Here is a 144,179-nt window from a genome sequence, read left to right as displayed (position 1 = left end):
AATGAAATGAGAGAGATAGATTTTCAAAGCCTCACCTGCTCACTCTTGGAAGGGTAACTTAAATACCCAATTTGAACGAATGAAACACTGCACGAATAGATAGATTAAAAGCCTCACGTGCTCGCTGTTGGTGGAAGGGTTACTTTTCGCCCCACCAATAGAAGAACGCATGAAACAATGAACGAATAGATTGAAAAGCTAAAAAGCAATAAATACATTATAATACGATTTGTGTTTTGAAATAAAGCCTTTAGTCGAGAGTTCGGCAAGCTCACCCTAGAACACTTGAGAAATGAATAGCCGCGGAGGGCTACTTTCCCTTTCAGAACCAGATCACCTTCGATGGCGACCTTTTGGTCGAGCGTGCTTACCTATATTACTTATTTGATTGGTGTGGGATGCGGACAAGCTACTTCGTTCCTTGCCCGATGCGGACAAGCGGGTAAACCCCTTACTCTTTCATTTATTACTGCCTACCGACGATAGGATAGAGTGATGCCTTTCCCATTCTTTATATCAGGAAGACCAGGAAGATCAATAGAGTACGGCATATATATATAATCCCTTTACTTACCGAGCATGCTATCCACCTATTTATAGACTTTGATAGACTTTCCTTTTAGCCTTCACCCAACCTCATATTAGGGATGAAGTCCTTAGCCCTAGACCATGAATGCACTTAGTGAGTCGGGCTATTAACCCCTTCCCTTATAAGCACCAGATTGGATGGGACGGATGACACCCTTACCTTATGCCTAGACCCAACACTTTCATGAAGCCCATATTCCTTCAATGCTTGGGCCTTTTCCCTTACCCTCAGAAGCGCAAGCCCTCCGGACCTTACCCTTTTCTTTTGGGACGGAGTCACTCACTATTCATATGGTGAGGGTGCGTTAGCACACTCGACTGCCTTTAGTTACTTATTTGAGAGGGGGGCCGCCATCGCCCTTACTTCTTCATAGGGGTCACTCACTATTCATATGGTGAGGGTCTTTAGACACTCTTTATTATATCTCTAGTTACCACCGATCTATCTATTTTCCTTGCCCCCCGGAGGGACAAGCGGCTTCGTACCTTGAATGAATTACCAGCTGGGACGGAGTCACTCACTATTCATATGGTGAGGAATTGTCATTCTCATTCTTGATTCTATCTATCTCTAGTTACCGAAAAGAAAGAAATAGAGATTACTTCATAAGGTAAGGCCGGCGAAAGGCGAGACCACCTTGGTAAAATGGGTCACCTGGCTTTTTCAGGACTTTCCTGGCTGGATCTATCCACCTGTCCAAGTTAGTGCCGTAACAAGCTAACTCACCCACCCATTGTAGAATAAAGACTACCGGCATTAGTTCGCGCAAGCAAGCCATAAGGCAGGCCGGATGGTAGGGCGTACCACTTCATCCACCAGCATGACTCCGCAGGCCACAGAGATATCCACCTTCGTAATACCCTATGAACCGTAATGGATGGGAAGGTTTTGAAATGGGAGGGGAAAGGCTTGAAGTGACTTATCAGGAGGGGGTGCTGGGTTGACCCCAAAAGACTTTCCAGTTGAACACTCCGTAATAGGGAGGGTTGGTTATCCCTCTCCCCCTGGTCGAGAGTTCGCTTACTCACCCTCATATTTCTTCCCCTCAAAGAGAATAGCAGAGCGTAAGTTTCTATTTCTTCCCCTCAAATTCATTTATTCCAGTCATGAATGAGATATATTATATATGCCATTATGCTTTTCTTTCTTTTTGGGGGTTTATATATTGCTCAAGGCTGCCTCTAGTTACCGAAATCAAGATCATTATATATGTCATTACGTTATCGGTTTCTGAATGAGGGATATTCCGAGCATATATTATATATGTCATTATGCACAAAGAAATTGGGAATATTCGATCACTGAGCATATATGGGCATATGTCATTTTGGTTTCTCATTTCTTTCTTCCAGTCATGAATATCTCTCCTTATCTCAGGAGCATCTCTCTGGTTCAGAAATGACATATATAATATCTGGAATTATGACATAACTCAATACCACCCAAAAACCTACTATATAGGTCGTTATGCATGAAGAACTTTCTCACATTCCAGTAGCGATATGCTTTCATATTATATATGATTCAGTAGTTTTCCAGATGCATGAATCAATTGATCATATTCGATCACTGATTCTTCGAGTTGCAACAGCGGAATTCCTCTCCTTATCAGTTGAGCCGATGGCGGCCAATCGAGCATGCTTACGCATCCTACCGGTCCTTGCTTTCCTAATGTCAAGCAAGCAAGAAATTCATTTGACTTATTGGGTGGCCTCTCTCAAATAAGTAACTAAAAAAGCGATGGCGGCCTTAACAGTCGAGCGTTCGTACCTCACCCTGCGGGGGGCATCCTCTATTTATTTCCCTCAAATAGCTAGAAGGTAAGGTCCTTCACCTTGGTGGGGATAACCTAACTAAGGGATAACCTTACTAACAGAATGGATTACTGGGACAACAGAATGGCAATTCATAAGGCAAGCAAGCCACGGAAGCAAGGCAGTGATAGAATGAAAGCAAGCGGGTTAGCGAGAAGGGAACAGGACAGGGCTAAAAAGAGAAGGCACCACCCACCTTTATTCTGCCTTCCTAAGTCCTTTAAGTGGGGGGCCGTTGTCAAGTGAGCCATTCTTCCTCACCCTTCCCTTTCTAAGAAACTGTAACTTTGATAAGGTTTCCATTTCACACTTCGACCAATCTGCCAAACTGTTTTCTTTTCTATGACGTGGGTGACGCGAAAGAATAAAGATTCTTCACATTCGAACTTAAGCCAAAAGTGTCGCAGGAACCCTCTCATCCCAATCATCCCGATTGGCAGAACAAACTTGAGTAAGGTGTGAAGCCGCTTGTCCCACCGGGGGGCAAGGTCTCTCTCCAAAATATTGTTGAAGGCTTCTACAGTACCATTGGCCTGCGGATGATAAGGACTGCTCTTATGATGCTGGATCAAAAATGATCGGGTCAGTGTAGCAATAGTTTGATTGATGAAGTGAGTTCCCTGATCACTGGTTCAACTTCTAGGACAACCAAACCGGGTGATAATATTTAAAAAAATGAACCGTACTGCAGTATCTGTAGAGCAATCCTTAACAGGAGCAGCTTCTGCCCACCTAGTGAGATAATCAGTTGCGGTAATGATGTATCTAGCCTGAGAATGTCGAGCAGGAGGACTGAATGGAAGAAACTCAAACTCATGAAACAAGAAGCAATAAAATCAAACTCAAAGTCAGGCTGAGGAGTCGGTAAACTCAGGGCGAACACTAACACTCACACTCAGATATATTCTTTTCTTATGAGACCAAGAAGATCAACTCAAGTAACTAAAGTCAGGGCTCAAGTAACTCAGGGCAGAGCTCACATTGGGCTCATAATCACCAAACTCAGGTTAGAGCTCAGAACAAAAAACACAAAGAGATATTCTTCTTATTCACCACGAGGCATGGGGTCCCCCGACCCCCATCGTAGCGTAGGTTCTATTTTTTAGGTGATACTCCAGCATTAGTAGCTTATACTCCAGCATTAGTAGGTTATACTCCAGCATTAAGGGAAAGCTTTGATAAACTCATAGTAAGAGAGGTAGTAAGAGAGGTAGTAAGAGAGGCTCATAGTTCAGACAACTTCTATATTAAGGAATTTAGACTTCTGTGATCCATAACATTGTCTAGATAATCTTCGGCAAAATCACATAATCAATCTTTTGTCGACGCGTTTCGAACCAACCAGTGTGGTTCATCGTCAGGACAAGTTGAAGAACTGATCTGGCTAAGCTTGATTAAATAGAGTGTGCAGAGACTCCAACGGCTATATTGCAACGGCTAATTTTGACCTGAGGATCAAAGTCAAACCCTTGATTTTTATTAATAGAAGCATATAATTAATTATTATTAGTTAATTGAGTAATAAATTTATTATTTAAATATAATGGTCATTATATCATCATATTTATTAAATAACCTATATTTAATATTATCCCCAAATTATTTAAATATAATTAAATAGTATTAAATTACTATTATTCCTAGAATTTAGTTACAATAGAAGCATATAATTAATTATATGCTTCTATTAATAAAAATCAAGGGTTTGACTTTGATCCTCAGGTCAAAATTAGCCGTTGCAATATAGCCATTGGAGTCTCTGCACACTCTATTTAATCAAGCTTAGCCAGATCAGTTCTTCAACTTGTCCTGACGATGAACCACACTGGTTGGTTCGAAACGCGTCGACAAAAGATTGATTATGTGATTTTGCCAAAGATTATCCAGACAACTTCTATATTCTTTTGAGAACCAAGAGACATATGGCTTTGAGAATTCTTAGGCTCAGAGTCAGGTCAGTTTACTTAGGACTCAGAGCAGAGAAAGAGATATTGGACTCAGAGCAAAGAAAGAGATATGATTTGTGAAACCAAGTCAGGGCTAAGACTCAGAGAGGGCTGGCTAAGAGGAATCCGAGCAGCTATCCGAGCAGCTAAGAGCAATCCAACCTCAGCAAAGAGGGCAAGCCCATCACTCTCTAACAAAACAGCTCAGCGAAGAGGCAGCCCAGAAGATATATTCTTTCTTATTGCAGGGGAGCTCTGAGGATGCGAAAGCATGCTTGAATGATAAGGAAAGGACTACTGCTAAGAGCAAAGCAACAGACAGAGAGGAGTTAGCTCAATAGGAAGACAAAATCATCGATAAACTACCCAAATAGGCGTATCGTGAGGAGGGATGACGTTACCTTAGAACGAACCGAAATGTTCAATTTACTTATTGGGTGGAGGGGCTTTTGGTCGAGCCTTCTGTCGCATCCTTGAAACACGTTCGGAGCATGAGCTATGAATCACCAAATCCAAAGGAATCAAGGATCCATATAGATAGGCATTGGATACACAGACCTACTTAGCCTACTACGCCTACTAGACCTGCCTTATTTCACTCAACCTAACCTTGATAAAGACATCATCTCCGAGCTATGCTATGGTCCCTCTATCAAATGGACTTATCGCCGAGGAATTCAACTCAATCTGATACCATGGAACTTCCTTCCTACCCATGCTTACTACCTTGGATACCCAGACCAACCTCACCTAGCTTACTCACCAAGCTCATGGTCAGTCAAGGCAAGCAAAGGAAAGAGGATCTCAAGGCCTTAACCAGAGGGATTCACGGAGGAAGATAGAGCCATATAGCAGTTCCTCTCATAGAAGACCCCAGTCCATAGTAATACAAAACATCGATAAACACCCAACATAAGGACCTCTATCATGAAGGCGGACAAAGGAACCTTAAAACCAACGCAAATACCCACCCTTCCCAGCATGAGCAATGAGTTATGAATCACAAGGGGTGAGTCTTATTAGTCCCTTATCTAATCCTACTGTCTAGGTCAAAGAGTATTAAGAGTCTGGTTTTGGGGTGTTAGTGTGATTTATTGGTTCCTAGGTGAAAGAGTATTTATAGGTGTCACTTACTAAATAGGGTTATCATCCTTGCTGCCGTTATAGGGTTATCATCCTTGCTGTTGAGTTCTACTAGATTCCTAGACTCCTAATGATGACTTTCAACAACCAACTATTCTTATTTTTACCACTGTTAATACAAACATCATATCTATTTCTTTCTCTCTTCAACTTATCATACTTAAAGAAGACAGCTTCTTCATCTCTTGAACCTAAAGAAGAAATCCCAATATGAAGATAAAGATGAGTTGTAATCCTCTCCCGGTGGTCGAGCCCTTGCCGGTCCTCTACTTATCTTCTGAAAGATAAGACCATCTTAAAGTCTTCATCTATTTTCTTGTTAGTTCAACTCTATAAATAGATTCATGTTCAATCCTATACAAATAGAAAGACCTTCTTAATAGCTTTACATAATAATATATATTATAATCCTCTCCCGGTGGTCGAGCCCCTCTCCTTAACAGTCGAGCGTGCTTACGCACCCTGCCGGTCCTCTCTTTCTACTTCCTGTTCTTATTAGTATAACTTCAACAAATATCATAATCCTAATCTTAATACCTGCTCTACATAGAAAGAAATCCCAACTCTGAAATCTTCAAGGTGCGAAGCCGCCAGAGAAGAAATAGGAGGGGCAAGGACTATACATACTAATAAATCCTGTTATGAAACCTCAAAATATCCTATCTATTCCGCGGTATAGAGTCATTATTCCCTTCCTAAAGAGTCTAAGGCTCCTAAAGAGTCTAAGGAGTTAGATTTCTTTTTTTTTCTCCGTTCATTTGACTTATTGGGTGGCCCCTCTCAAATAAGTAACTAAAAGGCAATGGTCTCGCTCGTTCCTTCCCCTCGGAGGGAAAGTAACTAAAGTTCCTCTCCTTATCAGTCGAGCCCCCTGTCGGGTCCTTGCACTAGGAAGCACAAGCCCCTCCGGGTCCTTGCCCCTCCTATTTCTTCTCTGGCGGCTTCGCACCTTGCCCCCGGAGGGACAAGCGGCTTCGCACCTTCAAATGCCACATAACGAAGTTTAGGATTACGAGCGCGACCCATGAACTATTGCAGGATCCCATTCGAATATAGTCCTGACCACCCATTATCAATTGCTTTATGGCATGGCTGGCTGGTCGTCTTACTTCTTGCAGGATTGGACGAGAGTCGTCAATGGCTTCGGTGGAACCGGTCGTGGGGTACCTTATCCTATGGATGTGCGTGGGTGCATGGAAAGAAAGGCAGCATTGAATCTTTACCCTATTATTCTAGGTACCACGTAAGATATTATTGGTACCACATATTACACCTTCTGGTTCGGTCGAGCCTTGATGATACAATTCATCCATTTGAATCCACTGGCTAGCTAGGAAGAGCCCTACTTATCACTTTTAGTATCTGCTATCAACACACCTGACCCACCTATAGACCCTTTACCCCCTACTTACTTAGAACCTATTGCTTAAGCCATAAATGCGGGGGCACTGCGATATTGAATCTTTACCCCTACTTATTATTCTAGGTACCACATATTACACCTTCTGGTTCGGTCGAGCCTTGATGATAGATTCATCCATTTGGAACCCACTGGCTAGGAATGAATAGACCTCTACCTGTATTTCAGTTCATCCCTGAACCTTCTAGTTACCCAGCTTAAGACCTAGACCTATTGCTTCATTCATCTTTGTTGCTACTGCACTATACTTCTTCGGGTCGGGACGACATGAATGAAACAACCTTACTCTTACCTCCAGTGTTGACAAACAACCTACCCTCCAGAATACCTATACCTGCACCACTTGCTTCATTAATCGCTTAGTTGGATGGAACTGCTATTTTGACCTCTTATCAAGACGGCAGGCATTACACAATCTTACTTAGAACCTATTGCTTTAGCCAGCCAAGAATCGAGGGTACATCACTTACTCTTCTATTCACCCTTTACCCTACAACCCCTTATTAAGTATTCTTGGTACCACATATTATCTTCTAGGTACCACAGATTTTCTTCTGGTCCGGCCGAGCCTTGCCCAGGATACACTTTAGGAATTATTCTGCTGGGTACCACTATTGAGCTTTTTGGGACGGGCAGACGGATACTTACTTGTTTGGAAAGGAATTCTGACTACATTGCTAGCAGGAACTTGAGATGCTTACTTGCTGCGCACCTTGAGAGTTTACGGGCTTGCTTGGGCTGGCACGACCACACGACCATTCGTCCTTGTATATGCCTACTTACTTTACTCATGTGTTACTTACCAACCTTTTCGTACCTCACCAAACTTAGTGATTGGACTTAGGTACACACTTTTTCCTGTTGTATTGACTTGATCAGCCAATCAATCCCTCACCATATGAATAGTGAGTGACCCCTAAGAAGTAAGGGCCCTTTATCTCAGTTTTTCCACACACCCTACCCACCTGAAGACCTAGAACTGCCCCTATACCACTTGCTTAATTAATCGCTGCTTAGTGCGTGGGGAATAGACACTTCTCTTTACAGACAGGATCAACCCACCTTACCCAGACTTTACACTTACTGCCTTCATCCTAGGACGATGGAGTGCTGCCTCCCCTTACCAATTGATGAAGCCAGGAATCGTCAAATCGTGGGTAGACACGAGAGGGAGCTAGTCACCTTTACTCTACCCTTGCCTTATGAATTCTTATGGGTAACACTATGAAATATCCCGCTGAGGAGCCAATCAGCCCTCAGCTGAGCAGACTGTACAATGTATGACCATCCTTCACAGTATATGTTTTCAGTTTCTTTATGATCGTCTGCCTCATTTGGTCCTGTGGCTTTCCGGGGCTCGTACTTCAATGAAGGCTTATCCCCAGGCCTATTTTCTCTCTTGCAACTAGAATAGATTGAGGCATGCTACTGGAATCATGTTTTCCAACAGCATCACTTTTGGCATCTTTCACCGAAGTGACTTCCTTCGTTGTAGATAGCATCCTTGAAGCACGCAGTGCAATCCATCGTTTTACACTGCCAACTCACATTCTACGCTTCGCCCGCCCTTATCGATCGAACAAATAAAGACAGAAATGGTTTGGCTCTTCCAAACTTAACGACTTAACAAACGATGTTCACTTGGCCGTGTAAAACCTGGATTAGCATTCTGCTACTCCTACGAGTCATCCTCCATCCAGATATAGAATTGGGACAAGTGCTATATGAATACTTCGAAATAAGATATGGAATGTTTCTTTCCATTATTCGTGAGCCACTGATTTCTCCGAAACAGGATACAGAAGTGAATTTCTTCTTTTTCCCCAATAAGTCGACGGCGTTACACCATTGGGATACTTTGAATAAACTGGAGTACAGATAGGATACACCGGTGCTTCAACTTCTTCTCGAAATCTCTTCCAACGGGTCGTTGCTCCGGATGTTTTTCCCCCTCCTTTGTCGGTGTGAAACCAGTTGGTTCCGTAGTTTGATAATTCTGTTGATCTTAAGTACTCCATCATGGCATGGGGAAATATGAAAAGTGAGGAAGATCAGGCATAAGCGGAAGAATTCTGTGGAATAAGTGGATTTATCCGGTTGGGGCATCATTTCTCTGGTTCTATTTATTCCCTTTCCTATATTATATCTATCCAAAAATAGACTCTCGTACGAGTAGTCAAGGTATAGGGATAAATAAGATATAGGGCTTCGGGTGGTCGGTTATTCGTTTACCAACGAAAAGCATGGGAGATTGTATCGAGATATGATGTATACGATATTATGCTTGCTGCCAGGGCCAGGGATTTTCACGTTATGAAAAGATCCTCTCCCTTACGGTCGAGCCCTGCCTTCCTCTCCTGGGGGTCAAGCAACTAAAGTTCCTCTCCTTATCAGTCGAGCCCCGTTGTCGGTCCTCTCCCGGGGGTCGAGCAACTAAAGTTCCTCTCCTTATCAGTCGAGCCCCGTTGCCGGTTCAATTTAATTATTTGGTGGCTCCTCTCAAATAAGTAACTAAAGAGCAACTAAAGTTCCTCTCCTTATCAGTCGAGCCCCGTTGCCGGTCCTCTCCCGGGGGTCGAGCAACTAAAGTTCCTCTCCTCTCCCTCTCCTTAATAGTCGAGTACCTAAAGGTCCTATGGTCGAGCCCCCTAAAGGGACGGAGTCACTCACTATTCATATGGTGAGGGTCCTCTCCTCTCCCTTATGGTCGAGTACCTAAAGGTCCTTAACAGTCGAGCCTGCTTACGCATCCTTATCAGTCGAGCCCCTTGTCGGGTCCTTGGTTCATTTCGACCAGTGATTCCAGTCATTCATTATATACGTAATTACGTCATTCGAGATATGTCATTATGGATTCATTCATTATATATGTCATTACGCTTCAAAACCTCCGCCTCCTCTCCTCTCCTCTCCCTAATGGTCGAGCCCCCTAAAGGGTCTTTATCATTCGAGCCCCCTAAAGGGTCCTAACGGGTCCTACCGGGCCTCGGGGATTGGGGTGGGTGGGTAAATAGTGTTCGAGTCCCTACCGGGCCTAACCATATGAATGGTTAGCGTTAACACTCCTCTCCTTTTGGTCGAGCCCCCTACCGGGTCCTATCCTCGCACATTGCTTCACCCTGGAACTATCTATGAACCTTACTTAGCAGAAACATTACTTACGAGATTAGAACACAGAGAACGAAGACTTTACTGCCCAACCCTACTTACACTTCTTACCGCATATTAGACCGGAATATAGTTATGAACACCCCAACCAGACAGAGACACAGATTGATTTCACAACTGGCTTTATACCCAACTTATTACCCGCCTGAACCTTAACACTTACTGAATGGAAAACACCTAGCTTATTGATTGAATTCACTTAGCTTTTGACTTACCACCCTACCTGGAGAATACGGAGATGGATATTTTGAGGTCCACATTGAAGATTGGGGAATTACTTTACCGTACCGGGTGGGTGCATGTTTGACAAGTTAGCTATGGAAACACATAATGGCACCCTATATTACCTCCTGATATCTGATCTCTACCTACTTGACCTTGCCACCTTCGACCTGATTGAGACCTTGCTGCCTTCATCGAACTTTTGAACTGACCAAAGACCTCGCTGCCTGACCGAAGACCTTATATTGACCTGATTGAGACCTCGATTGATGCCGCCCGCTGATCTCTACATCCAACGTAGAAATAGGAAAGGCCTAGCTCGCATGTACTTGAGGAAAGAGGATAGTGTGTAGGAAAGAGTTCATCAGTGCGGCTTACACTCTGTTTACTTATATTAGAGCGGGGGCCACTCCCTACGCTCAACAGAGTCCGGCCCTCAGCTTCTTGGATTTGCATGTATCCATCCGTGTTAAGAAAGACCTTCATGCCATAAACAGGGAATGTATCCGGGACCTTCACACTAAGCCTTTCTCATTAGCTTACTGTGGGTGGCATGGGGGATATAGATAGGCTACGGCTGGTTGTAGGGTAGCGCAGGGAACCTGGGGCAGAGATATAGGCAGCTACGGCAAGAAAGGAAGGAAGGCCTGTTAGGGACGGCAACAACAGGCCACAAGTTCACGCTTGGAACCTGGGTGGGGGAGGGAGCTTCAGTTAGTGCCCTTGTTTATGATAGCTAACCTTATTAAGACATTGGAATGCCGCCAATGAAAGCTAGCCTATCATATCTTCTGAAAGGCCTATCATAAGACTTATACTGCCTAGAGAGAGAGTCTTGAAAGGCCTTTCCTTCAATGCCTATCAAAGCAAAGCACTGCCCAGAGATGTATTGACACGCCTATCCGTGTATGAAAAGCTCTTTTGAAAAGCCTATCCGTTCAAAGCCCGGTATTGTTATAGACATTTTTGTGCCTAACAGCATGGAGCATGAAATGTCAATAATATGAGGGATCCAAAGTCCCTAAACATGTTGTTCTTACCCTTAGAGGAACAAGGTCTGCAAACCACAGCACTGAAAATCAGTTCTCCACCTGAAAACACTCAAAAACAGGCTATTTCTGGATCATGTCAGCTGCTCCACTGAGCATCTGCGCTGAATTTCAACTGCTCCTCCTTGTACCTGCACTGAAGGTCAAAACTAATGAAGGCTACCTGCGCTGGGCGAGATTGGCCAAGTGGCACAGTCATTCTGCAAGGTGTCAACTGCCCAGGAAGCTTCCAAACTGACACTTGGGTCAAGGAATTCGCCTAGTGATGAGTAAGAGGGTCTTGATCTCCAAGTGGAAGCAAGATTCTCCAAGTGGACTCAAGAACTGAAGATTAACTAAAGTGGGAGAGGACACAAGTCAGCTTCATGCTAGTCTCAAGATGACTCATCCTTTCTCCAAAAACCTATATATAGATCTCTCTCATGAGGTCTAGGGAGGCTGGAATTTTGTGCAAGTAAGGAAGTGCTGTTGGTTTGTGTATAGAGCTATTGGGTGTTTTTCTTGAAGGAGGTGAAGAGGAGATTTCTTTCAGCTGGGAGGTGTTGCTGGATTGGGCCCATTGTGGTTGTAACTCTCTCAGAACTTTACTTCTATTATCAATAAAGTATTTGAGGTTCTTCTATATGCATGTGTCTTTATGATGAATAGATGCTTGTATATTTGATTTATGCTAATCCTATAATCGATTATGGATGTATGCTTCTTGTAGTTTCCTTTTCATGTGCTTTTACAGGATCTGTGTGTAGCTGGGCCGGTGAAAGGACAAGGAGCTAGCAGCAAGCGGCAAGGAGCGAAGACTGGATCAACTATTAGCGCAAGATAACGGTTAGTAGATCATCCTTTTCTTCCCTCTCTCATCTCATAAAGAAGAAACTTTGAATAGCTTTGCATTCAGTTGTTGCTGGAGTACTATCACCTTCAGAGTGGGATAGAGGCATTCTGCATTAGATACTTTTCCCTCCAACAAATTGGCGACTCCGCTGGGGATCGTATCTTGTTGGTTTGTTGTGTTTCTTGCTATTCATTTCATAAACAAGGAGAGTACCGAATCAAACTGTATTTGGATCCATCAAATACAAAGTAGAGGGCAGCTACTCTAGCTCAGTTTCTAAGCAAGTTTATGATTTGAAGAGCTGATCCACAAGGACTCTAATAAGCTCTTAGTGATAGCTTTTCATCCTCCTTTACATCCCTTAGTGTGTCCTTGACTGATAGCTTCTGATTTGAGCAAAAAATGTGAATTTTTGAGCAATCTGTGACCCGGAAACCAAGACGGACGAAAGTCTCGTTCTTCATTGTAGGTTGTACAAAGGCAGTCTGCATTTCAGCGCAGTTCCCAAAGGGGCTACCTGCGCTGAAGGTCAAACAGGCAGTGTTACACCTGCGCTGGACCAGTCTTGGCTTGAGCTACTGGGGTTTCCTGCTGTGTCTTGATTTGTTTTCACTCTTGTTTTTGCTGTTTGTTGCCAGTCAGTGGGCCTATCTGAAACCATCTTCCTTTGTCATTATTCTGCCTCAGTTGTATAAAGAAATTGTATTTGTTCTTTTGTATTTCTTGTGTCATTTACAGTTTCCCATAACGAAAGTGAACCAGTCTTGCATTGGCCTCTTAGATCTAGACCTGTGATTAAGTGTCGTTTTGATCTTAAGAGTTAGTTTATTTGTTGTTCATAGCTGATTGTGTTTGTCGCTTTTGTTATACGGTTTGAATTTATATATTTCTAAGTGTCGAAACAAGTAAATCGTAAGGTGTCTTTTGATTTTGGACGAACTTGTTTGCTTTCGCTTGAAATTGAATTCAAAGTTATACAACATCTTTCTTTTTGCATTTCATCAACATTAAGAAAGAGAAAAGAAATACTTGCATTGTGCATGTACATTATGACAGTTTGCATGTTGATTTAGGAAAGCGCATTAGTGTGTGCTCTATGATCTGTGTGAAAAGGTGTTATCTTCCTTCTCCCTCAGTAGTTAAGGTTTTCAAAGTTGAAAGATTGAAAAGCTTGCTTATCATCTTAGATTGCATTCAGGAGTGTTTTTATACATCTCGTGGTGATCCATAAAGGCAAACTGCTAAACAAGATCAACCTTAAAATAAATTGAATTTACATAACAACGCATTGAAACATAACGCAAACATCTAGAGGTCTAAGCTAGAGACATGTTCCGGCGTCGTTAAACGTGATATCTTAGCGTTGAGTGGTTGGGTGATTCCTCCACGGTGAAGTGATAAGTATCAATATGGACTTGTGCTCCCACGTACCGTCGCGTATATATTGGGAGACCCCTATAGGATCAAAGCCTTTATCCGTAGGAAACCGTGTCGGCCGCCCTACTGATCGCAATGCAGTGAACACAGCATTCACGAAGATCGACCACTCGTACCGTAAAACATATTCTGTGGTTTTGCGAAAGGTTTGGCACACCCTCTGCCTAGAACTCCAGAGCAGTTTCTTTTGGCCTTTTTCAAACTCTATAACTGAAAAAGTCCATCCAAGCATTTGTCACTTCGGGCTCGTTAAAACATCGAAGGAGACTAGAGTCATCTTTAGCTTTTTCTCGACTCTTAAAAAGTGAAAAAGCAAGTTGTGTCTAAGCGTCGTTATAAAATTTATTTTAAACGGAACATAATCACCTCCTATTCCCACGTTGATCTTTAAGTTGAGAACATGGAACGCCCCAACCAAGGAACTCCACATGATGGAAGTCCTAGTCCATTCTCCTCTTGGGGAGAAGTTGGTGCGCCCCACATGGCCACACTATCGCTTCCAGGACTGACAATTGGCCTGCCTGTTTGGCTATTCTCAACTAGTGTAGTTCAGAACACCATGGTTGCTGAGCAGTCAAGTCAACAGTTAGATGAGTCTAGAGCATCCCACCAGCCTTCTACTTCCTCTAACCCTTCCTCCGATCCTTCATCTTCAAAAGGTAAAGCTGGCAAAAGCCAAGCTCCCACGGAGAAGAAGGAAAAGAAGAAGAAAGAAAAGAAGAAGAAGGAGCCTAAGGTGACTGGGGGCAAGCAAAAGACATCTAACAAAAACCCACACACAGCACAGACCGGGCCTAAATCGCCATGTGTCATATGTAGAGGAGACCACTTCCATAGAGATTGTCCCTGTATTCCCCGGATACTAAGGGACTGGTCCCCTCGATTGCACAATTCGGGAGCTTCAACCTCTGATAACCATGTTGATTGCTTACCGTCAACCAGCGAAAGTGAAGGTTCAAGACAAAGAGGGGGAGCAAGATCCCCCTGCAAACTGTGTGAAGGCGGTCACGCCATCCACCGTTGTCCCTTCTTAGACGAAGCGAAGAGAGTTTTGGAAGATCGTCCGGTTTCTCCGGTAATACTTCCTCCTGGATACAAAAAACTCGTGCCAAGTCCTTCGTTGGTTGAAAATACAGCTGGCCCGCTCAAGTGGTCAGCTGAAGCGTCAGTCATTGAAAATGAACCTACTGAATCCGGACCAGACGAAAGTCTAAAGGTCGATACAGCGGCTGACCCGGTTCTTCCTTCAGAGGTTTCATCCTCAAATGACACCGTCACTGAAGATTCATCTTCAAATGACACCCTCACGGAAGAGAATAAGGATGACACCATCCAGATTCTTTTCATCAACACAGATTCTGATGAGCATCAGGGCAATGCGCCCATTCCTTTATCGCAGGAAGGAACATCGTCAGGATCGTATCCGGCCGTGTATTCGGTCCCACCACCAAGCAACCTGGTTGTGTCCTTTGATTGGAACCAACTGGGCAGACCCCGGTTACCAGCCAGTATACCATTCAGAATCATAGTCCAAATTTATAGAATGGTGATGGCTGGAACTATCATTGATGAAGGGGCATCTGTGAGTATCCTTTCCTCTGTTGCTTGGAAAGCACTGGGTTCCCCGGCGCTTTTGCCTGAGATAAGAAATCTCTCGGGCTTTGATAAAGGAACCAGTCGACCATTAGGGATCCTCCCCAATGTGCCTGTTACATTGAAAGGGAAGACCGTTCAAATGAACATGATGGTCGTTCAAGGACCCTTGGATTATAACCTACTCCTTGGACGTGACTATATATATTGCATGGGAGCTATAGTCTCCTCACTCTTTAGAGTAATGTGTTTTCCACACGAAGGAAGGGTGGTCAAGCTCGTAGACCAACTTTCATTTCCGGGATCACGCATCGCAAATAGTCAAATACCAATCCTCAATGGTCTATTCACCCAAGAAATGTCTCCACCTCTAGTCCTCCTTCCCGATGAATGCGAGTGATTCAGAAAGATAGAACTAGAACCCAGGGGGCATGCATCCTGGTCTGCTTCGGGCAGAGGAAACCTTGGGTATAAAGTAGAATTTCCGCGAAAGAATATGACTAGTCCGTACCCCGTCCGTGGATGGAAGAGGGGTTGTTCTAGAATAGGATTCTTTTGATAAGGTTACTTGTCTGACAAAGGTCATTCAACTTTGTCCAAACAGGTAGGCTACCAAGGAAAGAGATTCTTTTGCGGCAGCAAATAGTAACCATCTTTGGGTAAAAGGCAAGCCTCACCCATTAAAACTAATGTTTTAAAGGATAAGTAGGGGCAGCCTCCAAAGAAAGAGATTCTTTTGTTGCAACAAATAGTAACCATCTTTGAGTAACCTAATGATAGACATCGCCGAAGAAAGAGTTTCATTTGCGGCAGCAAACAAAACCATTCTTTGGGTAACCAGAAAGAGGCAAGCCTCCCCCAACAACATTAATGTTTTGTCTTTGAGTAGTGCTCTTCTCTTGTCGCAAGTAGCTGTTCTCTTGCGATCTTGCAAAAGATCTGTTAAAAGTTGGGCCGACGGGAAGACAAGTACCGCGTAAGACCCGTTTAAAATAACGAGAAGACAAGTATTGTTAACCTTAGACTAGCAAGACGACAAGTAGCTGTGAACACCCAAAGAAAAACAAAGGTGGAGGAGAGGAGGGGCAGCCTTGAAATTGTATTTTATACCTGGGGGCATGCAAACCTTTTGGAGTGTAAGCTAAGAACGGTCATTGATCGTTTCCTAACTTACATAAAGAAAGGATGAGAGGGAGCATAGCTTTGGTAAGGCGCAAGCTCTATAAAAAATGGGATCTTTCAGGAAACATTCTTATCTTATGACTGGTATATCGAGCAGTTTTAGCATAAAGTTCATGCTTGTTAAAAAATAAATGCAAGATTCGAGCAGTTTTAGCATGAAGTTTATGCTCGTTAAAAAAATAAACGCAAGTTCGAGCAGTTTTACCGCGGAATTTATGCTCGTTAAAAAATAGAAAAGCGTGAGCAAAGGTTCCGCCAGAGTTCAAGCTAATTAAAAAATGAACCTATTCCGGTAAATAACCATTGTGATCGTAAATTTATTAGCCATAAAAGCCTTGGTCGTGTTTGCACCCGCCACCTCCATTCCATTTGGCTGATCATTCACCCCCATATGATTGTTTACCCATTTTTGAGGAACAGCTGCGAAGAGTGATTTCACTTAGCCATCCTTGTGACACTGCCGTGATTGGAAAATTCCAACCTGTACCTGGAATCTGCTGATATCCCTGTTTATCACTCGTTCCTCAAAAGATGAGTCTTCTTTGAGCTCTTTTCATCTGACTCGTAAAATATGAAAAGTTTGCCGAGTTTTGGCCTTCCAGCTCGTTAAAAGGACCAGAAGAGCTATCCCTCCTCTAGATTTTAATCTTTTTGGACCTGAGGGATTATTGCATAAAAAGGTTGAGCGCTTGTTTTATTCGGCTCGTTAAAGTTATCAAAAATTCATCCCTTTTGTATTGTTTTATACTTTTTCGGGCTTAAGGGATTAGACGACGAAAAAGGAATTTTGGAGTTAACTTTTTGTACCTTTTCAGACTCTCTAGAAATGAAAAGGACCGAGTTGTCTTTGTCGCTAGACTCGTTAAAATGATTAAACAGTGACAAACTTGTCTTTAGACGAGAACGAGTTTCCCTATCACTAGGCTCGTTAAAACATAGCGATGGGCTTGCCTGAAGGGCAGGTTATAGAAAAAGCATATGTTATCCTCCTCAAGCTTGACAAAAATAAAGAGGTACTGGTCAGAAATGACTGGGGAAAAATTGGGAGAACCTCAAAGCTTTGATGGTAGCAAGTCGCTCTTGAACATGACACTTTGTCCTCCATACCACATCGGGTTGGGTTGTTTCATTCACCGGTCTCATCACCATGGTCCTCGCCAAACCATCCGTATTTGGGGTAATGCTACCGATCCATCACATTATTGTCGTTATATGTTCAAGAGATGTGTTCAGAAAGAGTCAACCGTGTCCCATCCACTGCCATACATTATCCTTCATCCACCCATGATCGCCACCCTGAATCATATCTCACAGATTGTTTTCACCTCCACTAAAGTCATTAGCTCCATTCCATGTCACTGATGTGGGATTCATTAAGGCCCTCCTTTGACGGATCGCTTCTTGTCGACTTCAGCTCATTATCCAAGAAGTTGATCTAGGAACACCCTCCCAGTACTTTGAAGCTTGCATGCCTCAATGGCAAGTTTCTCACTTCCGGCGACAGGTATACATCAATGACCTTTGACCAGAAGATTTTGCGTGGTGTTCGACGCCAAGTCCTTTATTCACACCACGTGAATTGTACTGAAGTACCTTGAGGGTCATTGTCATTATTGGTGACTCCTCTCGCGCTTGTTAACGGTTTACATTATTGACCGGTAATCAAGCGATGTCTTTCCATGTTCGACTTCAACGCAATTCTCACATGGATCGACTTGTACTTAGAGTGAAGATCGAACGAGATTGAAGACCCCGGATCTAGTTTCATCCATATGGGCTGCGATATATATTCAGGAAATATAAAGACATTTGATATGTACATTATTGCAGCAGATGATCATCCTACTCAAAGGATGATAATTTCAGCAGAGAATTATCAGTCTATCATCAGAGGGTCGTCTGTCATATGTACCAAAATGAATTTATAAAGCTGAGCATGGGAATGCTCGCCTCAGCTAGATCATGAAAGCAGAATGAAAAATAATGTATTGTATTGTATTTTATTGCAGGGCACCTCTCAGCGATTGAATGAACTTCGGATCCTCCTAATAAAGCATTTCACCCGATAAACGACCTCATACTTTAGGGGGCAACTGTTATAGACATTTTTGTGCCTAACAGCATGGAGCATGAAATGTCAATAATCTGAGGGATCCAAAGTCCCTAAACATGTTGTTCTTACCCTTAGAGGAACAAGGTCTGCAAACCACATCACTGAAAATCAGTTCTCCACCTGAAAACACTAAAAAACAGGCTATTTCTGGATCATGTCAGCTGCTCCACTGAGCATCTACGCTGAATGTCAACTGCTCCTCCTTGTACCTGCGCTGAAGGTCAAAACTAATGAAGGCTACCTGCGCTGGGAAAGATTGGCCAAGTGGCACAGTCATTCTGCAAGGTGTCAACTACCCAGGAAGCTTCCAAACTGACACTTGGGTCAAGGAATTCGCCTAGTGATGAGTAAGAGGGTCTTGATCTCTAAGTGGAAGCAAGATTCTCCAAGTGGACTCAAGAACTGAAGATTAACTAAAGTGGGAGAGGACACAAGTCAGCTTCAGGCCAGTCTCAAGATGACTCATCCTTTCTCCAAAAACCTATATATAGCTCTCTCTCATGAGGTCTAGGGAGGCTGGAATTTTGTGCAAGTAAGGAAGTGCTGTTGGTTTGTGTATAGAGCTATTGGGTGTTTTTCTTGAAGGAGGTGAAGAGGAGATTTCTTTCAGCTGGGAGGTGTTGCTGGATTGGGCCCATTGTGGTTGTAACTCTCTCAGAACTTTACTTCTATTATCAATAAAGTATTTGAGGTTCTTCTATATGCATGTGTCTTTATGATGAATAGATGCTTGTATATTTGATTTATGCTAATCCTATAATCGATTATGGATGTATGCTTCTTGTAGTTTCCTTTTCTTGTGCTTTTATAGGATCTGTGTGTAGCTGGGCTGGTGAAAGGACAAGGAGCTAGGAGCAAGCGGCAAGGAGCGAAGACTGGATCAACTATTAGCGCAAGATAACGGTTAGTAGATCATCCTTTTCTTCCCTCTCTCATCTCATAAAGAAGAAACTTTGAATAGCTTTGCATTCAGTTGTTGCTGGAGTACTATCACCTTCAGAGTGGGATAGAGGCATTCTGCATTAGATACTTTTCCCTCCAACGGGTATCCAAGCCTAGTATCAAAGCGTAGTATCCCAGTTGAGTATCCCGGTAACCAAGAGCCAAGTCGAGTAGCACAGTCCGAGTAACCAAGCCAAGTTGAGTCACTCCTGTTCTGTAGCGGGTAAGGGTCAAGGTGGGGAGGGTCGAATTTTTCATAGTCGTTGGAGTAATCGTTGGAGTAGGAGGTCAAGCGTCGAGTAGTCGTTGAAGTTTCAAGGGTGCGGTCTAGGGTCTAGGTCGAGGGGTGTATCTAGGGCTGTGGTTCCGTCGAGGGTGGAGGTATTCTCTTTCTTTTTAAGTGGAATGATCCGTTTCAACGCTATATAATAGTGCCGGGTCGATAGCCAGCATAGCGGTGGTTGGGACGGAGATCACCGCCCGCATAAACAAAGAATACTACTTAGGCCCAACGAACACTTCGTTTCCATCTATCACACCCAAAGCCGATTCATGTCATAATCCGAATGAACCAACTCGATTCAGATACAGAATTTGAGTTAGGACCAGTCTATGTTGCGGTAGTTTTCTAGATGCATGAATCAGACGTGGAATCCAGTCTGAAAGGCCATTTGCGTGCGTTTTAAGGCTACTTGAAACGCCCAAGCCTTGTCCCCTGAATATAATCCTAAGAATTTCTTGAATTTACTTATTGGGTGGGGGGGTGGCGGAGGTTTGAACAGATTTCGATGGCGGCCCGGTGGTCGAGCGTTCATTGCCTCTCCCAGAGGTCGAGAGTTCGACAGGCTCACCCTCATCCTCCTATTATAGCATTTTCAGGACCCTTTATGGGGCTCGACTGATAAGGAGAGGAGGCGGAGGTTTGAACAGATTTCGATGGCGGCCTTAAAAGCTAGAAGTTTATTATGCACGGCCAACCGGATAATTACGTTTATAATAATAAATAACAGAATTAGTACTGCTTAAGTTACTTTCTTCGGTACTTTATGATTAGATTACTGGCTGGGACAAGAAACGTGATGGGAGAATAAACCTCGGCTTGCTAGAAGATTGATCATGGATTGTTTCAACTTCAATATATCTGCCTGCCCCAACCCATTGATTCAGCCAGGAATACTTAGTGGGTGGGTTGGTACTTAAGAACATTTGTATTCACTTTTGATCCCTATTTTATGACTTGAAATGCTACAGAAAGGAACCACCAGTCGTGTTCACAGCTAGCCCTTCAATACTGCCAGACGAGATTTCTTGGAATGGGGGATATGATCAGAGAGGCCAGTCGTCAGGCTATAGGAGCTGGGTTCTACAGGAATAGGTATCATGCAGCAGTTCCACTGGACCAGTAGGAGTCCCGCGGAGAGACAGGTTCTATCTACAAGTGGGTCCTGAACATTAATATAACATCATCTAGGGGAGTTACTCAGAGCCGGGGAGACATGCCACCACCAGCGGTGCCTCGGGATTCAGGCTCGGAGACCTGACTCTCTAGGTACCTGGTTCATTTCTGTACCCGCCCCCTGGGCATATCTATGATATACCACAACTATTACATGTATACGATTCTTTTTCCTCCAAAACTTGTCTCATTGTCCCTGTCTATTATGGATGTAATAACGTTCAATTTCTGACGTTCATGATGGTGTAATGACCAACTTACTCACTTCGACCTATTGATCTGACTGATCCGACTGACATAACTGACTAACATAGATTTTTGAAGAGAGACAAGAATCACTTGCTCTAAGTTACTTTTCTAACTGTGGGTGGAGATTTGATCGCTTCGGGCCCACGGAAAAAAATATGGATAAAAACAAACTATCCATCCCGAAATGTTGCGCGTTGGGATAATCGTCGAGGCAAAATTAGGCCTGGGCTGTGCTCCTGGGGCACGTGACGAGCGGCACACACAGAGATGGAATGAAAATAAATCTTATTCAATGGATCGATGGAGGCCTAATCCTTTATTGGATATGGTGACTCAATAGGGGACCTATCTCTTCTCTCTTGGGTATCCAGTGATGGGGGCCATCTCCTATTGGCTAGTGATTTGGTCCTTTTTTCTTGTCTGTTTTCAACCAAAGAATTCGTTAACAAACAGAAGCCATTCATTCGCGCCATTCATTGAAGCCGTTCACTCCCACTGCACTTTGCCATGATTGCGTTATATACGTGAATATCCCACCATGCATAATCACAACCTCTTCTAGTCTCTCACTCCTCATCGGTGCACCTACCTACCTCACTCACTCTGTCGAGATGCGGTAATGATTGAACGTATATAATAGATTTTCACGTATATGAACTGAACATCTGTATATATCGTCTAATACTCCTGGATCGACACCTGGATCGCACCTACCAGCCACTTGGATCGACACCTGGCATTGAAACCTGGCAAAGACTCCTGGTATCGACCGACAGCGGCTATCGAGATTGAGAACAGGCTATGAGCGGCAATGAGATTCTAGCAATGAGCTTCTAGCGATGACTCCCGGCTTTGTCCGTCCGTTGGACCACTTTTCCACCCCTCTATGTAGATGTGGGTAATAAATATATATTTGGCATCACCTACCTCCCTGACTGGCATTCCCTGACTAGCGTGAATGAACCTACCTGACCATATCTATCTTAATGTGTCTATTCTATGTGTATGGCGTATGAACTGAAATGGGTGAACTGTATATAATGCGCAGTAATAACTCGCTTTTGGTGTGGCGGTATCACAGCAGTCCACCCACGAGCTAAACAACTCCCTCTAGCAACACATTTAGCCATTCTCTCCTCTCGTATGGCACATGGGGAACATATCCTCTCTTTCTCGGCATGTGGTGAAGGGGACTTTCTCTTCTCATCATCCGTGGTAAGGCCTTCTCTTCTGTCATTTGGTGAGAACTTGGCGGACTGCGCGGGTAGGACCGTGTGTTTCATATATGGGGGTGACAAATGATATTGAGTTCCACGAATACGAAGGAGGGAAATATGCCATTTGCTACTATTCCATTCATTCGTGTCTTAAGTTCGAAGGGGATCTCAATATGTAATGAAGAAACGATAGTAGCTCGTCGTTCCATAGGCTTTCTCATATTTCTTCAGAGGAGTTTTGGTAATACTTCCAAAGCGATTTTTGATGGGAGAATCGGAGCTATTCAGAGGGAATTGCAGCAATTCCCCAATCCTAACGAAGTGGTTTCTATGGAATCCAATGAACAACAGCAATTACTTAGGATCAGCTTGCGTTCAATTACGCCGGAAATTGTCGAATCATTACCGAATGGGACGGCACGCTGTGCGCCTAAGTGCAAAAGGACAGTGCAAGTTGTGTCATGCCGAAACCTAAATGTGGAGTCAGCAACACCTCCAAATGCCATTTCTTCCCATCACATCCGTCTTCGGGACGATATAGTCACAGGGTTTCACTTCTCAGTGAGTGATCAATTTGTCCCCTGCACCACCGATACGAAAAAAGCTTTTCTCGTAGAACCGATCCGAGAAGGCTTGGTGGTATCAAGATGGTATCAAGAATGGTTTATCGAAATGGAGGGCGACCCGACCTAAGAACAAACGGAAAGGTTCAATTTACTTATTGGGTGGGGGGGCTTTTGGTCGAGCCTGCTGTCGCATCCTCTCCTTAACAGTCGAGCACCTAAAGGTCCTTAGGCGGCCCTCACCCATATTATGGGTGAGCGAGAAATCGATGGCGGCGATGGCGATGGTCGAGCTTCCAAATCGATGGCGGCCTTGACAGTCGAGTGTACTAACGCACCCTCACCATATGAATAGTGAGTGACCCCTATGAAGGAGTAGGGGCGATGGCGGCCTTGACACTCGAGTGTACTATCCTTGATGCTTATTGGGGGCATCGGAATGGATGAGTGACTTCGTCGATGGCAGCCTTGACAGTCGAGTGTACTAATGCACCCTCACCCATTGGAATGAGTGAGTGACTTCATCGATGGCGGCCTTGACAGTCGAGTGTACTAACGCACCCTCACCCATATGAATGAGTGAGTGACCCCTAAGTAATATGGGGCCCTCACCCTTTTCTTTGGTCGAGCAAGCAAGAAATTGATTTGACTTATTGGGTGGCCCCTCTCAAATAAGTAACTAAAAGCCTGCTTACGCATCCTTTCATTTTGATCCAATCAATCAATTAGGTAGGGAATTCGGGAGAGATCTCAATTCGGGATCTTGCGAAGAAAATGACTCTTAAAATGAAAGCCCCTTCCTGGGCCTATTGCCCCCCAGGTTTGATCTCTTCTTCATTTAGGTAGGGCTGGCACCCCTTACGCTTTGCTCAGGTAAGGGAGAACACTTCCTAATCATTGCCTCCCTGCGCCTATATGCATGCGAGTCTTACTGGCACTATACTCCTTATTCACCCAGCCACCTCTATACAGAACTGGCCCTGGCTTGCTTTATTCAAGCGAACTGCCCCGAAACCTTACCTGAGCATAGCGAAGGAAGGAAAGAAGGTAAGGGCAAGTTCCGGACCAAACAAATGAGAAGCGAGGGGTTGGTTTTGGTGTTCATCGACACAAATCCCATTCATAGCATAGTGAGAAGGAGTCTTCATTAGGATGAACTGGGGTGAGACAAAGTGTAGCGCAGTCTGGTTAGCGCGGCTGTTTTGGGTACAGAGGGCCATAGGTTCAAATCCTGTCACCTTGATGCGAAACTTAGTCAACCCCAACCATGCGAAACTTAGTCAACCCAAATACGAACATCACTCGGTCGTTATCACCTCATCTTACTATTCACAAGCCGCAGTTTACTCCGACGTTTCCAATTTACCATAGAATCCCCGGGGCTTTCCTAGCCACTATGGTTTCGTTCAGTCCCCCTTTTTGCCTGGAAATAGGTTTTTTCAGCCTCACTTATGAGAATTTCTACCAACTTGCCTCAGGTTTCTCCGTCAATTTCCCGAAGTTAACTCTAAGCTTAGTCAATCTCACTTCATTAGCGTCGCGCTATCATATGGGTAACGGAGTTCGTCATTCATGGTGGGATTTGGGGTTTCCCCAATCCTCTCCAATAATCCGGATTTCTGAATTTCCTACGTTATGTGTCGCTTTCTCAGCTTTCAGAAGGATTCTCCAAAGAATCTATTGCTGATCTAGCGGTCTCGCCCAACATTGATTTCTCTATCATTGGAGGGTGAGAGAGAGAAGGGAGGTTATACCTTCCCCCCTCGCCAGTAGAACCTTGCGGAATTCACCTTACTTCATCTTATCTTACTCCGTTCCTCCTTTCCGCATCGGACAAGGAAGATGCGGCAACTCTCAAACTTGAAATTGTCGTCGATGGAATAGCTAGATCCTCAAGAACCACATGCATATATGGGACTGGGGGCAGTGATAGGGACTCCACGAGTTCACCTTCTGTGACAACCTCACCTTTCGTTGTTCCAAGAACCAAAGATGGGGCACAACCTTCCATCCTGTCAATGGTGAAAAGAAAGGAGAAGCAAGAAGAAAATAGGGTTGTGGGGAGGTGTCTTTTCTGGAGAAACATACCTTTGAGCATTGCAAAGACCAATACATTCTTCCAATCAATATTTGATGTTATCATTGTTGTTGGCCCAAGGTATAAAGCCCCTACCTTCGAGGAGTTGCGAGGGCTAATCTTCAATCTAGTATTGATATCATAGTAAGAAATGTGTAATTCTTTTGACATTTTACGTATATAATAATCCCCCCTATCTCTTTTGACTTGGACTAACACCTCTTAGCTTCGATAACGCTTCGCTAACGCTCCTCGCTCCGTGAAACTCGCTACTACTCGCTTAGCTCACTCGCTGCGCTCGCTTTCCTTCCAACCAAAAAGTATCATTAGCCACTTCCTGCCTTTAGGACTGGGGTGCTTCCTCGGGTAACCCAGTCCATAGGGCCACACTGGACATCAAGGCACCTAGGACGAGGGAGCATAAGGGACAGACCACCCTCACCTCTTTGGGTCAATTGGTGGGTTGTAGGGAGAGCTAAACGAGGACTACGAGGTAAATAAAGGAGCGTCGCGGGATTTATGCGTTCATTCGAAGAAACAACTAAATGAATCATGAACTTGAACTAAGAGACATTCATTCTTCTTTCTTCTTGTGCCGGGCCTAAACCCATCCATTCATAGTGATTTACAAACTGATCCGGCCCCTTATTGGAATGGAGAATAGAATTAGGCAAGCACTTCTTAAGAAAGCAAATAGAAATGTTTAAGTAAGTAATAGCTCCTGGCACTGCCTGGCCCACCTAACTTACTTTTGCTTCCATTCGGTCCTCCCACGCAGCAGGTCTACGGCTGATGCTCATAGGTATAGCAAAATAGATGTTTTCTATCAAAAGACAATTCTTACCTATATCATGACTACCAACCCGAGCATGCCTATCCGTTCGTTGTTACTATCCAGATTAGGATTTCTACTCACCCTCACCACTCTGTGCCTTGCTTTTACTTAACTATTCCTACCCTATTCTCTTTTTCCAGAACACTAACTTCATTCTTCTCCTGGGTACCACGTATCACCTATTGGTCTGGCCAAGCCTTGCCGAAAGAAGAGATACTATTCCTGCTCCAGCTGCTAGTACCGAAAATATACCAGTTCCTATTCCAACAGCTGCCTACTCTTCTTCCTAAACGAGTACTACATATGATTATGATATGCGAGGTTATGAAATTCCGCTTGTAGCGGTTGCAGTGCCGGAAGAGTCCGGTTGCTGGTCCCGCTGACTTTCTTGCTTGCTTTTCTTGTGTACCGGTTGTTGACGAAAGGAAAGGCGAGCACTATGTTCACGCGGTGATATTCTCTCTTTCCAAGAGTACTACTGAAGAAAGCAAGCGAGCAGGAAGTGGGGTAGTTCATACCACAGCTAATAGTCCGTGACCATTTCACCGCACTCGGATGTGGCCACGCATTCCATCTAAGCCGGTCAATCGTTCCTCAAACCCAGTCAGCTCGATCGACCGAATCAAAAAAGGCTACTGCTTTGCACAGGTAGTCCGGATGCTGCCTTGATAAGAAAAACTCGAATAAAGAGAGCTCTCAGTGCTTATTGCTTGTCTGCTTCTTATAAGATCAGGTGATACTTATTGATTGAATTCATGATATTCCTGTATTATTGATTGAATGAGCTTACTACTCTCCCTACCCTTCCACTCGGATTCTCTATCTTATACGAGATATAAGGTTCTACATATCCGGTTCTACTTCTTTCTTTAAGACTCTAATTAAGGTTCTCTTTCTAGCTTGCTTTAAGACTCTAATGAAGGAGCTCGCTTTCGGCTATTAAGAATACCAAGCACCATAAGCAGGTGAGCCAGCCTAACTCTATTCTGACGCTTCCTCTTCCGAGCTTGCATAGGGCCCATCGGATAAGACCAGGAGTGACCATTGACTTTCTGTTACCCAGTCTAAGCTCGCTTGCCTACCAGACTGGAGAAGCACCACTCGCGTTCTTTGAAGTGATAGCTGAGTAAAGGGTAACTTGTTGCAGAGCTCATTAGGCGGATTAATAAGAGAGTTACGGAACGAGCGGATAAGACTTCTGGCTCCGGAACCTCGTACACGAAAGCAAGCTTCCCTTTCTTTGGTAAATCGTTCTGTTCTAGTTCTCAGGTGGCTTTCTGACTCTAGACTCTAATTCAGGTGATGGGAACTTGTTTGTTGTAATTAAGACTGTCAGTCAGGTGTTACTTCTTTCTTGCTCTTCTTCTGGTCTCCGATCATCCTCGCTTCCAGTAGTCTTGATCCCTTTCTGATGGATGGAATGAATGAGCTATCAGATCAGTCTGATCTTCTTTCTGGAATACAGGATCTGAACTACTCTCATTCTGAACTCCCATTTATTGATGGAATCCCGGAATAGAAATCTCAATCTTTCTTTCCTGTCGTATTCTATGGCTTGGGTTCTTCTCCCTTTGATCGAGCTAGCCTTACGTAACACTCTCTTTCTGGCTTGCCTACTACCCTGACTACTATCAACTAGCCTTCTTGCTTGAATAAAGGAATCACACTCCTGTGCTTCATTGCCTCTCTATTCTCCCTTTCTGTTCAATGCTAGTGAATTCCAGAGCTTACTGTCTTCTAGTTGCTTCTCCCTTTCATAAAGTAGTCTTCCTGGCTTTAATGAGCTGGAAGTGCGTGCATGAGCTGCTTCCCGGAGAACATAACTCGAATTATGAACAAGTCGTTTTTGGTCGATGAGGACCCTTTAGGGGGCTCGACTGATAAGGAGAGGAAGGGTAGGTTTTCTTTTCTCGTGATCTCAGGGTGATTATATTATATACGATGCTTAGTATTCGTTCCCCATCTCAGAGTGAGATGGATAGAGAGGTTGAGAATGATTCCTAATGAGAGAGATAGCTGGCTGGGGGAGAGGTTGAGAATGAGCCGGGTAGGTCCGAAAGTAAGTAGTGGTTGATAAGACTTGTCATCTCTGTAGAAAGTGGGCTCTGATGCGTGAAAGGTCTCGTACCTGCCCTCTCTTTTGTTGCGGTCAAGCCCCACCTATATAATGCTTTGGGGGTGAGTGATCAGGTTCTTTCCCTCTCAATATCTTGGGGTAACTCGTGACTTCTGACTGGAAGACAGACCTTCTGGCTGACCGACTTCCTGAGAAAGAAGACCTTCAGGGAGACAAAAATCTATAGCTGACCGAATATCCTTCCGTACCGTACCGTGATACTGGGTGAATGGGAGACAGGGAGACAGAACCAAGGAAAGGTATTTATCCATCCTATGCTTCTTTCAATAATCAATATCCTTCCTGCTAGTCATAAACGTACGTACCACTGTACATTTTCTTTTTGGTGGGATGATTGGCTATCGGCTATGCGTAATTACATATATAAAGAATAGCACTACTTCAGTAATAAATCAATCTATTTACTGCTAGTCATAAGGAAGGCAACTCCACACTTCCACGCTTCTATGCTTCCTTATCTTCTGCCCAATGAGAATCAATCTATAGGTGCCGTAAGGCCGCTCTCAATTATGGGGAGAGGAAGGCAGGAGCTCAGGTAATGTAGGAAGGCAACTCCTGAATTCCACTTTCTCGCCAACAGATAAGATAGTCAGGCAGGCAGGCCCACGAACCCCTGCCCACTTCTGCTTGACCCGCCCAAAGAGAAGAAATCTATGTCCTATTTGCTAGTCATAACGAAGGCAACCCTCGCCCTATAGATGCTCTTGGCTGGCCTCTTAGAATATAGGCGAGATAGATGCTCTAAATAGGCGAGATAGAGAATGAATCTACCCTGGTACCACTTAAGAAAAGATGGATTAAGAGGCGATACAGATTGGAGAAAGAGGTGATTAAGGCACCTTTCATGCACCAACCCGCGCCGCTTCAATCTTGGTTGGCGAGAATAAATCTGCCCTTAAAGAGATAAGAAGGAGATAAGAATATAGGAAGATAAGAAGAAGATAAGAATATGGGAGATAAGAAGATAAGAAGATGGGAAGATAAGAATATGGGTCTATAAGAAGGTTATGGGTTGGGAGTTAAGAAGGATGACTGACTCACTCGTTCACTTCTTTCCTGCTCGATTGACCTAGGGAGATCGAGGAGCGAGAAATCCCCTGCTTGGCCTTATTTATCGAACTAAGGTAGGTGGGTGAGTTAGCGCGGCGACAGACAGATCCTTCCTTGATGCTTATTGGGTGGTGGGCTTATGGTCGAGCCTGCTTGCACATCCTGACAAAGAAATATCACTCGCATGCAATATGAATGCCAAATTGGCGATAGAGGCTAGCTGTAGTGTGTTTCCTAATGAATCGTTATTACATACATAATATGACTGCCCATTGGTGTTTCCCATTGCTTCGCACCCATCAATGAATCATATTGCTCCTCTTGGTTCACGGACGTAGGGGAGATTCCGTCAAGTGGACCGAACCCACATTGGATAGAGGAGTAGGCCCCTTATCAATAGCAGCTGATCGATAAGCAAGCGCCGGGTGGGAAGACGCCGATCGGGCTTTGCTTTATAGGCTGATCACGTACGACCGACATTCATTTCCTCATGGCCTTTCGTTGAAGCATACATTCCGATATGCATGCACCACAGTAGGCATTGAAGTGGCATCAATGCTATCTATCTCTATCTCCCAATCAATAGGTCGAGGACGTCGAGGAATACGAGAGTGGAGGGACTCGGTTCTGCAACTGTCGACAGGTGAAATGTTGTGTATGTATCGTGCCTACTGTCTCGATCGGTGAATGAATGAAGGAAGCCAGCTTTGGTGGGCTTTCCCCAAGGCGACACCGAAGGCCTACCTCCTTTAGTGCGTCCCTCACCATATGAATAGTGAGTGACTCCGTCCCTCACCATATGAATAGTGAGTGACTCCGTCCCTCACCTCCTCCATGAGGATGATCCACTGGATTCATCGCAACACCTCTCACTATGGGGCGTCTACCTAACCACTGGCTTTGTCCCGCTTTCCTAAGCTTACGTGCACCATGTAACAGATTGGAAACTTGTCTTTCTTTCTTGAGGTCTTGTCGAATATGTCATTATGGTCGATCAATCTTTCGACTACGTTCCCTACGAGATTTGTCATTTTCACCCAATTAGGAGGGGGCAGAGGTTTTCACATATTTCCCTACTATTCTTGCCCCACGAGGAGATTGTTTTCGGGCTTGCGTTAGGCACTACATAGAATAGTGTTTTTATTTACTTTTTTAAGCAGGAAGACAGAAAGTGGGTGGCATGACACAGGAACCGCCTTTCGTAGGATCATCATGCGTGGGAACTACCCTTTGGATTACTCCCTTACTTATAATATCTTACGCCCTTTGGTCGGTGGGCACTTTGAACATGTTGGCACTTTGAACATCACCATTTACCTGCCGGCCTACAGAATGAATTTCGGTTGGACCTACAGCAAGTCTTGGTTGGATCATTTTCACTGCTTGGATTTAGTCAATACAGCTAGCCAGACCCCGGATATTGGATGGAAGAAGGAATCACCTTACATGCATTAAATCATCGATTTGGATAAAGAAAACAAAGAGTTCGATAACCCGGTGGATGAAATGACTCCGAACCCAGATCAACGAGGTCCTATATATCTCAAATTGCATCTCAGAAGGTTTTTAGGATCCACCGGAACAACCTTACTGGGGTGCCTGTGCCCCCAACCGGGTGGGTGCCTTAATATGGAGCCCGAAATCCGCAAATTAGTCCACAGGCCGGCCGATCAGGCGAGCTTTAGAGAATAGACCTTGTTGATCTAGGAATAACCTTATTATTACGTATATAATTTATGACACTTCTTATTTGCTTTCGTTTTCACCACCCTTCCTCTTCTATACTGACATGATTTTACGTTGGGTACGCGCGCTTTGAACAATGGAGGGAATAGTCCTATCTGCCCTTAATAACCCATTCATTCAGCCAGCAAATAATCGAAGTAGGGGAGGCATGCTATGAACCCCTTTACTTACTTATTGGAAGGAATAACCTTAATGAAATGCGGGTACGCAGTCGAGTTACCTACTGAAAAAGAAAAGTGATTTACCCTATATGGACCATACCTGACCTGTTGGAACCCTCAATAACCAATCTTTTCTTTATTCAATGCGCGTTTCTCGGGATCCACCGGAACAACCTCAAAATACCAAGCTTGTTCTGAGGGTACCTGCCCGATAGCCTTATAATCGCACAAGGTGGAACAATATATACCCATACCCAATTACTTATGAGATATCTTATGCGCTTGCTGGGGTCGGAGGCACTTTGAACATTTATTTGTCTCAACTTTTGAAGCCTACACGATGAATTCATGGTAGTTTACCTATACTCAGAACCTTTAGTATTAACCTTACCTTTACGCGTACTCCTGGATCAATTACTTGAACTTAGAGAGCACCATTCACATAGAGCATTGCTTCATACAGCATTCACCAGCGTTTGAAAACACTTGCTTAATTCATCACTTAGGAAGGAGGGACTGCTATTTACCTTTCCGGACGGGATCAACCAAGCAAGCTGACCCTTACCCTTTCTTATTGCCTTCACCCTAGGACATGGAGAGCTGCCCAACCTAGTAGTGCTGAAGCCAGGAACACCTTATACGGGAGGCATAACCAACCCCCTACCTTTGTTCCACACAAACTCTTTACCCACCTGAATCACTAGACCTCTGTTCGGAACTATACCTTTTTTCCCTAGACCACCTGAGTCATTTATTGCCTTAGTGCGGAGGCCCACTTTCCCTTTCAGAACCGGATCCCCTTACCCTTACCTTTAGTACTCCCTTCACCTTAGTTGATGGAGTGCTGCCCTTACTAATCAACTTACTGAATGAATGAATGCTTCTTAGTTAGGGAGTACCACTATGACCTATCCCGCTTAGGAGCCAATACGATTCCGAATCCAATGCCTTCTAGTAAGGAATACTTAGTTGATACGGACGGCAGGCACTTCTTTTACTGGTTGTATTCACTTTTGAAGCCGGAATCATTTATGGAAGGAAAGAAGGGTAAAGTTCGACCTATTTGTTTTGAGAAAAGAAACCACGGTTGTGGCATCGTTTTCACAGCCCTCTTGCATTCAATACTGCCAGAAGATAGACTACTCAGATATATTGTATCGGCTTGCTTCAGCACTTAGACCCTTTACTATTTACTTTTTGTTATGCCCCCAACTTATAGCGCGTTGAACTTACAGACGGACGGGGGCCTCCAAGGAGCTGTTGGATGGATGGACGGGCTTCCAGATAGCATTCACAGGCCTGGAATCACCACTTGTTGACAGATGCTTGGTACCAACTAGGATCTTCTGGGTATCACTATTACCTCCTGGGGGTACCGCTATGATTTCTTCTTCCGGCCGAGACAACAATACGTTGAGAATACGTTAAAGAATACGTTTATGATACAACGATAAGAAGTGAAGTTACAACAACCCCTTTACTTGAGGATTCAGACGCCCACAGGCCAAAGGTGCTGGGAATTAGGAAATGAATAGAGTTACTTGCCTATAGAAAACAGAGAGTTTGATACCCCGGATGGACAATATGCCTCCGACCCTATATAAACAAGGGGCGAGGTACGAGCCGCTCGACCATCGGGAGAGGGGTTGCTTCATTAAAACATGCATTTGAGACGGTCCAACTCCAGGGCATGCCTTTTCTATCGTGCTTCAGGGCATGCACGGCTCGTCGTCTATTACTTTATCGCACTAGGGCATCGATCGGGGGACCAGTTTATGAAAGCCCATGGAATTCAGGCACGGAGTGAGCGAGTTCCCTAACAAAAAAACAGAGTTCGAGACCGGGTTGGATGAATCAAAAAGTGTGTCCTTCGGCTTGACGACCAGGTCCTTCTCTGTCGACTGGTCATAATTCTTATCGGACGTTACCTCCTGATGCACTGTCTCTGATCCGTATGTCTGAACACGTTTGCCTGCTGACCTCACCCCTTCAGTCGGCTCCTCTGCTCTCCGGCTTACCTACCTGCTCTACTGGGAACCTGCTCAACTGCTTGGGAACCTGCTTGGGAAAGTACCACTATCACTAATGATATTTTCTTTCTGGGGCTTTTTCCGGGCTATTCCTTCAGGCTCAGGCTCAGGCCCAGGCTTCGGGCTTCGGGCTCTGGTTCAGGCTTAAGTCAAGGTTGGCTTATCTCTGATCTGCCCTACACCAAGGAACAGGTCGGCTCAGGCTTATCATCTCGGGGGGCGCTAAACACTCGTGCCCCCCTCCACCACCGTATGGATTTGATTTCCGGGGCTGGGGAGGGGCGGGATTGGATGGATATTGAGATTTCTATTAGAGGCGGGAGCAAAGACTCCAACCAAATTGACCTTGCCCCTCCTATTTCTTCTCTGGCGGCTTCGCACCTTATTGATTGTCTTTTTCCTTATATATCTGAAGACACGAAGACCAATCAGTCAGGGATCGGAGCGTCCAAGGGATAAGAGCAGAGTCGTGAAACCAAAGGGTGAGCCTGCTGAACTCTCGACTATAAGGCCGCCATCGATTAGGGCGTCAATTTGATCAAAGAAATAGGAGCTTACATTAGACACTCGACCAATAAGTCAGGGATCGGAGCATCCAAGGGATCAGAGCGGAGTCGTTCAAACAAAGGGATTGGGGCAGTTCTTTTCCGTAAACCCTAGGGTGAGCCTGCCGAACTCTCGACTATAAAGAGAGGGTCTTTGAGGCGTTTTCTACTATGGTATGGCGGGTTCAAATTAGAAGGGGCCTTAGCCTGACTAGGGTAGGCATCATAAGTAATATACTAAGGTAGGCGTGGTATGTGTAATATGCTGGGTAGGTGGTATGCCTAAGCAATGGCCAGGTGGTATGCCTAGCCTGTAGCATGGGTGGTAGGTGTGGGGTGCCTATGCCAGAGGGAAGGAAGGCATGTTATGAGTGCCTCCAGAGGGAGCGAGCATATATAGGGCCTATGGGTGGGTAAGCATGTAAGTCTCAGAGGGTAGGCATGGCAGCACGTGCGCCTGTAGGTAGCTAGGTAGGTGGCCAATTTATGAATGCCATTTAAGGTGCGAAGCCGCCAGAGAAGAAATAGGAGGGGCAAGGAAGTTTTCCTGGTGGAAGTGGTTTACAAGGAACCAACTTAAGTGAGTTTCAGTTCATGGCTGCTTCTGCTTAGACTCGCTTGCATCTCTACGTGTTGCATATATACGTTTTCACATACATGCGCATCTCTACGTCCTTGCCATGAATGAATGTGTCTCCAAAGGTTGTGTACACAATTCCCATTATAAATAAGACTGGCCAGCGATAGTTGGGGAAGCTTACATACACCATATAAACGCGGCATTATACTAAACTTTACTTTTTCCCCTCGAAGTAAGTTCTAAGGTTAAGGGCAGTTCGTCCCACTTCGTTTAAGCATCGAGGTAGTACGCAATAATGGGAGTGGCATATAGAGGTAACCAATTGAATTCACTTGACTCGTCCAGGCTATTTATCATTAAGTGGGTAGTGCAGATCGAGAATGCTTCTCCTTTGATCCAGCCGGGACCCTTCTAGGACTTATATATACGCGCATGTTTATTTACCAATGATATGATTCTGAGGCTCCTCCGCTGCATCTCAATCTAAGTTGAGTTAACTTATCTTGGGCGTCCAATCTTATACACCCCGGGCATTGAGGTAAGTCTTCTCTATGGCCCACTATCGGTATGGTTCAAATCAGTATTCACTAGTTGACCAAGCTCATACGACTCCTACGATTCTGGGTTTCAAGGCTTAGATTCCACACAATCGGTATGGTTTGGTCCACCTGACTATCCTCCTAATCTTCCCTAAGCATGCTCTTACCCACTTACTGATGCTCGTATTGGTGCTTCTGTCTCTAGTTGGGGGAGTGGTCGGACTTTCGGGTTTTGAGTCACATAGATAGTGGTGGTTCAGCCGATCAAAGGAAAAGTGGCCAAGGATGGGGTAGAAAGAAATATGGTGATTATGGCTAGGCATCTCCTTCTTCATTCACAGATTTATAAATGAAATAAACTATGGAATAAGTACGTCCATATTTCAGCGTTAGGGATGCAAGGACCCGCTAGTGACAGGACTAAACCCGGCCCTTACCCAATGCATTTTCTATTTTTCACCCTAAGCCCAAACATCTTACGCTCTTGGGCATGACATTCTCGGAGCAAGCCCTAACCTTACCTTCCTTAATATGGACCCACCTACTATCGGAGTAAGTACTACTTCAGAATGTCCCTGGCTACTCTACTGGTTAAGTATTCCTGCAGGTGGGGCATGCACATAAATAAAGGATGAATTATGCGTCTTTAACAGAAGAAACTGCTCAATCGACTGTTGCTTAATGAAAATAGACTTCTACTGGATCTAATACTGGTTCTTCACCACCTGGTCCTGAAGCTGCCTTAGCTTATGCTTTTCCTGATGCCTTAGTGACCTTCACCTTTGCTTATGGGTCTCGATCTCGAAAGACAGAATCTCGTTCACGAACGTAAGAATCTTTATATACTGAACCATTTCAAGGGTGCGTAAGCACGCTCGACTAATAAGGACCCTTTAGGGGGCTCGACTGATAAGGATGCGTAAGCAGGCTCGACTGTTAAGGACCCTTTAGGGGGCTCGACCATAGGACCTTTAGGTACTCGACCATAAGGGAGAGGGAGAGGAGAGGACCCTCACCATATGAATAGTGAGTGACTCCGTCCCTTTAGGGGGCTCGACTGTTAAGGAGAGGAGAGGAGAGGGGCTGGATCGACTTTTGCTGCTTACGGCTATTGGTATGAATCTTCGGCTCGCTCTGGATCTGGATCTACTACGACTGGTGCTGCTTAAACATAATTCCCTTTTGCTGGACCTGGGGCTGAGAGCGAAGGTAAGCTAGTACAGGAAGTGACGTTGGTCGGGATGCTGGGTGATCAACTGTCTTTCTTTATAGCTACCTCTGTGCTTTATCGGGGCGGTTCCTGGCCCTAGGCATTGGATAGGTAGGTTTTCTCGAGGTTGGATGTGCTACGAGTGGATTGCTTCGGTTGGTTGGATGCACTACTGGACGGGTCCTAGGATTGGACGGGTAGGTGTGAGTTGCTAGGTTCGGATGGGTCCCTAGCATTGGATGTGTGATTTGCGGAAACGTGTAGATGCTGCTGGGCGAGGTGCTGCCACCCTTACTTCTGCTGTCCTAGCTCTTTCTTTGTCTCGGCTACCTCTTCCCCTCAAACTCTTTGGAGATCGTGCTGCTGGTAATTATTTATATATGTAATTACGCTTTAGCAGACAATGTTGCTATTATATATGTAATTACGTTATCGAAGACCAGCTGATCCCAATTTCCTGGCTGGAAATAGAACCCAGGAGGTTATGGCCCACCTATGTGAATGGCGCACATGGACTTTCTTTTTAGTTCATTCATGAAAACGTTTCCTAAATAAAGAAAGAAGTGAATATCACATTCAATGGAGTGCGAAGCGAGAATAAGCCCCGCTAATTACACTGAAAAGACCCTCACCATATGAATAGTGAGTGACCCCTAAGAAGTAAGGGCCCTTGCTCTCTCTTTGGTTGAGCAAGCAGCTTCGCACCTTGTCCGATGCGGACAAGCGACTTCGTACCAATATTCATTAATAAAAAAATAAATTTTAGTATCCCCGTGGAATATTGCCTTGGCCTTATAAAATAAGATATTTGAATAGGTGAAACCTGCGAATTAGAATGTGTTTTGGATTTGTTCCAACAAGACTTAGTGCCTTTTCCAAACCTGGTGGGTGGTGCTTTAGATGTTATATAAGCGTATCTATTCAATTGCGGATCTCTTCAATTAAGGTTCCCTTATAGTTGCGGTAAATATTATTACATCTGGATAATCTCCATTTTCTTTTTTACCGCATTCCTTGCACTAGGAAGCGCAAGCCCCTCCGGGACCTTATCGGGAATAACTCTATCTGTTGGCTATCGTTCGCTCGGTGGACCACCCCTTTTGTAGATGGCAGTTGTCCTCCGGACCACCCCGCGTAGATGTGGGCTTTGTCAATATCTCTTGGCTCTATGGATTGAATCAGTCCCATATGGATTTCACGGGATAAGGATAAAGGCGCTAGCAATCAAGCATCCGGCTTATCTACCCAACAAGGATCACCTCTTAAAATGGACAAGTTCAATTATATATGCGAGTCTCCCAGCATAAGCCATTCACTGAAACGATTAACTAAAGCCGTTCCGTGTCAACCACTGCTCCCTACGTAAACTGAATGAAATTGCATTCTTATAAAGAATGGAGAAGGATAAAGAATAGTAGTAATCCCCCAGCTTATTCGCTTATGCTCAGCTATGTAAGGTTCCCTATTTATATAAAATAATAAGGGAATGAATATATCCCCATTTTCTTATTTGCTGACGCTCTGGGGCATAGATAGCAGCTTCGTTTGCGCTCTGCTTTATAAGTGCCTCTCCATTTCTAATAATCAAAAATATGGAGTACACAGGATATGGATTGAACGTTTATTGTGTGATGTGCACCTATATAGATGCATGGGGATTTCTAGAAGATATATGAGGTTTTCTATTATTTGATAGAAAGAGAGTGAAAGCTGAAAGCCTTATGGGTTGTCTACATCCAGGACTTTGAGTTCAAGCCATAAGAAGGTAAACTAACTAGCCATAGGGACTTCTAGTACTAGCACTTTAGACACTTGCCTTGCTTAGTCACATGTACTAAGTTCCATGGAGCAAGGCCTCTTAGAGACTGCCTTAAAGTCCATACAGTAATTGGTAACGTGGATTCGTGTTTCCTATCGTTAAACCCTGGCTCCTTACTCCCAAGGTGCAAGTAGTATATAAAGCACTCAACTTGGACATCAACTTGTATTTCTACTCGGCGACCTCCTTATTAGCGACCAGCTCTTGTAAATCCACTTCCTGGGAATGAGATTGGGTATGGACCTCCTAGCGCAACCTCCTTACTATTGTTGACCACTGGCTCTCGGCACTGACCGATTGGCAGGGTATCAGCAACAGGGTATCGGCAACAGGGTATCGGGACCTCCCGGTACGGATCTCCTATTGGCTGACTGGCATGGAGTACAAGCCATAGAGTCAAAGCCATTGAGTCCCAACATTGACTCTTGAGTACTGGCATTGACTCCTGGGATCAACTCCTGGTCCTGTAATTATCTATCGGCTATCATCAATGACAACCATTATAAGCTATGACTTCTGACTATTGACCAGCTGGCTATGACCACTCTCGGGAATGACTTGAAGGTAAGGACTATTATGATTGGCAGCACAAAAAGTTGAGATCCCGACAATTTGGTGTTGAAGTTCCGAAAAAGCCCAACTTTCTCACATGTTTTCATTGGCGGAAAATGGCATCTGAGACCGGTTCAATGATTGACCAACAGGGCCAATCCGACTCGCCGTAGGAAGACTTTGGGCGGCGTGTTCGCTAAGGCACTTGACACCCATCGACTGGTCGGCGAGATCTTTGTTATTATATACGTAATTATGTATATAATATATATTATAATTACGTTTATAATGGAATGGAAGAAGGGTGCTTCAGATCGGGAGTAACCACCAATGAGGGGGCAACACTCACTCCACTCGGTGAGGGGGGGGAAGGTATAACCGATAGGGATCACGGGAAAGTAAGGGTTGAAAGGGAAGGGTAGGTAAAATAGTGATTGGATTTTGCGAGCTGTTCCAACCACCAAAGAATCTGTCCTTTCAGCAAGTGTGATAAAATCATATCCTAGCAATGAATGCTGGCTGTCTAAATTCATCACCAGTATCTGGGGTTTCAGCCCGGCCTGACAAGAGAAGATAGTGCTATACAAAGTAATAATATTTCAGCAAGTGTAGTCGAACGCCCGTGAATGCTAGAAGTTTAGGTAAGTGAGCCGGTCTGGTTGGTACACACATTCCAGGTGGTTGGTAGCAGGCACTAACATGAAAGGCAAGTGGGCACAGGGCATCTCCTAGCAATGCTGGCTGTCTAAATAAATCCAATCGTATCTGCTGGCTGGCCGGGTTCGTTCATCCTGTCCCTACAAGAGAAGTATAGTGCTTGCTGTACCCACTAACTAAGCGATTCATTCAGGAAGTGTTATAGGGCTAAAAGGTCTAGGTCTGAAGGTGGGTAAATAGAAGGTGGCAAGCATGAAATGAAAGGCGGGTAGGTCTGTCTATTCCTAGCAATGGAGTGGGTTCTAATTACTGCTGAGTAGTATCGCCAAGGCTCGGCCGGACCAATAGGTAATAGTGGTACCCAGAATAATTAATAAGGCAAGGTAGGGTAAAGGGTAAATATCCTAATGCCTATCCTACTGAGATTTATGGCTGAAGCACTAGGTTGGGGCATAAGTAAGTAGGGGGGTAAGTTAGGTATGAAATATAGGTTGGTAAAAGGTGGGTTGTTGGTTAAAGGCAAGCTAAGCATAATAGGGGTAATAGCCCATGCTGTGCCAACCCAAGTGTGTAAGATCTTATAAGTAAATAGTAAATCCAAGAAGTAAGTTCCCACGATCCCACATCACAACTGAGCTGCCCAACATAAAGTCTTCCTGTAGGCAAGTAAATACGAACAAACACTATAAAATAGAATCATATTCCTGCTATAATTCCATAAGCACAAGCAGTAGCAGTAGACCCAGGAGCAGGTCCAGGAGCAGCAGTTCCAGGATCATTTCAATCAGCATCAGTTGAACCAACAACATTACCCGTAGCAGTTTAAGCAGCAGCATCAGAAGAAGATTCAGTTCTCAACTCGTTTAACTCAATCGATATCTCGTAAGGTGACAACTTGAACTCCCTCTCCTCGTATGGCGTCGACTTGGGGAACTCAATCTCTCCTGCTCCCATTCCAAGGCACCATGGGGAATATATAAATAAATATCGTCTGTTGATAACATGGCTCAATCAATATGCTCATATGGAAACAACATGGCTCTCAATGTCCTCTGGTGGGAACATGGGGGGACTTCCCTCTCTCGGGTATCCTGTGATGGGGGCCTTCTCTCTCGCGTATGATGGAAACTAGGGAGAACTCAATCACTATCTCGTCTCGTGGCATATGGGGGACCTCACTCACTCACTCTCTCTCAACTGGGTGTGATGAGGCCAGGTTGATTCTAGAACTAACCACGGGCAGTAGGTAACTGAGATTCTTTGGGCAGGTTGATGAGATAACAGAGTCCATTGGGGCAGGTGGATGATAGAACTGCAGCAGGTTCCGCTTAGCATTTGGGATAAGCTAGCTATTGGGCCCAGCTGATTGACTATAGCCCAGGTTGAATAGAAACCCGTGGTAGGCTCATAGTTGAATTGTACCAGCTGCTTGAAGAGAGCCCAGGTTGACTAGATATCCGTGAGCAGTAGGTCCATAGTTGAATTGTAAACAGCTGAGTGAAATGAGAACAGGTCGAACATATACCCGTGAGCAGAAGCAAGCTAATTGGGTAACAACTGTTTGTGATGGGAACAGATTGAATAGCTCCCCGTGGGCAGAAAATAGCTTATTGGGTAACTGGTAGATTCGATAGCAGGTAGAATAGATACCCGTGAGCGTTAGGTAAAATAGCTTATTGAATAGCAGCTGGTTGATTCAATACCTGCAGCAGACTCCACTGAGCTGTTGGCGTAAGAATTCCATTGGTCCCAGTTGGTAGTGACTCAAACAGAATAGCTACTCGCGAGCAGTATGTAACATAGTTGAATTGTGCAGGTGGATGAGAGACCAGAGCTTTTTGGGTAGCAGCTAGACCATGTTGACTATAGTCCCGTGGTAAGACCTTAGTTTTTTTGGTAACCAACTGTTTGTGATTCGAATAGGTTGAATAGCTTCCCGTGGGCAGTAGGTAACTTATAATATTTGGTAACCGGTGGATTCGAGAACTGAGGCCTGTTGGTCCTGGGCGTGAAGAGAGAACAACTGGATGTGTGTGGCTGTAAGGTGCGGCATGAACCTCAACTGGGTGAATCGAGACCAGGGGCTATTAGAAAACCAACCGTGGGCAGTAAGTTACATAGCTAAAATGTGAACTGGTTTCTTATATATAGAGATTATTTGGGACCAGCTTTTTTATTAGAGACCGGGTTTACTAGAGCCCGTGGGAAGCCCATAGTAGAATGGGGAACCATCTGAATGATATAGCAGGTTGAATATAGAACCATGCTCAGTAGGTACCATAGCAGATGTTGTAACTTCGGGCAGTATTTCACTGTGGTATTCTAGAGAACATAGTTATGCTGGGACTGGGTGTGATTATTCCAGGTTGATGAGATAAAAAACCATGGGCAGTAGGTAACATAGTTTATTTGCTCCATTTGATTAGAGAACAGAGTCCATTTGTGCAGGTTGATTATATGCAGCAGGTATAACAGAGCATTTGGGATAAGATGTCTCTTGGGACCCGCTGTTTGCGAACTGTTTTAATAGAGACCCATGTGGTAAGCCCAGAGTCTAATTGGGACCAGCTGTTTGAATAGAGTCCAGGTCTAAAAGATACCCGTGAGCAGCCCATAGCTTCTTCGGTAAAAGCAGGTTGTTATGGGAACATGTTTAATATCTACCCGTGGGCAGTAGGTAAAATAGCAGATGGTGAAACTTTGGTAAGTCGTGAACAGGTTTATTCGATAACTGAGTCCATTTGGAAAGTAACTAGGCTTGAGGGGTGCACTGACTGCTGCTCACCCTTGGCGGAGCTTTTGGACATTATCCCTACGAGATTCGCCATTTGACCGTGGCGGAGGTTAGTGAAGTTTGACCTATCATTTGATCATCTCTCATTTTACTTATTGGCCACCCCAAATAAGTAAAAAAAGAGTCGAGTCCCTCACCTTTTTAGGGAAGGTGAGCAATAAATCCCTCCGGGCCTCACCCTCCTAACCTCGGATGAGTCCCTCTATTTTCTGAAAATAGAGAGATAAATCCCTCTCCTGGACAGTCGAGTGTGCTAACGCACCCTCACCATTTGAATAGTGAGTGACCCCTAAGAAGTAAGGGCCCTCCTCTTCTTGCATTTTCAGGAGGCGGAGGTTTGAACATCTTTCCCTCTCCTCGACCTCGTAACCTCGGCCGAGCCAATGGCGGCCTTTTGTTCTTCGCGTTGATGGCGGCTTTTGGGGCCCCTCCCCCAAAAGAGAGTTGTTCGTCTCCTCTCCTTATCAGTCGAGCCCCTGACGGACCTCACACGTTACCTCTCCGTTGTCGAGAGTTCGGCAAGCTCACCCTCACACGTTACCTCTCCTCGACCTCGTAACCTCGGCCGAGTCCCTTTCGGGCCTTTGTCGAGAGTTCGGCAAGCTCACCCTCACCCGTTAGGGCCTTTGGTCGAGATCTGATCTATGTATTTCCTGTAAGTGTTGGCTATAAAGTATCCTTCATCTTCTACAAAAGCGAAGCTTGCTTGATCTCTACTTTCTTTCACCTCACTGGGCTAGAAGAGCTTGTCAGTCTCACAGGTGCTGTTGGTTATATGGCCTCAGTGTCAATAGGTTTTACGAACATGAAGTGATCCCTAAAATAGACTACTGGACCTGGCTAACCAGTCCATTGAGGCTCCTGTCATTGGTGGGGAGCCTGAGCCCCAGTCGTTGGTTTCAAAAGCTCGAAGACCAGTCAACCTCCTTGGCACCCACCTCTCTTACTTTACAAGATCTAGCCCATACGACCAACTGCCCTCACCTTGTCATTATTCACCTCTCCACAAGGCAAAGGCAGTCCGAAGAGCTCCTCTGGTACCTTTCCGAACTCAATGGTTAGCATACCAATAGTGGGGAGTCTGTCGACGAACGATTAATTACAGCCTATCCTACCATTTAGGTAGGAATAGGCTTTTTTCAGATACTTGCTCTCATCTCTTGAATCTATGAGAGAGAGTGCCAGGCGAAGCATATACTTCACAATTAGAGCCGGGGACCGATAGACCTTCTTTAGCTTTCAATGGCGGGAGATAACGTACTCTCCTAGGGCAGGATAGTTAGTCCTTTCCTATGCCTTGGGTTGTTACAACCGGGATTTTTTCTTAGTGACCAAGCTAGGGTGACTACCCACTAGTTTTCAATCAAGAATCTTGGCCCTATCCTAAGGTCTCTATATTGTAACTGGCCTGGCGCAGTGGTATGTCTAACACCGAACTTCAATTCCTAGAACGAAATCTTGGGCTTGAGGACATACACTCTTCGGTCTTTATCTATCTCCCGAAGACCAACTGAAAGGAGGTTAGTTTTCACGGAAATGCCAACCGGAGAGTCTTAACCCACATACTCACAAAGGCCTGCCTGCCCCCTCAGTAAACACACTTGACTATGAACCTTGGCCCCTCATTAAAACCACTTTACTACTAACAAAGGCCCTTTAACCTCCACATAAGAACCCTCCTTAAACACCTAATAACTTCCCTTCCCCCAAAGAACTATGTTTATCCTGGGCATCCCAAATGACTTTGTTTTCAGGTACGTTAGTGACTCGACTGACAAGGAGAGGAATGAATGGGTCAAAAAAAGCGTAGGGGTATAACCGAGAAGCCCGGGTCCTAACTATGAGATAAGGAAGGGCTTTCTTTCCCCGCCTGGCCAAACCATGTCCGTATGAATGAATGAGTTGCTTTCAATTTTCAAGTTACAGAAAAAGAACGACAGTTGCCTAGGCAGGCTTATCCCTTACCGTAAGCCTGATTTATAGTTGGGCTTATCAGGCCTTTCCCTGAGCATAGTCAATAAGGGGAAAGTACCACTTTCATCGGCGAAAACCGTGACTGATGCTGTATGCGTGGGCATCTCTCGCTAGCTGGTGGGATGATACGCCAACTATCCTTATATATATGTAATAATGTGTCGAATAATACATCAATCCATTTCTCCTCATCTTAGAGGGTGGTTAGGGGAGATAAATGGGGAGATATTGAATGACTACCCTGGAAGATACGAAATAACCATTATTCGGGGAGATAAGCAAAAGAAAGATTATTGAAATTGGTTCGGATGTTGGAACAAGCTTTTGAACTCCAACTGAATCTGAGTAAATGGAGGAAACTGGGTATGCAACCAATTCTCGTTGGTTCTGAATCAACGGCCCGCTACCTCTACCTTTGCTTCTGGCTTTAATCCATGCTCTCGAACATGGACTAAATATTGTCGATCTGTGCCTAGAGACCTTGCCACTGAATCTGCTGCTGGAACTTAGTCAATTACATCTTGAACTGCTGCTACCTTCCTTTCCACTGCTTTCTCTGCTGGTGGTTCCGGAGAAACCAAAATTGGTGCTTCTCACTTTTCTGCTGTGGGGTAAGCTGCTCCTGCAGGCACGGGGTCCTCTATTGAATTGGTTACTTATAGCTTTCTTTGTCACGAGGTCTGCTGCTAGCTCTATTTATGCCTCTATTGCTTCAACCGAGTAAACCATTGCTTTTGTCTATGCTTCCTCTTTTTTCCATGCAATAAACGCTACCTTTGCCTCTTAAGCCTCTGCCTTTCCTCCCGCTGCTCGAACTCCAACCGGATATGGAAAAGGAACGAGCCCCTACCCTATAGGTGATGGCTTTGGATCTCGACCTGGAATTGCTCGAACATCGACTTATATATTCTAATGAAGGGTAAAAACTATATCTCCATTGACCTAATATTGTATTATGCAGCTCATCTACCCGTTCAATCCCTCTTATCCTCTCTGGTTGTTCTGCCCGTTGTTTGCAAATCTCTATATCTTTTACTTTTAGGTGTAAGGTCCATATGGATCCCCCTCTATCTCCTGATTCTAATTTAGTTGTAGAGTAATAGGCAGCGATGAAGCAAGTAGCAGAGACGGCAGAAGCAGATCCTCCGCTGCGCTCATACTAACTAGTTCACATCTCTTCACTTGCTATCATACTTACTAGTGAAAGTTTCTAATTCATAGATTGAACGTTGATACATAGCCTATTCTCCACTGGTATTCATATAGCTAGTAACTGTTATTGAGCGAGTCCCTGCAAGCGGCAGTCGATAATCCATATCTTATTAGGTGGTCATATCTTCCTCGGTGTTGGGCTAGTTGATTAGGTGGGCTACTAGCAGTTGATATGTGCTATGGTTGGCTACCCGTAAATTTGGGATAAATAAGCCCAAGGGACTATAGGAACTTATACAAGTTATCGTCACTCAATCAACCAACCAAATGAACAACAATGAGTCCTAAAAGAAAGTAATATGACATAGGGCAATTTGTGTGTATGATGCATGGTCCAATGAAGGATCTAACATGCGATCCGGATCCTAAAGATTGAATTGAGCATCGAAATCGCCAAAACCCAATCTCATACTGTAGAGAATTGTGGGTGGAGAGTGAATGACGTAAAGTTCCGTAATGTAATGGTGTTTTTAGCGCGTATCAAAATGAAACAAAATACTGCTATTAGAGCACCTATGGATAGAATGTCAGGACACAGTAGAGAATGTTAGTACCGTAGGAGTACCTTTCTTTCTGTCACCTCCTGGGACGGACCGGTTGGGTTGGTTCTCGGCTGGGACTGATGGTCTCTCGGCTGTCAATGCCCCTCTGGTAATGATTTCCTATTGGACAATTGCTTTGAGCTTGAGAGCCTTTATTTGCTATAACGTGCAAGAGGATAGAGCCAGGGAGCGGGGCTATAACGAACAGGTGCTACCCAGAGGTGTTACGCAGAAGTGCAACTACCAAGAGGGGCTAGGTTATTAGGTGTTGCTACGAATGAGGTGCTACGGGCGTGTATGTGTGGTGAACGAAGAAGAGGTATACAAAGGAGGTATACAAACGAATATGTGCCACGATTATGTAAGTGATACCACCTCAATTCACCCATTGATTCACCAGATGAAATAGAAGGACCTGTTCAATCATAGTCGTCTGTTCAATAATCTTACCCCGTTCACATCTTACCTGAGAGAAAGTTACCCCATTCCCCTCTCTCTCCCTTTGGTCTCACAACTCCGTACCTCAAAGGCTTTCAATACGTGTAGCCTTCCCTTACAGACTCACTTTATAATACGTGACGTGGTTACGCCTAGCTTACGTTGTTATGCCCCGTATTTTCCCCTCAAAGAGCGTAGCTCAGGGGATAACCTTCTATTTCTTTATTCCCCTCACTCATAAATTGAATATCATGCTTATTATATATGAGATTATGCTTTTCTTCTTATTTCATTTCCGACCAAGACAAGAAGTAAGAGGCTTCCAGTCATTCATTATATATATATTATACTAGTTCTATAATCATTTTGTTTTGAAAATGAGAACCATGATCAGTGAAAGCTCTTTGGGTACACCAAACCTGGGGATAATATGATTGAATATGAAGAGTGACACCGTCTTACCATCATTTGCAAAGTTACCATATAGTCTCTTTATTATAATCGATGCACATAGCTTCACTATAATCTATTGATGCATATCTTTACTATTATCGATGCATTGATGTAACACTAGTATCTGAAGGCATTGATGCAACACTAGTATCTGAAGGCTAGAAGATGTTTGAATGTAAAATTACTGATGTTTGAATGTACAAAAGGTGGTAAGCTGCTTCTTAAACTGCTGCTGGCTACCCACTGCATTTATATACGATTCATTCTATGCCCAACCTATGCATCCACACACGTGCATCCATAAGTCATCCACCACAAGCCGCTGATCAATGGTCTTCTCCGACTTTTGATACCACCCTTGTTTTATTTATATACCACAGTTCCAGTTATCACGCTGGGGTGCATGCCACATCGTCGTTGTTCAGTCTCGTTACTATGCCTCATCTCTATACGACCGCTGCCTAAAGGCCTGATCGAGACAACAAAATCTTACCCACCATTTGGCACTATTCATTCATTGATAGTGATTGCTCTGTGTGGGAATAGGTAAGGTGATATGCCGTGCGTAGCTTTGCCTATGTGCCTGGATATGTCTCTCTCGCCTTTACCTCTGGTTCTAGGTCAACAACAGGATGATCTGCTGCGACTTCAAGGTGATGGGTAACCTCTAATTGGTTCAACTCGATCGACTGATGAAACTGAAACTTCTATAGCTGGAATTGGATCTGTTACTAGGGACTCTAAAGCTGGATCAGCTCGGTCTATAGGCCCTGGTACTCAAACTAGCTCTGTAATTGGTCCAGAAGCTGGAGTCGGTGCCTGAGAAGCACTAGCGAGGATTGAGATTTCTTGTGGGATCTATCGGTAAGGAGTAGCATATTATTAATGACAGTCGGACGTTATTAATAATCCGGCGTCGTTCGTTTTTTCTAATGGTCCCGCGTCTCACTTTCCCATGTATGGTCCGCCCACTATATTAATCAGAAGGGGGGGCCCAATTGCTTTCTTGTGATGGTAAATACGGGGAGCATTGCACCTTCTACTAATGATGATGTCGGGTCTGTTGCTGGGTAAACTGATCTTTCTGGTGCGTATGTAGGTGGATCAATAGGTGAAACTTCTGCTGGATAAACTGGTCCATCAACTGGGACTGGAACAAGCTATGTAACTACGGAATCAACTAGCACCTGGATATGGATTCCGTAGTTACATAGCTTGTTCCAGTCCCAGTTGATGGACCAGTTTATCCAGCAGAAGTTTCACCTATTGATCCACCTACATACGCACCAGAAAGATCCGTTTACCCAGCAACAGACCCGACAGCATCATTAGTAGAAGGTGCAATGCTCCCCGTATTTACCATCACGAGAAAGCAATTGGGGCCCTCCTTCTGATTAATATAGTGGGCGGACCATACATGGGAAAGTGAGACACGGGACCATTAGAAAAAATGAACGATGCCGGATTATTAATAACGGTCGACCGTCATTAATAATATGCTACTCCTTACCGATAGATCCCACAAGAAATCTCAATCCTCGCTAGTGCTTCTCAGGCACCGACTCCAGCTTCTGGACCAATTACAGAGCCAGTTTGAGTACCAGGGCCTATAGACCGAGCTGATCCAGCTTTAGAGTCCCTAGTAACAGATCCAATTCCAGCTATAGAAGTTTCAGTTTCATCAGTCGATCGAGTTGAACCAATTAGAGGTTACCCATCACCTTGAAGTCGCAGCAGATCATCCTGTTGTTGACCTAGAACCAGAGGTAAAGGCGAGAGAGACATATCCAGGCACATAGGCAAAGCTACGCACAGCGTATCACCTTACCTATTCCCACACAGAGCAATCACTATCAATGAATGAATAGTGCCAAATGGTGGGTAAGATTTTGTTGTCTCGATCAGGCCTTTAGGCAGCGGTCGTATAGAGATGAGGCATAGTAACGAGACTAAACAACGACGATGTGGCATGCACCCCAGCGTGATAACTGGAACTGTGGTATATAAATAAAACAAGGGTGGTATCAAAAGCCGGAGAAGACCATTGATCAGCGGCTTGTGGTGGATGACTTATGGATGCACGTGTGTGGATGCATAGGTTGGGCATAGAATGAATCGTATATAAATGCAGTGGGTAGCTAGCAGCAGTTTAAGAAGCAGCTTACCACCTTTTGTACATTCAAACATCAGTAATTTTACATTCAAACATCGTCTAGCCTTCAGATACTAGTGTTGCATCGATGCCTTCAGATACTAGTGTTACATCAATGCATCGATAATAGTAAAGATATGCATCAATAGATTATAGTGAAGCTATGTGCATCGATTATAATAAAGAGACTATATGGTAACTTTACAAATGATGGTAAGATGGTGTCACTCTTCATATTCAATCATATTATCCCCAGGTTTGGTGTACCCAAAGAGCTTTCACTGATCATGGTTCTCATTTCCAAAACAAAATGATTATAGAACTAGTATAATATATATATAATGAATGACTGGAAGCCTCTTACTTCTTGGCTTGGTCAGAAATGAAATAAGAAGAAAAGCATAATCTCATATATAATAAGCATGATATTCAATTTATGAGTGAGAGGAATAAAGAAATAGAAGGTTATCCCCTGAGCTACGCTCTTTGAGGGGAAAATACGGGGCATAACAACATATTTCAAGCTAGGCGTAACCACGTCACGTATTATAAAGTGAGTCTGTAAGGGAAGGCTACACGTATTGAAAGCCTTTGAGGTACAGAGTTGCGAGACCAAAGGGAGAGAGAGGGGAATGGGGTAACTTTCTCTCAGGTAAGATGTGAACGGGGTAAGATTATTGAACAGACGACTATGATTGAACAGGTCCTTCTATTTCATCTGGTGAATCAATGGGTGAATTGAGGTGGTATCACTTACATAATCGTGGCACATATTCGTTTGTATACCTCCTTTGTATACCTCTTCTTCGTTCACCGCACATACACGCCCGTAGCACCTCATTCGTAGCAGCACCTAATAACCTAGCCCCTCTTGGTAGTTGCACTTCTGGGTAACACCTCTGGGTAGCACCTGTTCGTTATAGCCCCGCTCCCTGGCTCTATCCTCTTGCACGTTATAGCAAATAAAGGCTCTCAAGCTCAAATCAATTGTCCAATAGGAAATCATTACCAGAGGGGCATTGATAGCCGAGAGACCATCAGTCCCAGCCGAGAACCAACCCAACCGGTCAGTCCCAGGAGGTGACAGAAAGAAAGGTACTCCTACGGTACTAACATTCTCTACTGTGTCCTGACATTCTATCCATAGGTGCTCTAATAGCAGTATTTTGTTTCATTTTGATACGCGCTAAAAACACCATTACATTACGGAACTTTACGTCATTCACTCTCCACCCACAATTCTCTACAGTATGAGATTGGGTTTTGGCGATTCCGATGCTCAATTCAATCTTTAAGATCCGGATCGCATGTTAGATCCTTCATTGGACCATGCATCATACACACAAATTGCCTTATGTCATATTACTTTCTTTTAGGACTCATTGTTGTTCATTTGGTTGGTTGATTGAGTGACGATAACTTGTATAAGTTCCTATAGTCCCTTGGGCTTATTTATCCCAAATTTACGGGTAGCCAACCATAGCGCATATCAACTGCTAGTAGCCCACCTAATCAACTAGCCCAACACCGAGGAAGATATGACCACCTAATAAGATATGGATTATCGACTGCCGCTTGCAGGGAATCGCTCAATAATAGTTACTAGCTATATGAATACCAGTGGAGAATAGGCTATGTATCAACGTTCAATCTATGAATTAGAAACTTTCACTAGTAAGTATGATAGAAAGTGAAGAGATGTGAACTAGTTAGTATGAGCGTAGCGGAGGATCTGCTTCTGCCGTCTCTGCTACTTGCTTCATCGCTGCCTATTACTCTACAACTAAATTAGAATCAGGAGATAGAGGGGGATCCATATGGACCTTACACCTAAAAGTAAAAGATATAGAGATTTGCAAACAACATGCAGAACAACCAGAGAGGATAAGAGGGATTGAACGGGTAGATGAGCTGCATAATACAATATTAGGTCAATGGAGATATAGTTTTTACCCTTCATTAGAATATATAAGTCGTTGTTCGAGCAATTCCAGGTCGAGATCCAAAGCCATCACCTATAGGGTAGGGGCTCGTTCCTTTTCCATATCCGGTTGGAGTTCGAGCAGCGGGAGGAAAGGCAGAGGCTTAAGAGGCAAAGGTAGCGTTTATTGCATGGAAAAAAGAGGAAGCATAGACAAAAGCAATGGTTTACTCGGTTGAAGCAATAGAGGCATAAATAGAGCTAGCAGCAGACCTCGTGACAAAGAAAGCTATAAGTAACCAATTCAATAGAGGACCCCGTGCCTGCAGGAGCAGCTTACCCCACAGCAGAAAAGTGAGAAGCACCAATTTTGGTTTCTTCGGAACCACCAGCAGAGAAAGCAGCAGAAAGGAAGGTAGCAGCAGTTCAAGATGTAATTGACTAAGTTCCAGCAGCAGATTTAGTGGCAAGGTCTCTAGGCGCAGATCGACGATATTTAGTCCATGTTCGAGAGCATGGATTAAAGCCAGAAGCAAAGGTAGAGGTAGCGGGCCGTTGATTCAGAACCAACAAGAATTGGTTGCATACCCAGTTTCCTCCGTTTACTCAGATTCAGTTGGAGTTCAAAAGCTTGTTCCAACATCCGAACCAATTTCAATAATCTTTCTTTTGCTTATCTCCCCGAATAATGGTTATTTCGTATCTTCCAGGGTAGTCATTCAATATCTCCCCATTTATCTCCCCTAACCACCCTCTAAGATGAGGAGAAATGGATTGATGTATTATTCGACACATTATTACATATAGCTAAGGATAGTTGGCGTATCAGCCCACCAGCTAGCAAGAGATGCCCACGCATACAGCATCAGTCACGGTTTTCACCGATGAAAGTGGTAATTTCCCCTTATTGACTATGATCAGGGAAAGGCCTGATAAGCCCAACTATAAATCAGGCTTACGGTAAGGGATAAGCCTGCCTAGGTAACTTTCATTCTTTTTCTGTAACTTGAAAATCGAAAGCAACTCATTCATTCATACGGACATGGTTTGGCCAGGCGGGGAAAGAAAGCCCTTCCTTATCTCATAGTTAGGACCCGGGCTTCTCGGTTATACCCCTACGCTTTTTTTGACCCATTCATTCCTCTCCTTGTCAGTCGAGTCACTAATGTACCTGAAAAAAAAGTCATTTGGGATGCCCAAGATAAACATAGTTCTTTGGGGGAAGGGAAGTTATTAGGTGTTTAAGGAGGGTTCTTATGTGGAGGTTAAGGGGCCTTTGTTAGTAGTAAAGTGGTTTTAATGAGGGGCCAAGGTTCGTAGTCAAGTGTGTTTACTGAGGGGGCAGGCAGGCCTTTGTGAGTATGTGGGTTAAGACTCTCCGATTGGCGTTTCCGTGAAAACTAACCTCCTTTCAGTTGGTATTCGGGAGATAGATAAAGACCGAAGAGTGTATGTCCTCAAGCCCAAGATTTCGTTCTAGGAATTGAAGTTCGGTGTTAGACATACCACTGCGCCAGGCCAGTTACAATATAGAGACCTTAGGATAGGGCCAAGATTCTTGATTGAAAACTAGTGGGTAGTTACCCTAGCTTGGTCACTAAGAAAAATTCCTGGTTGTAACAACCCAAGGCATAGGAAAGGACTAACTATCCTGCCCTAGGAGAGTACGTTATCTCCCACCATTGAAAGCTAAATAAGGTCTATCAGTCCCCGGCTCTAATTGTGAAGTATATGCTTCGCCTGGCACTCTCTCTCATAGATTCAAGAGATGAGAGCAAGTATCTGAACAAAGCCTATTCCTACCTAAATGGTAGGATAGGCTGTAATTAATCGTTCGTCGACAGACTCCTCACTATTGGTATGCTAACCATTGAGTTCGGAAAGGTACCAGAGGAGCTCTTCTGACTGCCTTTGCCTTGTGGAGAGGTGAATAATGACAAGGTGAGGGCAGTTGGTCGTATGGGATAGATCTTGTAAAGTAAGAGAGGCGGGTGCCAAGGAGGTTGACTGGTCTTCGAGCTTTTGAAACCAACGACTGGGGCTCAGGCTCCCCACCAATGACAGGAGCCTCAATGGACTGGTTAGCCAGGTCCAGTAGTCTGTTTTAGGGATCAATTTGTGTTCGTAAAACCTATTGACACTGAGGCCATATAACCAACAGCACCTGTGAGACTGACAAGCTCTTCTAGCCCAGTGAGGTGAAAGAAAGTAGAGATCAAGCAAGCTTCGCTTTTGTAGAAGATGAAGGATACTTTATAGCCAGCACTTACAGGAAATACATAGATCAGATCTTGACCAAAGGCCCTAACGGGTGAGGTTGAGCTTGCCGAATTCTCGACAAAGGCCCGAAAGGGACTCGGCCGAGGTTACAAGGTCGAGGAGAGGTAACGTGTGAGGGTGAGCTTGCCGAACTCTCGACAACGGAGAGGTAACGTGTGAGGTCCGTCAGGGGCTCGACTGATAAGGAGACGAGACGAACAACTCTCTTTTGGGGGAGGGGCCCCAAAAGCCGCCATCAACGCGAAGAACAAAAGGCCACCATCGGCTCGGCCGAGGTTACGAGGTCGAGGAGAAGGAAAGATGTTCAAACCTCCGCCTCCTGAAAATGCAAGAAGAGGAGGGCCCTTACTTCTTAGGGGTCACTCACTATTCATATGGTGAGGGTGCGTTAGCACACTCGACTGTCCAGGAGAGGGATTTATCTCTCTATTTTCAGAAAATAGAGGGACTCATCCGAGGTTAGGAGGGTGAGGCCCGAAGGGATTTATTGCTCACCTTCCCTAAAAAGGTGAGGGACTCGACTCTTTTTTTACTTATTTGGGGGGGCCAATAAGTAAAATGAGAGATGATCAAATGATAGGTCAAACTTCACTAACCTCCACCATGGTCAAATGGCGAATATCGTAGGGATAATGTCCAAAAGCTCCGCCAAGGGTGAGCAGCAGTCAGTGCACCCCTCAAGCCTAGTTACTTCCCAAATGGACTTAGTTATCGAATAAACCTGTTCACGACTTACCAAAGTTTCACCATCTGCTATTTTACGTACTGCCCACGGGTAGATATTAAACCTGTTCCCATAACAACCTGCTTTTACCGAAGAAGCTATGGGCTGCTCACGGGTATCTTTTAGACCTGGGCTCTATTCAAACAGCTGGTCCCAATTAGACTCTGGGCTTACCACACGGGTCTCTATTAAAACAGTTCACAAATAGCGGGTCCCAAGAGACATCTTATCCCAAATGCTCTGTTATACCTGCTGCATATAATCAACCTGCACAAATGGACTCTGTTCTCTAATCAAATGGAGCAAATAAACTATGTTACCTAGTGCCCATGGTTTGTTATCTCATCAACCTGGAATAATCACACCCAGTCCCAGCATAACTATGTTCTCTAGAATACCACAGTGAAATACTGCCTGAAGTTACAACATCTGATATGGTACCTACTGAGCATGGTTCTATATTCAACCTGCTATATCATTCAGATGGTTCCCCATTCTACTATGGGCTTCCCACGGGGCTCTAGTAAACCCGGTCTCTAATAAAAAAGCTGGTCCCAAATAATCTCTATATATAAGAAACCAGTTCACATTTTAGCTATGTAACTTACTGCCCACGGTTGGTTTTCTAATGGCCCCTGGTCTCGATTCACCCAGTTGAGGTTCATGCTGCACCTTATAGCCACACACATCCAGTTGTTCTCTCTTCACGCCCAGGACCAACAGGCCTCAGTTCTCGAATCCACCGGTTACCAAATATTATAAGTTACCTACTGCCCACGGGAAGCTATTCAACCTATTCGAATCACAAACAGTTGGTTACCAAAAAAACTAAGGTCTTACCACGGGACTATAGTCAACATGGTCTAGCTGCTACCCAAAAAGCTCTGGTCTCTCATCCACCTGCACAATTCAACTATGTTACATACTGCTCGCGGGTAGCTATTCTGTTTGAGTCACTACCAACTGGGACCAACGGAATTCTTACGCCAACAGCTCAGTGGAGTATGCTGCAGGTATTGAATCAACCAGCTGCTATTCAATAAGCTATTTTACCTAATGCTCACGGGTATCTGTTCTACCTGCTATCGAATCTACCAGTTACCCAATAAGCTATTTTCTGCCCACGAGGAGCTATTCAATCTGTTCCCATCACAAACAGCTGTTACCCAATTAGCTTGCTTCTGCTCACGGGTATACGTTCGACCTGTTCTCATTTCACTCAGCTGTTTACAATTCAACTATGGACCTCCTGCTCACGGATATCTAGTCAACCTGGGCTCTCTTCAAGAAGCTGGTACAATTCAACTATGAGCCTACCACGGGTTTCTATTCAACCTGGGCTATAGTCAATCAGCTGGGCCCAATAGCTAGCTTATCCCAAATGCTAAGCGGAACCTGCTGCAGTTCTATCATCCACCTGCCCCAATGGACTTTGTTATCTCATCAACCTGCCCAAAGAATCTCAGTTACCTACTGCTCGTGGTTAGTTCTAGAATCAACCTGGCCTCATCACACCCAGTTGAGAGAGAGTGAGTGAGTGAGGTCCCCCATATGCCACGAGACGAGATAGTGATTGAGTTCTCCCTAGTTTCCATCATACGCGAGAGAGAAGGCCCCCATCACAGGATACCCGAGAGAGGGAAGTCCCCCCATGTTCCCACCAGAGGACATTGAGAGCCATGTTGTTTCCATATGAGCATATTGATTGAGCCATGTTATCAACAGATGATATTTATTTATATATTCCCCATGGTGCCTTGGAACAGGAGCAGGAGAGATTGAGTTCCCCAATTCGACGCCATACGAGGAGAGGGAGTTCAAGTTGTCACCTTACGAGATATCGATTGAGTTAAATGGGTTGAGAACTGAATCTTCTTCTGATGCTGCTGCTTAAACTGCTACGGGTAATGTTGTTGGTTCAACTGATGCTGATTGAAATGATCCTAGAACTGCTGCTCCTGGACCTGCTCCTGGGTCTACTGCTACTGCTTGTGCTTATGGAATTATAGCAGGAATATGATTCTATTTTATAGTGTTTGTTCGTATTTACTTGCCTACAGGAAGACTTTATGTTGGGCAGCTCAGTTGTGATGTGGGATCGTGGGAACTTACTTCTTGGATTTACTATTTACTTATAAGATCTTACACACTTGGGTTGGCACCGCATGGGCTATTACCCCTATTATGCTTAGCTTGTCTTTAACCAACAACCCACCTTTTACTAACCTATATTTCATACCTAACTTACCCCCCTACTTACTTATACCCCAACCTAGTGATTCAACCATAAATCTCAGTAGGATAGGCATTAGGATATTTACCCTTTACCCTACCTTGCCTTATTAATTATTCTAGGTACCACTATTACCTATTGGTCTGGCCGAGCCTTGGCGATACTACTCAGCAGTAATTAGAACCCACTCCATTGCTAGGAATAGACAGACCTACCCGCCTTTCATTTCATGCCTGCCACCTTCTATTTACCCACCTTCAGACCTAGACCTTTTAGCCCTATAACACTTCCTGAATGAATCGCTTAGTTATTGGGTACAACAAGCACTATACTTCTCTTGTAGGGACGGGATGAACGAACCCGGCCAGCCAGCAGATACGATTGGATTTATTTAGACAGCCAACATTGCTAGGAGATGCCCTGTGCCCACTTGCCTTTCATGTTAGTGCCTGCTACCAACCACCTGGAATGTGTGTACCAACCAGACCGGCTCACTTACCTGAACTTCTAGCATTCACGGGCGTTCGACTACACTTGCTGAAATATTATTACTTTGTATAGCACTATCTTCTCTTGTCGGGCCGGGCTGAAACCCCAGATACTGGTGATGAATTTAGACAGCTAGCATTCATTGCTAGGATATTCTTTTATCACACTTGCTGAAAGGACAGATTCTTTGGTGGTGTTAGACTCCGTCTCATGTCAGAGATTGATTCTTCTTTAAAACCCTGTTTTGAAGAAGAAATCATTAATGTGTTGTTTTAGATTATGTAATTTATCTTCAGCTCTTCAAAAGGGAGCAGCTTCCTCAGCTCCTATCTCTGCAAAAGCACAAAGAAAACAAAGCATCATCAGCAATCAAAGTCTGGCAATTTAATGATCAAATAAAAAATGCCTTCCGCTCCTTCATCCTCACAGGTGGTTCCCATTGCGAGGCATGGTGTAAATGTCATTCTAGATATCTATATTTTATCATTTTCAGGATCAACAAACTATGCTGATACGAAAACCACAGAAACAATCTTGATTCAGAAGAATAGCAGTGGAGAAGGTATCTTGCAGGATCCAATTCTTGGACCTTTCTCAATCTTTAGAATAGGAATCAAGGTATCCATATGCATCTAGATTTTCAGGGCATGGTACCATGGGAAAATTAATTTTATCCATTATTATATTGTGCATTATACTGGTAGCCATAGCACTTCTTGTCTCTGCGGCTTGCTTTATACACTACAAGTACAGACTAAGAATCCCGTTTTCAAATGTCTCATTTGATAATAGCACAAACAGTTTTACTAATCTAATAAGCCAGGGGTCATCTTTCACGGAGGAGTTTCATGCTCATGACAGCTCATGCCTCAGATCTATTACAGGATGCATGGGAAGAAAATCTTTCAAATTCAACAGTAAAAGTGAAATGGTACCAGGCACAATTGTACAACAGCTCTCTTATTCACAACTAGCTGAGGCAACTGAGCAATTTTCAACGTTTAATCTCATTGGCGGCAGGAAGCTCTGGTGGTGTTGATGTGCCTCTTAGTAGTGGATCATTTCTCTCAAATATCGAGCAGAGGCACAAACTTATGAGCAAGGAGGACTCGAGCATGCTACAGAGGGACTGCTTTACGATTAGTATTGCAAAATGCAGGTATATATTTTGGTTATTTTGCAGTGAAGATATTCAGTGGTCAAAGCTGCTTGCAAATCTGCCTTTGCCCAGCTTATTGCTCTATATGGAGGATCACCAGACGGCATATGAACATTTATTTCCACATTGGACTCAAAAGAACAAATACGAGTTTCAAAGGGCAGAATGGCTTCTGTTGTGAAGACAGTTCCGTTGTATCATTCGACAACAATATAAGCAGGGTATTTCGTTTTTGGGAACCTCGACCAAGGCTTCTAATGTTCTGGGGATCAACAGTGTTGCTGGTTATCTTCTTGGTATGGAGTTTGAAAGAGGGAGCCACAAACATATGGCTTTTGTTATGTTTATCACTGTCTTCACAGCATTACTGGATGCTCTTTTGCTTCGGGCATAGGTTGACAGTAGCGATCTCAGTGTGGATGAACCAAATGGGGCATTTGACATTCCTGATGGACTAGCTCATTTCCGAATGAATATGGAGGAACTCCTTATTGATATTTGTCACCTTTTAGGCCCTGCACAATTCATTCAAAAGATGTTGGCTGAACCATGGAGCTCGTTAGAGGGACCAATACCTTGGCAGGAAGTGGAAGTTAAGGTGTTTGTCCTGAATGTGGTGGCCGAGATAGTTTTGCAAGATGCACAACCTTTTGACGTTTCAGTCTTAATGCACTTGGTTATGGTTCTGTCGAATAGCTCCTCTGGTGGACATACAGGCTTTATGTGTTGGGTGCAAAAGTCAATTGCTAAAGTTGTGGGCTCATACTCAAAGTGGGTTTGCTCTTTTCATGAGGCTATTGTACCTTTACTTTTATTTTTGGCTTCGGGGCTGGGTCGGTCTGTGGCTGCCAGTGCATGTGCTAATGCCTTACGCAGAGTTTGTGAAGATGCTTCCAAAATGCTGGCTGAACCATCAAATTTGGAAGTCCTTCTTTGGATAGGAGAGGGTCTGGAAGAAATGCATTTACATCTCCATGAAGAAGAAGATGTGATTAGTGCAATTGCATTTGTTCTTAATACAGTTCCAAACAGAGAGCTGGTGAATAAGTCCTTGGAAAGATTGTTGAAGTCCAGCTATGAGGCTATTGAACTTCTTCTAAAGGTAGATAGTGAAGGCCCTTTGACACAACATTCAATTGGTTATGCTCAACTTTTAGAGTCAGTTGCGAGGGCATTCTACAGGATGGGTGCAATTTTCACCCAGCTTTCAACCCCTGGTTTTTCCTCATCACTTGGAGATGAGACTATTATCCTCATACTGAGACACTTCTGGCCACTCCTTGAACGTATATTCAGTTCTGATCATATGCAAAATGGTTGTTTGTCAACTGCTGTTTGTAAAGCCCTGTCACAAGCTATTCAAGCCTCAGGTCGGAACTTCTCAGCACTGTTGTCAGAAGTGATGGATTGCCTTTCAAGAAATTTTCTCTCCTTCCAACATCATGAATGTTTCATAAGAACTGCTGCTGTTGTTATTGAGGAGTTTGGGCATGAAGAAGAATATGGGTCATTATTCATTAGTACATTTCAAATGTTTACTGCAGCAGATTCAGTTTCTGCATTGAATTCCTCTTATGTTTGTGATCAAGAGCCTGATCTAGTTGAAGCATATACAAGCTTCACATCAACATTTGTCCGATGCTGCCCCAAGAAGGTGGTGGTCGTAGCTGAATCATTGGTTGAAGCATCCTTCCAAAAAGCAGCTATTTGTTGTGCTGCTATGCATCGTGGAGCAGCTCTTGCAGCCATGTCATATATGTCTTGTTCTGGAGGTTTGCCTCTCGTCGATATTGGAGTCAAGCTCTTGTATTGTTGAAGGTTCATTTAGCAATGTGGCGTTGAGAATATGTTCTCATTGTGGGGTGGGAAAAGAAAGACGCAACGTGGAAGAAGAACAAACTTCGTGGCACCAGTTTCAAATCGTGATAATATGACAAGTTTGGCAGAGGAGAGAATTATTCTATGCTCAAATGCTCTCGATGAAAGCCGTGGCAAAGAATTGCAACTTTGTTGCGATAAAGTTTTAGTAGACTATTTGAAAATCTCAGTTTTTGTCACGATGTATCAACATTTTCCAGTGTTAGGCCAATCTTTTCTGCGATTATTGTGCGTCTAGATGAAATAAGGCCTTTATGTGTCAAATAGAGCTTGCTGGCATTGATCGCATAAGTTTTAATCCGTTGTCAACTAAGGAAAAATATGGCGCACGTCTTTGACACCTGCTCTTCACTTCAAAGTCACCTGAAGACACCTGTTACCAGATGCATAAGAGTCTGCGCTCCAATTGTTAGGCTTTTTGGTTAGAGATTTTCGAGGGGAAAGTTATTACATGTTCTATTTATGTAATTCAGGTGAGACAGCGCAGGAGTTTTTGGGTTGATTTGTTTTCTTTTACAACAGAGACTTATTTAATGTATTAAAAGAAAATCATTAGAGAAGGAATCAACAGGCAATGAACGCTTTATGACCGCTATTCAAACGGTGTCAGAACAGCAGAATAGGATTCGATGCCTATTTCCAGACTTTATTCAATGGGATCAGTGCTCCATATGTCAGGCCATCAGAGGATTTTAGGAAAAGGCTATTCTATGTTTAGCTTAGATGAAACGCCCATTTCTAATTTTTGTAATTGTAACAGCGCAGAGGTTTTGGGGATCGATTTGTTTTCCCCCAGCTGTGTTTTGTTTCATATATTAAAAAGAAAAATTCATTTTAAGGGAGTCAGTCAAGGGAGATTTTCTGAGTGCTGAGTGCTGAAGAACAGAGCTTTTAATGTACAGTTTTTGGCAGTGATTTTTAATGAAAATTTCACAGCTCTGATTTCTAAGATCCCTGTGGCATGATGATTTAGCATTAGTTTTTTCTCTTGTTTCATATGTAATCTGTTATGTTTCATTTCACTACATGATCATTTCTAACTGAACAAATGAAGTGTTTAGGTAAGAATTCATGCCTGCCATGCTCTGCCTATAAGTTTGTTCATGTTTAAATGTTTTCTACTGTTTAAGGAGGATTCAAAGTTATTGTTTGCCCTCCTTAGCTCCTCACCAGTCTTGCCATCCCGTTTAAAACTAGATTTGATGCTAAATGTCTTGCCTACCTTGCCTCAGTTGATAACCTGTGTTGTTCGTTATATTTCTCTGTTTCAAACTGTGATTTTGCCCATGTAGCCCAGAAAAACCCCGTTATTTAATTAAAAACCCCAAATCAACCTTTCTAATCAGTTTAATAGCCTAATATCAGTGATACATTGTTGGCCATCTCATCCTATTGAAAATCTACCGAGGTTGACCGGAGAGAGCCTTCTCCTGCCCCGTAGGGCTAGCTACGAGGCTGAATGGTTTGATGTAGCTTTGAGAATTGCCTTTTCAGCCTGAGGTGAAATTTCAAGCGCTAACAAGTGGTTGGAACAGCTCGCAAAATCCAATCACTATTTTACCTACCCTTCCCTTTCAACCCTTACTTTCCCGTGATCCCTATCGGTTATACCTTCCCCCCCCTCACCGAGTGGAGTGAGTGTTGCCCCCTCATTGGTGGTTACTCCCGATCTGAAGCACCCTTATTCCATTCCATTATAAACATAATTATAATATATATTATATACGTAATTACGTATATAATAACGGAGATCTCGCCGACCAGTCGAGGGGTGTCAAGTGCCTTAGCGAACACGCCGCCCAAAGTCTTCCTACGGCGAGTCGGATTGGCCCTGTTGGTCAATCATTGAACCGGTCTCAGATGCCATTTTCCGCCAATGAAAACACGTGAGAAAGTTGGGCTTTTTCGGAACTTCAACACCAAATTGTCGGGATCTCAACTTTTTGTGCTGCCAATCATAATAGTCCTTACCTTTAGGTCATTCCCGAGAGTGGTCACAGCCAGCCGGTCAATAGTCAGAAGTCATAGCTTATAATGGTTGTCATTGATGATAGCCGGTAGATAATTACAGGACCAGGAGTTGATCCCAGGAGTCAATGCCGGTACTCAAGAGTCAATGCTGGGACTCAATGGCTTTGACTCTATGGCTTGTACTCCATGCTAGTCAGCCAATAGGAGATCCGTACAGGGAGGTCCCGATACCCTGTTGCCGATACCCTGTTGTTGATACCATGCCAACCGGTCAGTGCCGAGAGCTAGTGGTCAACAATAGTAAGGAGGTTGCGCCAGGAGGTCCATACCCAATCTCATTCCCAGGAAGTGGATTTACAAGAGCTGGTCGCTAATAAGGAGGTCGCCGAGTAGAAATACAAGTTGATGTCCAAGTTGAGTGCTTTATATACTACTTGCACCTTGGGAGTAAGGAGCCAGGGTTTAACGATAGGAAACACGAATCCACGTTACCAATTACTGTATGGACTTTAAGGCAGTCTCTAAGAGGCCTTGCTCCATGGAACTTAGTACATGTGACTAAGCAAGGCAAGTGTCTAAAGTGCTAGTACCAGAAGTCCCTATGGCTAGTTAGTTTACCTTCTTATGGCTTGAACTCAAAGTCCTGGATGTAGACAACCCGTAAGGCTTTCGGCTTTCACTCTCTTTCTATCAAATAATAGAAAACCTCATATATCTTCTAGAAATCCCCATGCATCTATATAGGTGCACATCACACAATAAACATTCAATCCATATCCTGTGTACTCCATATTTTTTATTATTAGAAATGGAGAGGCACTTATAAAGCAGAGCACAAATGAAGTTGCTATCTATGCCCCAGAGCGTCAGCGAATAAGAAAATGGGGATATATTCATTCCCTTATTATTTTATATAAATAGGGAACCTTACATAGCTGAGCATAAGCGAATAAGCTGGGGGATTACTACTATTCTTTATCCTTCTCCATTCTTTATAAGAATGCAATTTCATTCAGTTTACGTAGGGAGCAGTGGTTGACACGGAACGGCTTTAGTTAATCATTTCAGTGAATGGCTTATGCTGGGAGACTCGCATATATAATTGAACTTGTCCATTTTAAGAGGTGATCCTTGTTGGGTAGATAAGCCGGATGCTTGATTGCTAGCACCTTTATCCTTATCCCGTGAAATCCATATGGGACTGATTCAATCCATAGAGCCAAGAGATATTGACAAAGCCCACATCTACGCGGGGTGGTTCGGAGGACAACTGCCATCTACAAAAAGGGTGGTCCACTGAGCGAACGATAGCCAACAGATAGAGTTATTGCCGATAAGGTCCCGGAGGGGCTTGCACTTCCTAGTGCAAGGAATGTGGTAAAAATGAAAATGGAGATTATCCAGATGTAATAATATTTACCGCAACTATAAGGGAACCTTAATTGAAGAGATCCGCAATTGAATAGATACGCTTATATAACATCTAAAGCACCACCCACCAGGTTTGGAAAAGGCACTAAGTCTTGTTGGAACAAATCCAAAACACATTCTAATTCGCAGGTTTCACCTATTCAAATATCTTATTTTATAAGGCCAAGGCAATATTCCACGGGGATACTAAAATGAATTTTTTTATTAATGAATATTGGTACGAAGTCGCTTGTCCGCATCAGACAAGGTGTGAAGCTGCTTGCTCGACCAAAGAGAGAGCAAGGGCCCTTACTTCTTAGGGGTCACTCACTATTCATATGGTGAGGGTCTTTTCAGTGTAATTAGCGGGGCTTATTCTCGCTTCGCACTCCATTGAATGTGATATTCACTTCTTTCTTTATTTAGGAAACGTTTTCATGAATGAACTAAAAAGAAATTCCATGTGTGCCATTCACATAGGTGGGCCATAACCATTTAAAATTCGATCCGAAGCCAATTTCCAGTTCCTCTCTGACCTAGTGCGTTCTCCTATATAGCGGTATCCATGCGATCTTTGGTATGAAATCCTCCCCTTATAAGGGGTGTGACGCTTTTCACTCCCTTGCTGATGTAGGTAGAATTATATACAGAGAGAATCACCCTTTCTTTATTCATTATTTATGGCATGGCGAGTCTTTTCCATCAGAAGCACTCACTCAAGAAGTCGAGCCAACATGCATCCATCGTTATGAAATTCACGACCCGCTTTCTTTCTTCGGGTAAACGTGAACTTTCTTTCTATTACGACACAAACAAAGTGAGGTGAGTGAGCCATCTCTCTCTTTCCCAGTTCTTGATCGACTTTCGAAGGGCTATAGATCGACAATGATGTTGGTCATCCAGTTCTTTATATAGGTAATTTAGCGCATCGTTGACTTGATGAAATGAATGGGTAAAAATAGCAGTGAAACAGTGTTCTTTATGCACTGACTTATTTATGATAATTACCATGAAAAAGAAAGTGACGTGACGTCGGTTGAGCACTCCGTGGGGTGGACTATCTATTGGGGTGGGGCTTTGGTCGAGCACTCCGCCCTAAGTAAGTCGATTTGGTGTGATCTTTTCATTTAGATATATCCTTATATTATACTGCTACTTTTCGTCAATTGAGTTGTAAAGACTTTCTTTTTTGCTAATAAAATATGCTTTATATACGTTCTATTTACCCATAACCGGAGTAATTACAACCATCAAAAGAAAGCTCCATAACCGGTTCCGGAATCAATAATTACATATAGAACTTACTTGAACTCTCCACCCTATTGGGCTATCGGTTGGGTTTACCTTTCTTTCAGGCCCGGTCCTTCCCTAAATAAGTATTTCCTTGAGGGGAAGCACTCACTTGAATTCTTCCCGATAAGCTTTGACCCTTTTATACAAACAATAGTCAGATATAGGGATGGATTTACGGCTAAATTAAGGACCTTGTCTATCTCCTTATTTCTTTTTAGGGCAGATACGTTCTCGTTCGTGAAAGGCACCTGATATCTTCTCTTTATGTCCCGTTAAAGGATAAATGACTTAGGAATTATTCCTGAAATATATCGTACAGTAAGAGGGAGATCGAGGGCATTTCAAAACTTTTCATTTTGGGGCCAAACCACGAAACAAAATGTGAAAACCCTCTCCGAACGCCGTATCCGCTGGTCATTATTTATATATGTAATTACGTTTAAGAAAGAAAAAGTGTAGTGCCTGTTAGGTAGCTCCAACCCGGGAGCAAAAGTGCGCTAGAGAGAGGCAAAAATGCCCAACCACAAGTGTGCTACACAAGAGATGCACAAGTGCACATAAAAGAAAGAAATGCCAATCACAAGAGAACGCCAAAGATGTAGATGCCCTGAGGTAGAAAACATTTTATAGGATAGATCCAGAGGATAAAAATATGATAATGTAAAATGAGAGTTGTAATGTATTTATACAAAACTCAAGTAGGGTGCTGCCCCCAAGAGGGGTTAATGAGCCTATGTGTACAAGTTTTCTTAAGTAAACCTTAACCATTCCCTAGCACTACAATAAATTAGAATAAATGATCAATGGATGGCCTTAGCCATGATTACAAATACATTAATTATACGTATGAGTGTGTCGTCACCACATGTGAAGATTACACCCAGAATTCTTACACCCTCCCTTAAGTTTCACAGGGGCCACAGAGATAAAGCATTACATCACATGATTTACACTCCCCCCTAATGGTATATCTCCAACACCAATATGATGTCGTAAGCTAGTGAAGGTGGGCCCCGGATTTTGGTTAACATATTTCCAAGCTGATCTGCGGAGGGTGATCCCTCACCATATGAATAGTGAGTGACCCCTAAGAAGTAAGGGCCCTTGATGCCTTCTTTTATTCCATACTTTTGTTCCTATTGTTCCGAAATCCAGTAGCAAATTATACCTGCTCACTTCACGCCCCGGACCTGTCTCCATCACACACCCATCTCAACGACCAGGCTCTACGATTCATAGACTTCTGGACAAAGAACATCATTTTCACGGAGATCAAGCCAAGGCGCAAAGATAGGCTCAACTCATCCCTAAGAATAGAGATGCGCTCATATATTGGGATTATTCCCCTTGTTGTTTATTATTCCCCATTAGTCCCAGTGGCATGTTGTACTAGCGGCTAAAGGCAATGAGCTCTTAAACCTCCTGTCAAAGGTTCATGGGTAGAGCCATTTTAGCCCTTATTGTATTACCGCATGGCTATTACAACTGGCTATCAACTATATGACCGGCTATTACAACTGGTGAGTGGCAATTACCTTCCTGGGATGGTGGAATGAACCAGAACTAACAAACCTCCTGTCATAGTAAGTAAGGGTATTAGCAATCAAACGTTTCCTATTCGGTAGGTGATGGAGTTGTTCCCTGTAGGGTAGGGCTCAAGGGTCTAGGTGGATTTCGAGGGCAGTGGATCCAGTTCTAGGTTCAAGTAATTCTTTATTTGTTACAATGGACAATGTCAACGTCCCGATGCGATATCAAATTATTTGGATTCTTATTCCCCACCTGTTGATTCCCCATATTAGACGAAGTTGGCATATTGTCCAACCACACTTATTTGTGTGCCTGCCCCGACTGGAACCTGAGGCCATTGAGAAAACTATATTGTCTGGTGTGGTTAATGTAATAAATAAAGTAGTAGTCTAGTGAAAAACTTATTAATGCACGGAATATAGGAGTCTAGTCTAAGGCTGCCATGGAACTTTTATATAAGGCTAGTAGTTGGACTTAAAGGCAAGTAGTAGAGCTTACGAAAACATATAGTAGTTATTTCTTACACTACAGGGGATGCTGACACTACAGGGGGATGGGATCAATATCTATTCTATTTCTTATCTATTGCTCTTATCTATTGTGGAAATATGGAGGAGGATAATTACATCTATAACTTACTCTATCTCTTTCCATTGTATTGTATTAGCATTAGTAGCCTAGGGGATTTATAGTAGCGGGCTGATCGGCTAGCAATGTGGTACCTGTTGGGCACTTACTATCGGTGGAAATCAATATTGAATACTACATTACTACTCCTGGCTGGGAACACTACCTACAGAGTAAGTACTTGCACTTCTTGCCTTAGACTACTTGCTTGCCGTCTTATCTTAGCTGTAGGTTCCATGGAAACTAGCCTTAACGGACACTTTCGGAGTGACAAATTACAATGGAAAAAACGTAGGTAAATATAGATATGGGAAAAGGTAAACGTAGATATGCAAGTATCCTAGTAGGAGTCAACCCCGGAGATTAGTCCCATTCTTATTCCCTTGCCAACGGAAACAACTAGTAGTGTAGTTCTTACACTACAGCTAAGGAATCAATATCTATTCTATCTCTATTGTGGAAATATGGAGAATAATTACATCTATAGCTTACCCTATCTCTTACCATTGTTGTATTAGCATTAGTAGCCTAGGGGATTTATAGCGGATGAGAGTAGGTGGATTATTCCCAATTAGCGGAGTATCCTCTATAAGGAGGGGTATGTTCCCGCAGTGCTCCAAATAGTCATGTAGACTTCACCTCTCCTCTCCTTAACAGTCGAGCCCCCTAAAGGGTCCTTATCAGTCGAGCCCCCTGTCGGGTCCTCTATGGATTATAGCAGATTAGAGTTTACCGTAGGTATTGACTATAACGGTCTCCCAGGCAGGTATTGGCTACAAGGTATCGGGCACTGACTGTTGCTTATGGCTATGTCTGTTGAATCATCAATATGACTGGGTACTTTGACTAGGGAACTATGCCAGGAAACTCTCAGCAATACCAACCGGGTATTGACAACGACTATATAATTAGCTCTTTTTTAGTGCATTAGTAGTTCAAGCCCTAGAGACTGCCTTAAGCTGCTCCATGGCAAGAAGCCTTTAGAAACAAAAAGCTTTAGTCTTTGGCAAAGTGAAACTTATATATGCCATTATCATCTATTTCACATAATCTTTTGACAGAAAGGTGAAACGTAGAGATGCGGTATCGTATTTGGATTCTTATTCCCCTTGTTTATTTATCCCATTGGATTCAAGGCCATAGAGTCAGTTCCATGGCAAATTAGCCTTCTTCTTACAGACCAAAAGCTTAGTCCCATGCACTATGTATGGACTATAAACAACCTTAAGCCTTTGAGTGAAAGCCGTCCATGAGACCATGTGATGAATAAGCTCCGACAATATTTGTTAGAGGGTAGGCAATTTCTTTATTAAGGGTAGGTCCTGCTGTCTCTGCCAAGTGCTTGCTTATGGGTGCCTCTGTCACCACTCCACTCTGGTTCGCTCAGCTTCAATCTATCATTCATTGGCAAAGATGTGAAAACCTCCGCCTCCTCTCCCTAGCGGTCGAGCCTGCTTGCGCATCCTCTCCCTATATTTGAGCACCTAAAGGTCCTCTCCCTAACAGTCGAGCCTGCTTACGCATCCTGAAAATGGCAAAATAGGAGCTAAAAGTTCAAAAAGCTCCACCAAGTAAGATCCTATGGTCTGGAGCAGAAGAGAGACACCGCTTCCATCTGGTTAGGTGGGTTAGGTGTGTAGGTAAGATAGGTATGTAATAAAGGTAGGCTAGGCAGGTAGGTAATATAGGTTAGATAGGTAGCAGGTGTATAGGTTAGTTGGGTTAGGCAGATAGGCAGATAGGTAGATGTAGGAAGGGTCTATAGCTATAAGTATATAGAGTGAGTCTAAGCAGTGTAAGGGTCAAGAGTCTGAGTCTGATGGATGGGCTAGCTGGGCTGTATGGGTAGAAGGGTAGTAGTTGATGAGTTGTCTAGTGTTTCACTAACTTCCGCAACATGTTCGAAGAATATCGTATACAAACAGATATAGAATTATATATGTCATTATGCTGTGAGCTTAGCACTACGAGGGGGTAAGGGGCTCGTCTTTCACGAATGCGTAGAGAGGAGAGGAGACAGATCAGCCCTTCCTACCTACCTCGAGCAAGTTCGCAAGGTGATTGCGAGGCAGCAGGGTAACATGGGTATTGGTGGTATTATTATGCCGGAACCCTGCCTTAAATAATAGATAACGTTGTCCCCCACTTCACGAAACACCCACACAACCCTATACCTTTTACGTATCCAGGAAGGCCAGGACTGGACGATAGCCTCTTTGTCGAAGCATATAAGTAAGAAAAAGAGATGTAAACAGATATACGCGGGTAATCAATATTATCATATCTTATCGATGGATCGTTCACTGGAAAACCCTCCCTTGTTGTACCTTATCATTTGTGCTTAAGGGATGTTAGGTGGGCTGGATAAGCTGGAATCATGAACTCTTGCCCCCACAAATTCGGTCCGGTAAGTATGGTACTGCCTAGCTCTGGGAACGAATAACCCGTACCCACCATTTGAATGAGCTTTTTGCTATGCTCAAGGTCCTGAAAGGTGACCCTTCAAACTCGCAGAGCTAAGGCTTTGAGGAACATAGTCGCTCGACCAAGAGGGAGAGGAACGTAGTCGCTTGTCCAGGCAAGGACCGGTAGGGGCTTGCTTGACGTTAGGAAAGCAAGGACCCGGAGGGGCTTGCGCTTCCTAGTGCAAGGTATTAAGTGAACAAAGAAATTGGCAGAGAACGTGTTCAAACGCAGGTTATTGCCGCTCGAGTAAACACGTTTCAGGACATAACACACCTAAGAAGTTCAAACTCAGGTTTTGATTCCGGCCATTGAAGCAGGTTCCAAAACACGATGTGAGCTCGATCCTTCGCCTGCTTTTCATGCAATAGGTTTATATACCAGAAAGTCTAACTCAGCTCTCACTACAAGGGTCTTTAGAGAAACATATATATATCCAACAACTTACACCCAGACTCTTTCTTTTCTTTAGATCATACGAATAAGAGATTTCATTCTTGGTGGACCATTGGGATGGGGACCAACCTCTCTTTTGTTGTTCATGTGCAGGGAGACAGACCAATGGAGCAGGGGGACAACCAGTCATGGAGAACGGAGGGGGACAACTCATGGAGCAGGTGGACTAACCATCATGGGATTTATAGCTTACGATGGTGGTTTACGCGATGGAGCTATAAAGTATATGATTTCTATTGGATATTGAATGGGACCTTGTGCTTGAATGAAATCCCCTGACCTTAGTCAATATTTAGTTATACAAAATGTTAGTGAAATGATAGCTACGAGACAGTAGTTGGTTAATATCCTTTTGGGCTTACCTTCCCTAGCTTCGTGGAACAGTGAAATCAAATCCCCTGACCTTATAGCTAGGGTTCAATCGGCTTCCTTACCTTATTAGCACAGTTGGGTTTACCTTGATATAGAAAAGATAGGAGAAAAGTTAGGAGTGTAATTTGGTTCATGAGGCAATGGTAAAGTCTATGATGAAATTCCTTGCCCCTCAGAGGGAACAAGCGGCTTCGCACCTTCGAGTTGTAATTAGGTTAATGAGTCCGTTTATGTTTGTATGGAAATGATGAAACCTAAACCTTTATATTGTCTCCTGGGACTGCAAAAATTAAGAAAGCTACATGCCTTGAGTGTTGGGCACCCCCTTGGGCACCCTATTGTATCTGGTTCGCTTGGATAAGTGTCCACCACACGAATGATTGGTAAAGATGTGTACACGAGAGTGATAGAAATGAAAATAGTAGTTGGGCTAATCTGTCACGATGCACGATGGATTTCGCATTGGCACGATGGATTTACTACCTTTTAAGCTAGGTTTATTAAGCTAGGTTCTTTTTTCTCTTTCTGAGTCTGAACTCGCCCACGAGACAGCAAGAGGGAGGTTCAAGGTCTCGGAGGGGCTTGCGCTTCCTAGTGCAAGGAATGGAACAATGAATTAGTAGGGTAAAAGTGGCTTATCACCCAGGTTCTTGACTAGGGGAAAAGTACCTGATCCTTTGGGCATCGCCAAGTTGATTTATGAGTAAGTAATGGTTCTGCAGCTCCATTGATTAGGGAAGATATCTGCTAATGGTAACGGTGTAAAGATATATACGGGAGAATACGGCATTGGATAGAAACCTATAAGAGTACGCGGTTCCGGCACGCGAATACGACAGTTCAGGCATGGTAGAAAACCCATGGTAGCGACAGTTGGAACAGTAATATATATGGAGGAAGTTGCGATTGACCTATCTCTCTTCCTGGCTGAGTCTTTTTGGCTGAGGGTGGAAAAAGAACTGAAAGGGTCTCTTCTCTCTAGACGTGGAAGGGAAGGTTTACCAGTGGGGGAAGGGTTCTATAGGCCGACAATGAGGAGGGTAGGTATAATGAATAGAACAGACATTCCTGGTTTACTGTCTAAATTGCTTTACTTACGATCACCTGGATCATGAGAAGATGCTAGAGACCTTGCCGCACCACCTCGTTCTAGATAGCTTAACTAGCCATAGAAACCATAGGACCTCATGGAAACCTAACCTGAACCTGCTAAGCTACCCGTTGGAGAAATAACTCGCTGAAGATAGACAGAGAGTTACCGCTAGAGTGGAGGAGCATAGAGCTCGCTGCAATGGAGAGAGTTCTCACTGGAGCATGGAGCTCACTGGAGATAGTGACCCCGCAACGTTGTAAATAAACCCACGTTTACACCTGGGCCCTCATACAATCCCTAGGCCCTCAGAGCTAAAGCATCACACCCTAGGCCCTCATACAATCCATGGCTGGAACGCTGGAGCGAATGAATGGTACCAAACCCGAAGTGACCCTAATACCTCAAAAACCTAGTCCCTCAGAGCTAAAGCATGCAAACCCACACCAAGCATCCATCATACCTTGCTAACACACCTGGGAGTGGGAGTTGAAATGGGAGCTTGCTTTACTAGAGTTGCATCACTTGACTACCTGCTACAAACTACCTACGAGAATAGCCAGCATGGAACTGGGACGTGGAACTGGAACGTGGGAGCTTGCTACAACCTACCTACCGACTAGAACAGCCAGCATATGCCCCCAGGTAGGGGGGTCGCTTTCGCTCCGCAACATAGTATTCGTTCCCCCTAACGGGGGGGAGCAACATAGATTTATCGTCTAGTTGGGAGTAACGAGCTCATATGTGTTATTCGTACCCATTCGGATCAATCGAATCAAACTCCATTCGGCCCATCCAGATGGGGATCTGGGTCACCGGGGTGGAGAAGGCGTCAATTCGATCCATCGTGCCCCCTCCCGCCTCGGAAAATGGTTCGGTGAGTGGATTCGGATGGGGCCTGATTCAGTTCCGGACAAAGGGAGAGAGATCTTGCCTCTCCTAGTTCGGATCGGAGTACCAACAGACCCCGTCCCGTGCACCTTTACGCGTAGCTGATTCGCAATGAAAACCTATGTATCATGTGTGGGGTTTCTATTTGATTTTATTCCCCTCAAATCTTTCTTCCCCTCAATCCTTCTCTTTTAGGGTCATAACAATGTAGGGTCATAACAATGGGATACTCATTTTCCCTTAACTAATATGAAAGGCCCAAACATGCTTGTAAGTAATGCGCATCACGTCTTTTTATTCTATCTGAGAATAGCGATTTTAGGGTGAAACACGCCTATAAAGTATTCCTACGGCGCGAAACTCATTCATATGGGCGAGGAAGAATTGCGAGACTGACAACTATTTACCCACCCACCCCAATCCCCGGTGTTAAGCTCATCTCGACCAAAGGGAGAGGAGGGTGAGCCATTTATCCTCCCTTTCTCGCTAAAGACATGGCCACCACCATGCCTCGGATAGAATATGAGGCCATTCTAAAAGCACAACACTTTGATCTTATCTATGCCTAGTCCGGGTATCTATAAGCAGTCCTCCTAGATGCCCATCGGCACCATCCTTTTGATAAGAATACCCCAAGAGAGATCGTGCTCCATAAAAACCAGCCATAAAAGCATGGAAGAAGTCATGATAATCGCTCTGCTTCGCAGGGTCCTCTTGTTGGGTTGTCGGAAGAATAAGTCATAGTTTCATGAATCCTTCGAATCCCGACAAGTGCCGCACTCCAGCTCGTTCCGGACCGATCTGTGCTTTTCCTTCTTTGCTCAGGGCCATGAATCACAGGCAAGGTAGCCGGCCGTCGTCAATCTGTACGTCGGAGGAAGTTCTGGTGGGCGTACGAAGCAGGGCATGGCTTACTATAGTAGCAACCTGTGCTCTGTACTCCACCTCCTTGCGAACATCGTCGAGATATTTCCTAACCTATGTGTGTAGATTCTGGAATTCCATATCAAACTGTAGGTGCTCTCTTCATTTTGGCATGTCATCTACGATGTATCCTCACATTGTGCTCTTGATTGCTTAGAGCTTTGCTTTGGTAAAGGAGAAGAACTACTCCCATGAAAGAGCTTACTTTTTGCCTTAAGAATCACTACTCTGAAGCTTAATAGATCGCTTCGCTTGCTGGGTTAGGGTGAGTTAGGTCTTCCTTGCTCGCATTAAGCGGGCATTCTCTTTCTAATAATGATTACTTAAGAATAACTACAAGCATTAAGTCTGATAGTCGTCTCCCTTCTTCCTTGCCGAGGGCTTTCTTTATAAGCTTGCTTGACCAAAGCCCCGTAAGGAATCGATAAGTACTTCGGCAAGGTCCCAGAGGGGCTTGCACTTCCTAGTGCAAGGACTCGACAGGGGGCTCGACTGATAACGAGAGGAAGTTTCTCCACATTTCGCGGGATGGAATCGATTGCTGGGCGGGGATACTGTCAGTGCCTAGAAGCTACGGTCAGTGCTACAACTCTAGACAACTCTAGTCACTGCTGCTACTCAGTTTGGCTACTCAATGCAGCTACTCATCTGTGATATAACTCTTGTCAGTGCATGAATTATGCTCTACTCAGCGAAGCTATAGTCCATGCATGAAGCTAGGGTCCGTCGGTGCAGCTAGTCAGTGCTTGTCAATGCCGCTTGTCGATGCACTCAATGCCAGGTGGAAATGCCGGTACTCACTCGATCCAGGTGTTGATACAGGAGTCTTAGTTGATAGTCGATCCAAGAGTCGATCCCAGGTGGCGATGCACTCAATTGTATAGTAGGGATTCAGGAAATGCTATTTTGGCCTAATAAAACCTCCCGTTTAGAAAGAGCCCCCTTCAACAAAAAAGGCGATAGAACGCATTTCTTTTGAGAAACTTGGGGGGTCCAGGGATCTGCCGACAACTTCTAATCTCGATCCAGGCGTCGATTCAGGTGTTTATTTCGATGCTTAGCTTTCTACTTGAATCTCTCTCATGTACCCATCATCGTACCCATCGAGGAGGTCTAATCTCACTCCCCATCGAGAGAGAATCTTTCGTACCCATACGAGGGCTAATCTATCGGCCCGATGCGAGGGCTAATCTAAGCCATGTTCTCGACCCTCGAACCTACACCTCGTTAGCACTTCACGATATAGAGCATTTGGGGCCTATACTGATGCTTGACTTACAATGCACCTAGTTGACTTAGGATCCATTACGTGCGAGTATGCTAGTGGACATGTTTCAAAGGCTTTGTGCTGCTGCTTCTTGATACTCATTAACGATCGATAGTTAGTGATTGATCTAACAATACGAGTCTGAATGAGGAACGATTGAACTTACTCAATGATAAGCACCGATGGACCTAGTACCGATGGAACTTACTGAATGAGGAACGATTGTTGACTTACAGAGGGTGCCCACAGAGACGGATGAATCGAAGCACACTTCTTACGAGAGAGCTTTACAGCACGAATCAAATCGAAGCACACTTATTCCCCTGCTCCCACCGGACACACATATTACCAAAGAGGCGATCCAAGTGTTTAGGCACTCAATGCTTAGATTTCTTTTCTACTTGAAGTTCTTTCACTCCCAATACGATCTAATCTTTCGTCCCCATGCGAGGGCTAATCTAAGCCCCCCATGTTCTCTACCCTCAATACTCTCCTCGGCCCTACACCTCGTAGTCACTTAACAATACAGATCATTCTCGTCTTACACTTGTATTACTAATGCTTGACTTACGATGCACCTAGTTTACTTAGCTTCGATTACGTGCCAGTATGATAGTGGAATGGTTCGAAGGCTTTGTGATGATGCTTGATACTCATTGATCGGCTTGATACTCATTCATTGATGAGATTGATAGAACACATAGTTTGAGGTGAGGCGGTCCAACGGACGGATGAAAGCCCACATATTGGGGGTGAGGCGGTCCAACGGACGACAGAGAAGGATTTGATTCATCGATTGATAACATAGTTCGAGGTGGGGCGGTCCCACCGGGACGGAAGCAGTATTACAAGTGAGGCGGTCCCACCGGGACGGGACGGGACGGCACTCCCCACATAGTCTGTCAGAGACACCCGACATAGCTGAATGAGCATTGCTCCTACCCAACCTATGGGCCAGCCATAGAACCACTGGTGGGTTAGGCCATGGTCTATACCCTACACCCTACTCGGTATATCTCCACCCTCGACCCTACAACTCCCACTAGAACATACAACCTAGGCCCTCGACCCTCCACCCTATACATCGACCTAGATCTCTTTGCAGCAACCTCGACCCTTGACCTCGACAGAACCCATAGCCCTCTTACTCGACCTAGACCTAGAACCTCTTACTTCCTCAAACTCGACCTCAACCTCTCCCGGGGGTCGAGCAACTAAAGTTCCTCACTTTCCACTACAGAACCTTGGGAATGTATTCAGGCTGGACTGCACGGTGGGGCTGATCGGTTGGACTTCTCAGCTTGGTTACTCGACTGGGTGGGAAACAGTCATTATCGGGAGATCATCGATAGCCATCGATCAGTGCCATACGAGATATGTCATTCTGCCTTCGCAGAGTAGCAATATATGTGGCCCTTCCCACTTTGAGGTTCTGGGTGGGCGAATAGATAGGAAATGCTTGAATGAACTACCCTTTCACTTTGATTAAGTTCCCTACCTACTCTCACAGCCAGCATTGTTGTTTTCCCTGCCGACTAGAACAACCAGCCAAGAATGGTGGTGGGAGGTGCATATCCTACTATCCCCATCATGCTCACTAAACCCTGAATGTTGTGCAGAAGTCCGTAGCCCCTACCCATCATGCTTACTAAAATCTGCATGCAATCGTGCCCGGGAAGTCTGCACTGCTAATGCGAAATATAAGTCTGGAGTGCTAACGTGAAAGAACGGAACTTGCTGGAGTGCGCTGGAGATAGAAAGAGAGTTACCACTGGAGGAGCATAGGGCGAGATAGTGACTGCTGGAGCATAGAGCTCGCTGGAGATAGTGACCGCAGTCCGCGTTGTAAAGAAACCCGCGTTTACACCCTACGAAACTCAGCAGACCAACCCTGGCTGGACTGGACCGAAGAGCTAAAGCAGACCAACCCTGCCCGATACATCAAGCATGCATGCATCCTGCCTTGCTAAGACACCTGGGAGCTTGCATTGCTATCAGTTACCTACCTGCTTGCTATAACTTACCCGCTTGTTATAACCTCCCTACCTACTCTCACAGCCAGCAAGGCTATCTTACAATGGATTTGATTGACGAAATCACTGATCGAATAGTTCATAGTGGGACCTAGCGAAGAGAGCCCACTGAAGTAAGTGTCAGACCTTATTTATGCGCCCCCACCCGCGACTTGACCGTGGTAAAGTCTCAGCCCCCAACAGAAAGGTTCATTGGAAAAACACTTTGGAAATAAAGTGGTTCAATGCTGTTTCCCCGTGGTTCTGCGTTTCATGGTGGGCTTGAGTTCCCTCACTGACTAACGGTGAAGTAAGCACACCATCCGCGGAATGTGTATCAATGAAGATAGAATGGATTCTACTCCATTATCATCTAACAGGGCAGCCTTGTGGCTGTTTGATCTCACTTATGATTGGTCCAGGGGCATACCCAAGGGATGATATCTAGGGTGCTCCCCTAGGGGCCTCCTGCTGTGTGCACTTTGAGGCGTGAAAGCACTCTCTCATCGAGGATTCTGAAATGGAACGGCCCCGTTACTCGCGTGTAGGCCCGGAATGAAATGGACTCGTAGGAGGCTTTACCTATCCACTATATTCGCTTCAGGTGCCAGGTTAAATAGAGAGTTAGCTCAGAACGATCCACTGTCTCGCGGCTTCAAGTTCTTAGACACCAGGTAGCCTGGCCCCCTATAAGTATTGTATTTATCTTACAGAAGTGGTTTTATCATCGACGATCATGGGAGTGAGTGGAGCCCATGAACGGAATCAGACCGATCGATGTGTCGAAACAGGCGAATGCTCGTACTTGGATCCGCATCCTACTTCTATTATTTATGGTATGGTGTAGTGCGCACTCCCCTATCCCTTTATCCGGTAAGGGATAAATCCTGGGCGAATCGCTATTCAAAGGAAAGGGTGGGCGGAACGTCTATTCATGGTAGCCTTCTTGATCCGCTATTCGCCCCGACCCCACGCTTCTTCGGTAGATCCGGTCGCACGGCGTTGGATCGATTTGATTCGAATTGGTTAATAGTTCTCAGTGCGACATGAACTTCGCAACCTTCTTTTGTGACTTCCATCGAATAGCAGATTTACTTCTAACTTTTTTGCATATCTTATTTGTGGGAGTGAGCGAGTGGGAAAGAGAAAAAAGATCCTAAGTGATATTGGGTGGAGGGCGTACCTACCTCTAAGAGTCCCTCCAGGTCCTCCTCATTTCACATTGTGCCATAGTCACAACCCCCTTTCGTTGGGTCCAATAAAACATATAGGGACAATTGAATGACTGGAAGAAATGGAAGAAGTTCACAATTCGATCTCTCAAAATAGCATAATGACATATATAATATAGCTAAAATGGCCGAATTAGTAGGATGCTCGACTGGCCGCCATCGAAATCTGTTCAAACCTCCGCCTAAGGGGATTGGGTGGGTAAATAGTGGTCGAGCCTTAAAGTGCATCCCCAAATCGAGTTATCGCTTCATTCTTTGGGGGGTTTATATATTTCTCAAGGCTGCCTCTAGCTAGAAAATCACTATCATTATATATGTCATTACGCCATCTCGCTGAGGTGCACATCTCTATCTCTACCTAAACTACCACATGCTCATATATAACTAACTACGCCGTATCTAGCAACCAAGCTACTTATGGAGGAGGCTTATAAACCGCCCCATGATGGTAACCCTCACCATATGAATAGTGAGTGACTCCATCCCTTCGACCCAGGAGGCTTATAAACTGCCCAATTAAGGATGCGTAACCAGGCTCGACTGATAAGGAGAGGACCTTTACGTGCTCGACCATAGGACCTTTAGGTACTTGACCATAAGGACCTTTAGGTGCTCGACCATAGGTAGAGGATGCGTAAGCAGGCTCGACTGTTAAGGAGAGGACCTTTAGGTGCTCGACTGTTAAGGACCCTTTAGGGGGCTCGACTGATAAGGATGCGTAAGCAGGCTCGACTGTTAAGGATGCGTAAGCAGGCTCGACTGTTAAGGACCCTTTAGGGGGCTCGACCATAGGGAGAGGAGAGGACCCTCACCATATGAATAGTGAGTGACTCCGTCCCTTTAGGGGGCTCGACCATAGGGAGAGGAGAGGACCCTCACCATATGAATAGTGAGTGACTCCGTCCCTTTAGGGGGCTCGACCATTAGGGAGAGGAGAGGAGAGGGCCGCCATCGAGAGGATGCGTAAGCAGGCTCGACTGGCCGCCATCACCTTTAGGTGCTCGACCAAAAGGACCGGAGGGGAATCTTGAAAAACCTCCGCCAAGAGAAAATGCTGAGTAGGGGCGGGCTTGGGTGGTGGGCTTATGGTCGAGCCTTAAAGCGCATCCTCAATTGTCCTCTCCTTAACAGTCGAGCCTGCTTACGCATCCTTTGTCAGATGCGGGTCCATCTGTGTGGTAGGGGCCGCCATCGATTTCTCGTCCAGTTCTAAGTGCCGTACCAAGTACGAAGAGGTCTGGTTATCGAAGCCCGTCCAACAAGGCTCTCCTAAGTGTGAAATTTTCAGTCATATGGTTGGGTTCTCTCTCTAAGATTACCACCATTAGCAGTCTCTCTCTTTGGCAAGCCTGACTCCCGGGCACTTTCTTTCCTTCCAAGCCCCCTCAAATCATTACCACATTCCAAACCTCGGGTAAATCATAATAGGGTGTCTTTCTAATTCTAATAGGGGGGGGAAGCAGAAAAGAGAGGAAGGCTGGCTCTCCCTGCTTTGCTCACCCACTTTCCTGAGCTTGCATTACCGAGGGTGAATCATTACCTTGGGTGATCAGCCACTCTGCTAGTTAGTAAGGCCGCTCGACTAACAGGAGAGGAAAGAGCCCTCGAACTCTCATTTTCATTAGGTAAATCTATTCATTAAAGCATTTAAGATGATTCCCATCCAATCAGGCCAGGGGGTGCAGGAAAAAGATGGCTTAAGCCGCGGGTGAGGCATTTCAGTATGTATGGATGAGGTAGGCAAGTATGGCCGGCCGCCTGACTCGGATAGGATCATGTCTATCATCAGTTAGTAGCGAGTGTCCTTATGGGTGGAAAAGTTCCCCGCAGGCAGCGAGCGATCCAGAAACCTACGTTACGCATAATAGAATATTGTTTTACGTTTCATTCACCGCTGTTACGCTATAAATCCAAGGTTGGTTCCACACGAGCCGAGCATAAATCCCATCACGTTCCGCGGCGTGGTGGCAGAAATCAAGATCGATGGGAGCGTAGCAAATTGCTGCTATCATATGGGCATTAAGCTGCCCAACCCCGTAATGAGGCGAGGAGGTCTGCTCATTCCTGCAGCTACCAGTCTGATCCCCATCGCTCAGAATCAATATATGAGGGAAGGGGATAATGTATAGGAGGGATGTAGAACATTAACAATGAATGCCTATCCAATGAATGCCTATCCAATGAATGATTTCTTTCTTCGGGTGGGTGGGAATAGGAAGATTTTATTGATGAAGGTGCGAAGCCGCTTGTCCCTCCGGGGGCAAGGTCATCGTGGATATTTTCTCTACACGGATGCAACCTATGCCCATGTATCCACACGCCTGGATTTGATGGAACTGCATCTTGATCTAGAAGGTATGCCGGGCGAAGCGCTGGTGGGGAAGCTGCTTCTTTGACCGGATCAAATGAATCCTTGCACTAGGAAGCGCAAGACCCTCCGGACCTTACCTTCCTGAGAAAAGAAAGGCGGAGCGAGCCTGAGAAAAGAAAGGGTGGGTGGGGGGATATATTTCCTTGGCTGTCTTTTCGACGGATTGTTCTAGTTGGCAAGGCACCTGCCCGATCATAGAGGTCCTCCCATCACCGACCGAAAGGCAGGCACGATAGGTGGATCCAGAACACTCATACACTTCATTCACCTCAGCAGCCACCTTAATGAGTGATCATATAGTAACTCTAGGCCAGAGTAGCCCTGTGAAAACAACGCACCAGAAAGGAGAGTGCCGGTGAGAGACTAAAAGCAAGGCACCTTATGTAACACAGGCCCCCCTTAACCCGGACACAACAGAATTGAAGCTTCCCTGTAGACGGGTTCATTATTATCCTATCCTTCCTTGGATCGATTTCAGTGGTTGAGGGACTATGTAGACTCTATCGGGGGTGTGGGAAGGAAGACCTCCCATCGAGGCTCTAGTTCCCTGGAGGTGCCCTTTCACCCCCTAGCCGGGAGTGAAGCCTCTACCTCCTGCTTTGTCCATCATTTACGTAATAGAATGAAACAAATTCTGGCCAGAAATACTTGCTTTCCTAGCATCAAGCAAGCCCCTACCAGGCCTTGCCCCCGGAGGGACAAGCGTCTTCGCACCTTTCTATTGCCAACTGGAAAATGATAGCTATCAGACAACTAGAGGAAGGTGGCAGAAAGCAGATGAATCGAAATATTACTCACGAAGCTCAGGTACGCATCTCAACATCTCTATCGGTTATCAGTTATCAGTTTGAAACAACATCTCTTTTCTCTAACTATCGTTACTTCTCTATCTTTTCTATCATCAGCTGGGGTACACTCATTCATTGAGATTGTTTCGGGAAGCAACCCTTCCTTATCTCCATTGGTTCGGTGAGCTCAGTGATATTGGTGGGAAGTTTGAAACCATAGGAGCTTAGGAACGTTATTATCATGGTGGGTAGAGCAAGTATCTCTATTGGCAGGTATAGCTAGTCGACATTATTAAGGAAAAGAGGGTGAATCGGGACTGGGAAGAAAGGGCCTTACTTTACTGTGCTAGATATCGTTTTGGGAGGCGGGGGCTGGGTTCGAACCTGCAGTCTTCAGGCCATGGGCCTGACGAGTCGACCAATTACTCTACCTCGCTATCGTTCGTTATTATCCTTTTATTACTAGGCTATACTATTACCAATGATCCCTTAATACCTTATTAGGCAGGTCTTGATCACTGCGAACACTTGACCCTGATAGCTATGAAGATCCCAGGCAGTACCTTGATTTGAGCGAAAGGTTATAATCACCCTGTTAGCTACCTATACCAATAGGTTTCATATTTCATGATTGGCTATGAAAAGGTCCAAATATGCTCTGCTTTGATGATTCAAAGATCACATATTTCCAAGAAAACCCAAGCTGTGCTTATAGCTTGGTAAGGACTCAAATTTTGATGGATGGTCCAACAGTCTAATCTGGATCATTTCATGTTTTAAATTTTTCAGTTGTAGAATAGAGAAAGGAGTCTGTCCAAACTGTTTAATCTTGGCAGACAAGTAGTTTAGGTAGAGAAAAAAAAAGGCTCCCAACAGCCTAATCTGGGACCTTGGAAGAAATAAGAGTAGAAATAGATAGAAAAACAAAAGAAAAGCCAAAGAAAAGAAAAGGCAAGTAAGGGTTTGCAAGTCCAAGTGCACCCTCCAAGAAGAAATAAAAAATGCTAGGAAAATAGATGGGTAGGCAGTTGGGGTTGCAGAAGGGCCATTTCTTATCAGTTGCATGTGTGCTAACTTTGTTTACCAAAGCAAAATCAATGAATTGAGAAGGTGTCATTCTTCATCAAGTTGCAGCAAGCAGGAAGCATGTCTAAACTCCCTTCTTCCCCTCTCCATTTCATTACTAACACTCCCTCATCAGCTGAGATTCATGGAAGAGATTATGGTTTCTTGGTGGTTCTTGTTCCTTCAAAAGCCACATTTCTTGTGTAAAAATCTTTGCATTTTGATCTACTCCCTAAGCTAAGTGTTTCTCAAATAAACTTAGCTTTGTCTCCCCTAATCCACTTCTTTCATCCATATTAACTCTAACTTTACTATATAAATCCCATATATCACCTTTCCCCTACTAGTATTAACACCATGGTGTATAAACCCTAAATTTTGTATAAATATCCCTTCCCTTGGCATTATAGCCATATGTTCTCTAAAAAAGGAATCAAAATGACATCTGGTCACTTTGATGAACCTATACCTCATCTCTCCCCCTTGCTTCAAGTCATTCAACTCATCAAACCATCATTTGCAAAGAAAAACCCTATAAAAACCCCTTCCTACCCCTAAAAACCCTTTGAAATTATGAAAAAAACCTATGAAAATCCCGAAAAAGCACAAAAACCCCCCTTCCTATAGTTCTCCGCTGTAAAGATTTAACTGAATATTTAATTAAGGCCGGCGGGACCCCCAAACCTGCATGATCCGTCGGAGGGCCCGCCAGCCGTTGATCTTCCGCCACCCATGATCTAACGGTGGGCGGGTATTCTTGGGCCTAGATCTGCCGACCTTTAGCGTCCGAGGAAAGTGGTTTCCCGCTCCGTACCCTGGACGCGTGTCAAACGCCGGGGTTGTTCAGAGCCCCTCCTCTCAATACCACTCATCAGCAAAGGTAGTGCGGGGAACCCGCTTACCACCAACCTGATACCGCCCCTCCCACACGCCATCACCCACGTCATTATGATGTCACACATGCCGCCCACTCCCGCGCCGCGCGGCCCTCCATGTAGCCTTGCCATCGCATCTGCCCACTGACATGTCCAGCCACGATGGCCTCCACCTCACCATCCGTGTCACCTCCGTACCCGGGCCCACCGTGACGTCATGCTGACGTCATTGGCGGAAAAGCGCCAATAAGCCATTTTTGCCAAAATTACCATTATCAAGGCCCGAATTAGCCGTTTTGTGTCATTTTCAAGCGAAAATACACTGAGCTCTTGCTGCCGTTTCCGCGCTAGACTGCCTTTCAAGTTGTAAAATTCGAATTTGTACCGTCCCAACTCATCGAATCGACCACCACAAAGCATTCACGGTTCGGCCCGCAGGCTTGTCGAGCGTTTATCCAGGTATTCACCGTAAATCTCATGTTTTTCCCCATGCATGCCATTTCTCTGCTAATTCACCATTGAACACTTGTCAAAATCCTTAAATCCAACTCTGTTTGCTACCTGGGAATCAACTAAAGTCACCTACATTGCCTCTGCACTATAATTTGGCATCGAAACAGTCAACCCACGCGCCTAAAACCATAAAATTGTTCTCAAGGTGCTCGGCATTGTTCCCTTTTGCCGAGTACAGGCCAGCTGCAAATTAACCAAGATAGATCCTGCACACCTTCTGCAAAGCATTCCTAACAATTCACAACCCTTGTGAATTTGCTAAAACCTGCAGAAACAAGCCGGCCTCTTTCACTGTGAAGAAAAGTTCAAGCATTGACAACATTGAGGCTATTACTGAACTCTGAGGAGCCTTGCTAACCACTGCAATCTCATTATCCACAATCAGATTATACAATGGCTGCCCCTGCACCCACAGCTCTCAATGTTACTCCTTTAAATGCCCCAAACAAAGACCTGGAGGCCTTGCCTCTTGTTGACAGGGACTCCCTTATTGAAGACTTTGTGGGTAATAGGGACTTCATGCAGACCTTCAGGCAGTTGAGAGAAGACTATTTGAATGGCAAGGACACCTATGGGATATGGGAGTCAAACCTACCATACTACTGCCTCCCCTCTGTTAATGTTTTCCCTCAGATTGTGCGCCTATGTGCTGAAAACTATGATGTACAGCAGAGAGCCGTTAAGTCTCCATCTGGGAGCATCCTCTTTCACATCAATCCTGAATCCATTAATAAAATGCTCCACTTTGACCATACTGAGCTGCTATTTCCCTTTTCCATGAATTATCTACTGGATGCTACTGCCAAAATGACTAGTGAGGAGATTCAGAATGTCACCAGGACATTCATGAAACCTGAGTGCCAGCCTGCAGGGCCACCTCCCTATATGGATGTCTCCTTTACAGAAACAGGCAGACTACTACTAGATATGATCTCTTATGTGCTGGGGTACAGAACCAGTGAGCATGTGGAAGGAACAATGCTGGTTTTGTTGTCTGTTTATAGTCCAGGCCAGCCCCCTGCCCGCAAGTTTAACTTTGCTAAGTTCATAGCAAACAAAATTCATGATCAGTTGATCAAAGTGGACAGACAAGGTGTCTTCAAATACTCCTCTTACATCTATCATCTTTTCATGTATTATCAGTCCCAGGTTTTTCCATGCTACATCAAGAAGCTGGATTACAGAGGGGAAAGAAGATCTGTCATCTTCTGGACATCTGTTTATCACCTGGTCCAAATGTCACCCTATTCTTATTGTGAGTTTATTGACCAGTTTGTATACCCTGTCTCCTTCTTGTTGATGAGGGCTCCTCCTCCCAGAATATCAACTGAAATACAGAAAGCTTTGCAGCTTTCCAAGAAGTCCAAAATAGGTGATTGGTACCTATATGAGGATCATACAGTCATCAGAGTGTATGGTTGTGAGCTTTGTCCATTCAGGCTCCCAAAATATGTGCCTATGAGGATATTTGCCCTTGAATATTATAGGCAGCTGATTCAGTCTGACCTTACCCACTTCCACAGCTCCAAAAAGAAAGCCCACCTCAAGTTCAAACATCAGCTGGGCCCTTTCATCATGAATAAAAAGGAAGGTTGGGAAGAGGCTGACCAGATCCTCAAAGACAAATACCAGCTGTCATACAGTTTTCGGTGGGTCCCTTATGACCCTGAAGGCTTCATTTCTACTAGGAGAATGAAATACAGACTAATAGGCATTAAACATTGTAGTTATCCCCATATTGAAAAATTTGCCAACCAGCAGGAATGGCTACAGGATTCTATAGTTGACAAATTAACTGAAGAGGAAATGATGGTAAAGAATGTCAAAGAATTAGAAAAGACTCTTGACCTAGACTCTATGCAGCAGGTACCCTTCAAACGGCCTCATTCAGTAGGGGAAGGGACCTCAACCTCAAGGACTGCACCAGCCACACAAGCACCTTCTACAGCAGCACCAGGCTTAGACAAAGGAAAAGGGATAATGGGTGCTGAGGAGGAAGCAGTAAAAGAGAAGGCTGTCCCTTCAACTCAGCAGCAAACTGAACAGCAAAATGAGCTGCAGAGAGAGGAGCTCACAGAACGGCAGCAAGAGCAAACTCCTCCTCCACAAACTGAGCCACTAATAGCACCAATTTTGCAGACCCCAGCACATGAGGAGAGGGGTACCAAAAGAGACAGAGAAGAGTCCACTCCTATTAGTGGATCCTGTTTGCTACCTATATCAATAGGTTTCATGTTTCATGATTGGTTATAGAAAATCCAAATATGCTCTGCTTTGATGATGCAAAGATCCCATATTTTTCATAAGGAGACAAGGTATGTATATATCTTGATAAGGATTCAATTTTGATGGATGGTCCAACAGCCTAATCTGGACCATGTCATGCTTTAAATTTCCAGTTGTAGAATAGAGAAAGAAGTCTGTCCAAACAGTCTAATCTTGGTGGACAAGTAGTTAGGTAGAGAATAAGGTTCCCAACTGTTTAATCTGGGGCCTTGGAAGCAATAAGGGTAGAAATAGATAGAAAAACAAAATAAAAGGCCAAAGAAAAGAAAAGGCAAGTAAAGGGTCTGCAAGTCCAAGTGCACCCTCCAAGAAGTAATAAAAATGCTAGGTAAGAAGCTGGGTAAGTAGTTGGGGTTGCAGAAAGGTTATCTTTACCATTGCAGATATGTTAACTGTGTTTACCAGAGTAAAATCAATCAATTGACAAGGTGTTCATCTTCATCAAGTTACAGCAAGGAGCATGACTAACCTCCCTCCTTCCCCCTTCCATTTCATTACTAACATCCCCTCATCAGTTGAGATTCAGGGAAGAACATCATGGTTTCATGGTGGTTCTTGTTCATTCAGAAGCCACATTTCTTGTCTAAAAATATTTTCATTTTGATCTACTCTCTAAACTAAGCAAGTTTCAAATAAGCTTAGTAGTTTCCCCTCCATTTACCCCTTCATCCATATTAACTCTAACACTACTATGTAAACCCCCCTACATTACCTTTCCCCTACTAGTATTAACACCATGGTGTATAAACCCCAAAATTTTGTATAAATATCCCTCCCCTTGGCATTATAGCCATATGTTCTCTGAAAAGGAATCAAAATGACATCTGGTCACTTTGATGAGCCTCCACTGTCTCTCTCTCCCTTGCTACAGCTCAAATCCACTCATTTAACCCTTCATTTGCAAAGAAAAGCCTATAAAAACCCTTTCTAACCATAAACCCCATTCAGATTATTGGAAAAACCCAAGAAATCCCGAAAAAACCCATAAAAACTCACTATTCTAAGGTCCCCGCCCGAAATATTTAAAAAGAATATTTTAATCGGCCGGCGGGCCCCCCCCCAACCTGCACGATCCATCGGAGGACCCGCCAGCCGTCCGATCTCGAGGCGCCCAGATCTTACGGTGGGCGGTCATTGCTGTTCCCCGACCTGCCGACTTTTAGCGTCCGGGGAAAGCGGTTTTACCACCTCCGTACCCTGGACGCGTGTCAATCGCCGGGGTTGTTCGGAGCTCCCCTCCCTAATACCACTCGCCAGCAAAAGCGGTGCGGGGAACCCGCTTACCACCCTCCCTGTTACCACCCTTCCCCCTGCGTCATACGCACGTCATCCTGACGTCACCTCACCTATGACCGCCCCCGCATCCCATGGCCCTCCACGCAGTCCTGCCACCGCATCCACCCGCCACCGTGTCCTGCCACCCTGGCGGACACCTCAGCAGACACGTCACCTCCGTACCCGGGCCCCGCCATGACGTCATGTTGACGTCATCGGCGGAAAAGCGCCAAATACACATTTTTTCCAAAATTAACGTTATAAACGACTAAATGAGTCGTTTTCGGTCATTATCACGCGCAAAAAAAGTAGCCATTGTCGACCAGCTGCCGCGAAATCTGTCCTCCAGCCATCAAATTTGACATTACAACCGCTACAAATTCAGAAGTCGACGGCATTAAGCCTCCACAGGCCGGCCCGCAAGCTTTCAAGCCAGTTTTTCCAGGTATTTCGCCAGTTTTCCTACTTTGCCCATGCATTCCAATTCTCTGTAAAATTCACCATTAAAAGACTGCTAAAACTCCTAAGTTCAGCTCTGCCTGCCATCTGAAGTGAACCCAAACAATCTGCACCATCCCTAAACCACAATTCGACCCTGGAGCGATCAGTCCGTGGGCTAAAACTGTAAAATTGCCCCCGAGGTGCTCGGCATTGTTCCCTTTTGCCGAGTACAGGCCACCTGCATTCTTACCAAAGAAACATCACTGTCTTTAAAGCTTGCCATTAGCAATTCACATCCCTGTGAATTTGCAGTAAACCACAAAAGCCAGCTTGAAATTTTTCATTAAAAGGAAGACACTAGCCTATGTTTACAGTTCACCTGCTACTTAAGACCTTATAGACTTGTTAAGCCAGTACTTCCACCTGCACAAATTCAGATTATAGCATGGCAGCCTCTGCATCCTCTTCCCTCAGTGTAGCTCCATTAAATCAAACCAACAAGGAGCTGGAGGCCTTGCCATTCATTGACAAGGATTGTCTCATTGGGGAATTTGAGGGAGACAGGGACTTCTTGAAGACATTCACCCAACTAAGGGAAGATTATAAGGAGGGGTATGGTACACATGGGATATGGGAGTCAAACCTGCCCTATTACTGTCTCCCAGCTGTGAATGTTTTCCCTGAAATCATCCACCTATGTGCTGAACACTATGATGTCCAACACAGAGCTGTCAATACTCCATCAGGGAGGATCCTCTTCTATATAAATGCTGACTCCATCAACAAGATGTTACAGTTTGATCAGACAGAGTTGCTGGTCCCGTTCTCCACAACTTATTTGCTGGAAACTGGTGATAAGATGACCAGTGAGGAGCTGCAAAAGGTCACCCGGAACTTCATGAGACCTGAATACCAGCCTACAGGGCCACCTCCCTATCTGAGGGAGCATTTCGATGATATAGGCAGGCTATTACTAGACATGATAGCCTATGTATTGGGATACCAAAACAGTGAGCATGTGGATAAATCCATGCTAGTGTTGCTGTCTGCTTACAGCCCGCGTCAACCCCCTGCCCAAAAGTATAACTTTGCTAAGTTTATAGCCAATAAGATTCATGATCAATTAAGCAAGGTGGACAGATAGGGGGTCTTCAGATACTCAGCTTACATCTACCATCTGTTCATGTTTCATCATTCTGAAACCTTCCCATGTTACATCAGAAGGCTGGATAATAAAGGGGAGAGAAGATCTGTCATCTTCTGGACCTCAGTTTATCATAAAGTCACAAATTCACCCTATACCTACTGTGAATTTGTTGACCAGTTTGTGTACCCAGTCTCTTGCATGCTGATGAGCTCCCCTCCACCTAGAATATCTAATGAAATCAAGAAAGCTCTGCAGCTCTCTAAAAAATATAAAATAGGTGACTGGTACCTATATGAACACCATACTGTATTCAGAGTTTATGGTTGTGAGCTCTGTCCATACAGGCTCCCCAAGTATGTACCTATGAGGTTGTTTGCCTTGGAGTATTACAGGCAATTAATTCAGTCAGACCTCACCCATTTCCACAGCTCCAAGAAAAAGGCCCACCTTAGTTTCAAAAATGAGTTGGGCCCCTTCATTATGAACAAGAAGGAAGGATGGGAATCTGCAGACTCCATCCTCAAAGACAAATATAAGTTGTCCTATAGTTTTCGATGGGTCCCTTATGACCCTCAAGGTTTCATCACTGCTAGGAGAAATAAGTACAGACTCCTAGGTATTAAGCACTGTCACTACCCACACATAGAAAAGTATGCCAATTTGCAAGAATGGCAGCTGGACACCCTAGTGGAGAGTTTAACTGAAGAAGAAAGAATGCTTAAAAACATGAAAGAGCTTGAGAAGACTATTGACCTGGACTATGTGCAGCAGGTACCTTTCAGGCCGCCTCACTCAGTAGGAGAAGGGACCTCAGTGACAAGGACAGCACCAGAGGCACCCTCTACATTGGCAGCAGCAGTGGATAAAGGCAAAGGCATAATGGATGCAGAACATGAAACACTGAAAGAGAAGGCAGCCCCTTCAACTGAACAGCAAACTAAGCAGCAAAATGAGCTGCAGAGGGAGGAACAAACAGAGCAGCTGAAAGATCAAACTCCTCCTCCACAAACTCAGACTCCTACAACACCTATTCTGCAAACCCCAGCCCATGAGGAGAGGGGTTCTAAAAGAGAGAGAGAAGAGTCCACTCCTATTAGTGGACCTTCCCATCAGCCAGAGGCCAAAAGACAAAGGGCAGATTCCCCTGAGGTGGAAGACATTACTGAAGATGTCTTAAACAGCACAGGAAAGGACAGGGAGGGAAGCCAACATACAGGGACAAGCTCCTTTCAGCAGGAGCAGACTTTACAGCTTGGTTTGGAGGTGTCATCCTCATCTCACCAAAGCCAGAAGCCTAAAAGCACTAAGGCTTCTTTTAAAAAGATCAAGGCAGCAAATGAGTTATTAAGGGCTGAGGTTTACAAACAGTTCATAGATGCTACACCAGCCCAGCAGGAAAGATTGATGTCGGTCTATGACTTCAAGGAAGAAAAAATGATATTCAGCCATTTCAAACCCAAGGGGCCACAGCCAATGACAACTGCAGATTTTATCAAAACAAGGGTGGAGGTCCTAGCTAAAGACATACATCCTATGGACCAGATTGAACTCCACAAGCAGACTGGGGAGATGGTCTATGCCACATTGGTTGAGAAGGCCACACTGGCCCATGAGCTGAAAGATTCCTTGAAGAACACAAACACTCAGCTTGATTTTGAGAGGATGTCCTCTAAGGCCAAGGACAATAGAATAAAGTCCCTGGAGGAGATTATTATTGATCTAGGGCATGATCCTAGTGATCCAACAGGTGTAAAGGCCCTCATAAAGAAGAAAGATGATGATCTGAATGCCATGAAGAAGAGGTTGGGGTTGTTACCTACAGAACACCCCCAGACAGCAGAACTACAAAAAGAAAAACAGCTTGATGAACAACTTGACCTCCTTCTACAGCAAGATCAGAGGATCAAAGAATTGGAGAAAGAACTGGAAGGAACGCTACAAGAAAAACAGGGAGAATCTACACTCCAGGCTCCTCCAACAGCTTCAGCAACAGCAACAACTTCAGGGGCAACAGTGGCCCCTACAACAGAAGCAGCAGGCACAACAGCAGCTCCAGATGCCCACCCAAGTGTAGAAGAATTGACCAAGGCTGTCAAGGCAATGGAGCTCCAGGCAGATGAGATAAAGAAAGCAAAGGACAAATTGGCAGAGATAGATGCCAAGTATGACAAATCAAAGGTAACTATAGCAGAACAGGGCAGAGAAATTAAGGCCCTAAAGGATAAAATAAAGGCCCTGGAAAAAGAGCTCAATCTGGAAAGTACCATGGCCGACATAAAAAGAATTTTGTGGGGTAAGATTACCCAAGCTGTCACCAAACAATGGAAATCCATCAAAACAATCCATGAGTACATGGATTTAGTTGGCCAAGCACAGACAGAAATCCAGAGGGCCAAAACAGTGCTAGGAAACAGACCTGAGCAGGCAAACCAACTGATAGATTTTTTGAACAGGCAAGACAAAGAGGAGCTGGCAGCCATTGGCATCGTCAACAGAACAGAGGCCATCCTCACAGCTAAAAAGGTGCTAACTCTCAGAAGTTATGTACAGACTGTAGAAAGAAAATGCTATGAAATACAGGCTGAGGTGGAGGAGTATAAACTCAAAATGGGAATGCTGCAAGCAAGGGGATTGCCTGGCCTGCTGAACAGCACAGGGAAACTGATTACCAGAGATCAATTCACCAACAGAATGGCTACTTACATTGAAAATCAAATCACAGCATCTGGCAGTACTCCTGAGGAAACAGGGCCTCCAACAGCACAGAGCTTGTACACTAAACTTGAAGGCCTATTTTTCATTGAAAGTGAGGCAAATCATTTGTTTGAAACTCCTCCTAACTTTTGGCGGTATACAGAGGCCGATGAGATTCTAATAAAAATTCGGAGGCATCAGATGCCAAAGGAAGATTGGTGGCAAGCAATGCTTCAAATTCTGCCACGGTAGCTCCAGCTGTTCAGTCACTGCCAGCTCCAGGTCACTATCAAACAAACAGAAGGATAAAGTGAGCATTAAAAGCAGCTGAATGCAGACTCAGCATTTAGACTATGTCGGCTAGCCAAAAAGATAAAGAAATGCGTAAATTTTGGCGGTACACCCCTAACCAACCCCAAGAGCCACCAAGTCAGCAGTCTCTGACCTTTTTCTGACAGCTAAGGGACTAAAAGTGATCACAGCATTTACTCTCTCAGCGGCTACACTCCAGCAATTAACTGAGCATTTATGGAACATTCACTCTCCTTTCTGATATTTTCTTATGTAAATTTGTATATATACTCCCCTTAGTAACGCATAAGGGGTTGGTAATTTTTACTCTGAGGCATGTATACTCTGTATTTTCAGAAAAGTTTAATACAAAGAGCAATTTCAGCTCAGTGATTTCCTGAAACTATGGTGTCTTGTTGATAATTTAAGTGCTGTTGCAGAATCCTTGCGTTGTCTGGTGGAATGATATGTTTTCTTTAAACTCTGTTCTGTTTCCCTATGTTATTTCATTTTCATATTCTCATCATATCTAGCAATAAAGAAAAAGAATAGTTCAGGACATGTTTCTTAACACCCTGTGCTCAATCTTATATTGCTGTAAATGTTTTCTTCAGGATTAAAACAAACATGAATTCTTAAATGCTCATGTTACATTTAATTCCATGTTGTGAATGTTATCTAGAAATTCTTAAATGCTTCCAGGTAACAATTGCTTTTCTTTCGTATCAGTTTATAGAAAGATCCTTAATTGCCTTTCTTATCCTGAACATGTTACACACAAACTCAATTTCAAAGCATTGTTCCTCGGACAATTATCCTGCTCTGCAGCTTTCCTTATTATATCAACATAGCACACCAAACCAAAGGACCACTGACTCCATTGCCCAATGTTATATAAGATACTGGTAAGAGCATACACGTTTGACTGAACCTTTTCCAACCAAACAAATTTAAACCAAAATCAAAACTTCACATCTAGCCTAAGATACTATCAGAACAGAGACAAATCATAAAGAGAGAGCCCTCTCTGATTACAGTTTGGCTAGAAACTGTAATCCAAAGACTGGTTAGTGGTTACCCCGGCCGTATTCCCTTGGGAGTCATAGGGAACAACCTGGGTGTTAACATAATTGGCGACTCCACTGGGGACTTCTTAGGATTTTTCAATTACTATCTATCTTCCAAAGCTACCATCAAGCCTGAAACCAGCCAAGAGGCCTTAGAACTGTTTTTGTACCACAGTGACAGCTTTAGGGAAGAGCTTGTTAGGGAATCTTCATCTTAGCTTTGAAACGTATATAGCCATTCCAAAATCTTCATCCAGTCCTTGCATATATAAAAACTTCCTATAAAAGTCCTAAAAAACAGTTAGAAACTGGCTCCTAAGAAAAATCCTCGACATACTAGGGCTAATCCTGACCCTAATCCACCCATCATTGTTGATAATCCAAACACTATTCCAAGAAACATCAGGAAGCAACAAAAGCAGGACCAGCCTGCTATTTTGACCTCAGTTGCAGATTTTCCCAACCTTTCTACTCCACTTAAAGTCCTCTTTAGGTCTGTTCCAAGTTCTCCTAGTTCACCATCCACATCTCAAAGTCCTCCTCCCTCATCCTCATTCACTACACATATCCCCTTCAACCATCATTCAGGTTCAGCTTCACCTGTTACCCCTGTGGTACCCACTGTTCCTATTATCCCAGCAGTCCCTATAAATACACCCAACCCACCAAATATGGCAAATAGATATGCACCCTTGCGGCTACCTGCTAATCCACCAGCTCTACCCCAGGATTACCAAACCAAAATCACATATTTTGACTCCACTGGCCATTACTCTGCTATTCAACATGCTAAGAGGATGCAAGATCACTTTGAAAACTATGAGATAGATGATGACAGTGTGAGGATGAGAATTTTTGTCCAAAGCCTGACCGGTGATGTTAGAACCTGGTTCAGGTCAATTGCTGCAAACACTATCACAACCCCTGATGAGCTTTATCAGGCCTTTACTACCAGATGGGAGAAGAAGAAAGATCCCCTGCACATACTTGGTGAATATGAAACAATCAAGAGAGGCCCTCAAGAGACTGTTCTAGAGTATTGTGCTAGATTCAACAATGTGTACAATGCAATACCACAAAACTTGAGACCCCCCCTGATTTGGCCTTGTACAAATTCCCTGATGGATTTGATTCTGACATAGCATTTCAGTTGAGGGAAAGAGAACCTGAAACCCTTGAAGACGCTCAAAAGGCTGCTGTCACAGTAGAAGCAAACTTGATTGCCAAAAGAAACAGGGCAAGGTTAGAAAAGAGAAGCATATACAAAGAAGAACCCACAGCCTTTGACCAAAAGCTTGATGCCATACTCAATAGCATGAAAAGATTGGGTGATAGGGTGGAATCAGTGGAAAGAAAAGCATCATGGGAAGCACCACAAAATAACCCTCCTAGAAATCCAAATTTTAGGAGGAACCCAAACACAAACAATGGCAGGGCCAATGCTGATCCTGAAATCAGACCTCCATTTCAGGAAAACTATGCTGAAACTTCCACATTGACTGAGCCAAATGAAGATCCTGAGATAAATTTGATAGGGCTAGACGGTGAAAGTCAAGTTTTCTTAACACAAGAAGATCATGAGGATGAGGAAATAAAACTGTTCCAAACTAAATCAGGTGAATCCTTTGACTTTAAACAAGGCTATGACACTGCTGTTTATGAAGTCCATAAACAATACAAGCTGAGGAGCAGAACTGTGAATATCAACCAGCCTGAAAAGAAAGAGGTTAATCAGCAGCCTGAAAAAGTTATAGTCACAGAACCTAGTGACCAACTAAACTTACCTACCAAAGAAGTGATTGTTGAAGAAATCGCTGAACCACTGTCCTCAAGACAGCAGTCCTTGGACACTTCATCCTCTCATCCTAATTCAAATATTACTCCTCAAGAACTGACTAACAAGGATAAATCCCAAAGACAAAATAAAAATCAAGAAGAAGATGTAATGAACAAGGAGAGAACTGTCACCTATAACCCCAAAACCCATTCTGAAAAACCTTTTGATCTCGAAACAGAAATTAGCAAAATAAAAATAGCTATCCCTCTCTCGGAATTAGCCAAGCATGACGGCTATAAATTACAAATCAAAAGGTCCCTACAACTCACTAGCAATAAAGATGATGTCAATGTACTGGATGACACCCCAGAACTCCTTTTTGGGCCAGAAGTGGATGGAAAAACAGTAGTCACAGGGGTACTGCCTTTCTATGTCAGTTTACATGTTCATGATAAAATATTACATAATGCAATGTTTGATTCAGGTGCCTCTCACAACCTTATGCCAAAAGCAGTCATGGAAAGATTGAATTTGGACATAACAAGACCATACAAGGATCTGTTTTCCTTTGACTCCAGCCAAGTCAAGTGCCTAGGTCTCATAAAAGATTTATGTGTCTCTCTAGTTCAATACCCAAACAAGACAATCCTAATGGATGTGGTAGTTGCTGATATCCCACCTAAGTATGGAATGCTGTTATCAAGATCATGGGGAGCCAAACTCCAAGGTTCCCTACAATTAGACATGTCATATGCCACCATCTCTGTGTTTGGGCAACCAAAAAGACTGTATAGAGAAACACTAATGAAGTATATGGTCAGCAGTGAAGAAAAACCTCAAAATTTTCCTATATATGCTGTTCATTCAGACATGGACTCATACATTCTCTTCAATAATGCAACTACTCCCTCAAAAGGTGAAGTTGAAACCAAGATGTTCATACAAGAGGAAGACGCAAATGAGAGTAGTATCACTCATAAAACAACAGTCAATCTAACATTAGATAGTGCTGCTGCCTTAATTGTCAAAAACAGCCAATTGAATGATGAGACTGTCCTAGAAGACAAACTAGAGAAAAAACCACAACTGCTACTTACATTACCAGCCCATGAACAGATCATAAAATCTCCTTCCCAACAAGATATTCTATGGTTCCTTGAATTTGATGGCTCAGTCAACAAATTAGGGGCAGGGGCCGGAGTTTGGGTACACAATAAAGAAAATAGCCATGCAGAGGGCAGAGCTTACAGATTAAATTTCAGGTGTACTAATAATATGGCAGAATATGAGGCTCTTCTGCTAGGCCTCAAGTTAGTAAAATTCTTACAAGCGGCCAAGGTTTCAATCATGGGTGATTCAGACTTAGTTATTCAACAGGTTAAGGGTAATTTTGTTACCAATGACAAAAGGCTGAGATCCTATAGGTCTGCTGCTGCTGAACTATTAAATTCATTTACTGAATTTCAGATTATGAAAATCCCTAGGACCCAGAACCTTCATGCCCATAGCTTGGCTACATTTGCAAGTACCTGCAAGTTGCCCTTTGAACCCCACCATCGTTTCACAGCTGAAGTAAAACACAGACCCTCCATTCCAAACAACATCAATAATTGGCAAGTATTTGAGGATGACAAGCAAATAAACCTGTTTTTAACTCTGCAGCAAGAATTTGCAGGATTAAATATTGACAATGAGACAGCAAGTCAATCACAAATACTTAAGACAGCAAGTCCATCACAAATATAGTTCCAACAGACTGCTCAGCCAATATCACCTAGGACAGCAAAACAAATGCTGAATCCAACTATTTTCAATATAGAAAACATCCATCAAATTCAACAAATTGACTGGGAAGAGGGAGTATCCAATGCTGAAACTGAAGTCATTGAACTAAAGGACAATTTTCTACCAACAGGCCTAACCCCACTAGAGGACATCTTTGACTCAAATGATATTCCCAGAAAACCAAAAATGCAGCCCCTAAATGCAGCCATTGAAGAATGTAACATAGGTACAATTGACAAACCCAAGATAATCAAATTATCAGCGTCCTTACCTCCTGACCAAAAGCCAAAATACATTGACCTCTTCAAAGAGTTCCAGGATGTTTTTGCATGGAGTTATGAGGACCTGAAGTCCTATGATACCTCTGTTATCCAGCATACCATCCCTCTCAAGCCTGACCAAAGGCCCTTTAAACAAAAACTGAGGAGAATCAATCCTATGCTTCTCCCAGCAATGGAACAAGAGGTACATAAAATGTTCAAAGCAGGCATCATAGCACCAATCAGATTCTCTGAATGGATTTCCAACTTAGTCCCTACAAGAAAGAAGACAGGTGAGATCAGGCTGTGTGTGGACTTAAGGAATCTAAACCAGGTATCCCTCAAAGACAATTACCCCTTGCCCAAGATGGATCACATTTTGCAGAGAGTAGTGGGGGCCACAAGGATCTCATTACTGGATGGATTTTCAGGTTTTAACCAGATCTTAGTTCACCCTGATGATCAGGACAAAACAGCATTTACAACCCCATGGGGAACTTTCAAATATGTAAAGATGCCTTTTGGATTGAAGAATGCAGGGGCAACATTTCAAAGAGCAATGGATATTGCCTTTGCCAAGGAAATTCATGACTTTTTAGTCATTTATTTAGATGACCTTACACCTTTCTCAAAATCAGACCAAGAGCATCTAAAACATTTGAGACAGATTTTCCTAAAATGCAGAAAATATGGAATTTCTTTGAATCCCAAGAAATCCCTGTTTGGTTTAGAAGAAGGCAAGCTCTTAGGACACATCATCTCAAAAGATGGCATTAGAATAGACCCAGACCGAATCCAAGCCATCTTACAAATGCCCAACCCAAGAAATGTCAAGGAATTACAAGGATTCTTGGGAAAAATCAATTTCTTGAGAAGGTTTATTCCAAACTTGGCAGAACTAAGCAGATTATTAAACAACATGCTGAAAAAGGATTCAAAGGTCAAGTGGACTGTTGAAGCCAATCAAGCATTTGAAGGTATAAAATTGGCCCTTACCCAAACCCCAGTCTTGACCAATCCTCAGTTTGACAGAGAATTTATCATTTTCTCTTTTGCTTCCCATCATACTATTGCAGCTGTTTTATTACAAAAGGATGACCAAGGAAATGAGAAGCCAATTGCTTTCTTTAGCAAAGCTCTAAGGGATGCACCTTTGAAGTATCAAATCATGGAAAAACAAGCCTATGCTTTAGTCAAAGCAATCAAAGACTTTAGGATTTATATCCTTTACTCCCATGTGAAAGCATATGTGCCAAGTCCTATTGTCAAAGACATTCTTACCCAAGAAAACTTAGAAGGCAGAAGAGGAAAATGGATTGCCAGTATCTTGGAATTTGACATTGAGATAAAACCTACAAAACTAATAAAAGGGCAAGGCTTGGCCAAATTAATGACAGAAACAAATTTTCAAGCCTTAGACATCAATCAGCTGGACAGTGAAACAGAGCTGGCGACTCCAAAGATCAATGTAGCCTTTGAACAATCCCCCTGGTACTCTGATATCTGTTATGTGTTACAAAACCTGTGTGCTCCCCCAGGACTGTCCAAAACTAAGTGTAGGTTCCTAAAAATGAAAACATCAAGATTTTGTGTGATGGATGGCAATTTACTTTGGAAAAACCATGAAGGGATATTGCTGCACTGTTTAATTGAAAATGAAACTAACAATATCATGCAAGAGTTTCATGCAGGAGACTGTGGTGGACACTTGTACTGGAAGTCCACTGTGGATAAAATACTACGGGCTGGATACTACTGGCCCACCATGTTCTCTGATGTCAAGAAATTTATCACATCATGTCATAAATGCCAAGTGTTTGAAGGAAGGAGACAACTGCTGCCACTTCCCTTAAGGCCTATTGCAACAGAGAGACCTTTTCAACAATGGGGATTGGACTTCATTGGGGAAATTCATCCCTCATCTTCAGGCCAACATAGATGGATCTTGACAGCCACAGACTACTTCACCAAGTGGATTGAAGCTGTTCCATGCAGACAAGCAAATGATTCCACTATCATTCAGTTCTTGGAGAACAACATACTAGCAAGATTTGGCTGCCCTGATAAAATTATTACAGACAATGCTGCTGCTTTCAGATCCAAGAAAATGGTGAACTTTTGCCATAAATTTCATATTACTTTGGGCCATTCTACTGCATACTATCCCCAAGGAAATGGCCTTGCTGAATCATCAAACAAAAGCCTTGTAAACATTATAAAGAAGGTACTTGAAGAGAACAAAAAGAACTGGCACAAGAAACTAGTCAATGCCTTATGGGCAGATAGACTAACAACCAAGAGATCAATTGGGACCAGCCCCTATGAATTGGTTTATGGACTAGAGGCCAGATTTCCCTCATCACTAGGGATACCTGTCATAAAGCTTCTTCAAGAAAGCCAAGCTGAACCAAATGATATGCAGAGAAGAATAAATCAAATCATATGCTTGCAGCAAACCAGAGACCAAGTTTTCAGCCGGGTTCAAGTGTTACAAGAAAAACTAAAGAAAGCCTTTGACAGAAGAACCAAAGCAGAAGATTTTAATGTTGGTGATAAAGTCCTCAAGTGGGATGCAAGAAGAGAAGAGAAAGGAAAACATGGAAAATTTGATTCTTTATGGAGAGGACCATTTGCTGTCCAAGCAGTGCAAGGTAACAACACTTACTTCCTAAAAAGTCTCACTGAAACTGATTTGGACGAAGGACCTGTGAATGGCAGGATGCTGAAGCACTATTTTGAATATCATCCATGAGTGCAACCCGATTCTCCCTTGTATATATGCAGATGTACATATTGTTTTCTGTTTAGATTGTAAAAATGCAGTTTTCCAAGTTTATTGACTGACCAGCAGAAGGTAAATAGAATCAGAGGTCTACCAAGAAGAGAAGCACACAATTTGGCACTTCAAAGCAGCAAACTTCAAGAATGATTTGGGCAGCCATGGACCAAGGCAATCTGACCTGCTGTTCTTGGTCTTTCAAATGAAAAACCATCCCCATGTGGAGCCACTGTTTGCTACCTATATCAATAGGTTTCATGTTTCATGATTGGTTATAGAAAATCCAAATATGCTCTGCTTTGATGATGCAAAGATCCCATATTTTTCATAAGGAGACAAGGTATGTATATATCTTGATAAGGATTCAATTTTGATGGATGGTCCAACAGCCTAATCTGGACCATGTCATGCTTTAAATTTTCAGTTGTAGAATAGAGAAAGAAGTCTGTCCAAACAGTCTAATCTTGGCGGACAAGTAGTTAGGTAGAGAATTAAGGTTCCCAACTGTTTAATCTGGGGCCTTGGAAGCAATAAGGGTAGAAATAGATAGAAAAACAAAAGAAAAGGCCAAAGAAAAGAAAAGGCAAGTAAAGGGTCTGCAAGTCCAAGTGCACCCTCCAAGAAGTAATAAAAATGCTAGGTAAGAAGCTGGGTAAGTAGTTGGGGTTGCAGAAAGGTTATCTTTACCATTGCAGATATGTTAACTGTGTTTACCAGAGTAAAATCAATCAATTGACAAGGTGTTCATCTTCATCAAGTTACAGCAAGGAGCATGACTAACCTCCCTCCTTCCCCCTTCCATTTCATTACTAACATCCCCTCATCAGTTGAGATTCAGGGAAGAACATCATGGTTTCATGGTGGTTCTTGTTCATTCAGAAGCCACATTTCTTGTCTAAAAATCTTTTCATTTTGATCTACTCTCTAAACTAAGCAAGTTTCAAATAAGCTTAGTGGTTTCCCCTCCATTTACCCCTTCATCCATATTAACTCTAACACTACTATGTAAACCCCCCTACATTACCTTTCCCCTACTAGTATTAACACCATGGTGTATAAACCCCAAAATTTTGTATAAATATCCCTCCCCTTGGCATTATAGCCATATGTTCTCTGAAAAGGAATCAAAATGACATCTGGTCACTTTGATGAGCCTCCACTGTCTCTCTCTCCCTTGCTACAGCTCAATCCACTCATTTAACCCTTCATTTGCAAAGAAAAGCCTATAAAAACCCTTTCTAACCATAAACCCCATTCAGATTATTGGAAAAACCCAAGAAATCCCGAAAAAACCCATAAAAACTCACTATTCTAAGGTCCCCGCCCGAAATATTTAAAAAGAATATTTTAATCGGCCGGCGGGCCCCCCCCCAACCTGCACGATCCGTCGGAGGACCCGCCAGCCGTCCGATCTCGAGGCGCCCAGATCTTACGGTGGGCGGTCATTGCTGTTCCCCGACCTGCCGACTTTTAGCGTCCGGGGAAAGCGGTTTTACCACCTCCGTACCCTGGACGCGTGTCAATCGCCGGGGTTGTTCGGAGCCCCCCTCCCCAATACCACTCGCCAGCAAAAGCGGTGCGGGGAACCCGCTTACCACCCTCCCTGTTACCACCCTTCCCCCTGCGTCATGCGCACGTCATCCTGACGTCACCTCACCTATGACCGCCCCCGCGTCCCGTGGCCCTCCACGCAGTCCTGCCACCGCATCCACCCGCCACCGTGTCCTGCCACCCTGGCGGACACCTCAGCAGACACGTCACCTCCGTACCCGGGCCCCGCCATGACGTCATGCTGACGTCATCGGCGGAAAAGCGCCAAATACACATTTTTTCCAAAATTAACGTTATAAACGACTAAATGAGTCGTTTTCGGTCATTATCACGCGCAAAAGAAGTAGCCGTTGTCGACCAGCTGCCGCGAAATCTGTCCTCCAGCCATCAAATTCGACATTACAACCGCTGCAAATTCAGAAGTCGACGGCATTAAGCCTCCACAGGCCGGCCCGCAAGCTTTCAAGCCAGTTTTTCCAGGTATTTCGCCAGTTTTCCTACTTTGCCCATGCATTCCAATTCTCTGTAAAATTCACCATTAAAAGACTGCTAAAACTCCTAAGTTCAGCTCTGCCTGCCATCTGAAGTGAACCCAAACAATCTGCACCATCCCTAAACCACAATTCGACCCTGGAGCGATCAGTCCGCGGGCTAAAACTGTAAAATTGCCCCCGAGGTGCTCGGCATTGTTCCCTTTTGCCGAGTACAGGCCACCTGCATTCTTACCAAAGAAACATCACTGTCTTTAAAGCTTGCCATTAGCAATTCACATCCCTGTGAATTTGCAGTAAACCACAAAAGCCAGCTTGCATTTTTTCATTAAAAGGAAGACACTAGCCTATGTTTACAGTTCACCTGCTACTTAAGTCCTTATAGACTTGTTAAGCCAGTACTTCCACCTGCACAAATTCAGATTATAGCATGGCAGCCTCTGCATCCTCTTCCCTCAGTGTAGCTCCATTAAATCAAACCAACAAGGAGCTGGAGGCCTTGCCATTCATTGACAAGGATTGTCTCATTGGGGAATTTGAGGGAGACAGGGACTTCTTGAAGACATTCACCCAACTAAGGGAAGATTATAAGGAGGGGCATGGTACACATGGGATATGGGAGTCAAACCTGCCCTATTACTGTCTCCCAGCTGTGAATGTTTTCCCTGAAATCATCCACCTATGTGCTGAACACTATGATGTCCAACACAGAGCTGTCAATACTCCATCAGGGAGGATCCTCTTCTATATAAATGCTGACTCCATCAACAAGATGTTACAGTTTGATCAGACAGAGTTGCTGGTCCCGTTCTCCACAACTTATTTGCTGGAAACTGGTGATAAGATGACCAGTGAGGAGCTGCAAAAGGTCACCCGGAACTTCATGAGACCTGAATACCAGCCTACAGGGCCACCTCCCTATCTGAGGGAGCATTTCGATGATATAGGCAGGCTATTACTAGACATGATAGCCTATGTATTGGGATACCAAAACAGTGAGCATGTGGATAAATCCATGCTAGTGTTGCTGTCTGCTTACAGCCCGCGTCAACCCCCTGCCCGAAAGTATAACTTTGCTAAGTTTATAGCCAATAAGATTCATGATCAATTAAGCAAGGTGGACAGACAGGGGGTCTTCAGATACTCAGCTTACATCTACCATCTGTTCATGTTTCATCATTCTGAAACCTTCCCATGTTACATCAGAAGGCTGGATAATAAAGGGGAGAGAAGATCTGTCATCTTCTGGACCTCAGTTTATCATAAAGTCACAAATTCACCCTATACCTACTGTGAATTTGTTGACCAGTTTGTGTACCCAGTCTCTTGCATGCTGATGAGCTCCCCTCCACCTAGAATATCTAATGAAATCAAGAAAGCTCTGCAGCTCTCTAAAAAATATAAAATAGGTGACTGGTACCTATATGAACACCATACTGTATTCAGAGTTTATGGTTGTGAGCTCTGTCCATACAGGCTCCCCAAGTATGTACCTATGAGGTTGTTTGCCTTGGAGTATTACAGGCAATTAATTCAGTCAGACCTCACCCATTTCCACAGCTCCAAGAAAAAGGCCCACCTTAGTTTCAAAAATGAGTTGGGCCCCTTCATTATGAACAAGAAGGAAGGATGGGAATCTGCAGACTTGATCCTCAAAGACAAATATAAGTTGTCCTATAGTTTTCGATGGGTCCCTTATGACCCTCAAGGTTTCATCACTGCTAGGAGAAATAAGTACAGACTCCTAGGTATTAAGCACTGTCACTACCCACACATAGAAAAGTATGCCAATTTGCAAGAATGGCAGCTGGACACCCTAGTGGAGAGTTTAACTGAAGAAGAAAGAATGCTTAAAAACATGAAAGAGCTTGAGAAGACTATTGACCTGGACTATGTGCAGCAGGTACCTTTCAGGCCGCCTCACTCAGTAGGAGAAGGGACCTCAGTGACAAGGACAGCACCAGAGGCACCCTCTACATCGGCAGCAGCAGTGGATAAAGGCAAAGGCATAATGGATGCAGAACATGAAACACTGAAAGAGAAGGCAGCCCCTTCAACTGAACAGCAAACTAAGCAGCAAAATGAGCTGCAGAGGGAGGAACAAACAGAGCAGCTGAAAGATCAAACTCCTCCTCCACAAACTCAGACTCCTACAGCACCTATTCTGCAAACCCCAGCCCATGAGGAGAGGGGTTCTAAAAGAGAGAGAGAAGAGTCCACTCCTATTAGTGGACCTTCCCATCAGCCAGAGGCCAAAAGACAAAGGGCAGATTCCCCTGAGGTGGAAGACATTACTGAAGATGTCTTAAACAGCACAGGAAAGGACAGGGAGGGAAGCCAACATACAGGGACAAGCTCCTTTCAGCAGGAGCAGACTTTACAGCTTGGTTTGGAGGTGTCATCCTCATCTCACCAAAGCCAGAAGCCTAAAAGCACTAAGGCTTCTTTTAAAAAGATCAAGGCAGCAAATGAGTTATTAAGGGCTGAGGTTTACAAACAGTTCATAGATGCTACACCAGCCCAGCAGGAAAGATTGATGTCGGTCTATGACTTCAAGGAAGAAAAAATGATATTCAGCCATTTCAAACCCAAGGGGCCACAGCCAATGACAACTGCAGATTTTATCAAAACAAGGGTGGAGGTCCTAGCTAAAGACATACATCCTATGGACCAGATTGAACTCCACAAGCAGACTGGGGAGATGGTCTATGCCACATTGGTTGAGAAGGCCACACTGGCCCATGAGCTGAAAGATTCCTTGAAGAACACAAACACTCAGCTTGATTTTGAGAGGATGTCCTCTAAGGCCAAGGACAATAGAATAAAGTCCCTGGAGGAGATTATTATTGATCTAGGGCATAATCCTAGTGATCCAACAGGTGTAAAGGCCCTCATAAAGAAGAAAGATGATGATCTGAATGCCATGAAGAAGAGGTTGGGGTTGTTACCTACAGAACACCCCCAGACAGCAGAACTACAAAAATAAAAATAGCTTGATGAACAACTTGACCTCCTTCTACAGCAAGATCAGAGGATCAAAGAATTGGAGAAAGAACTGGAAGGAACGCTACAAGAAAAACAGGGAGAATCTACACTCCAGGCTCCTCCAACAGCTTCAGCAACAGCAACAACTTCAGGGGCAACAGTGGCCCCTACAACAGAAGCAGCAGGCACAACAGCAGCTCCAGATGCCCACCCAAGTGTAGAAGAATTGACCAAGGCTGTCAAGGCAATGGAGCTCCAGGCAGATGAGATAAAGAAAGAAAAGGACAAATTGGCAGAGATAGATGCCAAGTATGACAAATCAAAGGTAACTATAGCAAAACAGGGCAGAGAAATTAAGGCCCTAAAGGATAAAATAAAGGCCCTGGAAAAAGAGCTCAATCTGGAAAGTACCATGGCCGACATAAAAAGAATTTTGTGGGGTAAGATTACCCAAGCTGTCACCAAACAATGGAAATCCATCAAAACAATCCATGAGTACATGGATTTAGTTGGCCAAGCACAGACAAAAATCCAGAGGGCCAAAACAGTGCTAGGAAACAGACCTGAGCAGGCAAACCAACTGATAGATTTTTTGAACAGGCAAGACAAAGAGGAGCTGGCAGCCATTGGCATCGTCAACAGAACAGAGGCCATCCTCACAGCTAAAAAGGTGCTAACTCTCAGAAGTTATGTACAGACTGTAGAAAGAAAATGCTATGAAATACAGGCTGAGGTGGAGGAGTATAAACTCAAAATGGGAATGCTGCAAGCAAGGGGATTGCCTGGCCTGCTGAACAGCACAGGGAAACTGATTACCAGAGATCAATTCACCAACAGAATGGCTACTTACATTGAAAATCAAATCACAGCATCTGGCAGTACTCCTGAGGAAACAGGGCCTCCAACAGCACAGAGCTTGTACACTAAACTTGAAGGCCTATTTTTCATTGAAAGTGAGGCAAATCATTTGTTTGAAACTCCTCCTAACTTTTGGCGGTATACAGAGGCCGATGAGATTCTAATAAAAATTCGGAGGCATCAGATGCCAAAGGAAGATTGGTGGCAAGCAATGCTTCAAATTCTGCCACGGTAGCTCCAGCTGTTCAGTCACTGCCAACTCCAGGTCACTATCAAACAAACAGAAGGATAAAGTGAGCATTAAAAGCAGCTGAATGCAGACTCAGCATTTAGACTATGTCGGCTAGCCAAAAAGATAAAGAAATGCGTAAATTTTGGCGGTACACCCCTAACCAACCCAAGAGTCACCAAGTCAGCAATCTCTGACCTTTTTCTGACAGCTAAGGGACTAAAAGTGATCACAGCATTTACTCTCTCAGCGGCTACACTCCAGCAATTAACTGAGCATTTATGGAACATTCACTCTCCTTTCTGATATTTTCTTATGTAAATTTGTATATATACTCCCCTTAGTAACGCATAAGGGGTTGGTAATTTTTACTCTGAGGCATGTATACTCTGTATTTTCAGAAAAGTTTAATACAAAGAGCAATTTCAGCTCAGTGATTTCCTGAAACTATGGTGTCTTGTTGATAATTTAAGTGTTGTTGCAGAATCCTTGCGTTGTCTGGTGGAATGATATGTTTTCTTTAAACTCTGTTTTGTTTCCCTATGTTATTTCATTTTCATATTCTCATCATATCTAGCAATAAAGAAAAAGAATAGTTCAGGACATGTTTCTTAACACCCTGTGCTCAATCTTATATTGCTGTAAGTGTTTTCTTCAGGATTAAAACAAACATGAATTCTTAAATGCTCATGTTACATTTAATTCCATGTAGTGATTGTTATCAAGAAATTCTTAAATGCTTCCAGGTAACAATTGTTTTCTTTCGTATCAGTTTATAGAAAGATCCTTAATTGCCTTTCTTATCCTGAACATGTTACACACAAACTCAATTTCAAAGCATTGTTCCTTGGACAATTATCTTGCTCTGCAGCTTTCATTATTATATCAACATAGCACACCAAACCAAAGGACCACTGACTCCATTGCCCAATGTTATATAAGATACTGGTAAGAGCATACACGTTTGACTGAACCTTTTCCAACCAAACAAATTTAAACCAAAATCAAAACTTCACATCTAGCCTAAGATACTATCAGAACAGAGACAAATCATAAAGAGAGAGCCCTCTCTGACTACAGTTTGGCTAGAAACTGTAATCCAAAGACTGGTTAGTGGTTACCCCGGCCGTATTCCCTTGGGAGTCATAGGGAACAACCTGGGTGTTAACAGATCCTCCCATCAGCCAGAGGCCAAAAGGCAAAGGGCTCACTCTCCAGAAGTTGAAGACATCACTGAGGAATTCCTTGACAGTTCAAGGAAAGACAGGGAAGCAAGCCAGCACACTGGTACCAGCTCATTCCAATAGGAGCAAGGCATGCAGCTTGGTTTGGAGGTGTCATCTTCTTCCCAGCAGACCAAGAAGCCCAAGAGCACCAAGGCTTCTTTCAAAGAAATAAAGGCTCAGAATGAGCTGCTGAGGGGTGAAGTATACAAGCAATTTATAGATGCTACACCAGCCCAGCAAGAGAGATTAATGTCTGTATATGACATTAAGGAAGAAAAAATGATATTCAGTCATTTCAAGCCTACAAAATCTCAGCCTACATCATCTGCAGATTTTGTGAAAACAAGGGTGGAGGTCTTGGCCAAAGACATTCATCCCATGGACCAAATAGAACTCCACAAGCAAGCTGGAGAAATGGTCTATGCCACCTTGGTAGAAAAGCCCACCATGGCCCATGAGCTGAAAGAGTCCCTAAAGAATACCAACACACAGTTGAATTTTGAGAGAATGTCCTCACTGGCCAAAGATAACAGAATAAAATCTTTGGAGGACATCATCATTGATCTTGGACACGATCCTAGTAATCCAAACGGTGTGAAGGCCCTCATGAAGAAGAAAGATGATGACCTGAATGCACTGAAGAAGAGGTTGAAGCAGTAGCCCACAGAGCACCCTCAAACAACTGAACTTCAAAAGGAAAAATGGGCTGAGGACCAACTAGACCTCCTAATGCAGCAAGACCAGAGGATCAGGGAATTGGAGAAAGAGCTAGAAGGAGCACTATAAGACAAACAGGGAGAATCCACATACCAAGCTCCTCCAACAACTTCAACAACAGCAACAACTACAGGGGCAGCAGTGGCCCCCTCATCAGAAGAAGCAGGAACAACAACGGCCCCAGATGCCAGTGCAAGCATAGAAGAGTTAACTAATGCCATCAAGGAAATGGAGCTCCAGGCAAATGAGATAAAAAGGGCCAAGGAAAAATTGGCAGAACTGGAGGCCAAGTATGACAAATCAAAAGTAACTGTAGCAGAACAGGCCAGAGAAATAAAGGCCCTAAAAGACAAAATCAAGGCCTTGGAGAAGGAGCTAAATCTGGAAAGTGCCCTGGCCGACTTAAAAAGAATTTTATGGGGTAAGATTAGCCAAAATATCACCAAACAATGGAGATCCATCAAGACAATCCATGAGCAAATGGATTTGATTGGCCAAGCACAGACAAAAATCCAGAGGGCCAAAACAGTGCTGGGAAACAGACCTGACCAAGCAAACAGACTGATAGATTTTTTGAACGGGCAGGACAAAGAGGAGCTGGCAGCGATTGGCATCAACAACAGAACAGAGGCCATCCTCATAGCTAAAAAGGTGCTAACTCTCAGAAGTTATGTGCAAACTGTGGAGAGAAAATGCTATGAAATACAGGATGAAGTGGAGGAGTATAAACTTAAAATGGGAATGCTACAAGCAAGGGGATTGCCCAGCCTATTAAGCAGCACAGGGAGATTGATCACCAGAGATCAATTTACCAACAGGATGGTCACTTATATTGAAAATCAAATCACTGCATTTGGCAGTACTCCTCAGCAAACAGGGCCACCAACAAGACAAAGCTTGTACACTAAACTGGAAGGCCTATTCTTCATTGAAAATGAGGCAAACCATTTGTTTGAAACTCCTCCTAACTTTTGGCGGTATACAGAGGCCGATGAGACCTTAATAAAGATACGAAGACATCAAATGCCTAAGGAGGATTGGTGGTAGGCAATGCTCCAGATTTTGCCACGGTAGCTTCAGTCATTCGGCCACTGCCAGCTCCAGGTCCCTAGAAGACAAACATCGAAAAAGGGTTAGCATTTAAAAGCATCTAAAAGGTGACTCATCACGTAAGACGATGACAGCTAGCCGAGTTTTGAACAGCGCATCTCCAACCGACTCTAACAGTCATAAAGTCCAAATATCTTCTGACTATTTGACAGCTGAAGCATAAAGGAATTTCGGCTGCATTCACTCCTTCAGCTACTGCATTCCGGAGATTAGCATATCACAAATGAGATATTAACTCATTCGTTGATATTTTTTGATGTAAATTTTGTATATAAACTCCCCTGAGTAACTCATAAGGGGTTGGTAATTTTCTCTATGAGAACACTTGTATTGTACACCTTCAGAATTATCTAATACAAAGGGCTGGATGAGCTCAGTGATTTCCTGAAATTATTTGATGTCTGGAGGATGCTCCATGTGTTGATGCAGAATTCCTGTGCTGTCTGACGAAATAACAAGTTTTCTTCAAAACTCTGTTCTTGTTTTTCTTGTGTTTATCAAATCAAACTTATCTCACACTAAGCTAGCAGTAAAAAAGAAAGAATAGTACAAGATCTGTTTTATTACACCTTGTGCTCAATTTGTGCTGCTGTAAATGTTTGTCTTCAGGGTTAAATATGTACATGAATTCTTAATTGCTCATGTGTCTGTTAATTCTATATGTATGAATATCACCTAGAAATTCTTAAATGCTCCTAGGTCAATATTCCCACTGTCTTACTCCAATAGTTAAACTGTAAGATTCTTAATTGCCTTGCACTAACTAGATACACTCCGTTCCATCACTATTACAAACATTATTTCTCAGACACTAATCTGGCTCTGCAGCATCACTACAGTATCACATCAGCACATCAGGCATCTAAAGGACCACTGACTCCATAGCCCAATGGACTAGAACTCCTTGGAAAATACACAAGCACCTTGATTGAAATTATCATCCAAGCCAAAAAACTCAAAACAGACCTGAACTTATAGCTAGCCTAAAATCATTACAAACAGAGATAAATTATAAAGAGAGAGCCCTCTCTGACTACAGTTTGGCTAGAAACTGTCGTCCAAAGATTGGTTAGTGGTTACCCCGGCTGTATTCCCTTGGGAGTCATAGGGAACAACCTGGGTGTTAACATAATTGGCGACTCCACTGGGGACCTTCTTAGGATTTTCCAATTTCTATATATCCCTCACAGCTTGAAATCAAGCCTGAAACAAGTCAGGAGGCCTTCAAAACTGTTTCTATGTAACATTGACAGTTTTAGGGAAGAGCTCTTTCAGAGAATCTTCATCTCAGCTTTGAAGTATATATAGCCATTCCAAAATCTTTATCCAGTCCTTACAGATATAAAAATTTCCTACAAAATCCAAAAAAAAATCGTTAGAAGCTGGCTCCCAAGAAAAATCCACGGCATACTAGGGGAAATCCTGACCCTAATCCACCCATCATTGTTGATAATCCAAATACCATCCCAAGAAACATTAGGAGGCATCAAAAGCAGGAGCAGCCTGCTGATTTAACCTCGGATTCAGATCATCCTAGCCTTATCTCTACCCCATGCAAGGTCCTTTTCCGGTCTACCCCTAATTCCCCTAGTTCACCATCCACATCTCAAAGTCCTCCTCTCACATCTTCATCCACTGCACATATCCCCTTGACCAACACTCTAAGTTCACCCCTACTTGTTACCCCTGTGGTACCCACTGTTCCTATTATCCCAGCTGCCCCTGTTAATCCTCTAAACCCTATAAATATGGCTAACAGATATGCACCTTTGCAGATACCAGCTAATGCTGCAGCTCTACCCCAAGATTACCAAACCAAAATCTCATATTTTGACTCCAATGGTCCTCTGACAGCTGTTCAGCATGCTAAGAAGATGCAAGACCATTTTGAGACCTATGAAATAGATGATGACAGTGTCAGAATGAGGATGTTCGTTCAAAGCCTAACTGGGGATGTGAGAACTTGGTTTAGATCCCTGAATGCAAACTCCATTGCAACTCCTGATGAACTGTATCAAGCCTTCACTAGTAGATGGGACAAGAAGAAAGATCCTCTGCACATACTTGGGGAATATGACACTATCAAAAGAGGTCCCCAAGAGACTGTTTTGGAGTATTGTGCAAGATTTAACAATGTATATAATGCAATTCCACAAAATTTAAGACCTCCTCCTGATTTAGCCTTGTACAAATTCCCTGATGGTTTTGACCCTGACATGGCCTATCAGTTGAAGGAAAGAGATCCTCAATCCCTTGCAGAGGCCCAAAGGGTTGCTGTTACAGTGGAAGCCAACCTAATTGCCAAAAGAAACAGGGCAAGGTTGGAAAAGAGGACTGCTTTCAAAGAAGAACCCTCTGCCTTTGATCAGAAGCTGGATGCAATACTCAATGGAATGAAAAGATTGGGGGATAGAGTGGAATCAGTTGAGAGAAAATCATCATGGGAAGCACCACAAAATAACCCTCCTAGGAATCCAAATTTTAGGAGAACTCAAAACCCAAATGTCATCAAGACCAGTGCTGACCAAGACATAAGACCCCCTTTCCAAGAAAATTATGCAGAAACTTCCACATCAGTAGAGCCCAATGAAGATCCTGAGATTAATTTAATGGGTCTAGATGGTGAAAGTCAAGTTTTCTTAACACAAGAAGATCATGAGGATGATGAAATCAAACTGTTCCAAACTAAATCAGGTGAATCCTTTGACTTCAAACAAGGCTATGACACTGCTGTTTATGAAGTCCATAAACAATACAAGCTGAGGAGCAGAACTGTGAATGTTAAACAACCTGAAAAGAAAAAGGATAATCAGCAGCCTGAAAGAGTCATGGTCACAGAAACTAATGACAAAATAAATTCACATACAGAAGAAGTGATTGTTGAGGAGATCACTGAACCACTGTCCTTAAAACAGTAGCCTATGGTCACTCCCCCTTCTCATCCTTATTCAACTATTTCTCCTCAAGAGATGAGTAAAAAGGATAAGTCCCAAAGTCAAGATAAAAATCAAGAAGAAGATGTAATGAACAAGGAAAGGACTGTCACCTATAACCCCAAGACCCAATCTGAAAAATATTTTGATCTAGAAACTGAAATTGGCAAACTAAAAGTAGCAATCCCGCTTTCAGAACTAGCCAAGCATGACATCTACAAACTACAAATTAAGAAGTCCCTGCAACTCACTAGCAACAAAGATGATGTCAATGTGCTAGATGACACCCCAGAACTCCTATTTGGCCCAGAAGTGGATGGAAAAACGATAGTCACAGGGGTATTACCTTTCTATGTCAGTTTACATATTCATGATAAAATATTACATAATGCAATGTTTGACTCAGGTGCCTCTCACAATCTCATGCCAAAAGCAGTCATGGAGAGATTGAATCTAGACATAACATGACCGTACAAGGACCTGTTTTCCTTTGACTCCAGCCAAGTCAAGTGTTTAGGTCTCATAAAAGACTTATGTGTGTCTTTGGTTCAATACCCAAACAAGACAATCCTAATGGATGTGGTAGTTGCTGATATCCCACCTAAGTATGGGATGTTGTTATCAAGATCATGGGGAGCTAAACTCCAAGGTTCCCTACAATTAGACATGTCATACGCCACCATCTCTGTTTTTGGGCAACCAAAAAGACTGTACAGAGAAACACTTATGAAATACATGGTCAGCAGTGAAGAAAAGCCCCAAAACTTTCCCATATATGCTGTCCATTCAGACATAGACTCATACATCCTCTTCAATAACACCACAACTCCCTTAAAAGGTGAGGTTGACACCAAGATACTCATACAAGAGGAAGACTCAAATGAAAGAATTATCACCCATGAAACAACAGTCAATCAAACACTAGATACTGCTGCTGTTCTAAAGCTCAAGCATACCCAATCAAATGATGAAACTGTCCTAGAAGACAAGCTAGATGAAAAACCACAACTTCTACTCACATTGCCAGCCCATGAACAGATCATCAAATCTCCTTCCCAACAGGATATTCTATGGTTCCTTGAATTTGATGGCTCAGTCAACAAATTAGGGGCAGGAGCTGGAGTTTGGGTACACAATAAAGAAAATAGTCATGCAGAAGGCAGAGCCTATAGATTGAATTTCAGATGTACTAACAACATGGCAGAATATGAAGCTCTTTTACTAGGCCTCAAGTTAGTAAAGTTCTTACAAGCTGCCAGGGTTTCAATCATGGGTGATTCAGATTTAGTTATCCAACAAGTGAAGGGAAACTTTGTCACCAATGACAAAAGACTAAGGACTTATAGGTCTGCAGTTGCTGAGGTACTAAACTTTTTCTCTGAATTCCAAATTACTAAAATTCCCAGAACCCACAATCTACATGCTCATAGTTTAGCCACCTTTGCAAGTACCTCCAAGTTGCCCTTTGAACCCCATCATTGTTTTACAGCTGAGGTAAAACACAGACTCTCCATTCCAAACAATATCAATGATTGGCAAGTATTTGAGGATGACAAGCAAATAAACCATTTTTTAACTCTGCAGCAAGAATTTGCAGGACTAAATATTGACACTGATACAACAAGTCAATCACAAATACTTGAGATAGCAAGTCAATCACAAATACTTGAGACAGCAAGTCAATCACAAATACTTGAGACAGCAAGTCAATCACAAATACTTGAGACAACAAGTCAATCACAAATATTTGATGGAGCAAGTCCATCACAAAAACAGTTTCAACAGATTGCTCACCCAATATCACCCAGAACAGCAAAACAAATGCTGAATCCAACCATTTTCAACAAGGAAAACATTCAGCAAATTCAACAAATTAACTCTGAAGAGGTGGCCAATGCTGAAACTGAAATCATAGAGCTGAAAGACAATTTTTTACCAACAGGCCTAACTCCACTAGAGGACATCTTTGATTCAAATGATATCCCCAGAAAACCAAAAATGCAGCCCTTAAATGCAGCCATTGAAGAATGCAACATAGGTACAATTGACAAACCCAAGATAATTAAATTATCTGCTTCCTTACCTCCTGACCAAAAGCCTAAGTACATTGACCTCTTTAAAGAGTTCCAGGATGTCTTTGCATGGAGTTATGAGGACTTAAAGTCCTATGACACCTCTGTTATCCAGCATACAATCCCTCTCAAACCTGATCAAAAGCCCTTTAAACAAAAACTGAGGAGAATCAATCCTATGCTTCTCCCAGCAATGGAACAAGAGGTACAAAAAATGTTCAAGGCAGGCATTATAGCACCAATCAGATTCTCTGAATGGATCTCCAATTTAGTCCCTACAAGAAAGAAGACTGGTGAAATTAGGTTGTGTGTGGATTTGAGGAATCTGAACCAAGTATCCCTCAAAGACAATTACCCCTTACCCAAGATGGATCACATTTTGCAGAGAGTAGTGGGGGCTTCCAGAATTTCTCTACTTGATGGATTCTCAGGTTTCAACCAGATCTTAGTTCACCCTGATGATCAGGACAAAACAGCATTTACAACCCCATGGGGAACTTTCAAATATGTAAAGATGCCTTTTGGATTGAAAAATGCAGGGGCAACTTTTCAAAGAGCCATGGATATTGCCTTTGCCAAGGAGATTCATGACTTTTTAGTCATTTACCTAGATGACCTTACACCTTTCTCAAAATCAGACCAAGAACATATAAAACATCTGAGACAGATCTTCCTAAAATGCAGAAAATATGGAATTTCCTTGAATCCCAAGAAATCCCTGTTTGGTTTAGAGGAAGGTAAGCTATTGGGCCACATCATTTCTAAAGATGGCATTAGAATTGACCCAGATAGGATACAGGCTATCCTACAAATGCCCCACCCAAGAAATGTCAAAGAGTTGCAAGGATTCTTGGGAAAAATCAATTTCTTGAGAAGGTTTATCCCAAACTTAGCAGAACTAATCAGATTATTAAACAACATGCTAAAGAAAGATTCAAAAGTAAAATGGACTGTTGAAGCCAATCAAGCCTTTGAAGGTATAAAATTGGCCCTTACCCAAACCCCAGTGTTAACCAATCCTCAGTTTGACAGAGAATTTATCATTTTCTCTTTTGCCTCCCAACATACTATTGCTGCTGTTTTGTTGCAAAAAGATGACCAAGGAAGTGAAAAGCCAATTGCTTTCTTTAGCAAAGCTCTCAGAGATGCACCTTTAAAGTATCAAATCATGGAAAAGCAAGCTTATGCTTTAGTCAAAGCCATTAAAGACTTTAGGATTTATATCCTTTATTCCCATGTTATAGCATATGTGCCAAGTCCTATTGTCAAAGACATTCTCACCCAAGAAAATTTAGAGGGCAGAAGAGGAAAATGGATTGCCAACATCTTGGAATTTGACATTGAGATAAAACCTACAAAACTAATAAAAGGGCAAGGCCTGGCCAAATTAATGACAGAAGCAAATTTCCAAGCCTTAGACATTAACCAGCTGGACAGTGAACCGGAGCTGGCGACTCCAAAGATCAATGTATCCTTTGAACAATCCCCCTGGTATTCTGATATCTGTTATGTGTTACAAAACCTGTGTGCTCCCCCAGGACTGTCCAGAACTAAGTGTAGGTTCTTAAAAATGAAAGCTTCTAAATTTTGTGTTATGGATGGGAATTTACTGTGGAAAAACCATGAAGGAATATTGCTAAACTGCCTAATTAAGAATGAAACTGACAATATCATAAAAGAATTTCATGCAGGTGACTGTGGTGGACATTTATACTGGAAGTCCACGGTGGATAAAATACTAAGGGCTGGGTACTACTAGCCCACCATGTTCTCTGATGTCAAGAAATTCACCACCTCATGTCATAAATGTCAAGTGTTTGAGGGAAAAAGACAGTTGCTGCCACTTCCCTTAAGACCTATTGCAACAGAAAGACCTTTTCAGCAATGGGGCTTGGACTTCATTGGGGAAATTCATCCCTCATCTTCAGGCCAACACAGATGGATTTTAACAGCAACAGACTACTTCACTAAGTGGATTGAGGCTGCCCCATGCAGACAAGCAAATGATTCTACTATCATTCAGTTCTTGGAGAACAACATATTGGCTAGATTTGGCTGTCCTGACAAAATAATAACAGACAATGCTGCTACTTTCAAATCCAAGAAAATGGTGAATTTCTGCCATAAATTTCACATCACTCTGGGCCATTCCACTGCATACTATCCTCAAGGAAATGGCCTTGTTGAGTCATCAAATAAAAGTCTGGTAAACATCATAAAGAAAGTACTAGAAGAGAACAAAAAGAATTGGCATAAGAAGCTTGTGAATGCCCTATGGGCAGATAGACTAACAACCAAAAGATCAATTGGGACCAGCCCATATGAGTTGGTTTATGGATTAGAGGCCAAATTCCCCTCATCATTAGGAGTGCATGTTATGAAGCTTCTTCAAGAAAGCCAAGCTGAACCAAATGATATGCAAAGAAGAATCAATCAAATCATATGTATGCAGCAAACCAGAGATCAAGTTTTCAGCAGAGCTCAAGTGTTACAAGAAAAGCTAAAGAAGGCTTTTGACCGCAAAACTAAGGCAGAAGATTTCAGTGTGGGAGACAAAGTCCTCAAGTGGGATGCAAGAAGAGAAGACAAAGGAAAACATGGAAAATTTGATTCCTTGTGGAGAGGACCATTTGCTGTCCAAACAGTGCAAGGTAACAACACTTACTTCCTAAAAAGTCTTAATGAAACTGACTTGGATGAAGGTCCTGTGAATGGCAGGATGCTGAAGCATTATTTTGACTATTACCCATGAGTACAGCCTGAGGTTCCCTTGTATATATGCAGATGTATATATTATTTTCTGTTTAGATTGTAAAAATGCAGTTTTCCTAGTTTATTGACTGTCAGCAAAAGGTAAATAGAATCAGAGGTCTACCAAGAAGAGAAGCACACAATTTTTCTACTTCAAAGCAGCAAACTTCAAGATTGGCAAGAGCAGTCAAAGAGTAAGGCAATCTGACCTGCTGTTCTTGGTCTTTCAAATAAAACACCATCCCCATGTGGAGCCACTGTTAGCTACCTATACCAATAGGTTTCATATTTCATGATTGGCTATGAAAAGGTCCAAATATGCTCTGCTTTGATGATTCAAAGATCACATATTTCCAAGAGAACCCAAGCTGTGCTTATAGCTTGGTAAGGACTCAAATTTTGATGGATGGTCCAACAGTCTAATCTGGATCATGTCATGTTTTAAATTTTTCAGTTGTAGAATAGAGAAAGGAGTCTGTCCAAACTGTTTAATCTTGGCAGACAAGTAGTTTAGGTAGAGAAAAAAGGCTCCCAACAGCTTAATCTGGGACCTTGGAAGAAATAAGGGTAGAAATAGATAGAAAAACAAAAGAAAAGCCAAAGAAAAGAAAAGGCAAGTAAGGGTCTGCAAGTCCAAGTGCACCCTCCAAGAAGAAATAAAAAATGCTAGGCAAATAGATGGGTAGGCAGTTGGGGTTGCAGAAGGGCCATTTCTTATCAGTTGCATGTGTGCTAACTTTGTTTACCAAAGCAAAATCAATGAATTGAGAAGGTGTCATTCTTCATCAAGTTGCAGCAAGCAGGAAGCATGTCTAAACTCCCTTCTTCCCCTCTCCATTTCATTACTAACACTCCCTCATCAGCTGAGATTCATGGAAGAGATTATGGTTTCTTGGTGGTTCTTGTTCCTTCAAAAGCCACATTTCTTGTGTAAAAATCTTTTCATTTTGATCTACTCCCTAAGCTAAGTGTTTCTCAAATAAACTTAGCTTTGTCTCCCCTAATCCACTTCTTTCATCCATATTAACTCTAACTTTACTATATAAATCCCCTATATCACCTTTCCCCTACTAGTATTAACACCATGGTGTATAAACCCCAAATTTTGTATAAATATCCCTCCCCTTGGCATTATAGCCATATGTTCTCTAAAAAAGGAATCAAAATGACATCTGGTCACTTTGATGAACCTATACCTCATCTCTCCCCCTTGCTTCAAGTCATTCCACTCATCAAACCATCATTTGCAAAGAAAAACCCTATAAAAACCCCTTCCTACCCTAAAAACCCTTTGAAATTATGAAAAAACCCATGAAAATCCCGAAAAAGCACAAAAACCCCCTTTCCTATAGTTCTCCGCTGTAAATATTTAACTGAATATTTAATTAAGGCCGGCGGGACCCCCAAACCTGCACGATCCGTCGGAGGGCCCGCCAGCCATTGATCTTCCGCCACCCATGATCTAACAGTGGGCGGGTATTCTTGGGCCCAGATCTGCCGACCTTTAGCGTCCGGGGAAAGTGGTTTCCCGCTCCGTACCCTGGACGTGTGTCAAACGCCGGGTTTGTTCGGAGCCCCTCCTCCCAATACCACTCATCAGCAAAGGCGGTGCGGGGAACCCGCTTACCACCAACCCGATACCGCCCCTCCCACACGCCATCACCCACGTCATTATGACGTCACACATGCCGCCCACTCCCGCGTCGTGCAGCCCTCCACGTAGCCTTGCCATCGCATCTGCCCGCTGACATGTCCAGCCACAATGGCCTCCACCTCACCATCCGTGTCACCTCCGTACCCGGGCCCGCCGTGATGTCATGCTGACGTCATTGGCGGAAAAGCGCCAATAAACCATTTTTGCCAAAATTACCGTTATCAAGGCCCGAATTAGCCGTTTTTTGTCATTTTCAAGCGAAAATACACTGAGCTCTTGCTGCCGTTTCCGCGCCAGACTGCCCCTCAAGTTGCAAAATTCGAATTTGTACCATGCCAACTCATCGAGTCGACCACCACAAAGAATTCACGGTTTGGCCCGCAGGCTTGTCGAGCGTTTATCCAGGTATCCACCGTAAATCTCATGTTTTGCCCCATGCATGCCATTTCTCTGCTAATTCACCATTGAACACTTGTCAAAATCCTTAAATCCAACTCTGTTTTCTACCTGGGAATCAACTAAAGTCACCTACATTGCCTCTGCACTATAATTCGGCATCGAAACAGTCAACCCACGCGCCTAAAACCATAAAATTGTTCTCAAGGTGCTCGGCATTGTTCCCTTTTTCCGAGTACAGGCCAGTTGCAAATTAACCAAGACAGATCCTGCACACCTTCTGCAAAGCATTCCTAACAATTCACAACCCTTGTGAATTTGCTAATACCTGCAGAAACAAGCCGGCCTCTTTCACTGTGAAGAAAAGATCAAGCATTGACAACATTGAGGCTATTACTAAACTCCGAGGAGCCTTGCTAACCACTGCAATCTCATTATCCACAATCAGATTATACAATGGCTGCCCCTACACCCACAACTCTCAATGTTACTCCTTTAAATGCCCCAAACAAAGACCTGGAGGCCTTGCCTCTTGTTGACAGGGACTCCCTTATTGAAGACTTTGTGGGTCATAGGGACTTCATGCAGACCTTCAGGCAGTTGAGAGAAGACTATTTGAATGGCAAGGACACCTATGGGATATGGGAGTCAGACCTACCATACTATTGCCTCCCCTCTGTTAATGTTTTCCCTCAGATTGTGCGCCTATGTGCTGAAAACTATGATGTACAGCAGAGAGCCGTTAAGTCTCCATCTGGGAGCATCCTCTTTCACATCAATCCTGAATCCATTAATAAAATGCTCCACTTTGACCAGACTGAGCTGCTATTTCCCTTTTCCATGAATTATCCGCTGGATGCTACTGCCAAAATGACTAGTGAGGAGATTCAGAATGTCACCAGGACATTCATGAAACCTGAGTGCCAGCCTGCAGGGCCACCTCCCTATATGGATGTCTCCTTTACAGAAACAGGCAGACTACTACTAGATATGATCTCTTATGTGCTGGGGTACAGAACCAGTGAGCATGTGGAAGGAACAATGCTGGTTTTGCTGTCTGTTTATAGTCCAGGCCAGCCCCCTGCCCGCAAGTTTAACTTTGCTAAGTTCATAGCAAACAAAATTCATGATCAGTTGATCAAAGTGGACAGACAGGGTGTCTTCAAATACTCCTCTTACATCTATCACCTTTTCATGTATTATCAGTCCCAGGTTTTTCCATGCTACATCAAGAAGCTGGATTACAGAGGGGAAAGAAGATCTGTCATCTTCTGGACATCTGTTTATCACCTGGTCCAAATGTCACCCTATTCCTATTGTGAGTTTATTGACCAGTTTGTATACCCTGTCTCCTTCTTGTTGATGAGGGCTCCTCCTCCCAGAATATCAACTGAAATATAGAAAGCTTTGCAGCTTTCCAAGAAGTCCAAAATAGGTGATTGGTACCTATATGAGGATCATATAGTCATCGGAGTGTATGGCTGTGAGCTTTGTCCATTCAGGCTCCCAAAATATGTGCCTATGAGGATATTTTCCCTTGAATATTATAGGCAGCTGATTCAGTCTGACCTTACCCACTTCCACAGCTCCAAAAAGAAAGCCCACCTCAAGTTCAAACATCAGCTGGGCCCTTTCATCATGAATAAAAAGAAAGGTTGGGAAGAGGCTGACCAGATCCTCAAAGACAAATACCAGCTGTCATACAGTTTTCGGTGGGTCCCTTATGACCCTGAAGGCTTCATTTCTACTAGGAGAATGAAATACAGACTAATAGGCATTAAACATTGCAGTTATCCCCATATTGAAAAATTTGCCAACCAGCAGGAATGGCTACAGGATTCTATAGTTGACAAATTAACTGAAGAGGAAATGATGGTAAAGAATGTCAAAGAATTAGAAAAGACTCTTGACCTAGACTCTGTGCAGCAGGTACCCTTCAAACGGCCTCATTCAGTAGGGGAAGGGACCTCAACCTCAAGGACTGCACTAGCCACACAAGCACCTTCTACAGCAGCACCAGGCTTAGACAAAGGAAAAGGGATAATGGGTGCTGAGGAGGAAGCAGTAAAAGAGAAGGTTGTCCCTTCAACTCAGCAGCAAACTAAACAACAAAAGGAGCTGCAGAGAGAGGAGCTCACAGAACGGCAGCAACAGCAAACTCCTCCTCCACAAACTGAGCCACTAATAGCACCAATTTTGCAGACCCCAGCACATGAGGAGAGGGGTACCAAAAGAGACAGAAAAGAGTCCACTCCTATTAGTGGATCCTCCCATCAGCCAGAGGCCAAAAGGCAAAGGGCTGACTCTCCAAAAGTTGAAGACATCACTGAGGAATTCCTTGACAGTTCAAGGAAAGACAGGGAAGCAAGCCAGCACACTGGTACCAGCTCATTCCAATAGGAGCAAGGCATGCATCTTGGTTTGGAGGTGTCATCTTCTTCCCAGTAGACCAAGAAGCCCAAGAGCACCAAGGCTTCTTTCAAAGAAATAAAGGCTCAGAATGAGCTGTTGAGGGGTGAAGTATACAAGCAATTTATAGATGCTACACCAGCCCAGTAAGAGAGATTAATGTCTGTATATGACATTAAGGAAGAAAAAATGATATTCAGTCATTTCAAGCCTACAAAATCTCAGCCTACATCATCTGCAGATTTTGTGAAAACAAGGGTGGAGGTCTTGGCCAAAGACATTCATCCCATGGACCAAATAGAACTCCACAAGCAAGCTGGAGAAATGGTCTATGCCACCTTGGTAGAAAAGGCCACCATGGCCCATGAGCTGAAAGAGTCCCTAAAGAATACCAACACACAGTTGGATTTTGAGAGAATGTCCTCACTGGCCAAAGATAACAGAATAAAATCTTTGGAGGACATCATCATTGATCTTGGACACGATCCTAGTGATCCAAAGGGTGTGAAGGCCCTCATGAAGAAGAAAGATGATGACCTGAATGCACTGAAGAAGAGGTTGAAGCTGCAGCCCACAGAGCACCCTCAAACAGCTGAACTTCAAAAGGAAAAACGGGCTGAGGACCAACTAGACCTCCTAATGCAGCAAGACCAGAGGATCAGGGAATTGGAGAAAGAGCTAGAAGGAGCACTACAAGACAAACAGGGAGAATCCACATCCCAAGCTCCTCCAACAACTTCAACAACAGCAACAACTACAGGGGCAGCAGTGGCCCCCTCATCAGAAGCAGCAGGAACAACAACGGCCCCAGATGCCAGTGCAAGCATAGAAGAGTTAACTAATGCCATCAAGGAAATGGAGCTCCAGGCAAATGAGATAAAAAGGGCCAAGGAAAAATTGGCAGAACTGGAGGCCAAGTATGACAAATCAAAAGTAACTGTAGCAGAATAGGCCAGAGAAATAAAGGCCCTAAAAGACAAAATCAAGGCCTTGGAGAAGGAGCTAAATCTGGAAAGTGCCCTGGCCGACTTAAAAAGAATTTTATGGGGTAAGATTAGCCAAAATATCACCAAACAATGGAGATCCATCAAGACAATCCATGAGCAAATGGATTGGATTGGCCAAGCACAGACAGAAATCCAGAGGGCCAAAACAGTGTTGGGAAACAGACCTGAGCAAGCAAACAGACTGATAGATTTTTTGAACGGGCAGGACAAAGAGGAGCTGGCAGCCATTGGCATCAACAACAGAACAGAGGCCATCCTCACAGCTAAAAAGGTGCTAACTCTCAAAATTTATGTGCAAACTGTGGAGAGAAAATGCTATGAAATACAGGCTGAGGTGGAGGAGTATAAACTTAAAATGGGAATGCTACAAGCAAGGGGATTTCCCAGCCTATTAAGCAGCACAGGGAGATTGATCACCAGAGATCAATTTACCAACAGGATGGTCACTTATATTGAAAATCAAATCACTGTATCTGGCAGTACTCCTGAGCAAACATGGCCGCCAACAGGACAGAGCTTGTACACTAAACTGGAAGGCCTATTCTTCGTTGAAAATGAGGCAAACCATTTGTTTGAAACTCCTCCTAACTTTTGGCGGTATACAGAGGCCGATGAGACCTTAATAAAGATACGAAGACATCAAATGCCTAAGGAGGATTGGTGGCAGGCAATGCTCCAGATTTTGCCACGGTAGCTTCAGTCATTCGGCCACTGCCAGCTCCAGGTCCCTAGAAGACAAACATCGAAAAAGGGTTAGCATTTAAAAGCATCTAAAAGGTGACTCATCACGTAAGACGATGACAGCTAGCTGAGTTTTGAACAGCGCATCTCCAACCGACTCTAACAGTCATAAAGTCCAAATATCTTCTGACTATTTGACAGCTGAAGCATAAAGGAATTTCGGCTGCATTCACTCCTTCAGCTACTGCATTCCGGAGATTAGCATATGACAAATGAGATATTAACTCATTCGTTGATATTTTTTGATGTAAATTTTGTATATAAACTCCCCTGAGTAACTCATAAGGGGTTGGTAATTTTCTCTATGAGAACACTTGTATTGTACACCTTCAGAATTATCTAATACAAAGGGCTGGATGAGCTTAGTGATTTCCTGAAATTATTTGATGTCTGAAGGATGCTCCATGTGTTGATGCAGAATTCCTGTGCTGTCTGATGAAATAACAAGTTTTCTTCAAAACTCTGTTCTTGTTTTTCTTGTGTTTATCAAATCAAACTTATCTCACACTAAGCTAGCAGTAAAAAAGAAAGAATAGTACAAGATCTGTTTTATTACACCTTGTGCTCAATTTGTGCTACTGTAAATGTTTGTCTTCAGGGTTAAATATGTACATGAATTCTTAATTGCTCATGTGTCTGTTAATTCTATATGTATGAATATCACCTAGAAATTCTTAAATGCTCCTAGGTCAATATTCCCACTGTCTTACTCCAACAGTTAAACTGTAAGATTCTTAATTGCCTTGCACTAACTGGATACACTCCATTCCATCACTATTACAAACGTTATTTCTCAGACACTAATCTGGTCTGCAGCATCACTACAGTATCACATCGACACATCAGGCATCTAAAGGACCACTGACTCCATAAGCCCAATGGACTAGAACTCCTTGGAAAATACACAAGCACCTTGATTGAAATTATCATCCAAGCCAAAAAACTCAAAACAGACCTGAACTTATAGCTAGCCTAAAATCATTACAAACAGAGATAAATTATAAAGAGAGAGCCCTCTCTGACTACAGTTTGGCTAGAAACTGTCGTCCAAAGATTGGTTAGTGGTTACCCCGGCCGTATTCCCTTGGGAGTCATAGGGAATAACCTGGGTGTTAACACACACCAGAGAAGGGAAGAGAAGATCGAGTAAGTTAATCGGTCTACACTGATGGTCATTATTTATATATGTAATTATGCTTTCTTCATTATATCTTTCTCTAGTTACCCAAATGGTATAGTTTTTGGCGTGATTTTCTCTACGTAGCTGTCTTTTCCTTGTTCACATTATCTCTCTATCATCCTTCTCCCCCTCTCTTTGATTGCATATGGGAGAGGGGACGTTTTTCGGTCGACCGAAAACACCCTACAATGACAAGAGTTTCTCTTCGGGTCATGCACTTATCATATCTCTCTATCACTATCCTGAGGTACGGGCCAGTATCCGTTCCGGTCGTGTTAAGGTTGTTTGTTTCCCCCCCCCGTAACACTGTGTAAAGTAAGCAAGCTGTGGGGGGAGGTTGACGGGGTCCCCCGCACATAAGTACAGTAGGCATTGTAGAGAAGGCGGTAAGAAGGTCCCGGAGGGGCTTGCGCTTCCTAGTGCAAGGAAGCATGATTTCTTCTTCAGAAGGTAAGCTCTATCAATCCTGGGCATAAACCCACCCCATCGTCTGCTTATGGTAATAGCTTCTTCATGGTAAGGTCTTAAACCCACCCCTGGTTGTTAAGGCAGTGAAGTAATGGAAGAACGGAAAAGGCTTTCTTTGTTCCTTACTCACTCTGCCTTCGCTTGTTGGTCCGGGCGGGCTATGCTCCTATTTCCATATCTTATTATGCTGCTGGTGGTTATGCACAGGAAACATAATTGACAATGAAATCCTTCGTGCAAGAACAGAGAAGCCACTACTCGACAATGGCAAATAACTTTGGAATAATGGCAGCTAAGGTGAAGAATCTGGAGTGGGTGCCTACCTGACCTATGGATCCCCCCGACCTGTCTGTTGACATTGAATGAAAGTGACCGAAATGAAAGCCCCTCACCCAATAAGTTACTTAGTTCCCTTATTGCATATGAAATATTGCCTAGCTTGATGGTGGAAGCGTAGCAAAGCGAAGCTTGTCTCCCAGGTTGAAGCGTAGCGACGAAGCAAAGTGTGTAGAATGAATCCCGTAGTACTTGTTGATTGGACTAGGGCTTAGGGCATGACTACAGTATAACTTATAAAGCTAACGCGTTACTGTACTTTAGATACTGTTTTATCCACGCTATTCTTTATATGCCTCTATGGTGGCATATTCTCTCTGTCTCTGACAGGCTATGTATGGCTTTCAGTCGTTTCACTACGTGCATCACGCCTCTTTGGGAAGATGTGGTATATCGATCAATTACTATCAAGCATAATAAACATCCTGGGGCTATTGGAACAACCTCCTTCCTGTAAATAAGAACTTCCCTTTGTAAACTTACTGGTCTGGCGGGGAATGAGGTTTTTATATCGGCATCCTGTCATATCCCAGTAGGTAATGAGTTTCTACCGCCAAGGCTCCTTCCAGTCTCTGGCCCCCCCATTGAACGAGGGTGTCTCAGCCGACAAACATCTTCCGGTGGGGGAACGGAGGGGCGAGGGTTTATGAAGCATTATGTCTCTCGATGATGTTTCTCAATTAGGGAGGGATATGAATACCGCTAACGAGAATTACCCACATTATGTGGCATTAGGTGAGGTGGGCGCATTAGGTTGAGCGATACTGCGTGGCCTGTGCATTGATAACGCTTGTCCCCATTAGAGGTAGGGTAGGTAGGGCGCTGTCGAAAGAGCGATGGCGTTTAGTTCTTCAAGTTGATGGCGGCCTTTTAGTCGAGCGTGCTAACGCACCCTTATGGTCGAGCCTGCTGTAGCATCCTCTCACTCTCCCCGGTAATCGAGCAATAATTTTCCCGTGGGTCATTCTTTATATATGTAATTATTGACCGATAAGAGAGATAATTACATATATAATATATGCATTGATAAGAAAGCGTAATGACATATATAATATATGCATTCACGCTCTATCGATCGAATAATGAATTCGATAGCATAATGACATATATAATATATGCACTGTGTCTGCTTCTTCCAGTAGTGTCGAAATGACGCGTAGAGAGAATAAGAGCGAAAATGACGTAATTACGTATATAATGAATGAACGCATAATGACATATCTCATTCATAATTTCACGTACAAGGACAAGGTCCTTCGTGATTGATCGATTGATGGGTGCCGACCACGCCATCAAAGCGGTGTGAAGCAGGTTCAATGCCTGCAGAAGGGTGAGGAGCGAAAGCGCTCACCCACCTCAATCCCCGGTGAGGAGCGAAGGCAGCGGATTCTCAGGGTCTAAGGTGTTTTGACAAGTTGTGGTGACCCCACCATGCCCAGTCCGACGTGAACTGTTCTCTCTCAATACCCCGTCCCAGGAAGGTGATTTGTCCTCACTAGTTGCCGAGACCCTATAGGCATGCCACCAAGTTGCACAGTTCGACGTGAACAGGAAGGTCCGGAGGGTCTTGCGCTTCCGAGTGCAAGGAGATCAATAAGAATAGGAGAAGGTCAATGAACCCCCATGGCTTCCTCTTTTCTGTTTAGGAATCACCAATGCCGTCTTGTTGTCTGTCTGTGAACCAATATGTGAACCAATAAATAAGCCCATCATTAGCTAGAACTTACCACCTAAGGAAGGCGAGGTTGAGCCATTCATCAGGTGTGGTGATTATTGGGGAGGTGGGTGATGTAGTCCCACCAGTATGAAGTGGTAAGGTAATATCCATCTCATGAATCCATGTAATACATCCCCAGAGCTGCCAGTCATATGGGGTGATACCGGAAAGAAAAGTTTAGCTGTAACCAAGGTGCGAAGCCGCTTGTCCCTCCGGGGGCAAGGAAGGGGGAAATAACCCAAAGCTGAGAGTGAGGTCATTGCTATCCGGTCTCAATAGGCCCGTATATCCCAGTCACATTGTAACAACTAGTGGTCCAATAAGTCCGCTGAGAAGGAAGTAAGTGCCCCCCATATTTGATTTGCTCGCAGGTAAGGCCGTGTCTATGTCCAGACCTCAAGTTGCAGACCTCAAGTGTCAAGACCTCTGCTGGGTTCCAGACCTACAGTGCCCAGTCATTTCAATAGGTGGTGTGGATCCTAAGCACCTACCCCATATAGATAGAGTTAAGCTGCTTTAGTGTATGTCAATTTCCTTTCCCCCCGGAGGGACAAGCAGCTTCGCACCTTAGAATGAGATATATTATATATGTAATTATGCTTCAAGATTGAGCAATTCCACTATTTAAGAGGGGAGCCTGCTCAAACATCCGCTAAGGAAGATAAGTTCTTGAAGTCTGATTATGATTCAAACAAAATGAACGAAATCGTGGGTGAGCAATTCCGATGGCGGCCCGTTGGTCGAGCAACTTCGTACCCTTTCAAAATAGAAGTTCTTCCCCCCCCGTACCGTATAGGCCCCCGGTGAAGCATAAGGGGGGTAATCTTTCTTTCTTTTATCGAAGGGAAGGCCCTTTTTATAAAAGGCCCTCCTTCATTAAAGAAAGATAGAACGCTGCTGAAGTTATATGCATATCTCCGACCAAGTACTTTCGCTTGGTAGCTCCGATACTTATCCATCAGCACTTTGACTCTCTCTATTGGTCCACCTTCCTTCGCAGACAACACCTCTGACGAAATATACCGGTCAGCAGAGAAACCGGGAGCAGATCATATACCTCTCTTTCGGGTATCGTGAGATGAGGAACCTGGGTATGTTAGCTTTGGATGTCAGCCAGCAACCGACCAGCAAGCAATCCCCGTCAAGTTCATTGTTTTCAGTTAGCAAGAAGAGATCGACGGGTCTCAATTGAGGTCGATATCAGGTCTTCGGTCGATGAAGGCAGGTTGAGGGTGAACCCACTTCACTTTGAAAGTGATGTTTTATTTACTGAAGATTGGTACTTCACAACGTTTCGAACGGATAGGGGAATGGCACAGCTAGGATTTTGGGATTGCTGCTTGCTTGCTAGACGAACCCGGATGCTCGGGCTGGCAGAAGATACGAAACGGGCGGGCCCAAGAAACCACGGGCTGGGATAAGAACCGGCTGGGATAATAAATAATGAAACGGCGGGCGCGCTTGCGATTGATTAATTGATGGCGGGCTGGTCGAAGAAACGGCATGGATGGCCGGATTGCTGGCTTGCTAGAGGAGCGATCGAACCCGGATGCTTTATGCTTGCTGGCTTGACGAACGAATCCGGATGCTTTATGCTTCTTTGAGGCTTGAGGAAATGCTTGCCGTTTGCTTTTAGGCTTTAGGGAACCGGCTTGATCCCCCCGGATGCTTGCTTTTAGTTTGGCAGAGAAAGGGAGAGAGAGAACCTGCCTGAAGCTAGGACATTCTTTACTATGCGTGGTTGCCGCAACCCAACAGGCAGGCGATCTTGTTTTCTTACTTGCTTTTATTCTGGATTAGTTTGACTTCCGGGGAGGGAGGCGTCAACCAACACACCCCACCCTAGGCCTGGACAACACTATTATACTTCGGAGGTGACATGCCTGGACACCACGCTAGACACCGTCGAGAGATAGATTATGCTTCGAGATAAGAGAGAGAAGAAACCGACCAACGAAACCACCGAAGGAAGACCACTCATTTCCCACCGATTAGCCACACACGACAGACACTGCGGGCGGCCATCTGACCGGATGGCACAGAATGAACGAGACAGAGCGGACAGAAAAGAACACACACTGCGGGAACACGCTTACTGACCTTCCCAACCACACTAACAAGAGCCACACGAACCATTCACCATAAGCCTTGAGCCTTTTCCTCTGGATCATATCTATCAGGCTAGGAAGAATCTGAATCACCAATTGATTTCGGCTGGTTAACACCTTTCTCAGGTAGAGCCCGCGCTTGGAATGGTAAATTCAGTAAGCAATGGTGGCGTCGCGAAATGATATAGAGAAGAGAGTGCGAATGAACGCGTCCTATCGATATGGTAATTTCAGTACAGAAAGTGGGCGTATAAAGATGATAGAGAGAGAACGCGAACCTGGCCTTCTTTCCTGCTTCTCTCTTGACTGCATTATCGCCGAGGAGTGAAGGATTACTTTTTATTACTGAAAAAAGTTCATTTTACTTATTGGGTGGGGGGCGTTGGTCGAGCCTGCTTACGCATCCTCTCTTTATCAGATCGTAGTGTCTTATATATGTCATTATGGCATGACTCGATAGCAAGCTCATAAGCTAGCCTATGCCAGCCTATGTTGCGGTAGTTTTCCAGAGGCATGCATCGAAAAATGTTCAATTTACTTATTGGGTGGGGGGGCTAGCGGTCGAGCCTGCTTGTGCATCCATATGCTCATATATAACTACCACCATTTCACCGGGCTATCAATTAGGAGGGCTAGATACAACGTGGTAGCATGGGTACCTCCTTTATATGCTTTGAGAAGAAAGCAGTAATTCTAGATATTATCTATGTCATTATGAAAGATCAAATCTCCACTGATGCTGCTATACGAACTTTAGTAAGAGATGTTGGGCAAGCCGGCGAGGGTGCTACTGGTAGTGCTGGTTCAAGGTCATCGACTGGAGGATATGAAACTGGTACAGGGGCTGCTGCTGGTGGTGCTGTTGAAACCCGGTAAGCTCGATCTCTAGCTGTCTATAGGGGAGCATAAACTCGGTAAACTGCCCTTCCCCCCAGGATACGCATCATCTACAATATCTGCTCCTGACTCGAATGCTGGCTCCCTTGCTTCTTAAGCTGCTATATAAACTACCCGGTTCACTGGCCCTCTAAACTCTTCATCTGGATCTCGAAATAGAAGGTATGCTTTGACCCCTGCACCTGCCTTTGCTCTTGGTGCCTTAGCCTATACCTCTGTAGGATCCGCGTCCGTATCTTACTTTGCCGTAACCTCTATCTCTACTGCTGGTAGTAGTGGAACTGCTCGCTTTGGTTCTAGTGCATCAACAGAATTGACTGAGTCAACAGAATCAGCTGCTTAACCAACTGGATCAAGATCAGAAGAAATAGCATACTTAACAGCTTAACCAACTGAATCAACCGGATCAGCTGCTGCTTAAGGCTCTGCTTCTGGATCTCGATATGGCTAGGCTGCTCCAGAGGGTGGGCGCTTCTGTCCCAACCTTTGCCTATTCTCGCCTTCTTACTCAGTCTATGCCTCTTATGCTGCTGGATCTACCAAGCCGAAGGGATGCTACTGGAATTGGATATACTAGTGCACCCACCCTTGCTTCTGCCCCAACCGTAGCCTTTGCTCCCGGTGTTGCTTATATACGTCATTATGTCGCTGGCGGTACAGGTGATGCTACTGGTATTGCTGCTATCTGGCTAGGTGGATCTACTGGATCAAAAGAACTAGTTCTGGGTCAAATGTTGATGGCGGTTCAAATGAAATGACTGAAACTAGATAATATAGATGGAACGGGTCCAACTGAAACTAGCTCTGCAATTAGTTATTGAACAAGCTCTCGATCCGCTCTCACCGGCAGGAAGGCAGGCAGGCCAGCCCCTCCCAGTTGTTTAGGCAAGGTCCCTGTCAGGCGGAAAGAGTTATTTGTGCGGACACAACCAACCTCCCTAGGAGCCTAAGACTCTCTAGTGACAAACAAGACAAACAAGAGCAATCCTTCTCTAAACATGCATTTACTATACGGGAAATCAAGTGTTTAGATCCTACCTGTAATCCAACGCTGTTGTAGCAGTCCAGCTCCACTGATCCGGATGAGCTCCTCCTTCACTTTGAAACCTGCATACACTAACAATCAAACGATTAAATAGCACTTGATAATCTCATAGAATAAAACATATTTAACACATAGACCAAGGAGTACATGAAATAACTCATAAATAACAAGTTATTGAGAAGAATGGACTCATTTGCATTAATAGGTAACAAAAGGAACAAATACAACCTGAGCCTTGGTGTTGTGCAAGTCCCTCCCAGGGTCCATCAAGAGTTCTCCTTTACTTTGACAAAGCTCACCCACTTCCAAATAGAACAAGTAAAGATGGCAATCTCTCCTCACAAGCTTCTAAATGGGAGTCCTAATTCCTGCAGCATTTACCCTTAGAAATGTATAGCTTTCAACCTCTTCTCCTTCTGGCCCAATGCCTGTATTTATAGTGCTCAAGAGGAAGTTAATCAGGTCCACCATCAATGGGATAATCCCCTCTTTGGATGGGATAGCTCCCCTATTGATGGGATAAGTTCCTCTTTGGTAGGAGTGCATGAATCATCTGGAGGCGCTCAATACACGTCGAACAACCTTCTAGAATGCTCTAGAAATGACCACAAGTGACTTTTTAAAGATGAAACTTGCGCATTTAAACCTTTTCAGGGGGACGCACCTGCACCTTTACATACAGAGTGTCCAAAGACGCAGCTTTTGTGAACATTAGGTGCGTCCCCGCAGGTAAGGTTGAGAGAACCTGCGTCCCCAGAGATAAATACATTTAGAAAGACTTTCTCTCTTTTTGGAGTTTGACATGGAAAGCAGAGGCATAAGACTTGCCTAAGAGGGTAGCATGACTGTTGATAGAGTCATCCTAACTGTGAATAGTCATGGTGACATTTTTTAGTGTAACAGATTGCCCCCTAAAGTGCGAAGCCTGAAATAGATTAGGGTTTTGTAATATCTAGGAAGGGTGAAGCGCTTTATCATTTCAAGGATTATCTCGTGGAGAGCCTGGTCAGAACCTGCAATTTTCAACACAAAATACATGTATAAGATTATATCATCACTGAGGTAGGCATTCCCATACTCAAATTAAAACTTTAACTAGCAGACTAACTACTCTGATACAGGAATGATCTTGCAGTACATCATAATCATAGACTTTTGTAGACACAGTATGGGTGCAGCCATCTGTTTATGATTAGTCTACTTAGATAATGAATACAAAATTCCTCGCAGCCTGGATGGTGGAAAATAGATCCAGGGTCTTCATTTCTACTTCCCGAATTGGTACGATTCTAGCCATGCGAATAAATGAGTTGATGTCGAACATGGTAGAAACCACTTGATTACCAGTCGATGATGTAAACTGTTAACAAGCGTGAGAGAGACCACCAGTAATGTCAATGGTTCTCAAAGTACCCAGTACAATCCATGAGATGTGAATGAATGAGTTGATGTCGAACATTTCACGGAATCCTTCGATCGAAAGTCAATGATGTAAACTGACGTCAAAGGCGAGAAACCTGCCATTGATGCATGCAGACTTCAAGGTACTGACGATTTCTAAGTCATCTCTCTAGATAATGTGCTGATGTCGATAGAAAGCGACCCGTTGCAGGCAAGCCCGCAACACGAAATCATTGTTCAAGTTGAAGAAATGTTGCTGTAAGGACTGACTCAGGGATGGTCAAATGGATGACAAGTATTTTGCAGATGAAAGTTTTGCTTGCAGACCTCTTGAACACATAACGACACGACAGATGGCTTGGTGCTGAATAACTCAAAGTTAATCCCTGGAACCTGGCTGAAGACTTTCAAAGTGGTTTGATCAACTGTGAGGTAAAGGATTTCCCAACCCAGGTGAATGAAAAGTGTCGTTTTCAAGAGTGGTAATAAAGTTTCTTCTGAGACAAAAGGTAACAAATAGGCTCATTCTTCTCTCTTTTCCCCCACCATTTCTGGCAAGTACCTCTTTATTTTTAACAAGCTTGAGGAGGATAACATATGCTTGATTATAAGCTCATCCTTCGGATGAGTCCAACCTAGTTTTGATTCGAACCCTAGGAAGGAGTGGTTCGTTCCTGTTTGTAATTGAACAGGTCCTTTACTGTGAAATGTTTAACGAGCCCAGTATAGGAGAAACTCGACGTTTTTCAATTTTAGAGAGTCTGAAAAACTTAAGAAGACTCCAAGTTGAAATTTTTCGTAGATTTGTGTCCCTCAAGCCCGAAAAAGTATAAAATAATACCTGGGGGAACCGCTTGATCTTGCGACCAAGGAGTACTTTCATAATTAGTGTCACTGACCTGAAAAGTAAAAAGAAATCAAGGACACGTCGTTTTATTTCCGTATCGAGTTTGAAACGACAAAAACCCGGCAATCTTTTCCTGATTCTACGGTCAGAAAAGAGCTATAAGGGGACCGTCTTTTAATTCCGTTTTAACGAGTGTAAAAGAAACGCTCGGCAATATTTTCATTTTTTAGGAGTCAGAAAAGGGCTTAAAAGATGACTCTGATATTTTGGTTCGTGAAAAATGACAATTTTCCCTCTAAGTCCCTTTGTCCTGCACAAAAGCAACACATTACTCATACCTGTTTAAGATAGGCAAAAATACATCGAAAAACATCCTTCCATGGTGAAAAATGAACAAATTCATCCAAAAAACCTATAAAAAGACTTTTTACAATGTCATTTTTACCATTTTACTGTTGAGGTTGAAAAAAGAGCTTTTGGCAAGAAACTTCCCGTGGTTGCTGCGGAAAATCCGACCGTCAGAATCGAACGCCGTCTCTTCCAGGTATTTTACAACATCCTACTCTTCAATTTCATCCGATTAAAGTTGATTTTTAGGTTTTAGTTTTGTTTTTTGGGGGGGTTTAGGTTTCAAAATGCGCCCCTCGGTGGACGCAGGTGCCCTTCGGGTGACCTGCGTCCCCCGAATTTTTCCTATACAGGAAAATGGTCAGGGGACGCAGCCCACCTTCAGGCCAGCTGCGTCCAGACGCCCTGTGTTGTAAACGCGGGGTGCGTCCTCCGTGAAAGGCGGATTTTAAAACCCCAATCTCCTCAAATAACCATTCAAATTTCCCCAAATCAGTTCTAATCATTGTTTCTTGGTGTGTAGGGCACTCATCATGTTGGATTGGAGAGAAAGAGAGCACGAGGACGTTGATTTAGCTGCAATTGAACATCAACCTTCCATTGATGCCCTAAAAGAATGCGGGCTATATAAATACTGGGCCATACCTGGCATGAGGGCTCAGGTGAGATTCTTAGAATGGCTGGTTGAGAGATGGAATGTTCAAGAGCAATGCTTTTACATAGGAGGGCACCAGCTCGAGATAGAGCCCTCTGATGTATACTTTCTCACTGGCTTGCCAAATAGAGTCGAGCAACTCAATCTAGCCGGGACTAGGCCGGGTGGCCAATCCCTTGTTAGTCTCCGGGAAGATTGGTGCACACCCGGTGCACACCATTCGAAAGGCGTGGAAATCAAACACATCTCTCTGCGTGAACTCAAAGTCATAGCGTTCACGGTTACCAGAATTTGCGGTGCAGCCACTTTACACATTGCTTCCGGGTCCCAAATGCGGATGGCAATTGACTGTTACCAAGGCACCATTTTCAACTGGTGTGATGCTGTGTCGGCTAATGTGAAGAGCCAACTGACTAAGGCAAAGAACGGACGACTGAAAACTTTTGGATATGGGCCTTTAGTCGTGAGCTTTGCCTTAGAGAGAGTTCCGATGCTGATCCCTCAGCAACTCACTGTTGATATCTTGGGTCCTCGGGAGCCAAAGCTGGTACGATGGGTTGCGGTGATGGCCCGGCATCCTGACGAGGGCGCGGCAGTTGTTTGATTTTCTGACAGTTACTTTCACTGGTTAGAGGACCAGGTTTTCTCGATCCAGGACTTTCCGTATGCCGGAGTAGATTTTCGAGGTGATCCGGACATGGTTCTTCCACAGGGAGAACAATGGGACGACAGAGGTACTTTATTTTTCACAAGTTTTCAAATTATGTATTTTTTTGTTTTTTATATATATCGTCTCAAAACTGACAGTAAAATTTTCAAAATGCAGATGTTGGTCCACAGCGCCCAGCCAACCTCCGGCCTTTTGAGAGGAGACATCCAGTTGCACCGGTACAGGCCCCACAGGACACGGCTGCAGAGGTACTAGCTGAGTTGGAGCATGATCTAGAGCGTCTGACGGCGGATATGCCTGAGACTACTATGGATGATATTCCTATCAGGCTTCAGCGCTATGTAGTCGCAGTCCCTGGACCGTTTAGGAGATTTTTGCGTAAGGTAGCCCGTGCAGTGGTGTCGTATAGGGAGCACCACCAGTGATTGGCTAGTCACTTTGTAGACACATGTGACATTTTTGACTTTTTGTACTTTATCATTTTTGCCGATCATAAGGTGTTTTTCAACCTATGATCGAAGACGATGTATATTTTTTGACACACTCCTATCTATATATATATCACTATTACCGGCTTATCTTGTTTAACATATGTGATGAAATGTTTTTAAATTTACTTGCATGATTATCGTAAATGTCTGTCCAACACTCGAGAAGCAATTGCATCTGCTAATGTATTTAAAGACCTTGGAATATGCTGATATTCAATGTAATCAAATTCACGTTCCAAGAGACGCACTCTCAAAAACAACCTTAATAACACAGGATTTCTAATGGCATAAACTCTATTAAGCTGTAATACAACAAGTTCAGAATCTAACCTCACTATCAAACGTCGAATTCCAAATGAAATAGATTCGGATAATAATTCAACCACTGCACTGTATTCTGCAATGTTGTTCGTTGTTTGACCGAGGCTTACCCCATGCATAGAAACTAACTCGTCAGAGGGTGAATAGATAACCCAAGCTGCGGAAGAGATATTCCGTGTACTACGACAAGCACCATCAGCAAATCCAATGTATGTTTGGAGAGGCGTCGACATCTGCAATATCAAGAGTAAAACCAAGATAAGCCAGAATAACGACGAAAAACACACTCGCTAAGCTAAGCACACTGACTAACTAACAAACATACTAGCTAGAAAGAAAACCTAACTAAAACTTCTCCATACCCACCATTTAAGCATAATACCTCTTTAGGTAAAGTCCATTTCTGGGTTTACCCAAAGAGTCCCCATCAAAATCTACCAGCTCATAAGCCCCTTTTGCTAGCTTTCGCTTTACAATATAGGGTCCATGCCACATAGGAACGAATTTTCCAGCACCTAGCTTATCGTTAGCTTGATCATATAAAAGCACTAGGTCTCCCTCCGAAAAACTTCGAGGGGTCACATTTCTATCATACTGAGCTTTCATTCGCTTCGCGTGAGTCTCGATTGCCAATGCAGCGTCACGTCGAGTCTCATCTAATTTAGCTAAGTACAATAAACGTTTCTCCTCTTCGGAAGTAGCTGGGAGTAATTCGACAGCCATTTGAAGTGATGGGATTTCGCATTCAATGGGTAACACAGCTTCCAAGCCATAAACTAGCTGGAAAGGAGTGAACCCTGTTGAAGTTTTCACTGAGGTTCGGTATGCCCATAGCGCCGAAAATAACATGTTGTGCCAATTCGACCGATGAATACCAATGGTTCGTCGGATCATGATAACCAGAACTTTGTTGATAGACTCAACCAAACCGTTGGCTTGCGGATAATAAGGAGTAGAGCTATCGTGGCGCAAACCAAGCTGGCTTGTAAGCTCAGTCATCATGATGTTTCGAAAATGGCTCCCATGGTCAGTAATGATTGCTTGTGGGACACCAAACCTAGTTATAATATGATTGAATACGAAAACTGCAGCTGTTTTGCCGCTTGCGTCGAATGTAGGCATCGCCTCGGCCCATTTAGTGAAATAATCAACCGCGAGGATGATATACGCATGCCCCCCGGCCGAGTGAGGGTTACAAGTAATAAAGTCGATACCCCATTTGGCGAATGGACCAACGGCAATTATAGGGTGGAGAGGAGCAGGTGGTGCGCGCATCTTTCGATCAAACACTTGGCAGTTGTGGCACTTCCGGACTGCAATGATACAATCTTTAAACATAGATGGCCAGAAGTAACCAGCGCGCAACACCTTCTGAGCTGTGGCATACCCAGACATATGACCGCCACATGCTCCAGAGTGACAATCATTCAAAACCCTCTCAGCCTCTTCGTGAGTTAAACAACGTCGAAAAACTAAGTCTGCCCCCCGGCGATAAAGTGTATCTCCAATAATTTTGTATTGCTGGGATTGAAACCGAATTTTTCGACGTTCCGCCTTTGAAGCTTCAGGCCGAAAGGTTTGGGTTTGGAGATAGATGATTATATCCCCGTACCACGGATCTAAAGTACTGATAAGAAACAAAGATTCGTCCGCAATGGACTCCTCTGCCACAGTCTCTGTGTCAGTACGCGGGAAATCACACATCAATTCCGCAAAAACTAAGGATTTCTTAGACTTGGACTTCTCGAACTCCAAGTCGAACTCTTGCAGGATAACGATCCATTTAGAGTACTTGCCCCCTAGCAGTTGTTTTGTCAAAATGTAAATCATAGGGTTGCAATCCGAAATAACTGTAGTTTTACGGAGAAGAATGTAGTGACGAAAACGCTGGACAGCTTGAACGGCTGCCAGGGCCAATTTCTCCACATGCGAATATTTTAGCTCAGTGGGATTTAAGGTCCTACTGAGATAATATATCACATGTTCCGCTCCGAATTCATCTTCTTGAACTAACACCATTCCAATGGTGGAATGCGAAGCTGCGAGGTATAAGAAGTAGTCCTGGTTGTAGTTGGGAGGATGCAACAACGGTGCATGGGTCAACGCGTGTTTAAGTGCATCAAAAGATTGTTGGGCAATCTCGTCCCAAAAGAATTGAATGTTCTGTTTCAACAACCGTGTAAAACCTTTAGTGACCTCGGCGTAGTTTGGGATGAATCGGCGTAAAAAGTTCGCTTTCCCTTGCAAACTTTGGAGTTGGCGCAAACTCGAAGGAGGAGGCAATTTGATGATAGCTTCGACTTTCGAGGGATCGACGCGAATGCCGGCTTTTGAAACAACAAATCCCAGCAATCGACCTGTTTCTATACAGAAAACACACTTGTGGGGATTCAACCGAATTCGATAATGCCTACACCTCATAAAGATTGCTCGTAAGTGGACAAGGTGATCAGCTCGATTGAATGAATGAGCAGGCAAATCATCGAGATACGGTTGCACAATGTGCTTGATGTCATGAAATGCGTAAGACATCGCCCGTTGAAAAGTGGCCCCGGCATTCTTAAGCCCAAAAGGTAATTTGCAATAAGCAAATGTCCCCCATGGACAAATGAATGCCGTTTTTGGTTGGTCGGCAGGTAGAATATTGATTTGATTATAGCCCGAAAAACCATCCATGAAGGAAAACATTTCACTTCCGGCACAATCATCAATAATTTGATCGATATAAGGCGTAGGATAGTTGTCTTTTGGACAAGCTCGATTGATATCCCTATAGTCGATACAGATTCTTATTGTTCCTTGTTTCTTGTTGACCGGAACAATATTCGATACCCAATCCGTTAACGGGATCGGATAAATGAAACCTGCTTTCAACAGCTTTTCGACTTCTGCTTTAATCGCAGCCGCTTTTCGAGGGTGAATCTGACGCAACCGTTGCCGGACGGGTTTAGCATCCGGGTAGGTCTTTATTTCATGAACAACAATGGCAGGATCGATTCCCGGCATTTCCTCGTAAGACCAGGCAAACACATCGCGGAATTCTTGGAATAGGGCCTTGTAAGTTTGGATTTCATCTTCTGTACATGCGGCACCTATATGAATGTTCTCCTCAATTCCGGGCTTCACTGAAATATCAATGGGAATAGTACGAGAAATATTCCCTAAATTCAACTCTGAATCAGAATGTTTCGTTGGATCCTGAGCGTCTTTGACATATTCAGCGGTAAAGATAGATGAAAAATCATTTTCAAATGCATCATCCTTAGGTAAAAACGAAGATCTGTGATGGAGATCTTCCCATGGTAGATCGTCTACACTTAGGATTTCGCGAAGTTGTTCGTCAGATGACACGACTTCGGGAAACGCTATCCGTTCTAAGGTTGAGGTGAAAAGTGATTCTTCACTGACCACATTCATTTGGTCGATCTCGGTTGAACGAGAGTCGGTAAAAGACATGACGGCTTCATAAGCAATTTCATATGGACTCAAAGGCATAGCATCACCGAATGAGTCTATCTCAGAGTCAGATGGGACAATCCAAGGATCATCATAAATAATGTTTTCTGATGTAATCATATGAATTGTTGCAAATGAAGGTTCTACGTTGAGTGGAGGGAGAGGAAAAGTTCCCAGTAAACCGGAATCTTTAACTAAACCTACACCAACGTCCCTATAAGGGATTGTCGTCTTACCGACATGCTGGATACTCTCTGAAGAGGCTGGGTCGGATGAAAAGTATGTCAGCTGATCAATAGTCACGATCTTACCGTTATGTGGAAACTTAATTACTCTGAAGACCGATGAAACGACCGCCGTCATAGCATATGACCAACTTCGACCCAAAAGAAGGTTGTAGTCTAGAGGGGCATCAACCACTTCCACATCCAGACTAACGGTTTTACCTCTACCCCTATAGGCAATTCCTGTAGAATACCAAACGGACGGAACCCACGGCCATCAAAGGCCTTAAGGATGGTGGGGGATTGGTTCAACGAAGGAGAACCAAGGGATCTCCAACATTGAATCGACATAATACACGTAGAAGCTCCCTCATCAATCACAGTCCTATGAATAGGCCTGTTTTTTACTATCACTGGAATTTGGAAAGCCATTTGATGGGGGAGACGCGGTGTACTATTTTCTAGATCGAAGATTATTAGATTCGGGTCCTGAACATCAACAGCTCCTATAGCCGACAAAAGTAATTTTCGTTGTGCTGGGCATGATTGCAGCACTTCTAACGCCGACATTGCTGAGGGTGAAACAGCTAAGTCCTCAACAATGTTGTAATTCTGGGCCGCTCTCGCATGTGGATTGAAAGCAGACCTTCGAAGTACACCCTTGGCGGGCGGTTTAATTACTAAGTCCGGGTTAGGTTTCTCGATCTGTAGTGGATCGGAACCAGGAGCTGAGGTTGATGGGTTAGAGTGAGAAGATTCTGCTTCCTTACCATCAACAGGATTCTTACTACCATAATCTTGCGATCGAGTCGCAATCCTCACATGAGACATCATCAAAATGGGTTCTTCACTGGCATTCGAGGAAGAACCTATCATCTTATTCTCCTGCTCCGGAAATGGATTTTTTAACACAGCAGGAGTGGGAGAACCTTTGACTATTTTCACAACCTCGGCCCGATGAGGGCAATCTCTCGTAAAATGATCCTCTTCACAAATAAGACAAGGATATCGAGGTTTGCGCTTTTCGTCATTGGTTTCCGACTTTTCCGTTTTCTCCTTCGGAGCCTTGTCTGCTTTAGCCTTCTTCTTTCCTTTCTTCTTTCCGCCGTTTTTTGATTTGGCCGTAGATGACTCTACAGCGTGAATATCGGCGGTAAGTTCAGGAGAAGACTCTCCTGTCGGGGAATCGGGCAAAGTGATAATAGGAGTAGTTGAAGCCTTGGAAGACTTCTTCTTGCTCTTTGTATTCACGATACCAATCATACCATCAGCGGCATGAGATCCCGAAGGAGCAGCAGCGATTTGATTCGACTTTGGAAGATCTGGAATCTTCTCGTGTAATGTACCCGACTGAGTGTAAACTAAGTCAAGGTATTGCGCCTGAGCAATGACTTGCTCCTCAGTAACTACTCCGGCCTTAGCTACATCTTCAGTAATCTTCGGTAATAATGATTTAACAAACCATTCAGCTAAGATTTGGTCCGGGATAAAAACTTTCACTAGCCTTCTTCGACGTCTCCACTCATGAATGTGATCAGAAATATACGTGGACGTTGATTGTTTTAGTGAAGTTAATAACTCCGTGCCGTTATCGTATCTGACCGGCAACTGAAAGTGAGTTAAGAACGAGGTAGCTAACTGGCTAAAATTGTAAAAAGAGGCCCGTGGTAACTCAATGTACCACTTGGCCGCGAGACCAATGAGTGTACGCTGGAAAAGACGTAAGCGGATCGAATCATCCGAGATAGAATTTGAAGCACACCAGAGGTGGTAAGTCATCACGTGATTGGACGGATCCTCTCCAGACTTACCTTCGAACTTGGGTATATCACTGGGCAACTTATTTGGCATTGGCGGCCAGAACGGAAGATATTGAATTGGATCGTTCGTTAGGCGCGTCAAGTCTGGTAAATCCAAAGTTGCGATAAACGGTAACTGCCGGTTAGGATCTCTAAAACTCTGGGTCACAATACCGGCCCCAGGAGGAGGATATCCAGGATAACTAGGAACAGGAGTCGCATTTGGGATATTATATCCTCCTGGAAAACCAGGATTAACCGGACCGTACTGGGGTTGTTGAGGTTGTTGATAAGTGTACCCAGGATACGGTTGATACTGGTAAACTGGTTGTTGGACAGCTTGCCCAGGTTGGTACTGTCCCTGGTACGGTTGGTGAACAAATTGAGGTTGAGTAGTGACAACCGTACTTATACCAGGCTGGCCTGCAGGCATCTGGACCGTGGTTTGAATCGTAGATCCAGACAACGGTAAAGATGTCTGAGGAGTGGTTACAGAGACAGTAGAAACCGGAGCCGTCGATACTCCAGAAGTAAGTATGGTAGATGTGGCGGTAGTTGCAGCAGCCGTTTGAGATGGAGTACTAGGTGCAATTGGCGGCTGAGTAACTACCGAAGTTACAGAAGTTTGAACACTTGACTGGACAGGTTGCGGTTGCTGGGGTGGACCAGAAACTACGGGTTGTCCAGCTTGAGGTACCAACTGTATACTTGGCTGCAACACCTGTTGACCCTGTGATGGATCCCACACTAACATTCCAGGGTATTGACCCGTAACAGGTTGAGGATACTGAGATCCATAGCCGGATTGAGGATAGGATTGATAATTGTAAGGTGCAGTTCCCATACCTTGACCATATGATTGACCTTGAGGTGGTTGATAACCTTGACCTGAGTATTGACCTTGAGGTAAATACGGATACTGGGGTTGACCTTGACCTTGAGGTTGGTACCCTTGAGGTTGATACCCTTGGGGTTGATACCCTTGGGGTTGCCATCCTTGAGGTTGCCATCCTTGAGGTTGATATTGATACTGAGGTTGACCTTGGGGTACATATTGAGGCTGGGGTTGACCTTGAGGTATGTATTGCCCCATAGGCGCGTACTGACCTTGAGGTTTCCCCCCAGACACAAATGATGTACCTTGAGGTTGCCCCCCAGGCATTAACTGAGGCTGCCCCCCAGGCGGTAATTGGCCACCTTGAGGTTGGGAAACGGGAACTGAACCTGACATCATGTAAATGTCTCCTACACCCAATGGTACATTACCACTGTTTCCAACTAATAACCCATGATCAACGGGTTGAGGAGATGCCCCCGCAAAGGTACCAGAAAGAGATTGATACCCAGTGGGGACAGAAGGACCGCCATGTAAAAAAGATTCAGGACTTTGAGAAAACACGGACGACGGACCAGCCATATTTACAGGAGTGTGAATACCTCCAGGTGGAAAAGGAGTACGAGGTGTAGAAAAACCTAGCCCAAAGTTGTCTAAATAATTGGTTAACGAAAGGTACCAAGTAGTACTTCTAGGAGGACTGTAAAAGATAGATTCACGCTCCCTTAGATCAATAGTAAGTTGATCTTCAGGATTAGAGACGCCTATTTCTTCCTCTGGAGCAAGTTCTTCGATAGCAATCAAACCAGTAGGAAGATTTTCGGTGATAATTCTTTCTATTCTCGGTGAATCAGGAACACTAGAAGTCGGAGTAACAGGTTCAGATATTTATGGTTCTTCGCCTGTATCACTAGCAGACGAAAAACTACCAACAAGCTCAGAAACTGTAACAGCTTCGGGATTATAACCTGTCTCTAAGCCTTGGTAATCTGAATGGACTACCAAGGAAGATTCCCCTTCTTCAGGTGAACCTACTCTACTGCCACTAGGAGGAGTTACAAGGACCTTTAAACCTTCTAGATTACCTGGGTCGTCTCGAGGAGGTGATCCCCTAAGCCTACGGGATCTTCTCAACAATTCGGCCACAGAAACAACTTCAGGAGACTGGCCCCGAAGTCTACGGGACTGTCTCGGTAATTCCGCCACAGCTAAAACTTTTAACTACTACACACGAAAACAAAATAAAATTTCAAATCAAACCACCTAAAGTCTCTAAAGAACCAAACAAATTTGAATCACACGCCTAAAGAATCTAGAGCGTCAAACCAAGCACAAACAGTAGCCTTCCAGACCGAAAGCGCTAGTTGGTGATGAAGCCCAACATCGCTGGATTCAGTACAGAAGTGGCGGGTGGAACAGTTACCCCGGCAACCTGCTTAATGAATAGACTGGACCAAGTTCCTCCACTTTAACCGTCTCGAGTGAAGTGAACCCCCCAGAAAATCCAAGTGAGTCTAGCCGACGTCTTCTCCAGGTACAGTGGGATCTTCCCTCCACCGTCACCTCGGTAGAATCCTAAAGATAATGGTCACTAAGGTTACCAATCGCAACAAATGCACCTGGGGGAACAGTCTAAACTCCGACAGCACGCAAGGGCAGAGTAGCAAGCTCAATCCCCTTGCCGGCTCCTTGACAATAATCCAAGGTTTACCGACAAGTGACCCCTGGCTCCTCGACAATGGTTAATCCGAGGTTTACCGTTTGTAATACGTGCGTGTCTGGCGTCGTTCCCAACGAGGGGGGATTGATCCCCTCACTGGTTCGGACACGAGCTCGTGCTTCTCCTTTAAGAGGAGCTTTCCCAGAGTACAAGTGAGACAATTGGATTTATTCTATCACAAGATAAGCTACTTGTTTGGTTTTGTTGTCTTGGAGAGTTAATTACTCACCTACTCCAAGACACTAGCCTGATCTAAATTGGTGTTTCAGAACCCTAGTAAATAAAAGTTACTACGTCGATTTTACTTTAAGCGTTAATTTTATGGTTTTTCTTTAAAGACAAAAGGTAGCGGAAGTGAAACCAATGGTGTGTAGACTCGACTCAAACCACTACAAAGATGCACCTAAGATGATTTACGCTACTTTCCTTTTTCAATGAAATTCTTAACTAAGAGAGTTGAGAGATGCAAATTTTATAGAAAACCACTTCCTTAGAAAAGACAATCAAAGAAACAATTCTCTTTATCTTTCCAAGCATACAAACATGACCACTCCTTACGTGCATGAAAAAACTCTTTTTCTTTCAAAACTTTTCAAAGCTACTTGAAACAAAACTTTTCAAAGGAGATTTTTTTGTATTTTCTCTTTTTAATAAAGCATATAAACCTATCTTAACAAAAACAATTTCAAAAGCTACAAAATCTATGAAAACTTGACTCACAAGCAAATCAAAAGGGAAATTACTCTAAGCAAACCTAACAAGGCAAAAGCTCACAAAGATGATTCTAGGTTGTTTTACTTGACCAAAATCAAATCAAGGACCAGCTAATGCAGAATCAAAAGACTAGTCAAAACAAAACTCAAATCTTTTTGTTCTTTTTGTAAAATGGAATTCAAGACTTAATCAACAAGCACTTCGAAATTTGCCCAAAGAGACAACTCAATGGTAAGTCACTCTCACAGGTAGACTTTAGGACAGGTCTGACTTCTTAGAATGCTGACAAAACCAGAGAGATCTAAGGCTTGACAACTTCTACCGCCAAAGTCACTACAAGACCTACTCAAAAATCAAACCCTAGGTCTTAAACTTCGATGAAATCCACTAAAACACTCAATGCTATCGAAACAAGTTCAGGTGAAGATCTTTGACAAGGGACTAATGAATCTGGGCAGTAAAAACTAAGAAAAAACAAAATCTAAGAGCAAAAATGCAAAAAATGGGATTTTCTCAAATTTTAGCAGGGGACACAGGCGACCCGTTAGCACAGGTGCGGGCCCGCTCTGTGCACACAGCGACAGTGCGTCCAGGGACGCACTGTGCAACACTCAGAGGGTGCGTCCTACTGAAAAACTCAAGACAAACCAAAATGAATCTAATCCTAAGCTAACCCACCCAAAGACAAAGTCACAGAGCCAAAACCAGAAAAATAAACCAATTTTCTCAGAGCAAAGTTCACACAAAGGAAAAGACTTTTCACATCAATGGAATCCCCAGTGGAGTCGCCAATTTGTCAGGCGGAAAGAGTTGTTTGTGCGGACACAACCAACCTCCCTAGGAGCCTAAGACTCTCTAGTGACAAACAAGACAAACAAGAGCAATCCTTCTCTAAACATGCATTTACTATACGGGAAATCAAGTGTTTAGATCCTACCTGTAATCCAACGCTGTTGTAGCAGTCCAGCTCCACTGATCCGGATGAGCTCCTCCTTCACTTTGAAACCTACATACACTAACAATCAAACGATTAAATAGCACTTGATAATCTCATAGAATAAAACATATTTAACACATAGACCAAGGAGTACATGAAATAACTCATAAATAACAAGTTATTGAGAAGAATGGACTCATTTGCATTAATAGGTAACAAAAGGAACAAATACAACCTGAGCCTTGGTGTTGTGCAAGTCCCTCCCAGGGTCCATCAAGAGTTCTCCTTTACTTTGACAAAGCTCACCCACTTCCAAATAGAACAAGTAAAGATGGCAATCTCTCCTCACAAGCTTCTAAATGGGAGTCCTAATCCCTGCAGCATTTACCCTTAGAAATGTATAGCTTTCAACCTCTTCTCCTTCTGGCCCAATGCCTGTATTTATAGTGCTCAAGAGGAAGTTAATCAGGTCCACCATCAATGGGATAATCCCCTCTTTGGATGGGATAGCTCCCCTATTGATGGGATAAGTTCCTCTTTGGTAGGAGTGCATGAACCATCTGGAGGCGCTCAATACACGTCGAACAACCTTCTAGAATGCTCTAGAAATGACCACAAGTGACTTTTTAAAGATGAAACTTGCGCATTTTAACCTTTTCAGGGGGACGCACCTGCACCTTTACATACAGAGCGTCCAAAGACGCAGCTTTTGTGAACATTAGGTGCGTCCCCGCAGGTAAGGTTGAGAGAACCTGCGTCCCCAGAGATAAATACATTTAGAAAGACTTTCTCTCTTTTTTGAGTTT

The 144,179-nt window shown here is 43.8% G+C and overlaps 1 pseudogene; it reads left to right on the top strand.

Moving 5' to 3' along the window:
- Nucleotides 1–56,487: 56,487 nt before the first annotated feature.
- On the top strand, nucleotides 56,488–128,253 carry LOC149251100 (uncharacterized; annotated as a pseudogene).
- Nucleotides 128,254–144,179: the final 15,926 nt, after the last annotated feature.

This window comes from Pinus tabuliformis, chromosome 7 (genome assembly GCF_031772625.1).
Source record: "Pinus tabuliformis cultivar Carrire ecotype Pingquan chromosome 7, CPIR1, whole genome shotgun sequence".
Classification (NCBI taxonomy): domain Eukaryota; kingdom Viridiplantae; phylum Streptophyta; class Pinopsida; order Pinales; family Pinaceae; genus Pinus; species Pinus tabuliformis.
The sequence above is the reverse complement of the archived record's forward strand: the minus strand, read 5'-3'. Positions and strand labels throughout refer to the sequence as shown.